Below are 130,640 nucleotides of genomic sequence, written 5' to 3'. Positions count from 1 at the left end.
TTTTGTAATTCGCCCGATTATATCTTATTGGTTGAAAAATGAACTAACTATTTGGGAAATGCAAATTCAAAAGTCTAATATTGAATGTGTTAGTCCAAATTTAAATGCATTAACTTTAATAAAACTATTTTGTGACAATAAAATAAATTTGGCAATGTTATATTTAAAACAGTTAAATTAATTATCACAGTTGTGTAAATCAACTCTAAATAGTCAGATAATGACCTACATAGAAACCATCGTCGTAGTGCAATATGATGCTTTGAGTTACAGAGTACGCCATCTCGAAACATTTCCTTCTCTCTCTAACAACAAGATACATTAACATTTCGCAAACTTTGAAGACAATCCATATTCATTGCACACAAACTTCGCAATATTCGCAAAGACACGACGTCGTAGGATTAAATAGGTAACTAGTTGGTAATTAAAATATAAGCAGACGTGAAATGGCTAAGTGGGAATTAATTGTTCACTTCCTGCAAGTATTGAAATATGAACCATTCCGGATAAATCATTCTTTTTGATCAAATATCGACAAAATGAATGCGCTATTGTAATGGGCAGATTATCGTAAATAATACGAGTTCAAACGTGAAATTTGGTGTCGTTACGAAGTTTGCTGCAACGTTTTGAATCATGGCTTTCAATTTTGTCGAGTAATTAGACCAGGCACCCTTTTAGCGTGCTTTTAACTCTCGGATTTAACGAAGGATACCTGTGCTTGTTAAAACCAACCTTCAGAAATGAAGGAATAAAAAGAAGGTTGGTGAAAAAATCGTTTATATTTATTATGGTTAAATATAATAAAAATAAAAATATATAAATAAAAATTATATGGTTATAATGCAATGAAATTTTGTATTGATAATAATGTTCAAAAACATTTTTAGATAAAACTTTGTTTCATAAACTTTTCTATCTGGGCCGTCGAAGTTGTATTTTAAAAACCCATTTACGTTATAATTTTATCTCAGACCGTGGGTTAAAGTATAAAATGATAAGGGCACTCGCATTAAATTTGTTATGTACCGTAATGTTTTATTGGATATTTTTTAGTTGAAAAGAATAAAAAAATCCAAGCTTATCATAAGACCACCCTCAAATCCGTTTTTTACGCACCAATAAACAAAATACTTTTCTACTACATTACCTGTAAATATCATGTCATATATTTTTAATATCACATCTCAAAAAATGACAAATACTTTTCAACGTTTTTCGCTTCACATTTTATTCATGAAAATATCCAATGAAAATTTAATTACATTATTGTTCTTTTAATCTTTTTGATTGTCGGGCTACACCAGTTATTTCAAAAATTTTCCACGGGTAATAATGCCGAAAATGTTTCATTACATTTTAGAATTGAGAAAAAAATTGCAGTATATAGGTATTAAACCGCGGGTTCGAAAATTGAAACCAAATCCACAAATGTTATGTGACAACATTCAGTAGGTAATTATAACAAGGTTTTTATTTATATATAGGAATATTTATACAGATATTTATACCGCTAAAATTTCGTTTCGAATTATTTAATGCTAGTTTATAAATATTTATTGCTATTTTAATTGCAATTTTTTAGGGTGCAATAATATAACTAAGATTTAATAAATTTCTTTTTCATTTAATTTTACTATCCAACAGCAAATCCAAATTTCTGTGATCCACACTTCATTTATTCGGGATTTTTGCTTTGTGCACATTTATGGCTCATCGAGCAAGATTTCCAGATTTTGGATATTCATCGTTATTTCGTTGGAATTCAAGCTTAGTTTCGACGTCGCTGTGCGATTTACGGTTACGACATTTCCTGCACGGTTTTCCCGTCATTTTCCTTAACGGAAATACCGTTGTTGGTAATTTACTTTTATCTTTATTAAGTTGTGTCACACCTTATTTTCAATTAGAACTGTTATTTTCTTTTATTTACATTCTTTCGAAAAATCTATGTTGTTGTTATGGTTAAATAAAAACTAAGAAAATTGAATTTTCACCGTCCTTGCTCTTCTAAATCGTTTTGAAGAATCAATGGTTTTCGAATCGGATGTCAAAGGCAAAAAAATTAAGTCACCTAGCGAAAGACCCTATTGTCAGCATATTAAATCGATTCACAATCAAGATATTAATCTGATTAAGGTATCTGGTTTCGAGCAATTCCATCAAGTATATTGTACAATAAAGGACTTTTTAGTACGATTTCGCATTAGCATCAACGAAACGAAAGGATTTCGCCAAAATTAATTCATTATTCACAACTATATTGTTATATTGACACGAAAAGCAGACGAACCTAAGCCTTCCACATCAAAAGGGTATCTTTCGCAATTTTTGAATCTGCGTAGCGAAAAGTTGAGTCTAGTGATGACTCGGTCGAAGATCCATATAACACTCCAAATCATGAAAAACGTTCCTCATCTAGTTCAGAAAACAACAATCCTTCTTCTTCAAAAAGAAAATGCCAAATCAGGGCCAAATTTATAACACGTTAAAATGCAAGTAGGTACCTGACAGAAAAATGAAGGAGCTATTGGCGTGCAAAACGAAATGTATATCATTGAAAGATAGACGAGATACACTACATTCAACGAATATTGGATATTGGAGTCATATGCCAAAAGATCATGGGACCCTGATGGTTTTTTCAGTTGCAAGGGAGAAGCCTTGGTCCGTCACCCATGTAAGTATTCTTCTCGTGGTTCTGTTTATCCTTATTTGTGCTTTTGCACCATTCTGCACACGAATAACTGCCACAAAATCGTTCGCCTTGTCCATTACAAACAGTCTTTTCAAAAATTTCAGAGGTTTAGACCGAGGACATATCCCTGTGCCATTCGCTTGGTATTTAGACCTTCAATTGTGACGTAAATCAGGTAGTCCGGGGTATGTAAGTCATTGTTCAGACAATAATAAGTCAGCAAAGGTGCTTAATTTTGAAAACACGGGTTACCTAATAAATTTACTGCTGGTGATGATGATCTTCCTGCATTTTTTGCAGTTCCGCTTCATTTAATAATTAACCTATCCTTAAGCACTTGCTCGTTTCCTAAACTTTGGAAGCGCTCACGCATTGTTCTTGTATTCAAGCATGGCGAACGTACCAACATTACTGATTATCGACCAATATCGTTATTGTTCAATTTCGCTAAGGTATTTGAACAGATTATTTACAATATGATTTATCCACAGGTTCAGTCATTTGTTGTGTCACCATATCAGAATGGGTTTATCAAGCGTCGTTCGACCATTACCAACCTCGCGGTGGTTACTGAGGTAATTTGTGAATCTTTGGATAGGGGCGGTCAGGTAGATGTGGTATACACTGATTTTTCTAAAGCATTCGACATGATTCATCATGACGTCCTCTTGTATAAACTTAGTGCTTTTGGCTTATCTCCTAAGTTTATGAAACTATTTGCCTCTTACCTATCGGGTCGTATAAATTATGTGTACTACAACGGTTATGCGTCTATGGAGTTTACGGCTAGGTCTGGTGTTCCTCAGGGCTCAAATCTAGGCCCCCTACTATTTGTTATCTTCTTGAATGACCTTCTAGACAAATTTTCATCAAGCGTACTAGCTTATGCGGATGATCTGAAACTATTCCGACCTATTTTTACGCGCCGTGATGTTGTCAGTCTTCAGTCGGATTTGGACGTCTTGGTGGAATGGTGTAACCGTTATCAGCTAAAGATTAATGCCAATAAGTGCGGTGCGGTTAGTTTTACACGCAAGCTGTCTCCTCTTCCATCTTCTTATTATATAGAAGGTGTTCTTCTTGAGAAACTATCTACAATCAAGGATCTGGGAGTAACTTTTGACCGCAAATTGTCTTTTGTACCTTACATCGACTCTGTAATTTGGTCGCCACATTATGTGTGTCATAGACTTATATTGGAGAGAATTCAGAGGAGATTTCTCAAATATTTGTCTCTACGCCTGGACGGATCATACCCGGATCGTGGAATGGATTACGCATCCCTGCTGCGGCGTCACAATTTTTCTGCACTAGACGTAAGAAGAGATGACCAGTGCATCAAGTTTTTGCAGAAGTTAGTGCAAGGTGAATTGGATTGTGGTTGGTTGTTGTCGCGGATCATTTTCGCGGTGCCTACGCGTGCAACACGTAGTACAAATCAGTTTTATTTGAGGAATTGCAGATCCAATGTTTTAGCCAACTCCCCGGTGCAGAGGATGTGTAAACTAACTAACAATCAATAACAGTGTAAGAGTGTTTATGTGAATTATATTTGTTTTATGGCATGTGTTATTTCTTATTTTCTTTTTCTTGTAATATTGTCCTGTAATTGATCTTTGTTGGGCAATAAAGTGAATTATTATTATTATTATTAAAACACACTGATTGTTGATTTACCGTACGGGAATCTGCATTATTTATCCAATAACCCGCCCGCAATTATAATGTCGCTTATCCTATACCACAGAAGCTTCTCGAAGAGGTTTTCTGCTATGTCTAGTAAGCGTAGGGATCAAAATGATATAGCGCTTAATGTTTCGCCTTTCTTTTTAGGTACAAGGTCTTCCCTCCGACAATTGTCGTATATATGTTCAGTAAGAGTTTTTTTCGCACTACTACGTCCACCATGAGGGCCTCTACCGGAATGTCACCCAGACTAGGTGCTTTTCTGCTATTCATAACTTTCATTGCGGATATCAGCTCATCTTCTGTGAATGGGGGAATACCATCTTTTATAGATGACAGATTTAAGCAATTTCTTGGTAAGTTTAAGTTCTTCCTCTTCACGAACTGTACCCTCTGAATTTCTCCGCCTAACCATGGTAAGAGTTCCTCTTTTTTATAGGTATATTTCTGATTTATTGGGTTGAAGTGTTCTATTCCTAGGCAGTGAAGAATTTCATGCTTTTTAATAAGGCACATAGTGGTCTTCACTACTTCTTCAGCCGGAATAGTTATGCTCCTCGCCATGTCACAGTCCGAAAGAGTTTTGTATCGTTCTACTGCAATGCTGTTCTCTTCGTTCTTGGAACCACAGTTCTGCCAAAGTATTCTTCCCAAAATCCTCCTCTGCCATCCGAAGCAAAAGTTACTTTAGGGATTTTTTCCCCATATCCCCCGGAATGTTAGGGTGTGAACGGTGTTAATTACTACAACTCCAGCCCTGGATGCCAGTTCCAGGATGCGGATGTTGTTTTGCGAATACTTTGAGCTCTTCTATCCGGCCCATTATATCTCATTTAATTGTGGTCATAATTGTTGTGTGGCCATCCGACCTTGATTCTACCTTTACACATTCACCCACATTGAGAATTCCTTCTGCAGCAACTTATTTGCATGTCCGCGTTCAATGTAACTACTTCAACACTAAAGTATAAATTCATCGGGTGGAGAAAGGTTTGACGATTTTATTGAAAGGGATGTTGCAGAACTAGTAGCTGATAAAGAAGCGTGACCTCCAACCAGTCATGATGTATCTTTTTGAATTAAAACGATTTACTAGGAAGTTCTGTTATGTCACAGATATATTCGTTTCGCTTCAGAGTCAAATCACATATGACGTACAAAGATAATGATTTAGTGATTTAGATTTGTTCAGAAAACTTCCACAAACATAATCAACTAGGTAGGACAAAAAGAATTCAAGACAGAATTCACCTTTAATCCATTCTCTCATAAACATGATTTGAAATTGTGCATTACTATATAAGTGAACATATAGTTACATCATTAATTAAAATTAATTAATCAATTTATAACCATTAATATTAAAAAATAATTAGTAGTTATTGTATGAAAATATCAATGAAAAATTTTGATTGAACTAAGACCACCATTGTACGCATTTGACCTTCTCCAATTACTGTGCTTTTTCGACTTTTACATTAAAATTCTTGGAAGTTCCTTTTAAAAGGAACTGAACTACAGAAGAATTTCTTACCATTTTCTGGAGCGTAATTAGCAGATGGAACTTTAAGAGATGAAAGTCCTTTTGATGTTATTATATTATAACCTTTTATTATTACTATAAAGACACACACATCATGATTTTATAAATATCTCGTTCAAAAACAATTCAACACAAAGAATGTAATTAGAACCTCGAAGGAAATTCTCTCCGAAAATTCCATAAACTTTTTTAAACATTAAAAAGGTTGATTCACGAAAACATCTCCCCCATTTCTTTATTATTTAGCATCCTATTAAACGCGTGCCGAGAAAGCGCGTATTTAAACAGAGTAAGATATTTATTACGCTTTAACGGAATTAAGTAAATGAAAGTCTTCGTTATCCGAGGGTATGATTACTAAATTAAATATTTACGGAAACCCTCGAATCGTTGCCGAATTACCGGCTATAGATACGAAAATTACTTTTAATCCTATCGCATAAAGAACCCTATTTGCCAGACACGAGGAGTTTTTTTCAAGTTTCATTTCGCGCTAAATCTCGCCGTGCTCATAGAGATACAGTTTTGTTCTCGTTGATGAATCTTTTCCCGTCGAAACGACGAAAAGCGGATTAAAATCCGGTGTGATTAATTTTGCCCGAATCGAAAACGATTTTAGAAAAGTAATAATTAATGCTGGAGTATCACTATTACAGTAATTAAAAAAATTGAGGTATTAGAGAATTACGTAAATTGGTGAAAATTTATTCTCTTGTCGGAAAGGATATGTTCACCCTTCCTTTGGTAGTTCAGGAAAACATTGTTACCTCTCCCTTTTCACCGAATGATTTATGCTTTGATCCTGTCTTCTCCCCATATGTTGAGACATCCTACGCATCCTTTTTAGATTCACCCCTGTAGCAATCGAATCGTAATTTTCTTAAATCTTAAAGAAAATGTGAAGAACAAAGACACTGTCTCGTTATGTTCAAATAATATGTATTAGTTAACATTTTCTTATTTTAGCAGAAATCGCATATCTAAGTATATCATCATATTATAAAAGGAACTAAAAATATTGTGTGAAAATCCAACTACTAAAGTCGGTGGTAGCGGAAACGAAACCCGGGGATTTTAGAAACGTTATTTATAGGTTCATATATCACTTATCCGAGTTAGACATGTACAGTTACCAACAATATAAATACATTGTAAAGTAGTTACCATAAATTGTTCTGGGCCCATGTTGAACGTTGTTTTAATTTTAACGAACGATTCAACAAAGAAGAATGTCGAAAATCGAAAACAATTTTAAACTACATTTAACATATTGTTGGAAACAATAAAAAGTTAATAATTTATAGTGGTACGGTTTTTAAATCCATTCTATTAATGTTTCAAATCTCTATTATTTCCCATTATTTTCTAGCCAGAGGCAAATATTTAGGTTAACATCTAGGTTACTTATAAGTAGAACCTAGTTAAAAGTGGAAAAATAATGTTATAATTAAAACAATTTTTACCATTTTTCGAAGCAGGATTTTGATTGAACGAAATCTTTAAATCTAGCGAACGTTATGGAAATTGGATAGGTAACTCCTTTAAAAAATCGTCCCTGTTTAAAAATCGGATTGAAATATTAAAATTTACAAATAACACATCAAAATGATGAATAATTCAAACAAACTTTTTATTTTCATCGAGTGGTATCGATCTTTAAAGTGGAAGGATTTGCATTTTGAAATAGATAGCATCGTATTGTTGACTTAGAATACAGTTAAATGCTTTTACTGCTATTTTTAACTCACTGTTTTTTATGCTTTAAGAAATGAAATGATTCTTTGCGGAAAATTTTAATTTCAATTGCGATTAGAATGAATTTGAAATAACGACTTCCTTCCAATTGTAATTAAACACTTTGTTAAGCGAAAAATACTCAATTTACCGAAAGTAGCAATTGACTTGGTAAAATCTACAATAGGTGACATTGAAAGCGCTGTCGTTGAGAACCCAATTTCATGCATCGCGAATGGCAGCGATGATAATTTACAGTTTTATTTATTTAATGGAGACAAAAGCTTTCGCTTTAGAGTTCTTTGAAAGAAACCTTTAAACGAAATTACTTTTATATAAAAAAGTTTCAATAGTGTTTTGCAAGAAAATGCGAAATAAGATAGCAAAAATGATAATTGTTTACAATCAACATCGTTACAAGTTTGTTTTGTTTTAGTGTTTTATACATATTTTATAATCTATTTTGTTTCATTTCTATATTCGGAAATGTCTCATTGAATTTTAAACAAATAATGTATTACGTAACTTTAATTAATGAAGGTGATATTAAATCAAAAAATCCACCCATCTTTTTCTGCTGTAAATGGAGCGGTGGGGATAAATTGCAATTTCTTGACAAAATAAATATCGTGAGTCTGTTGTTGTAATGGCTATGGAGGAAATTGGATGAAGAGAGAGGCAGAAAAGATGAGGATGTTGCAGAATAGTTTAAATTGCTGAAGAACGAGGATACATAGATCTTAACTGGATACTCAAGTACTATTGAAGATCAGTGATGAAAAAATTATTAATAAGCAAGATTTGTGCAAGACGATGAAAGCTCTTCTTGTTACCACGAAAAAGAGTCTGGCTAAGGATAAAAGAGGAAAAATCCTCAATTAGAACTACTCTGGAGTTAGCAGAATGTAATTGGACGAAAAGATATCTGGGAAAAGAAAATAAAGGCAAATATGATAATAGATCAGAAAAGGAAGCATCCTTTACGACCGTTTTGGGGGTGGTTAAAGGAGCGGAGAAGGAGGATTACGGTGCGCGTTGATAAACGTGGAACTATGTAAATATTGTGATGCCAATCTAGCTTAAAAGAGTAGCTGAGCTAACAGGGATTCCAGAGAATCTCATTGCATAAAATTTTGTCGGTACAGAGATGTGAGGACTCATAACTGTACAAAGTTTTCAAAACTTTTTAATCAGACACAGTGAGCGAGTGTTGCAAACAGAGGAGCAACAAATATAAGAACTGCCATGCAAAAGAAAGGCTTTGGGTTTACATTAACTACAAGGCACGACGGAAGGATCACTGTCGCAAGTTATGGGACAAGTAATGAACAGAAAAGCAGCTATCAAAAGAACTGGTGCAGAGAAGCATCAACTATGGAAGATTTGTAAAATGTATTGAGTTAAATTTTGCTTAATTCGTGAAGGGGAAGGGCCCCATGGTGGTTGTTATGAATATAGATAAAGAAAGTGGTTTGCCTGCTTCTCGTATAGGAGCCATATATTAGAAATGACGGAAAAGAATGATGTGTTTGTAGAAAATGAAAGAGTGTGATAGTCTAATCGGTGGAAGTTGATCTGAAAACTCGTGGTGCAAGGGGTTGGATATAATTGTGAACGAGATGAGGAAGTGTAAGGCGAATGGATGGCATGTGCTTTGCTTGTATTCAGATCCCAAATTGTGTATTCAGATCTCCATTAACTCACTACACCCTCTCAGCATGTGTTCCAGCGTCTCCCAATCCTTTCATTGCCACAGCAGAATCTGGCCACCAATCTCTTTCTTTCATCATCCCCTCCATCAACAAATACTTTGGCAGTTCGTGTGTCACTATCTCCCAATACCTTTCATTATATCTCCCTTCTCGTATCTGTGACCGTTTTTCCTGCCTCTGTATGTCCCTGTCCCTATCTCTCAGTTCTCTCCACATTTCACCTCATTCCGCTCTTCTGTTTTCGATCCCAGTTAGTGAATATCCCACTCTCCAATAATATTCTTCCCTGTCTCTTTGCCCATAGATCAGCCTCCTCTTCTTAATTTCCCTCCAGCACTCTCACAGGATCCTGCAATGCGGTCTTGCTTCTATCATTTCCTCATATTTCACTGCTCTTCTCTCAGCCTCCACCCTTACAGCATCCACCTTAACCTCCTCCCTCACTATATACCCTGGAATCTCCCTTGCCAACCTTTGCACCCATTTCCAATACCGTGTTTGTATATCCTCCAGCAATCCTTTTCTCTCCATCCCCATTCTTCTGCGCCGTACATCATTGTGCTCCTTACCTAGCCAACAAAGATAACCTTCCTTTTTCCCACGCCCCTCCCAAAAGTTCTTTTCCCCCATTCCCAAACCTGTCCCATCATCCTGTTCGCTCTTTTTGCCATCGCCCTTAGGTGCGCTCTGACCTTATTACTTTCCGCGAACCCATATCCCAGGTACGTGTACTCTTGCTATATCTCTCTTCCATGCCACCTTCATTCCTCTTTCTTTCTTCTCCCCCCTTTGCAAAACTTCATTATCTTTGTCTTCTCGACATCATCTCCTTCATCTCCACCGCCTCTCTAGTCACGACATACAAACGGTCGTATCTTTCATTTTTTATTATGTTTTGGCGAATTTTAAAGGTATAGCCGTTCCCCTTCCTGTACTTGACTTGCGTTTCATTAACAACAAATCTGCAGGTGAAAAGCTGACTACCTGCCCAGTACAAGTGTTTAACCTTTTTAATTTGGGACTTGCAGCAGTTTCGCACAATGTTGGTACCTCATTTGTTAATTTATTGTCGGAATTCAATCCTTTTGCTACTTATTCTACACTTGAACGTCGTCTGCACCAACAAATGATTTGAGCCAGCCTTGCGCCCGTCTGTCTATAAGAACGTGATGATTTGATTAACTGTACTGCCATCGGGCGAGATCTTCCGTTCTGTATTTATGTATCTGTGTAAGAATTTTGTGGAACTTACGATCATATTTTTACAGTTTGCAAAGTTTCTCTCTCTATCATTATCAACGATTTTATCGTCAGCCTTATTTGGAAATTTTACATTATTATCATTCATTCAGTAACAAGGTCTCTATAGAAAATTTGTTACAAATTTTAAAGTTGACGGTATCTCTATTATCATTATTAACACATCGAAATGGATTTCAATATCCAAATTGAGATAGAATTGTTCCAAGAGTGGACAATGTGGTATCAATTAGAACTCATCACACCACCATGACGTGTTAGATATTGTTAATAGAAGTATAAATCGGGATTGTTGTTAATAACAAATATCGTTTTATAATTTTATTTGGCAGCTATTCGCTTCCTTTTCCGAGTAATTTTTTAAACTTAAAAGTTTTGGTTTAAAGAACTATTATTACAGTTCACATACATATATTAAGTTACCTTTAAAGGTATTGGAATTCTTGTGCTTGTATATTCCACCTACTGTTCCATCGGTTTAAGATAAAAACTTTTCTTTTGAACTCACCTTACGTCTCCCAATTCCTAAAACGATTTTTAGAAGTTCTGCTCTTAAACTTCGTTGACTTTCCTGTACTTTACTCGAGGGATTTACGGATTTTTACCTATGAATCAATAGTTTGACGAAAGTTTCATCACCACTTAACGTGATTTTTCAACGTTTACCATTAAAATAAATCCAGTTTTATTTTAATTTTAATACTCTGATTTCTAAAATGAATTAATTATGGTTCAATTGTGTCTTATTACATTAATCTTTATAAGTACACAAAAGTAGCTATTTGATAAATTTGCGTTATGACACATGGGTGGTGATGTGAAGTGGAAACCTTCGTGTATAAATTGTCACCCGTGAACCCCTGCAACGGGCATTACAGAAAGTGAGAAAAAAGAACGTTACTTGGAAAATATTTGTCGCTCCACCGTCACTGGCAAACAAAAGCTGATTCAACCTCGAAAAAAAGCATAAAAAAGCAGTAAAAAAATAGCTGCCACGCCATGCAAAGAGAAGGTACTTTTTATCCAGAATCTCAGACTAATTAAACTCTATAAAAGCCACTCTATTTGATGTTTGCATACTTATTATAATCTCAACTTCACAATTTAAATTATTTAACTTCTGGAGGTATGTTAAAAATAAAACTTTTTTGTTCTTATTTGCTAAATAAAAATATAACACACGATGTATTCATTAAACGAAACGTTGGAAACAGAAAGGGAAGTTCAACTTGATAAATGTAAACATGTCTTCAATGTTTACCTTTTTCAGAAAGTTTCCGAGAGACCGTTCAAGTGTGATTGCTGAAACTCTCGGTCGACCGCGATTAAACTTTATGCCACCTTTGTAATTTCGTAAATAGAACCGCCACCCTCGTTTTCTGTATTATTGATGAGAACTGTTTTTCCAAGTTCATTTTAAAAACACCGCCAACATTACCATCATTAATAACAATTTAATTTCAATCACAATAAGTGTCATATCTATCTTAACCCGCTTGACATTGTTACACGAAGATTTTAATTTAATTTTACCGTTGAAGGCATCATAGACTGGAAATAGAGTACATTACACGAACCGGTTAGTTCAAGTTTTGCTTTGATCTCAACATCGTAATTATACGCCTCTTTTCAGAGGATGCATCAAGGCATTTTAAGTGTTTTGTAACTGTTATAAATGCATACTTTAACATTTAATTTATGTGTCAGTTGATGTTTAATAAGGGAATATGAGAGGGGCGATAAAAAAATTTTGAATGCAATCAGAACGGGGTTAAGTTAGATTACCAACTTGATGTGCGAGTATAAACGTGTTAGATACACTTTATACCGACATAACCAAATTGAAATTGAGCACGTTTTACTCTGTACATCCACCTTTGATCACAAATTAATTTGTCTTTACTCGTGTTCTCGTTCGTAGGACCGTTGAGTCTTGAATGGATCTTGATTATATTTCCTACAATATTAACTTCAATAATTTAATCTGTTCGAGTGAATTTGATTTGCCTTCTTCGTTTCTAGCCATTGATTTCAATTATTAATTATGTTCGCTTTTAACAAACGGATACAAAATCATAATTTGCACAAAAAATTGTAATCTGAAATGAATTAGTGCTTATTATAATAGGTGATAAAGGTTAATTAAAGTTTTCTTACCACATTTAAAATCCTCTTTAATTCAAACAATTTGTTATTATGATATTACGATGTTATTCTATGCTATCTTACAACCTTTATAATTACATTTGTAATTATGAACTAAACTTACCGTGAAGTCGAGATAAATAGTTCACCCGAAATAAGCAAATGGCTTCGGTTGTAATAACTAAACTTTAGAACAATATATATTAGGGTAATATACAAAACTTTGTAGTAATATCTCACAATAATTATAGTCCCACAAAATAATTCTACCCCACATAGAATACTTTGATGTTTCAAGTATTGCTACACTTCGCGAAAGGTTATGAAGACAGCAAAAATGTGAATAAAATCGTGTAATTAAAGAAAGTTTCTGAAGCGTATTGAAAAACGTAAAAGCGTCTTTAGAATTACTCCTGAACTACAAATTGTTGATTGCGAATGCTTCAAATTCTTGCCAAAATTTTGTATCGTTCCACTTATCACACTTTCTTACAAGGGAAGTGTCACAACTGTGTCTCACCGATTTCGATGCAATTTGGTACAGTCATAGAATGGGCCAAAATAAGGTTCGTACATTTTTTTATACGTGCGGTAAAAGCCCCTGGGGCGAGTTATAGGGGTTGAAAGTTTGGAGAAAAAGTACGTTTTCACTTATATTTTAAAAATGAAAAGTGCTATCAAAATTTGGTAAATTGTAACTGATATTCATTTTAAAAGAGCTTTCTTTTGATGTATCACACATATACCAGAGGGTTAAGAAGGGCGAACTACCCCTATTTTTTTGGAATTATTTAAAAACCACCCTATCGATTTTGGCGGCATTAAGTATACTTCCAGCACGTTCAAAAATATTAGTTAAGGGTTTTTTCCCATTCGCTCTAGATCATCCCCAGCGAAGTTACGGGGGTTAACATGTAACCACTTTTCGTAAGAATGATGTGATAAAATTGTCAGGTATTTTGAAAATACTTTAACAAAACCGTAAATTAGTCGCACAATAAAATGTTTAATGTAAAATAAGGCATAATACACCATTTAGGGGTGGTTGGGGTTAACCACCCCCTTAAAAATTAATTCTATCCCGGGCATTACTTGTTGATTACGGCGAAATTTGGTACTGTGTTTGTTTTATATTTGAAGTAAAAATTTTTGAAAATGGTTATAAGGGTTACAAATTAGGGGTAGTTTTTTGTTTATACCTCGAAGATGAAAACTGCCATCGTAACTGTGGTATTGTTTTTTAAAAATCTATCTATCGATGTTCCACGAGGTAAACTACCCTCATTTTCTTTAAATAATAAATATAAAACTACTAGATAAATAAGATATTTTATTTATTTATGAGTTAAAAAGCAACTGACAAAAAAAAATAGTTCAATATACCAAAGAAGTTTATTCTACATTACTAATTGACGTTTTTTATGTTCAATGTTAAATTTATTCTTTCATTAATTTAACACTTTTTTCCTATCTTCTATAAAATTCCTTTATTAATAAAGGAAAATTAATGAAAGAATAAATAGAAATTCTCTATCACATCATTAACATTGTTAAGTTTATTTTTATTCTACATAATGTTGCCAAAAATACACCTACCAAAAAAATTTTGGCACAATATTTGTTTTTTTAGTGCCGCTTGCTAAAGGTCATTTCTCAAAATAGTTTTTTCTAGTATAAAAGAACGTGTGCCCAGTGGGTAGATTTTAGTTTCAGAGCAACTGACAGAAGCAATGGTTACAATAAACCCAATAAACGTTTTAAATTTGCTAATGACAGTTTTTACTGTTATGAATATTCCCCAGACTCCTGTAAATGAAGCAGAAGTTAGTTTAAAAGAAAATATACAGCGTATTTTAATGGAAAGTATGGAAGACTACAATATGCAAATTGAAGACGAAACTGTATTAATTTTCGATTCATCCAATGGCATCAATGACGGTCAGCAAATTATTGAAGACCAGGATACAACTGACAGGTTTGTAGAAGATACTGATGCTCATTGTCCATTGAAGGATGACATCGACTACGAGTACAAATTAGAGGCGGTAAATTACTGGACAAGTGGGAAGAAAGGTTATTTGAAACTAGAAACCGTAAAAAACAAATACCGAAAAGTAACGTCAAAGACCCAATTGCACAGATGGTCTAAATATATTGAAGAAAGAGGGACATACAAAGAAAAATTAGCAGAAATTACCGAATTTGTAATTAATCAAGCGAGAGCCGCCGTAGATAATAAATTGCCACTACATGATATTGATATACGCAGATGGGCTATACAAGCTAGAAATGAAAAGAATTTATCTCCTCAACTGTTCAAAGCATCTCATAGCTGGGTGCAACGTTTTAAGAAAGCAAATCGGTTAGTAAGCCGAAAAATAACAAAATTTCTATCCCAAAAACAAATTGGAAATGTTGATCGAGTAAAAACTTTAGCAAAAGATTTCGTTAAAGAGGCAAAGCTACAAATCCAAATATATGGACCTGAAAACACCTACAATTCGGATCAGAGCGGTTTTAACTTGGAATTCCATTCGGGAAGAACATTAAGCGATTTAGGAGTTAAAACCGTAGAAAGTGTGGTCCAGTCGGTGTCATCTACAACGCACAGTTACACAATTCAACCCGTAATATCTGCTGATGGGAAACTTCTTTCTCCACTTTTTATTGTTTTAAAAGAACCCTCTGGCAGCTTTGGACCGAGGGTAGCAAATACAATGTTTAAAGCAGACAATATATACGTTTTGGCATCAAAATCTGGAAAGTTAACTTCAGAACACATGAAAAATTGGCTCCAAAATGTATATTTTCCAAATACTGGTTCTAAATCATTATTATTATTAGATTCTTGGAGTGGCCATTGTCCTGAAGTTATTAGTGAAATAACTCCATCAGGTACTAATTTTAAACATTTATCTATACCTGCAGGGACAACAGGTCAAATACAGCCCCTAGATGTATTTGGTTTCAGAATATGGAAAAATTTTATTAGAAGATTCTCTGATCAGATTATTCTTTACCAGTATGATGTCAATTTACATCAGAGGGATAACATATTAAAATTGCAATCGTTGACGCATAACCAGTTGGCTTCCCCTCGGTTTATAAATGTTTTTAAATACGCATGGTTTGCAAGTGGCTATATAGAGGAGAGACCAGACCATTTTGAAAATCCCGTGGAAGTTTGCTTTTCGAGTGAGAAGCCAACGTGTGATATCTGTGGGGATATAGCGGTCATAACATGTGCATGGTGTAAAAAATCCTTATGTTTAAAACATTTTTTCCACGACTTTCATTTTTGCCAACACTACGTAGAATAAAAATAAATTTAATATTGAAAATTAATATAATACATAAAAAACGTCAATTAGTAATGTAGAATAAACTTCTTTGGTATATTGAACTATTTTTTTTGTCAGTTGCTTTTTAACTCATAAATAAATAAAATATCTTATTTATCTAGTAGTTTTATATTTATTATTTAAAGAAAATGAGGGTAGTTTACCTCGTGGAACATCGATAGATAGATTTTTAAAAAACAATACCACAGTTACGATGGCAGTTTTCATCTTCGAGGTATAAACAAAAAACTACCCCTAATTTGTAACCCTTATAACCATTTTCAAAAATTTTTACTTCAAATATAAAACAAACACAGTACCAAATTTCGCCGTAATCGACAAATAACGCCCGGGATAGAATTAATTTTTAAGGGGGTGGATAACCCCAACAACCCCTATATGGTGTATTATGCCTTATTTTACACTAAACATTTTATTGTGCGACTAATTTACGGTTTTGTTTAAAGTATTTTCAAAATACCTGACAATTTTATCACATCATTCTTACGAAAAGTGCTTACATGTTAACCCCCGTAACTTCGCTGGGGTTGATCTAGGGCGAATGGGAAAAAACCCTTAACTAATATTTTTGAACGCACTAGAAGTATACTTAATGCCGCCAAAATCGATAGGGTGGTTTTTAAATAATTCCAAAAAAATAGGGGTAGTTCGCCCTTTTTAACCCTCTGCTATATGTGTGACACATCAAAAGAAAGCTCTTTTAAAATGAATATCAGTTACAATTTACCAAATTTTGATAGCACTTTTCGTTTTCAAAATATAAGTGAAAACGTACTTTTTCTCCAAACTTTCAACCCCTATAACTCGCCCCAGGGGCTTTTACCGCACGTATAAAAAAATGTGCGAACCTTATTTTGGCCCATTCTATGACTGTACCAAATTGCATCGAAATCGGTGAGACACAGTTGTGACACTTCCCTTGTTAGAAAGATTAAATTAAAAGAGAAGTTTAGAAGACATATTGTGTTGTATAGTTGTGAGTAATGAAAAACTAATTGATCTAAAATACATCTATCGCTGCATAGATCAACTTTATAACATAATATTAGATCTGAACAACTCAATGACTTATTAATCATTCATAAAAATAGGAAATATTAGATTTCGGTACGGCCACGATTAAATAGAGAAGGGCAAGGCTGAGATTGAGTTGAGGAATTGATTACAAGGAAGGTAGATTGAATTAGCTTAAGATTTGGATTAAGATTTTGAATGTTGGGGGAAAGAGGCGAGAGGAGTATACATTGTGTGACGGTGATTCAAAACACCGGAACAGCTATCATTAATTCAACAGTTTTTACATCAACTTAGTAACTGTAACAAGTTCTGACATAGTATTACAGTTGAACAGTGGTTAAACTGTACAAGAAATCAGATTTGCGAAATATTAAGGTTATGAGGGAATGAGTTAGGTTGGGTTTAGATTTTCTATTCAAAAATTGAAATAATTAATTAATACTTAATAGACCTGAATCTTTTACATCCTTTTCAACAACTCGTGTCGTGTTACCGCACCGAAGAAAATAAATGTACCAAAAATGCGTACTGAAAATGGAGAAAATGTACTGAATTCTGAGAGAAAATATTGGAGACCTTTTTTTACGTAAGTACAATTGTACCGAATAAGAATTTTGTACTGAATTGCTACTTTCAGGTACTTTATCCCTGCGATCGTACTGAATTCAGTACAATTGTACCGAAACGGCAACACTGCTGCAATTAAATAAATTGACAGGAATTAAACTTGACATAACAAGCAGACAATCTGCAAATCATGGAGAACAGCTATTGAAATTAAATGAAAATCAGCAAGGAGAATTAGACTAGGATGAACCATTTTAAGAAGCAGAAACAACTAGTCCAACATCGCTTAATGTAATGTATGATAAGATAGAATAAATAAATGTGATTCCGAAAATGAATCACATTGAAACAGCAAAGAAAGCTACAATTAAGCTAACATACCTTTGAAAATACATAATCTGCTTCATATTCAAATTTGCAAAATTATAGTTGACGAGAAGTGGTCGAGAAAGTGATGGAAGATAATTCGCGTGGATCCTGTTGTGTCTGGTTCTAGAAAAAATAAATCCTGCAAATAAAGACGTCGAAAATCGAAGAGAATTAATCAGTTGCTTACAGAGGTTGTGTGGTTTTCAACTTCTCAGATTTGTAATGGTTAATAATATAACCCAATACTGTTCAATCCCCAAAATAGCATTGGTCTGAATTTATCGAATCTGTTCTTTCGGAGTAGTTTTTAGATTTTCACCAATATTTTTGGCATTGAAATTGTCTAAAACCCTATAGTTATGGATTGAAAGAGTCATAGATAGTCATTGATGTTAGGGTAACATTGATAACCACTTTATCTCATTAGCAATAAAGATTGAGGGCCAAATTCATAAACGTCACTAAAGTGACACTCACCCTAAACTCACACTAAGTTGAGGTTAGGCACTAATTTTGGTATTCAAGAACAGTTAGGGACTAATTAGTGACTAACTTTTTTCTAACTATAGGTTAAAGATTTAGAGAAAAGTGAGTAAAATTTGAGTGCGCAATCGCGAGCACTAATCTAACCCTAACTGTCATTTTGCTGTTGTCTTAATTCGTTTTTTATAGATTTGCTATCATAAATTCCGAAGAAAGCAGTTGTGATTACTCGCGTTTATTAGATTATCATTGTTAGTTGTGTTGTTTTTATAAATTTGATTGTTAGTTATTAGTTACGATTATTATAGTTTTGATTATTACTTATTCTTTCGTTATAAATTCATTCTTTACATCTATCAAAATGGATAATAGAATAGAATTATTATTAGTAAAATTTATTGAACACGCTGAAGATGTTTTTTGCCATGATCGTGCACCAAGGTAAGTAAATAACATAATTTATATACACATAAATAGCTAATACACATCATAAATTCGTTATTAGAATAATTTTAAGAGATGTCGGAAATCCTTTGGAGTCCTACCGCCAAAAAGAGTTGATACAACGTTTTCGGTTTGGTCGTGACATAATCCAAAATATATTATTACCATTGGTTTACCCAAGAGACGTTGCTACAACAAATCGTGGCTTGCCAATTCCACCCATCATAAAACTTTGTACCGCTCTTCGGTTTTATGCAAGTGGAAGTTATCAGGTTATTATAAAAGACATCTTTTATAATTATAGTATAAAGGTAGAGGACAAGTTTAGCATATTATTACATCTTGTACTTACAGAGGATATGTGGGGATTTAGCGCACATCAGCCAGACATCCACTTGCCGAATAATAAATGAGGTGTTGGAATTACTGGCAAGAAATATTGGAAAATATGTGAATTTTCCAAGCAGTGAAGCCGAAAAAACCAACCTACGACGAAAATTTTTCGAAATTGGAGGTTTTCCTGGAGTTGTAGGGTGTGTTGACGGGACTCACATAGAAATTAAAAGTCCGGGAGGTGCCAATGCCGAAATATTTAGAAACAGGAAGGGATTTATGTCCTTAAATGTTCAGGTCGTGGCTGGACCAACTTTGAAAATCTTTGATATTGTTATAAGATGGCCTGGGTCTGCACACGATAGCAGGATATTTAATAGCAGCGCTGTGGCTATGAAATTTGAATCGAAGCTATTAACTGGAATATTGTTGGGCGACAGTGCCTACCAGCAAAATTAATTTTTATATTCTCCCATTTTAAATCCACAGACACCACCTGAACAACGATATAATATAGCACATGTTCGTACCAGAAACGTTGTAGAAAGAACGTTTGGCGTTTGGAAAGGACGGTTTCGGTGCCTAACTGGAGCCTTACAATGTAACATAAAAAATGTAACAAGGATTATTGCTGCTACAGCAGTGTTGCATAATATTGCGCAGGATATTGGGGAAGAAATCCCCAATAATAATGAAATTAATAAATAATAATGAATAATAAATGTAGAACGTATTGTGCCAGTTCTTCCTGCCGTGGATCGTTGAAGAGGGAATATAATAAGGAAGGCTTTCATACAAAGACATTTCATGTAATAATTTTTAGTTTGTGTACCTTTGTACCTTTCATAATATATTAATTTTGATTACATTTCCTTGACTTTCTAAATATATTTTTTTAAAGTCTCTAATTATTAAAGATGTTCTATACTATTATCGTTTCCATGTATTGTATTAGAAATAATAATGTAGAGGTAATGCAAAGATAAGTTTATTTAATTAAATTTATTACTTATTAATTTCTTTTTTTAATAATTCAATTTCTAATTTTAATTTCTCCTTATTTATCTCATGCAATTCTGCTGCCTGCTGTCTTCTTTCTTCTATTTCTTTCATTTGTGCCTTATGCAATTCGTTGTCATTAATTCTTTGTTGCCTTAATCTCTTCAACCTCATCTCGGCCTCCTCTTCTAAGGCGCTGGCAACCTTCCCTCGACTGCTCCGGACCCTCGGGATTACTGATATGCGGTGGTGCACTGTCGGAGTATCTTTGAGAAATAAATTCAATATAAAGGTTAAAATAATTACTTTTAAAAGCAAGCACTTGCTGGGTTCAGGGCTAGAGCGTGCTCGACGACAACTGGTTGGAGTACATTATTTCTATCTAAATTATACTCCGTACTACCACCAGCTGTACAAGTTTCACTATCAATAGCTTCCGACAGTTCAATATCAACAGCATTTAAGACAGCGTCAACCGCATCATCATCTGGGATTGGAACGAATAATCCACCTCCTGTAGCCTTCTTGCCTTCTTTTCAGCGGCTAATTCTTTCTTCCTTCTAGCTTTGATGTTTTCCCAACATTTTCTAAGTTGCTCCAATGTACGCTGTCATTCAAAAGAGACACACGTTAAGAAATAAATTAAAATTAGTAGAAAAATTTAACTTACAAAGGTTGTTTCAGCCATAGAATTATATTCTTCGGTAAGATTTTCCCAGGATTTTTTCTTTTTTGAAGTCGATACGCAATCTGACTTTTTGCATTCAATATCATTATATTTACCCACCAAATCTAACAAAATTCTTTTTTCGTCCGCGCTCATAAAGGTTCGTTTTGGTTCCATAACGTCAACAAAACGTCATCGATTGTTATGAAACTTATGACGTTTTCCCTAATTGCACACTAACGTTAGTGACTCTTTATGAATACCAAACTTTAGGGAGAGTGACACTTAAATTCCACTAACCCTAAAGTTAGTAATATTTTAGGTTAGTGTTAGTTTAGGTTAAGTGTCACTTTTGGTGACGTTTATGAATTTGGCCCTGAATCTAAACCTCAATTAAGTATATCTAAAATACTACTGATGCGATACCCTAACCAGTTGAATTAGAGTCACAGCCGATGATAAATTTACAGTTACCTCCCCCGGTATCAGTAACAAGTCTTACAACTCCCTGTGAGGAAGATTGATGCCATCGTAACCATTTTATTTTTACAATTAATGATATAGCGTAACCAGGTAACTATACAACTAGTTATTGTACAACTGTTAGGTTATCCTTCTTTATGCTCTATGCTGAAGCAAGAACTGGACACGTATTTCTTTATCATAGATTTTATTAATGCGTCGAAGTTTCAGCCCTAATATGATACCGGTTGCATTAAACTACTTTTAGTACATCATCACATCCAGATACATCAGAGGTGTTGCTGCTTTTGAGAGGTTATGCCAAAAACCATCTAACACCACTAAGATTGGTCGAGATCCCTTGCTTCTAAGCGTCGTCTATTACCTATTTTGAGTTGTTAAGTGATATTAACAAGATTTTATCTTTATTACGTTTAAGCCACTCCGAATCCTACACTCCTATTCCAAAGACAAAGAGTCGCAATGTAGAGTTTTTCTCTCTTTATAATGGAAGAGACACCAGTTGGCAACTATAAGTGCATATTCTGGGGCTGTACAAAAGGAATTATTCACGTTTAGAATTAAATTTGAATTGGGAAGATAGGAAGATCAATTTTCAACCCATACTTATTGTCACACCTTCTAAAAGACGAATTTGTGATACGTTTGCCTTCAGCCACAAGCGGTCATTGTTTGCAAAGTGCAATATCAACTTTGCAAATATCGTTATCTGGGATGGATTTTTTAAAAAGCTTTCATCGCTTCGTATTTGAGCTGCATTTACGATCTTACTGAAATGCCCCAGCTGGAATCTTTTGGGAATTGAGGTTAACGTACAACTGCTAACAAAGAATTACAATAAACGGATTTATTAATTTATCGAATTTTCTTTTATTTATTCTCTAATTTGTTATATGAATAAAGAGAAATTGTTTTTTTTGTCCTTCACCAACCATTTTAAAGTTTTTTAATACTTTTCGTACTTTAAAAACTTTACCATCCAGAACTAATTACTTTTAAACCAGTTGTAAATACCTTCAAAAAGTAAAATCCAATTTAGAACTTCTTTAAACTTTAACCAACAATAGTACAACACCACTCTAAGTTACACCCTAAAATTTCTGTTTAACAGATATTGTTCAAGGGTTGACCTTTTCGATAGCTCGTTGGTTTCGTATAAAAAGAAATCGGTTTTGTATTGTTTTTATTGAATTTTTTATTCTGCTGTTTTTCTTGCATTGAATTTGTCGCCCATATTTCTTTATAATTTATAAATGTTATATTTTTGGATACTTTCATTGGGTTCTACTTAATATATTCTGTAGATTCCGCATATTTCAAAATTAATAAAATAAATAAACCGAGAACTGAAAAATATTCGTTTCGTACAAGTTAGATTACGAGAGTATTAAGAATTATTAATGGATTGTTACTTAGTAGTTAACAGCAATGAATCATATATGTCTCAAACACCGAGTTGCATATGATATACGAGTTTAGACACACCTCATCATTAATATTCTAGTAAATATTTGTGGGAAAATTTTCCACGTTAATGACTCTCGAACGTTGTTACTAATCCGCAGAAAATGGAGAAATCCAAGAAAATAAAATAGTTTCCCGAAACTTCAACAGGTAATTATCTTTTTATTTGAATCGAGTTAAACAACAGGTAATTGAGTTAGTTGCTTAGTTAAAAGTACGTAGTTACTTCAAGAAATATTTGTTTTAAAATTAATCTGATAAAGTAAGATTCTCCGAGAAACTAATTTCAACATCATTTATTCAAGCCCTAACACGTTATTAATCCTAAGTTAAAATAGATTTTAGAGAGAAATAGCTGTTATAATCGATTTTACATTTGCCACAAACCTAAGATAATGGATATGATTTTCAAATTCAAAATTAAAATATTACGTAATTCTTGTTTTCGTTGAAAGAAATATTAATTCATTTTTAATTAATGGCGATTTTTAATTCACTAAAAAACTGGTCAACAAAATAATTTTAATATTAAATTTATACTCAAATGCTGCTGAGTATAAATATCGCTTCAGATTTTATTTCAAGAATACACAACACCAAATCATGACCGTCATTTTCAATTTTTTAGTGTTCGTAACGTTTTTTATTAGTGTAAAAACGGAATATGCCATTAATTGTGTGGATCCTTCCCCAACTCCATTTTCTATAGAAGGCGAACAAGAAGTAATCAGCTAAATGGTGTGTTATTATTTTGTCAAAATTGGTTATAATTTTAGTTTGTTGCCGCTGAAAATTATTATTTGTACGCTTCAAATATCGAATGTAATAATTGTTGCGTAAAACGTTCTTTTCATCAAATTACACCAGATAGTCTTGAAATTACAGAGTCAGCTAGAAAAGGAGAGTATGTGATTAAGATTAAGCGGTTAATTTGATGCAAAATCTTATAAATTTGTATTTTAGGGAAAAATACGCAAAAACTTTTAAGTACATCGTTCGAAATTATAATAACAGTGCAATTTATATTCCAGAACATAGTTTGTATTCATTTCATGACTTAAATATTAATTTAATTTACTATTTATTTGCAGAAGAGAAAACCATAATAATAGTTGACTCTGATTCGAAAAGTTATGCAGTGTTATACAACGTTGAGAATAGTTTGTATTGAAAAATAAGTTAATTAATTTGTATAAATTTATCTTTTTCTCTAGATATATTGGAGGTATATACAAGAGTTATAAATCCGAAACCGTTTGATTTAAATAGTTTAGAAGGTGTTAAGAAATGTAATTTGAAGTTGTACAAGTCTAATCCAACAGAAAATTGCCAACCAATATAAATTATCAAGATTTTTATACGGTAATATTTTTGTGCAAAAGGTTTTTATTAAAAAATATAATTAATGTGTAATATTTTATTTTATCCTCATTCTTAAAATCTTACATCGAAAATTTATTTGAATAAAAAATTTCGACTGTAAGAGACAAATATATCAAATTAAAAATCATCGCTAGGTAAAAATCACGTTGGTATGTCTTCGGCAATAATCGAACATGGCACGGAAGCCAAACATTTCTTGATAACAAACGTGTACTGGTGGTAAGATTATTGCCAATAACATGCAATAACAGTTCTGGCTATTGCCATAGCAGGGTGCGGTAAAACTCCGTCCCTAATTTGAAGGTTGAATAAAAAGCAGATGGTACAAATTAACGAAACTGTATTAACACGAATGGAATCTACAGAATGAGAAGTTACGTTATTATGTTTTACAAGTTTCTTTTTTGAACAGTATATCGCTCAAGTGTTTTCCTTCGTTATCAATGCATTGCTGAATGCGAGTTCGGAAGTTACCGTTATTGGAGTGCACAAAACCATCGGGAACTCCATGAAAAGTGTGGTGAGTGATTAACAGTATCGGGATCCTCGGCCCGATAACTCCGATCGATACATTCAAATGCTTCAAACTTTTATGGCACCACGATTCCAAGGGATACAGATTCAACAGGATGTGTGGCTTTAGCAGGACTGGGCCACTGCTCACACAACCAGGAGATCTTTTCAAGAACTGAGGCAGCTGTTCCTAGAACGCTTGATGTCTTTACGCGGAGACATCCACTGGCCAGTACGATCTCCAGACCTTACTCCCTGTGATTTTTTTGTATAGGGGTTTCTTAAGGCTGAAGTTTACAAATATCGTCCGAGGACTCTGCCAGCCCTACGACAAACGATTCAAGAAGAGATTGCTCGTATTCCTCAAGAAATGTTGATTAGAGTAATGGTGAACTTTCGAACTCGCATCCGGCAATGCATTGATAACGAAGGAAAACACTTGAGCGATATACTGTTCAAAAAAAGAAACTTGTAAAACATAATAACGTAACTTCCCATTCTGCAGATTCCATTGATGTTAATACAGTTTCGTTAATTTGTACCATCTGTTTTTTATTCAACTTTCAAATTAGGGAGGGAGTTTTGTACGATTTCGAGGTGGATTATGGATGAGTGCAGAGTAAAAATACCAAATGCTCACGTAAAGACCATTGCGAGAGTTACTCGAGTTGTAAGAACATTCATCAAACTTAGGATGAAAACTTATTGAAGGTTACTTGAATATAAAATAATGTACATCTCGTCATAAAATAACAGAGCTGACACTAATTCTTAAATCATGGTCGTGAATACTGAATAAATTAAAACCGTTATTTGAAGATGGGAAATTGTTAAGGATACTGAAAAGGTTATGATTCCCAAGCAGACAGGAAGGAGACTTGGGATTACTACAGAGTTTTATGATTTTAATCGTTTCTTTTATAAAAATGAAATTACGTCTTTGAACAGAACGCTCAGAGAATCACATAGTCGTCCAGAATTACCAAAATTATCTGATTCATTATAAAGTGATGAATAAAATTAATTTCAAGTAAGCCACTAATTCTTTATTATCACTATTTTATTGTTTACTATGAGTTTAATGTCGATATCACTTCTATCGATAAAGTTATGTTATAATGTGTGTTTTATATAGATATACAAAGAGAAATTGTAGAAGCATCCTAACCAAACATGATGATGTAATGGTTTGGAGATGATTGTCAATGTGAAGGGCGGACAATTTACTATTTTGATGAGATATGGCTTAATGAAGCTCATACAAAAGAGAGAACTTGAGTAGATTAATCATTTCCGACCAGGAGGCAAGCATTAATCGAAAGTTGAATTACAGGAGTTATCAAAAACCAAATAAAATGTCTTTAAGCTTAAAGTGATATGGTATATTGCATATCAGTGGAATCAACAAAGATGTTACCCGATGAATATTTAGTTTGGAATTTTGGAACTGCTCATGCTACGTTCTATATCAGGCATACAAAAAACATAGAATTGTGGTATACAGTGTGTTAATTAATTATCGTACCCGACGTCATCATTACAAGTATGCAACCAATATCACAGTATTGGTATCGCAATACGCAAATCGAATATTGTATAGTTCGTTTTTTTTTCTATAATACTTGTCAATGTAAATTTTTTAGGGTTTCTGTTGGTATTATCTAGGACCCTTATAAAATTTATGTTGTTTTCTTGATTTTTAGTAACATTTTCAGTAACTAAATAGTTGAGGTTAAAATACTAATAAATTTTAAGATTAATACGATTTTAACGAAGTACATATTTATTGTAAAAACGTGCTACAAAGTAATTAAATAGAACAAAACACCTTTTTTCTTCAAACGTCATTAAATGACAACTTTGTTGTCGTGTTTACTCGCGGTAGAAGTAAGTCATTGTTGCATAACGACGGTTGCTAAGATCAACATAGCAAAAAAGTACTTCAGCGTTATGGCGCTAAAGTAAATTTCACTTTAGCGCCATAACGTTGAAGAACATTTCACTTTAGCGCCGTATTATTTGCAACGTTTGAAGAAAAAATACTATGTTTTATTCGGAAGAGAAGCAGATTCGTTTGTGGCTGGTCCGTCATTGCCGGACTCACTTCGTTCGTCCGGAAAACTGTCGGACACGCCACAATTTTAACGGCTCATCTGTCATTAGCGACTCACTGCGTTCGTCGCTAAGCGACAGACCACGCCATAAAAAGCACTGCTTCTCTTCCATATAAAACAATATACTATTCTAGGTAAATAAATGGCAAATAAACACCCCACAACATTTCTTATGCACCTTTTCTTTTTGAATAACGAAAACTCAAACCAGACTCAAACGTCAGTGTCACATATCTATTTCAAAATATGATAAAACAAAACTCCCTGTTAATTTTGCCAACTTTACAACGATTTCACAGGTATTATAGAAAAAAATGATCTATAATACCAATGCTGTGATATTGGTTGCATACTTGCAATGATGACGTCGGGTACGATAATTAATTAATACAGTGTACATTAGACAGGATCATTGCAAAAAGATCATAATAACTTTTAAAATAATTTATTATTAGCTATTCATCAACAATCACAAACACTCCAGATAAAACTCTTATTTTTCCTCGTTACTCATTTAAATTACCGCCTACATCTTTATTTTATTATAACAAAACGTAACGCTAGTTGCTTATAATTTAACGTTGGCGACTACGTCCTTCTTATTGTCAGAGACTGACCGCTTAAACTAAAATTTATCCACGCTCAATAATAGCATCATCGTTTAAAGATTACATTTTAAAGTTATTTACGCATATTTAATCGTTTCCTTTTTCTTTGCCTTTTCCAAAAATCCATCTAAAAAAGAAATAAACCAAAAACATTCTTTGTTTTTTTTAATTCTTTTAATAGTTTTACTTTGTTTCTTACATTCTTAAATTTTACGATGACAAAAAAGACCAATCCTCGTTTCAGGTGATATGGTTCAGGTCTCTAAGATTGTCCGCTAACTACACAGCGCAATCTTCGAACTATAAGTTCTAAATTTATTTTTATTAGCTCTAGTGCCTACGATTATAAGCGTTATCAACTGTTTAATTCTTCACTTTTTTAATTCAAATTAATATTATTTTTTAATGAATTTCTTTTTTTTTGTTACAGTTTAAATTTTTTGAAGACTTCAATCACAGAGTTCTGCTACAAACTACTTTGGTTAATTTTCTTCTTTTTTACATGAATCGATCTCGATTTTTTTTTAATCTTTGTGGTGTAATTATTTAATACACCGCCGTTTACAATTAATTTCCTTTTCATTATTTTTTAAATAATTGTTTTTAACGCACTGTTCCGGTGAAGGCAGTGTTGCAAATTTCCTTTTTTTATTGCGGTTAATCGGCCGACGAGGTTGATATGCGTTTATTGAGATGCCCTAAAATAGACGACAAAGCACGTTGAACACGAAAGATCAAATTTTTACGATCGATCTAAATTTGTATTTACAAAAGGTTTAATTAATTTTGTTCACAGAACTGTTTTTATTTCGCATACGTCATTGTCGGTTATTCATTCAAACATTTTTTTATTAAAGAGTTATTTTTTAGTCTTATACACACAATTTATATCTCACCATTTAAATTACTAATATAGTAATAACGTTTTTTGGTAATTCGTAAATTATTTTTTATTATAAAAAAATCATTTTGATTTCTAATTTCTTCTATTTCTTTAGTTACTTTTTTATTTCAATTTTCTTTTTTAATTAATTAATTTAACTATGTACATATTTATAGTGTTATCGCGAATATATTTTATAAGATTCGTATCAAACGTAGGAGCGACCATTTCGTAAAGCACTGATCCATGGGATGGGGATCTCTTTGATTTCTTTCCAGCGTCCAAAACAGGTACCTATCACGATCACAATTTCTAGTGTTACGCAAAATTCTTTAAATTGGTCCTAAGTGTACGGTCGTTTTTTACTTTTTCTTAACGGTTCCTTCCGAGCCCGTAAATATCATATTTATAGCGAAAAACGAATAGCTTAGGTAACTGTTAACAATTATTGTCGCGCCTTATAATTAATAATCAATAATTATAATCAAACAGAGCAAATTGCCACTTAGCAATCGATAAAGAGAGCCGGTTAGAACACGTTTTGATTTCTTCTTTCACCCTAACTTTTTTTAATCTCTCCTTTTATGATTGTTCCCTATCTTGATTTATATTCTTTTTGTTTTTTAGTTGGCAGTTTCTGGTAGATTATTTATTTTTCGGTTCGATGGCGTTTTTAGTTTTATTTTAAATTTTTTAGTGGCAGTAATGTTTTTTTTGCAACAATTATACAGGTAGGACGGTAACAAATTACGAAGAATATTTTCTTTTTCGATTTAGACACAATTTCATAATCAAACCTAAAACACTTAAACGTATCATGATTCCCTTTTAAAAAGCAACCCTATTTTATATAATTAAAAAAAAACCTTCATTCACATCATTTCTTGTACAAATACATTATACTTGACGCTCTTTCAAAAACAACCACCAGGAAAGTCGACGTCTGGAACCCCATAATCGTAATGATTATTATATCCACCTCCAACTATTTCCACCAGAGAGGTAAATTGTCGGAATATTTTCAATTCTGCACGTTCTATTGAAACGCGACCCGGACGAAGATGTCGTCGAAACGACTTCGTCGTCACACCGTCGTAACGCGGTCGACTTCAACATAACGTACAGAATTGTCGCTGTGTCAGCAAATCACCCCCTTCTCGTCAACGATGGCGGTATCCGAAGAGAGGCTTTTCAAACGTGTTTGTAGAATAGAACGGGGTCTTCGACGACACTTTCGGTACGCAACGTAACAAGATGAAAAACACGTCGCCAAAATGCAAACGACAAGTAGAAAGAGGTATAACGGCGGTAATTGGAGGATTACGGAACAATGCGTTAAAGATTCGTCGACTCCTGAGGGACAATCTTCGCGACCATCGCACCAAACCGTTGTATTTATACAAGCGTCGAGTTCTGGACATCGATGTTCGCAATCGTCGTGCATCATTATTATTAATCCCATTCCGTTTGGTGGTATTTCTTTACGCCTGCAAAAAATTAAAAGAAAACAGTTTTAATAAATTAATTAATCATTAAATTTTACATAACATTTCAGTATAATTTTCTGAACCGTAATATAAGTTTAAAGTATAACAATTAAGACGGGAAGAACTAGATATGCATGATGTTATTAGATTCCTAAGACGAGCATACTGGAGGGACCGTATCGAAAAAATGGAACGACGATCAATGTTAGGATGCACATTTAAGTTTATTGCAGAAGATTATTTACTGGAAAAAAGTTAGTAAAGACTAAATACAGCTTGCAGAACACTGGAAGCAGCTGGTGAAGGTCTAGATGTCACTAAAAGAAGATTAGATTCTTACAGAAGACTGCTTACTGAAGACTTACAGTAGAAAAGTATTGCTGACAGAAGTCTAGATACTTGCTGAAAACTGCTTACTACGTGCAGAATATTATACACTTCTGGTAAAAGTTTAAGTACTCCTGTCAGAAGATTAGATACTGGTAATTGACCACTAGATCTGTTTGTAAGAAGACTAAATACTGCTGGCGGAGCACTAGTTGCTACAGCAAGATAATAAATATTTACTGAGGACTGCTTACTGTTTACAGAAAATTAGATTCTACTAGCAGGAAGTGCTGCTGGCAGAAATCTAGATGCTGGTAACGGAAAATTATATATACTTCGTGAAGACTGCGTACTACTTGCAGAAAATTAGATACTACTGGAAGAAGTTTAAGTACTGTTGACAGAAAATTTGATACTGCCGATGAAAGAACAGATGATTCTAGAGAAGTAACAGCGAGTAAAAGGATAACCTTGCAAAAAACTAAAAACTGCTTGAATAAGACAAGGTGCTGCTAATGAAAGAGTGCAGTAAACTACTTACTGGTTGCAGAAGACTATATACTCCTTTCAAAACACTATTACTGGCCGAAAACCGGATATCAATAAGGCTGACAGTAGATCATATTCTTCTGATAGAAGACTAAATACTAGTGATGGAACGGATAGTGATTTTGCGAAAAGCCGCATACCGGATATTCGGCATCCTCTTCGGCTATAGATACAAAATGAACTTTTTTGATGCTGATTTAACTCACAAAGCAACTTTAAAAAGAGGATACTTTAATTAATAATTAGTGATATTTCCACAAGGATCCTTCAAGAAATGAATATTATAACGAATTTTGAAAGTTATGAAAATTGCAACATCGAAAATTTTATCAAAACTTCAAATATTGTTTTCTCAAAAACTAACAGTTATTTTTCAAAACGGGTTAGTTCATTGGAAAGAGGACACTCTTATTAACACTTTGGGAAATTTTCATACTCATATTCCAAGAAATTGATTTTATACGAATTTTTAAAACTTAATTGGCGAAAGTTGCGAAATTCGAAAAAATTGTCGATCATTTCAAAAATTTATTTCTCAAAAACTAAAAGCGATTTTTCAAAACGGCTTATTGTATTAAAAAGAGGATACTTTAATTAATAATTGGTGATATTTCCACAAGGATCCTTCAAGAAATTAATTTTATAGCGAATTTTGAAATTATCGATGAAAATTGTAACATCGAAAATTTTATCGAAACATCAAATATTGTTGTCTCAAAAACTAAAAGTTATTTTTCAAAACGGGTTGGTCCATTGGAAAGAGGACACTCTTATTAACACTTTGGAAAATTTTCATATTCATATTTCAAGAAATTGATTTTATACGAATTTATAAAACTTAATCGGCGAAAATTGCGAAATTCGAAAAATTGTCGATCATTTCAAAAATTTATTTCTCAAAAACGAAAAACGATTTTTCAAAACGGCTTGTTGCATTAAAAAGAGGATAATTTAATTAATAATTGGTGATATTTCTACAAGGATCCTTCAAGAAATGAATTTTATAGCGAATTTTGGAAGTAATAGATGAAAATTGCAACATCGAAAATTTTATCAAAACTTCAAATATTGTTTTCTCAAAAACTAAAAGTTATTTTTCAAAACGTATTGGTTCATTGGAAAGAGGACACTCTTATTAACACTTTGGGAAATTTTCATATTCATATTCCAAGAAATTGATTTTATACGAATTTATAAAATGTAATCGACGAAAATTGCAAAATTCGAAAAAATTGTCCATTATTTCAAAAACTTATTTCTCAAGAACTAAAAGTGATTTTTCAAAACGGCTTTTTGCATTAAAAAGAGGATACTTTAACTAATAATTGGTGATATTTCCACAAGAATCCTGCAAGAAATTAATTTTATAGCGAATTTTGAAAGTTATCGATGAAAATTGCAACATCGAAAATTTTATCAAAACTTTAAATATTGTTGTCTCAAAAACTAAAACTTATTTTTCAAAACTGGTTGGTTCATTGGAAAGAGGACACTCTTATTAACACTTTGGAAAATTTTCATATTCATATTTCAAGAAATTGATTTTATACGAATTTATAAAACTTAATCGGCGAAAATTGCGAAATTCGAAAAATTGTCGATCATTTCAAAAATTTATTTCACAAAAACGAAAAACGATTATTCAAAACGGCTTGTTGCATTAAAAAGAGGATAATTTAATTAATAATTGGTGATATTTCTACAAGGATCCTTCAAGAAATGAATTTTATAGCGAATTTTGGAAGTAATAGATGAAAATTGCAACATCGAAAATTTTATCAAAACTTCAAATATTGTTTTCTCAAAAACTAAAAGTTATTTATCAAAACGTATTGGTTCATTGGAAAGAGGACACTCTTATTAACACTATGGGAAATTTTCACACTCATATTCCAAGAAATTGATTTTATACGAATTTTTAAAACTTTATCGGCGAAAATTGCAAAATTCTAAAAAATTGTCGATTAATTCAAAAATTTATTTCTCAAAAACTAAAAGTGATTTTTCAAAACGGCTTGTTGCATTAAAAAGAGGATATTTTAATTAATAATTGGTGATATTTCCATAAGGATCCTCCAAGAAATTAATTTTATAGCGAATTTTGAAAATTATCGATAAAAATTGTAACATCGAAAATTTTATCGAAACTTCAAATATTGTTGTCTCAAAAACTAAAAGTTATTTTTCAAAACAGGTTGGTTTATTGGAAAGAGGACACTCTTATTAACACTTTGGGAAATTTTCATATTCATATTCCAAGAAATTGATTTTATACGAATTTATAAAACTTAATCGGCGAAAATTGTAAAATTCGCAAAAATTGTCGATTATTTCAAAAATTTATTTCTTAAGAACTGAAAGTGATTTTTTAAAACAGCTTGTTGCATTAAGAAGAGGTAGAAGAAGATAATACTTTAATTAATAATCGATAATGATAACAGCGACAGTTCTGTTAGTAATGAATGTGATGATGAATTACAAATTACAAGCGAAGAGAAGGAAACAAGAGATTTTATATATCGTATTGGGATTGTTACAATGAGGTTGCTAAAGACAAACCTGATATAAATAAAGTTGTATTCAATGAAAAAAGTCCTATTGGTGTTGAACTTGATTATTATCTGCAGTGTCCAACACCTAAAAGAGATATTAATTCCTGTGAATGGTGGAGTACTAAGTAATAGGATTTTAATATCCGGCCAAAGCCGGATATTTGGTAACTATCCGGTATCCGGCCGGATAGTTACCGGATATCTGTTCCACCACTACTAAATACTATAATACTATAATCGTACGACATCTGAATACTGCTTTTAAAAGTATTATAGAAGCTTTCTTCGCTGATTTTAATTATTACGAAATGCCTCAAAAAATATTGGCGTCATTACACGGATTCGCATTATATTTTAAGACAAGAAAGAATCCAGAGCGTTAAGCTAATGTTGAAAGGTTCCATTCGACTTTATTGGAGTATTTGATACGTCTTGAAGATGATATATTTTATTTAATTTGTTAAATCGGTCTTCTAGTTTATGGTTGAAAAAAGATTACATTGGACTAAGCATTTTAATTTATATAATAAAATTGAATTTTGCAAGGACTTGGGTTGACTCCAATTCTTAGACTTGGATAAAGTAGACATTCATATATTTCAGAATCTTATTGTTACATCGTTCGTTTCCAAAATGTTTGTAACCAGCTAAATTACAACCATAAATTATTGTTTATGATGAAACTCTTATACAACTAAAAATACTTCAATTACCATAGAAATCAGTTAAAAACTATTAATTACCCAAACAAGTACTGTTTGTTTATAACTCGAGGTATGCTACAAATTATAAATGTGCATCCGCACATAACAGTAAACTTTTGTTAACTACACTGTTAGTGACAAGTTTTCAGTTCTATTTCATGTGATGGACATTTCCGAGTTTATAGTTTCAGTCTAATTGTAAAAATGTGTTTCCCATAATTTAATGTTATAAAATTTTATTTCGAACAAAGTTTGAAGTTTTAAAACAGCCGTATTTTTAACGTTTCATAAAAAGTACGTTTTTAATGAAAGTAAAAAATGAAAATTATCAACATTAAAAATACGTTTGGATCGAAAATCTTTTCTCTTTTTTTGGAAAGGACTACAATTTGTACAAAGTTCTTTTTTCGTTCTTCAAAAACTCATTCCAATAGTACTTTTCTCATTTGCGGTCGCAGAACAAAGCTCTAATAACCCCGAGGCACGGCGCCAATAAAGCCTCGCTAAGTTAAATTGCCGGCAATATTTCGCCCCCGCGTTTACGAGAAGTCATAAAACTCCGAAGTTTGCGTAGCCTGGATATTGGAGGTTCGTGGGAACCGGACAACGCCGTTCAAAACGGAAATCGAAAAATATATTTACTTATAAGGAAACTAGTCGTCCGGTTCGAGCATGTTTCCATTTAAATGCAAATCAAGAGATTCCCTTTCGATCTCCGTCTTTCTTCAATTCGGAATAACCGTAAAACTTTTTTGAGTTATCCGAAAAATTAAAATAATATCGTTCGAGGACTTACCGTCTACTCAATTCCAACCACGTAACTGAATAAGTAGCATCTTCTTTCCCGAGAAATTCTATCATAATACTTCTGGAAAGCTCTTTTCCCAAATGGTCAATTGAAATCTTATCAACAGATAGTGGTCGATCTTTATTAGCCATCCATCCTTCGGAGAATACCTCGACTAGATTACGTCTTGAAGATGACTCGTACGGGCATATTATAGCCGAATAAATTGGGGTGTGAACCGTTATCCGATTCGGAGTCTCACATTTCATTTGAGATACAGTTGTCTCATTACCTTGTCTATTTAGTTGTTTTAGGATAATCCCATTGATTTTCACGTAGAGGTATTTGTGAGGTGATGGAATAATAGCATTCGGGAAGCTTTCGCAGTTAATCTAAAATTATCAATATATTAATAAATTAATTTAAAACCATTACCTTGCACTAATTATCACGTACTAATTTATACAGTTGTAACTTTCAATTAAAGACATGTTACGAGATAATTTACGACGATTAAATTACACTATGAATAGATTTGTAATTCAAATTTGAAATTTAGAATCAAAAAACAAGAATGAATGATGTGATATCAAAAGGGTAATAAATCGCTTCATTGATTCATGGTTCTTTTCCATTGAAAGAGCCCGATGGCAAGAAATATATGGATTGCTATTTCTGGACCGATGTAATGAGGTAACTTATTGAATAAAATCGCATCAGCTCAAGGATTTTATCCACATGAATTTATGAATAAAATATAACGAAATATTCATTAATTTTCTACTACTAAACATTTATGTTTTATTCTTACCTCATCGGCGTTCTCGGTTGGATGTTTAAGTAATATTTCCCCGCTCGGGCCATTCTTTTTCATATTAAGCGTACATTCTGGTGTTCTAATAAATTTCCATGATCCTTCAAAGAATAATGTAGTGTAATCATCCGATGCGTTCATATTAATCACATTAAAACGTAATTCGACGATATTTGACGTGGAAACGTAGGTGTAAGGTTGGTCTGATTGGTCGTCGGAGCAAAGACAATCTCGAGGTACTCCTGGAACGTCAGACCAAGGAATGTCGAAGAATCTTATAGTGGCAGTGGTGTTTCCGTAACATTGGAAGCGATCTGTGTCTTGAGAAAAACGCGTTTTGCACGATCGATTTTTTATAACCAATTGAGATAATGTAATTTTTACTTTTTCCCCTCTGTGCGCTTCAAAACGATATACGCAGCTAAAATTGAAAAAAAATTTATAAAGGGAAAAATACATACCCTCATCCCGAATATAAAAATAAAATTAGGGGGAATCCTCTTACCTAATATTTTTTGCGCCGCCCCGTCCATAAAGAAAAATGTCTTTCGGCGCTTGAAATTTTTTCTGGGCATCCTGAAGGTTCGTAAACCTGCGATTGCAAGGCCCCTCGCCGAATGGCTCTCCGTCCAAGTGAAGGTCGACGAATTCGTATAGGGCACGAAACTTTACTGGCCTGGAAGTCAAGGGGAATGTGAAAGAGGTTAAAAGAGGGTGAATTTGTAGGGAGATTTTTCCGGGTCAGTAAATAAGATTAAATTTTTGGAGCTTCTATGAATATTTTTTGCTTTGCATACATAGCACATGTGTAAAATGAAATTTATTTTTATTATAGTAATAAAAACTCGATAAATGCAACATTTGTAAATGCAATATTTAGTTTCCATATTTACAAAAGTTAATAAATTTAAGGTTATTAAGCAGATTATCGTTTGTCGATAAAAATCTTCTTCATTTCAAAGATATATGCCAATCCATCAAATGTTAGCATACGCATGATTCTTTCAATATGAAAAGCATGATAGAGGTATATTATCAAATCGAGGCTTCAATCACCTTACGCAACAAAGAGTTGAAGACTGCTTGCTACTTACAGAAGATTAAATACTGCTAATATAATACAAAATCTGCCGGTAAAAGACCAAAATACTGCTTGCAAAATAGTATATACTCCTTGCTGTAGATTAGATGCTATTGCGAGAAGTTTAAATACTGCTGATAGAAGATTACATATTGCTAATACAAGACCAGATCCATCTAGAGCAGTTATAGTAAATAACAGACCATATACTGCTGGCAAACGACTAGATATTGCAAATGGATATTTGCATTTAAATGGATATAATAAGGGATTTATTAAAATACACGATGAACATGGAATCCATTATATGTAAACTTGCAAATGGAATACCAAATCTGCTTGCATACCAAATTACTTGAAGTAATCTATTTGCTTTTTGCAAAAAACTAATTAGTCCCTGCAAGAGACTATACACTGCTTGCAGTATATAAATCTGAATAAATCCAGTCTTATTCATACATCTTTAAAAATAATCCTTCTCATTTTTCACTTATTTTCGTGGTACACTATACGTATAATAAAATTCAACTCTATAATTTAGGTTGCTACCAACGCTATTACCTAATAACATATTTCCGTACTATTATTGGTTGTGAACTATGGGTTTTTCTTTTTGCCAACCTATCCGCATGCTTGTTGCGCAACAAGACGGTGTTAGAACAACGCTAATACATAGCTGTATTCATCTATTGTACATGAAACTTATTGTATATGGACGGAAGGCTAAATATTGCTAATGTCAAAATAAATACTTCTAACAGAATACTAGATATTTATCAGAATATTGTTTACTGCTTGCAAAATATTAGATACTTCTGGTAAAAAGAACAGAATACAGCATACAGCTGGCAGAAAATTAGATATTAAATAAAGACGAGCTACAAAGAGAAAACTAGATACTTGCAAAAGATGCTAATGGAATACAGGTCCTTTTACAGAATTCACAGCGACTACAAGAGTATATACTGCTGACTGCAGACTAGATACTGTAAATAGAATATTACATCTGTAGATACACTGCTGAAAGAAGATCATATCCTTCCGAAAATAGATTAAAAACTGCATACAGCATAATAAAAGTTACAGAAACAAAGTCACTACTAATAATAATTCTGTCAGTTGAAGACAGAGTGCTCCTTATACGAGACTAAATATTGCTTTCAGAAGACTAACTACTGCTATTAGAATAAAAAGTAAGAATCGAACAGATATTGTGGCAGCTTTCCTCGTTTATCTTAAATATTGCAGATTTCCTCTAGAAATTCGCTTGCTCAATAGTATTGAAGTATTTGAATTGTCTTGAATTGCGTATAATAATATAATCAATCAGGAGAAAATGACATGTTAAGAAGATTAAGCATCAACAATGCTTAAGCTTATATTGGTGTAAATATTCTATCACTTGTGTAATTGAGGGAAAGCTGCAATTTCTCAAAAAGTCGTAATCCAGTTGTTCTAATTGAAGAAGTTAGGACTGCTGACTTATGTAGGTTATTTGTCAAAAATAAAAAGGGTTCACGTCAATCCCTGATATTCCTTAGGCTATTATAGAACACATCACGTCAGTTCTTATATTTCACAACGATTTTCAGTTAATATAATTCTTCCGTAATATATTGCATTACTTTGTTCGTTGGATAATACCATATTGTAATAAAATATTTACAATAATTCAATCTAATTTCAACTTTCTAAGACTGCAGACTGTTTGGGTGAATACTGTCGCTTTAACACATTTTACCTGGCTATGACAAATGTCAAAAAAATACATTAACTTGGAAACGTTACCTTCTCAACATTCGTTGCAACTCTGGATTGATATCAAATTCATCGTGAATTTATGGCCAAGAAGTTGTTACAGATCTACGGATTGTGGTCAGAATTATTAGGAACTACACTAACTTAAAAAAGTATGTAACTCCATGTATGCTGTTTATTGTGATCACATTGAAACAATTCAACATGGCTTTGTACATTACTTGGAATGTATATTTTAGCTTACTGCGAAAGTGATGGACATTAGATTATGGTCTTTAGCTTGTTGTCTCTGCATTAGTATCGGATTGTTTCTGATTTGCTCTTACTTCTTAAACTTACTAATGGTATTCTGGACACCACTACGATCTTCAATGTATCACAACCGTTTGTATGCCCAACCCACCTAATCTTTTTTAATATCACAATTCTTTCATATTCATGAATCCCATAATCAGGGATTCAATCATCGCTGTTGCTTTGAAACCGTGATATGCTTATTTAGGAGATGTAATCTTAGTAATGTATATCTGATGACAACGCAACCCAACTTTACCTTTATTTTGATACTTTTTGGTTTCAATTCTATGTTACACTTTTCAGTAGTACTTTCCAGATAATAAAGTAGACCAAATATCGTAAATATCGATATTGAGAATGTTGAGAAAATCTATTAAATTTCAAAACAATCTGCAAAGATACATAGACCAGTTTTGTTTTGTAAAATAAATTTTCCCAATACGGATGCGTTGATGAATCATATCCTTTTATCATATGAAGATTCTGTATTCTTCTCAGAAAACTTTAAACTCATATTTAACTTTATAATATAAAGGAAAATGATGAAAATTAAACAATATCAGAATTGTTGTGATTATCGAATTTTTATTCTACAAACTATTGAAAATTTGGAAACTATTTCATTCTATTCTTGTAAAAATGTATTCGTTGTGACCATAAAAACTACGTTTTCTGAATCGTAATCGACCGTCAAATAAATATCGATTTATAGGCACCACGATTGCAGTCGTTTATCACACTTTTGCGCAGTCCCTTACGGACCGATATATTCCAAGAGGCCCGAAGAGGCCTTCTCGGTAGTCTCCTACACCCGACCGTCTATAAATTTCAATTGAAATGCACGGGTAGGAGTGAAATATTGCGCCGTTTCACCAATGGCGGTCAATTTACGGAAATAAACCACAATTACTGAACGTCCCGGTTAATTAAATGAACGTACCTAAGAGCCGTAGCGTCAGCCATCCGAAGTTCTAACGTGATGCTATCCCCCGCCGAAAGAAAGCTTTCCGATAACGTGCACGGTCTTGGAAATCTCGTTTCGTTTGCCAACATGGAATGGTCGCACGTTCTGGGCATGTGTTCTTTACAGTAACGGGCCAACAAGGTCACGTTCTTGTTCCCGGTGGATGACTGGGATGACTTTTGGATATTCTTCGACTTATCTTTTCCAGTGTTGCTGAAACAAGCCTGGCGTATAAATGGAAACAGTTAAAACAACTCCCAAAAGGTATTTCTTCTAGATACGATGGAATATTTACCAGGATAAACCGTTACAATTCGTCGGAGTCCAAAGTTGCCCATCCCATACATTTAAATAACTACGACATATCTCCTGATCGGGTTTTTGAACATTCGTTGGTGCGCTAACGTGAAATTTCACAACGGATAACCAGACACGATAACGCGGAGGTGGAAAAACGATTGCAGATTCTCGCCAATATCCGTCTGGATATCGAGGTTGCAACGTTCGGAATGGAATGGGCGATGGAGATGCCGCCGTATCGATACCTTGCAAGTGATAGAGGCACGTGGTGTTTGCCGGAACGGAATGTAGAGGCGTCTCTAAGACTCCTCGAGTTGTTCCGCGTATCCAAAATTCGCAATTTCGCTTTGTTTTTGCAAAAACCGGCGCTTGCACATCAACAAACTTTACCTATGTAATAACAAAAACTTGTTACAGTAAACAAAAATAGACTTGCAGAAAATACTGACCTCAACTTCGAGTTGAAAACCATGTAAACTTTGTAACGGAGTCGGGTGAAGGAACGTTCCATAAGGGGATGTTGAAAATTCGACGAGAAGTTCGTGCCCACTAGAAACAGCTTCTGGAACGGCTTCCCCGCTACCGCAAAACTTCAAAATAACAGGATCCCGTGTTGTATATCCATCGTAAACGGTCACATAATCCTGGACGTCATCGCAAGCGTTCCATACTTTTAACTCTCGGGTACTAGCTGTTCCATATAAAGCCGATTGGCTCCGGATGGAAATAAGTTGTCCCTTGGGTTGTTTTACCGTTATTAAAGCGTGTTTTCCCGGCAAAATTTCATGCTGACGAATAGCGTAGTAACACGTCAAGTTACGGGGATAAACCCCAGGAAAATTTGGCGATTGAAGTCGACAACGTTTCTTGTCGCAGTCGCTGAAAATCCGAGAGCAGTATGTCCCAGTTATGAGATCTCCCAAATAGTATTCGTCGTCCTCTTCGCTTTCTGAAGTAGGGGACGTCGTGTTGACGTAAGGATTTCCTTAAAAAGAAAATAAAATGAAATTCCATTTCCAGACAATTTCGAGCATATAAGAAAATTGATTAATATTATAATGACTCTGCATAATTAATATAAAACGAAACATATTTTATGGGTAAAACAAATATTAAGCTGATTTAACATCCCTTTTCAGTCGAGTTCGTTCCTTTGAAACGTTCTCTCTGTTCACTGCGTCTCGAATTTACCGGAAAATTGGAAGCCACGAAACTCAGAAGGGTTTTTTACCACAGCGGTTAAATGTAAACACAGTCTCTTGTAAACACAGGTACTCCCTACCTCCACAAAGGGCTTACCTAATGGGGTGCGGTATAAGTACTTTTGTAAGACAGACAATATCTTTCTCTTTGTTGTAGTACTGGAATTGTAATAATAAGTTTACTAGTCTTGCAGGGTCTTAATAGAAATTAATAAAAATATGCTAATATTAACTTACCCGTTCCATATCTAACCATAGCAGTGTTCTTCTTAAGAAATTTATACTCCATCCGAAAATCGAAATTGTAACCATTCTGATCTTTAGATAATCGAAATAAGCTGACGTAGATGGACACACTATTCGTCTCGCTATAATATATGGAGGGCCCCCAAGAAGTTCCGCACCAAGAGCCCCCGACTTGGGGCCGGTTAGACTCTGAGATTTGTAAGGCACCATCAGGACAACCGTCTGATGTAAAAGAGACAAAGCGACCGAGGGTAAAGCTGTCGAACGTCAACTGAAACGGAAAGAAAAACAGATTGAAGCTAATCCGTGCATTTAATTGGAATTCCTTCCGCATTATAAAGCCTCTCGTCTCGTATCATTCGAAGGGACGATTTCCACTCAAAATTGAATATGCACGGTGATGGCACTTTGATGGTACTCGGTTTGAATCCGCTGCAGGTAATAGACGAGTACATCCTCAAGCAATTAGCTTGGGGATTGTTACGGCACAATGGAATTTGAATGAGGAAGATTTTAACGTAAAAAAGAAAATAAGTTGCGAAATAGTAGCGTTTGGTGAAATCCTTAAAAATATAGACCTCTCAGCTGGAGTTAATAGTGTACATTGTAGGTGATCTAGGGGAAGCGCTGACATCCCAGGGGATAACAAATTGTGCGCGGTTAGAAAATTGGCACGGCTTCGTAGGTATTGTCTGCATTTCCCATTGTTTGAACAGTTTATCGCAGCCGTCCCGCCTAAACATCTCTGCGTTTCCATCAAGTTTCACCAACCGACCCAGTTTTAAGCGGTTTAAGTACGAATCAATTATCCTCTCGTAGACGTTTAGAATTTATATACTCGATTCGCACGGTTCAATTTTATTTTCTATTCGAGGACGGTTATCGAGGATCACAATCGTCAACGTGAGAGCTCATTCTGCGGCGTGCATTCCAACATTCCGACTCGTTTAGTATGGATTGCACGTGAAAATTGATTTTATGAGCATCGCTGCAGTGGCGTGTGTACTAGCGTAAAACTGAAAACAATTTTTATCTGGAATATTTGTTGTTATGTTTCAACTCAGCTTTCTCTCGTTTATATATCAATCATGTTTTAAAGTTTTAAAACTTTCCAATTTATAAAGTAATTTTTGAACATATGTTATGTTTTTCAGGATTTCCAGGACATCTATTCCTGAACAATTATTTGAACGACGTAGGGAATTGAAACAATTTGCGAAACTGCAAGAAAAACTACTATACTCATTATATCCTCAATTTTCTTTAAGTTTTTGTTGGTAAAGTTACAAAAATTTTCTGCCACTACTTTTTGACTACAAAAAGCTAATCCGTGACTCGCAAATGTTGCATCGCAGTCGCCACATAACGCAAGGAAAATCACGGTTTGCGGTAAAGGATTAACTCGACTGTCCAATCGTGAAATTCAAGACGTTCTGGAATGTCTTGACCTCCACTGCTGCTAAGAATGTTACAACCATCGTACAGATGTCTCCTGTAGACAAGGATGTTCTCTATCGCGTTCAAAGTCGGAATCTCTATCTCTATTGTTCTCGTATTATTATTGCGTGGTTTTCATCGTGGCAAATTCGTAATGAATTTATGATAGGGAACTACGTAGGATTTTTATAAAATATTCATTTTTGACGAAATGATGGCGATTTTACAAGAAATGTCATATTTATTGATAAAAATGATTGTAAAACAGACAATTTTAGATACACCTAAAAACGACTGCGTACTTTCCTGGAATAAGATGTTACAAACTTAAGAAAATAATTTTTGAAAATTTGTTGAAAAATGTGGGAGTCACCATGCGTACACGTTGGACAATGTAGTTTTCACAGAAAGACGTTTAACGTTAACCAATACGAAAAATTATATATTTTCTTTCGAAACCTCTAATCAGCGAATCCTGCCCCACACATCTCTTCTTCCTGAAGATTATTTTCTGTCTAACAATAAGCTTCTACAAGCTTCTTTAACCTCATCGATCATCAAAACTCTCTTCCAATTGGTAACTTTAGTACTTACATTATTTGCATAATGCTTGTAAGACCATGATTAAAATTGTAAATAGCAATATCGGACGCAATGCCAACCACTTTCTTGCTACTATGAACCGTTTTTGATACCGTAGACCAGTGTTCTTCAATCTTGGTCATTGCACAGAACCCTTTTTGGAGATAATTTTTTTATGGAAGCCTTCGTACAGTAACACGCCCAGATTTGATGTTACGGATTGATCTGTCGTATTATAATTACGTATTACATGTTGTGAACAAGATGCGTCTCTTCTTTCGTTGTAAAAACTCTATGCAAGAGTAACTAACTTGTGTTTTTTCAAACAAAAAGATAAATATTCCTTATAAAATATAAATATGTCATAAGCATAGTAAAGTGCTTGTTTATTACTGCACAATTTATCAATATCTAGATGAATCGATGTTAAATGGATACGCATATCATTTTCAGCATCAAGTCAATTTCTGTACTTCGTTTTTGTAGCGACGTATGTGGAAAAGGATTTCTCACAAAGCTTCTTTTACGGCACGTTTGGAAATTTCCGGATATTCATCCAATAATTTTATCCAAAATGGACCAATGCCATCATGTCCAAATGTAGATTTTAATGTGGTGTCGGTACGTATATCTATAAGTTGTTCTCTTTCCTTAATTGGGAATTAGGAATCATTAATTGGGAATCCACAACACTGCACTCATTAAAATTATTTTCAATCCAACTTAAATTATTCCAAGTAGGGGGAAAATATTCTGGTCGAATACGATAATATTGGTTGCTAAGAAATCGTTTAAATTAGCAAAAAATTCTGTACTATTTTTGGTGATGCATTCCTCCCAAAACGTAAGTTTAAATTTTATCGATTTTACTTTGCTATCGACCTTAAAAGTTATAGTATTTGGTCCTCGAAGTGAAAGATTAACGTCGTTCAAGTACTAAAATATGTCTGCAAGGTTGGCTAAATTTTGAAACCAACTAGTATCATTAAGTTTTCTAGCAAAATCACACTTAAAAAGATACGAATTTCATCAAGCTATTATTAATGGGTTAGAACCATTCCCTTCGATAATCATCTTACATCAGTATGAAGAAGGATACTGTGGGGTCAATATCAAGGATACCCTGATATTTAGGGGTCTGGATTTGATGAAATTAACCAATTTAACGACGTCATTAACAACTTCTTGGCTCCAACCATACCTTTGGCTTCATCACTACATATATGATGGCATAAATTCCAAGAAATTGAATATTTTTCAAAGTTTAAGTAAATTAAATATTTCTTCGCATGTTGTTTGAGCTGTCAAAGCTTTACATAAAAGCATATCTTCCTTAAAAGAGGATTCGTATTTGTATCTAACGAAAATTAGCAAAATTGCTAATCCAGCAACATCTGCAGATTCATCCATTTGAAAAGTAAAGCCATCCTTAGCGTGTTTCAAACCATTCACTAGTTCCGCTGCGCAGAAATCTGACATGTCTTTAATTCGTCGTGAAATCGTCGTATCTGATAATGGGACAAGGTTTTTCTTGCAAATTTTTCACCTATCATGAATATGATTAAATCCATTTTTCTGCTATCATGTAAGCTTCGCCTTGTTTAGCTACGCGCCAATTAATTAAATATGATGCTTTTAGTACATTTTTTATTATCATCACGAACATACCTTTGAAAAGTATTCCTTTTCTGATTTAGTTCAATACATTTTCTTTTAAAATATTCGCTTTTACCTTTCAAAGTCGGATGTTTAGTTTCCAAATGATACTTAAATTTTGCAGGATTTAAACTGCTGTTGTTCACTAGTTGTTCATATATTACACATAACACATTTGGCTCATTTTTATCGCCTATCCAAGTAAATCCAATATTCATATAGTCTTCATCACACTTTCGTTTTTTTCGGCTTGTTAATCCCGATTTATTTTCTTCTCCACTGTTATCCGTTGGGTTTAATGTTGGCGAAAAACTGGTCGAACAAGAACCTTCATCAAGAACTCTAGCATTAACTCGTAAAACCCCTAAACCGTTTGAGTGGAACCCTAGGATTTCGTGGAACACAGGTTGAAGAACACTGCCATAGACTAATATATAGCAACATAACACAGCGATGTAACTTTTCTTACTATTATTATACAACTTTTTACAACACATCCAATAGCTGAGGATTACATGTTGACTCACGCTTTGTATATCACAGTATTCGCAACACTACTTGAATTAACCTTCGTGGTATGAGAACTACGTTTAGAAGAGAAATTTTATGAGAACCCATTCTACCACGTTTAGATATACTACTACTAGTACTACTGCCTTGTCAACAATAGTATGTGGCGATTCTGATGAATCATAGGTTGTTCTAGAAATCTCGCCATCAGCCATGGTCCTTCGGTATACTTCTCATTTGTGGAATTGACATTTTGTTGGTATCTTTTTCAATTGTTCACTTCCATGTCATTTTGGGTCTTCCATGTGTCCTGACTTATTTATGTCCCTCCTCAACGAGTGTCCAATCCATCCATACTTTTTTCGTTTACACTAGATTGCTCAGTTACTTCCCATAACTCATCATTTGAAATAATTCGTCAATCTATTCAGAATCACCCTATTCAAAATCTTATGTTTAGATCTAAGACAACATTAATTTACTCAGATATATTTCTAGCAATAAGCATAGTATTTTCATCTCGTAGTTCAGATATAATATAAAACACCAGTTAACCTCGACTTCGCGTGAGTGTTTATAAAATGACGATTCTCAAACTTCCACACATGCATCATGATAATTGTTTTTAAACAATCAGTACAGAATCGAAAAGAAGAATTCACAAGTATATAGTCTACTAGCACTTCTTTGTCGTTCATATTTGGTACATGATAGTGTGAGCGATTACTCGGAGTATCATGGACGAAACACGTTTCAGTTTTGAACGAAATGAAAACAAAAGACAGATTGATGAAGCTGATTAATACTTACTACATCATACCTTAGTTGCTTTGGGCACCTAACAAGGCAAATCGTAGAGATGGAAAACCTTATTGTAGAGGGAAAATGGAGGGCAATAGACAGGAAACTGATGGGGTCTCGGTGCACCAGACCATACAGATGGCGCAGGATCAGGAGGAATGGAGAAGAGCACTAAACACTTAATATCACCAAAACACTCTCAAGGGTAGAAATACTGAGGAAAAGGAGTGGGCAGAAACTTTGCAGTTTTGAAAGTTTTGTAGTTTTTCGACCCAAGTGGTTTCTAGGCATCATTCCTCTTCCTTTCTAAATTACGAACTAATTTCAATTTGCATACTTTGCCATTTTCTGCGGACTCCCATTTACCATATTTCTTTTATGTCTATGGACAAACTCCAAATTCCACACCAACATTCCAAGAATTGCACAAAGAATTGCTCGGTGAGCTTTCTTCTGCTCGTTTCTCTAAGAAATAATGGAGATTACATCATGTTTTATTCCGTATATTACAAAGCGTAAAATGTTATTTTAAATCAAAAAATTTAAAATGGCTTTCTCATCATTCATTCTCATTTGAAACTACCATTACATAAAAAAACTCAACAATTCGTAATTTATCCCATTTCATTTATTGCCGTGTATCAAAAACGGAATAATTCATTGCAAGCCCGGCACTATTTGCGTTTTGACGTGTTCATTTTTACAAAATTCCAAGTTTTACAATGGAATATGCAACGAGCGTGCCCATTTTACCATTTTGTGCGTATTATGATCGATGCAAAAAGTATGGAAATAACGGGAATATAATCGTGAAACGTGCATCGTTTACGGTCTGATAAACTGGTCGCAAACTGTAAAAGATCGAAAAGTAAACAAAAAAAAAAAAAGGAGTGTCCCATTAAATAACGTCCTGCAAAATACGGGATAATCTATCGGGGAGAAACGCTGCTGTGCTTTTAAAAAACAAATCCCGTAAATCGGGGGGAGGGCGCTAGATATCCGACGGCGCCGAATTTACAGCCGGCGCTTTTGGCTCGCGTTTAATTACAAAATTTCGCAACGAAGCTTTGTAAAACCGGCGCCAAGTTAAGTGCTGGAGAGATTACGAGTGCTGCGCACTGAAATTATGTAACTCACCTGCACTAAGTCTCCAAAATCCCCGCCACCTGCGTTGAACGTAAGGTGACAGATAAAGGGTATTTTATCTTCTTTTGGACGGTGTAATTCTAAGTCGTACGTCTTACCCACTTCACCATAGTACGTCCTGTTGCAGCCTGTAGAACAAAAACGTTACATAGATACTTTTTTAATCTATTCTTTTTCCAACATTTTGTTTTGTTAAAATCAAAGGACATGTTATTTCAATTTCTATTAAAAGCTTTCAATAAACTCCTATCTCCATATAATATTCCATTGTATTCAAAACAAAACCCGGGAGCTTACGAATAATTAATAAACATCCTCGCTTTTCAATTTAGAATGTTTTAATACTGTATTTTAAAGTTTTCACGTACTTCTCACATATTACATATAATTGTAATGCAATATTATTATTTATAATTTTAAAGTTTTATTACCAACAAATAACACGCCGTGTTTTGTAATTTATGAAAGTATTCAAGGGAAATTTTCATTACCTTTGTACAAATAAATTGCACAAAAGTATAACAGCAAAAGTTATAAATGATTCAAGTCCTCATCTAACGGCGTTCATTCACGACGGGATACCGTAAACCCTTGTGATCCTATAGACTGTGATCGTAAAAGCCTCGAATGGCCGAGCAGAGAGCAGGAGTTTCGCAATTTGCGTCAAAAATGCACGACAACCGGTCCCCAAACCCCATCACGGTGCTTTATCTCAGATAAATTAGGTCACGAGATTTTAACATCAAACCTCTGTTTCACCCGGGGTATTTATTTTACATAATTCATGACACACGATGTCAACGGTTGCATTCGATTAACATGTGGAACCAGGGTTTGTTTTATTATTTAGGTCGGTCTGAGTGCTGACGTGGGTTAGTTTCGAATTGATTTACGATGCGAGCAGGACCTGGCGCGGACGTCAAGGACGATTTTCCTTGGGAAACCATTGGAGAATTAGGCGACTAATTGACCTCTGCCAGCACCTGACGTCTCGATAAGAAACGAGAGAAAATAGATGCTCTAGATCGGAGCCACTAGAAAATTTATAAGGACGTCATCATGTTCAGATAATTGGAAACGATAACTTTATTAGAAGATGTCACGTCTATAAGAACAAAATCAACAGCTTTCATATGATACATACATGATTTTAAATAAAAATTATGCTGTATAGTTTCAACATTATTTTTTTGATTTTTTTCCTATCAAGAAACTTACGATGAGTTATTACCTCATATTTATTGATATAAGAGCTGCTCTATGAAGCATACTTCTTTCGTGATATTGATTGTTACCCATTTAATACAGTTACTCCATGTTATGTCACTCTTTAAATTGAAGACTATATTACAAAAATTTTTAGTAATTCAAAAAATACCAAATTAGGATGTATTCAAATCGATAATTCAGAATTGTTAATTTATTCCACTACAAAGCATATGGATGTAAGCTTTGTCTTGTATTATAATTAGATTTTTTAAGTAAATACCCATGTCCTGCTACAATTAAAGCGATGCTCACATCCAGCGATTATTGATTAATTGAAACACAATGGAATGGCCCTTTTACAGCATGAAGCTTATTCGTATCGAGCATTGCAAACGCCGACGACGAACGCCATATATCTAATTCAACAGTTTATTATCAAATTAAGCATGATAATGAAGTGATGATAAGAGGAGTACAGTTTTGCACATTCTGTCCTAACTATTCTCTTAATGATGGAATATCACAAATAAGATGGCATGTGGAGAAGTGTTCACAAAAGAATGACGTTTCCAGAAAAAGAGAACGATCTTAACATACTACAAAATTTTTTTTTGATTTTTGCCATACCTCTTCAGTCAGAATTAAGAAATTTTATTGGTAGAAACTACAAGGGATCACATTCTTCCCTAATGACTTCTTTAAGAATGGATATCACAAATGGGAAAACAAAGAAAAAAGCATTGGTCCCAGAACAATGGTTATGGCTATAAAATCTTTACCAATGTTAAAAAAAACTCTGGAAGTTGTAGGAAATCTTCTGACGGAACAGACAGTATTAACAGAAAGATGTAGGTTAAGATATTAGGGAGGATACAAAATCTTCACAGAAAAAAAAGAATTAATATCACAGAAATGGACAACAGAAAAATATTGACCCAAAGTAAATATTAGCTTACTTGTATAATGCTCCTTATATATGTTTCAGACACTGTTGTTCTATGGTTTTACAGCAATACCTTTCTTTCTAAAATGTAAAGTTTATCCTTTGATCTCTCTGATTCTGGTTATAATCACTATGCAAACTGTTTCTAACTTCTGAATATTGATATTAATCGTCATGGATTATGCACCAAACAACTGAATACGGGAATTGACCACCGGATACTGGAATCAAGTAGATCTTGGTTCTAATAACTATCTTCTGGAATCTAGAACGAATCACTATAGACATTGCACCCTGCAGCTTGATTCAGGAGTCAACCTCTAGATACTGAATGCAAATTAGTGGTGGAACGGATCTTGACTTTGGCCGGATATTAAAAACCTATTACTTAGTACTCCACCATTCACAGGAATTAGTATCTCTTTTATGTGTTGGACACTGCAGATAATAATCAAGTTCAAACCCAATAGGAGTTTTTTCGTTGAATACAACTTAGCCACTAGATACTGGAATCGCCTACTAGATTCTGATTCTAATCAGCAAGGAAACTGTAGATAACTCTCGATAGTGAATACTATGGATACTGATCTCAACAACTGTATACTGGAATTGTTACTGTGTCTAATCAGTTACTGGAAACCTATAAAATTTCACCCTTCAATGATACAATGTGGTCTTGATAAGAAATCGATTTCTAGATAACAGTTCAACAACTTAATTTAGCTGTTTTGGCATGTAATTTGATTATTACGGAATAATATACAGAGTGTTAATTAATTAGCATACCCGACGTCATCATTGCAAGTATGCAACCAACTGTATTGGTATTATAATACGCTATTTGCGTATGATGCATATTACACTGTGATATTGGTTGCATACTTGCAATGATGACGTTGGGTACGATAATTAATTAACACGATGTACATATTCGAACGCAAAAATCATATTATGAACGATTTAACATAGTATGATATAATATTTTGTCACTGTCAAATTATAATGATCATGGGTATATGATGTGGGTGTATACACTCAATTAAATAATTACGTTGAGGAGCACCACATAATCAAACTGGATTTCATCAGGAATAGAGTACTACAATTGCACTGCTAAAAGCATACGCATGTAGTGGTTAAAACAAAAGAAAACAGAACAAGTTTTCAACATTAAGAAACAAATTTAAGCAGCTTTTACACACGTTTTTTCTATGGTCACTACAAACAGGTTGATAACACTTGGCACAAAATGTTTTGGTTTTTGACTTTTTTTTTTGGGTTTGCTAATATTTCGTTTTAGACTGTGAACATTTTTTTTAAAACCTGGCCATCATGTATGGTAGGTAACTGTAAATTAATTCATCTAGAAACAATTGTTTATTGATCTTTTCTAAGTTTTTTAAGCACTTGTAGAGTATCGCTAGAGTTACCGCTCCCATCGCTTATTATTATATGTACTGAATCATACTTTTCTACCATTATAAAATTCTTGGCGTGTTATCCCCAAAACAAAGTCTATCTGATGAGTGCCTGCATCAGAGTATTGACTGGTGATACACATTTAAAGCCACATGTGTCTTGAACGGCCTTCTTTAGTTAGTCCAAGACTGACTAGAGCGAGGAGAAAGTTCGAAAACCTCATCCTTAAAATATCTCTACATAAACAAATCAAAAGAACTTAAAGTAGGCGAACGTGGTGGGTACACATCTTTTGCAAACATTTCACCTGGACAAGGTACTGTATGCATCGAAGCTTTATTTTGTTGGAAGAAAAAGAAGTTTCCCGGTGTTAAAGAGCTTTAGATTGAAAAAATTCTCCAGTACTTTGCATATTTCTATGATCACTTGTTCAATGGCGAAGTTATGTAATGTCATTTAGACATTAATTAATGTATCATAACTATATGCATAAGAAGAAAGTTGAATGTAGACCACTGCAATTAGTTCTTTTATTATCTACATAATCATTAAATCATTAACAATATATTTTGTTTACTATTGGTTTAATCTCCATAAGATATCAATTTAGAGGGTAATTCGATCCATTTATCAACTTACATTAATAATGTATAACATTTCCCCATTTCTTACCCTATATAACAATAAATGAATTTTTGATTTGAATTTATAGAAAATTGTTTTTATGCGTTTTCGATTACGAAATTTCATCACGTATAGCCTTTATTTCGTCGACTAAAAGGGAGGTGAACTTCAGAGTTATGGACAGATCGATGGTGACCTATATAAAAGTAAACCGCGATCCAGAAAGTATTACGGTAATATTTCCCGTAGAGGCTTTGATAAAGCCCGTACACGTCGTTCTGCTGCTTGCACTACGTCTATAATATACTGTGCAGCAGATTTATAAGATCACAACACTTCTCCAACTGACAATGTATCAAAGCTTCATCATTTGTTATTTCGACAGGATTTAACAAATAGCCATTTCATCTTCTTTTTTGATGCGAAACAATTTTTTAGCTTCAACAAAATAGTTTTCGGCCAAAGAAGCGATAGATAAATTTAATGCATAGAAAAGGCGTTAGTCTATCAATGTTTTTTTTTAGTTCTTCTTCGAAGGTTAGATTTACAGCACACTTGTGACCCGGAGATTGATTGTTTTTTATTAGATCGTAACAGTGTGATAAATCCTTGTAACCGTAGAATAACGTTCTGTTTGTTTAAGGCTGTATTTCTTCTATTCCGGAGGTGGTTTTTCTTAGGCGATCGTAAATTTCCTATTCACGGAATTCCTCTAAAAGCGCGCCTTTTCTAGCAAAGCTTTCCTGCTTTTATCCCCCAGGAATACGACCGCCGGCTATTCTGATGCGCCTTTTTTCCTACGTTTTATTTCGTCGCCGTGGTCTCGGTTTAATCTTGAACCGAGAAAAGTTTGAGTTCGCAGGAACGTCAACAAACGATTGTGGAAAAGACGGTTTCTTTGGACCAATAAAGTTTTCGTAGCTAATCGCGAGTTAAAACCAACCGAAGCTTTAAGGAACCTCTTTCAAAAACATCAACATCATGGAAAATTCGCTCGGTTTAGTTCCTTTTAGATTCTCCGGGGAAAACTAAATCCAAAACTGAATTATAACAGCATTTATCGTACTCGCAATGACCCAAACATTACGTTTGACAGCACGATTTATGATGGGTTAAATTAAACGACCTCCGAGCGTTATACCGCAACAATGATATTACATAACTCACGGGTTTTGTAATCCTCGGGATCGAGTTCAACATTTATAAAATATATTTGTCGTAATTATAATTAATTGATGATTATATTTAGTTTACTTACGTGTACAATATCTTGGTTCATCGGTTGAGTCACCACAGTCGTTGACGTTATTACAAAAGCGATTCAGTGGTATGCAGCGTCCGTTGTCACAGTGAAACTGTGTTAGTTTACAGGGAGAAGACGAAGTGGCAGACTTTGTCGTAGCCACTGAACTTGTCCAAAGCACGATGATAACGACCACCATCCGCCATGTCACTTCTGAAAAGGATAACAAGAACCTTCCATTAGTTGGCTTTCCGCAAAAAGCACATAGACACATTGTGGACAAGTACTTAATCAAGCTGAGATATTTAATAACTAAAGTGTTACGGGCTGCGACGTTATAACGCGAAGAAACAACCCTTAATAACTCATAGATAATGCTCAACCGGGCGTAATACTCGGGTAAAGTTGACTGTGTAAACACCCAAATTCTCACACCGTCACGAAATGTCAATTGTTTGCTCTGAGTTTCAGGTACCACAGCAATTAGGACTAGTAATATTTGACGAAGGGTTAATTTTAACACCGAGGAAAACGTTTTGCTGAAACCCAGGATTGTCTGGAATACCGAGAAAAGCAAATCGAGAAATATCGCACCTATTTGTTCCTTTTTAAATTTAAATAAAGTTCACATTATTAACCCAGTTTTAGTTACATTCATTCAAACTTTGATAGTAACGGAAAATGTCTATCCGGGTGTTAACAATACGGGACAAACTGTTAAGTGCATTGAGTGCTTCCCTCCTCAAAGTTCCATTTCAACCACTAACTTAGAAATCCTCCCCGAACTCCGACGTTCTATAACATCACAAAAAGAAAGAAGTTATTGTCACTAGTTGTTCTCATTTTAAAATAGTTAGATATGATTAAATTTAAAAAGGTTCTTTATTGGATTTGCAAATTAATGGGATTTACGCGTCAATTGAGCTTGTATGTAAAGTTATTAAGGGTTGAAGAAACGAAGCCTGTATAATAAGTACTGTAATAAACGAATAAATTAATCCTATTATATGGTTTTATGACCTGAAAATTAATTTCGAAATAATTTTACGGTATATTATAATTAGTTGTTTACATAATTGATGGTGCGGTGGTGTGAGCTTCACAAAATCGATGCAATGCCAAATATAATTCATATAAACGTCTCTTCGCATTCAATATGGATATTTACAACGCAATTTGCCGCACATTATTTAATACAAAGAGAGGAAGAGCACGCGCGACTGAAGTCTATTTTCGCCGTTGAATATGGTTTCAATTTGTCCGCATACAACTCGAGGATCAGTCTCTAGCAGGATCGTACCTTCCGCATCCCATTTAATTATTTAATCATGCCGCAGTGTATTTGCATAATGATCAATTTGGTTTCGACCGCGACCGACAATGCAATTTTACTCACTCGGATGCAACAAATTATTCACATCTAAATCGATTGTCTCGCTAACGACTGTAATTTACATTATTTTAACTTTTTTATGTATTGTGTCGTTGGTGATTAAATTTTAAATTTTTAATACGTTTCTATAGAACAGAAATTCTCAACTGCACTAGTAACTGCACTAATTCTCAATTACTACACTAAAATATAAAACGTAACAAAAATCATAGAAGAAAACTTAAAATTAAGTTAAAAGCAAGAATGTTATTGTAAATGATGCAAAATGAGACAGAAAGCCAAAATACTACTGAAAAAGGAGTCGAAACTTCGGCCATTACCCAGCGGGTAATATAACAAAAATCAAACAACATCACAATTAGGACGGCTTCAACAATTACATTAAGTTCATACAGCTATTTATGATAGTAAACACATGTTTGGATATAAGCTGCGACCAACACATACATGGAAGCAACATACGAAGGTTTGTACCCCATTGCACGAGACAACCAAAAGATTATCGTGGATAAGAAACCTACGAAGACCATTGTTTCAATTAAGCGCCCGTATCTGAGTACATAATACCAACCCCTAAAACCTCAGCAATGATTGAAGAATACGTAAGAGAACTCTAACCATTCACATCACGTGCTAGAAGTTGCGTAATAGGCCCCATACACCTGCAAACAAATTGCGCAAACTAACGTTGCACAACAGGTTATTGTGCAAACAAGGTTACCCATGTACACAATTTTATACAAACTTCAGTTGCTTGTGTTTTGTATATCGCATATCAAAGAACTTAAGTAAAAATGTAAAAATTATTCACGAATGGATCCGACTACTTTTGGTGAATTACTGGTCATGGTAACACTACTTATACAAAGCAATATCACCTTCTACTAACACACGTGAAAAGAAACTGTCGTTACTGCACAATGTGTCGTACAAACCCCATACACAATACAATTGGTTGATAACTAATTTCAAACAATTTTAAAATTCTACAACCAGTTGCGCAATACACAATTTTCGCAAAACAGCGATGATGCGCAATTTCTTTGCAGGTGTATGGGGCCTATAAGGTTCATCCTGTATATACATATATCATTTCTAATTACAACATATCTTTTGACACATTTAAAACTATCCACTGCTTGTTTGACTGAATTTTAGAAGTAGATGATTTCCGATTTGGTTATAAAGATGTTGATGGGACAGTATCGTCATTCATTAGCTCGTACTTGGGTACATGGGTTGGGTAATTAGGCTATAGTTTCGCGAAAAATCGCGATTTAGTAGGATACGGTTATATCGAAAACGGCTGGGTGGATTTTAAATCGGTTTTAACCAAAATATGTCAAATAATTGCATTTGTTGAATTCTGTTATCTGTTTATCTAATTATTTTGAAGCGACATAAGCCAAGTATACATGAAAAGGAACAGAAATAAGTCATGCGGGGAGGGTTCTGTCGAATCCGGCTGGTGTGTTCCAGACTACATGTCGGACCTTTATTGTAACTATATGAAGAAATAAAGGCGCGACGTCCAGTCTGGAACTCACTAGCCGGATTCGACAGAATCCTCCTCTTCTGTCGAATCCGGCTGGCATGTTCCATACAGGACATCGGTCCTTTATTTTACTTAAATAAGAAAATAAAGGCCAGTCTAGAACACACACCAGTCCAAGTGGACGAGACCCCCCTCTCCCCGCATGACTTACTTCTGTTTCTGTTTAATTTTAAATTCATTTAAATCGCAAATACATGATATTTTAAGATATCGTATAGAAATAATGTGGTTTCATATAAAAGACTCACAAAAAAATCAGAAAATGTGAAAAACTTAAAAAATCGTTCTAAGTTTAGTGCGAGGAGTTAAGATACGATTTATATCTTAAATTAAAGTTAACAGATGATACTTTAAAATATCATAAAGAGGTAATATGGTTTCATATAAAAAAAATCCAAAAAAATTGATACAATATTGCAAAGATAAGTACGTATAAATGAAAAAAAAAAATAAGTTCAGTTAAGTTCAACAAACCATTTCTAGGGTATTTTTGGGAGTCAAGCAACGGTTCATATCTCCAATTGAACCTAACAGATGATATTTTGAGTCAATATAAATAAATAACACTGTTTCATATAAAGTAACTCCAAAAACAATTATGCAAATTTTGCCAACCCAACACCTGAAATTCCACTTACAATCTACTGTCTTGTCAATCTACAACTATTTTGTACTCATTTCCATGAGGTGATACTTTTTATTTTTTATTCAATTAAACGCTAAGTAAGTTGTACTTCAATTCTATTAAACTAAGAATTGTAACCATATAATCTTTTCCAGAATTTTAATTTGTTTCTTTGTCTAATATCAAGCCTTTTGATTTTTACCGTATCATATTGTATTGTCAAATATTTCAACCTGACGCTTTGTTTCTTCAATCGACAATCTTGACGGTAAATTTATTTTTACTTTTTAATTTATTTTTCTAACTAATTGATGTCTTAACAAAAACATATTTTAATCTATCTCTAGTCATGCCAGATGAAGATCGCATAGTTCGATCGAAACATATGTAGCACCGAATATAAAAATAAATACTTTTTCATCGTCTTTATTTTGTTATTTTTTATTCAAATATTGTTTTCTCAAAAACTAAAAGTTATTTTTCAAAACGGGTTGGTTCTTTGGAAAGAAGATACTTTTATTAACATTTTGGGAAATTTTCATACTCATATTCCAAGAAATGAATTTTATACGAATTTTTAAAACTTAATCGGCGAAAATTGCAAAATTCGAAAAAATTATCGATTATTTCAAAAATTTATTTCTAAAAAACTGAAAGTGATTTTTCAAAACGGCTTTTTGCAATAAAGAGAGGATACTTTAATTAATAATTGGTGATATTTCGAGAAGGATCCTTCAAGAAATTAATTTTATAACGAATTTTGAAAATTATCCATGAAAATTGCAACATCGAAAATTTTATCAAAACTTCAAATATTGTTTTCTCAAAAACTAAAAGTTATTTTTTAAAACTGGTTGGTTCATTGGAAAGAAGACACTTTTATTAACACTTTGGGAAATTTTCATACTCATATTCCAAGAACTGGATTTTATACGAGTTTTTAAAACTTAATCGACGAAAATTGCAATATTCGAAAAAATTGCCAATTACTTCAAAAATTTATTTCTTAAGAACTAAAAGTGATTTTTCAAAACGGCTTGTTGCTTTAAAAAGAGGATACAATTGCAACATCGAAAATTTTATCTAAACTTCAAATATTGTTTTGTCAAAAACTAAAAGCTATGTTACAAAACGGGTTGGTTCATTGGAAAGAAGACACTTTTATTAACACTTTGGGAAATTTTCATACTCATATTCCAAGAAATGGATTTTATACGAATTTTTAAAACTTAATTGGCGAAAATTGCAAAATTCGAAAGAATTGTCTATCATTTCAAAAATTTATTTCCCAAGAACTGAAAGTGATTTTTCAAAACGGCTTTTTGCATTAAAAGAGGATACTTTAATTAATAATTGGTGATATTTCCACAAGGATCCTTCCAGAAATTAATTTTATAGCGAATTTTGAATATTGCAACATCGAAAATTTTATCAAAACTTCAAATATTGTTTTCTCAAAAACTAAAAGTTATTTTTCAAAACGGGTTGGTTCATTGGAAAGAGGATAGTTTTATTAACATTTTGGGAAATTTTCATACTCATATTCCAAGAACTAGATTTTATACGAATTTTTAAAACTTATTCGGCGAAAATTGCAATATTCGAACAAATTGTCGATCACTTCAAAAATTTATTTCTCAAAAACTGAAAGTGATTTTTCAAAACGGCTTTTTGCAATAAAGAGAGGATACCTTAATTAATAATTGGTGATATTTCGAGAATGATCCTTCAAGAAATTAATTTTATAACGAATTTTGAAAATTATCGATGAAAATTGCAACATCGAAAATTTTATCAAAACTTCAAATACTGTTTTCTCAAAAACTAAAAGTTATTTTTTTAAACGGGTTGGTTCATTGGAAAGAAGACACTTTTATTAACACTTTGAACGGCTTTTTGCATTAAAAAGAGGATACTTTAATTAATAATCGAAGGTGATAACAGCGACAGTTCTGTTATTAATGAATGATGAATTACAAGCGAAGAGAAGAAAACTAGACGAAACTGCAACAAGAGATTTTATACATATAAAAATAAATAAAGCTAATGATAAATAAAGTTGTATTCAATGAAAAAAGTCCTATTGGGGTTGAACTTGATTATTATCTGCAGTGTCTAACACCTAAAAGAGAAACTAATTCCTATGAATGGTGGAGTACTAAGTAATAAGTTTTTAAAATCCGGTCAAAGCCGGATATTAGGTAACTATCCGGTATCCGGCCGGTTTTAAAAAATGGCCGGATAGGCCGGATATTGGATATCCGTTCCACCACTACTTTAAAGACAGTTGGATCCGGAGTCGGTATTGGCATTAGTGGACCAATTATAAATTAAATATCTATTGGCAACATTTCATTTGAACTTAAAGTGCTATTTATTATTCCATTATTCGTTGCTTTTTCCAATGAAAACGTGAATCATCAGAATGAATTTGAAACTACCATGTATACTGTGGTTCATGCAATATCACCGTGTCAATTTACAACATTGCAAGGATCATCATTAATTCCACGTTCGCATCCGCCCTTCCACATCGATGTTAGGTCCGTCAACGTTATTTCCCAACATAAGCGTCCATTTTCGAAAGCGCCTGTTAAAAACGAGATTTGATGCGACCTGGAAAAACAATTGTTGAATGAAAGAACGCTTTAAAACGGAAGGTTGTTAAGGAGACTAAAAAATTAAAGGTTAAAACGAAATGTCTTATAAAAAGTTATAATAGAAATTCTTTATGTGTATATTGTTTATGTTTCATATTTAAATATTTTTCATGTTACCGATAAACCAACAAAAAATTTCTTTCCGGAGACATTACAGATTACCTTTTGCGGCAGGAAGCAACAACTCGTAAAGTATCCGGTTGGTTATGCCTCGGCTTCCCCTTACTCAGGGATACACTTACTTTTAGATCGATATAGCTCCCCAGATTCCTTAAAGTTTAGTTTCGTACGTCAGTACTATAGGTAAAAAAAGTTGCGAGTAGGGTTTGAATCCACATCAATGTGATATATGATTTTGTGTTTTTCATTTTCTTCTTTTACTAAACAAAAAAAAGAAGTTTTTAACTGTAATGTAACAACAAAAATTTGCAATGTGTAAACCCTGATGGAATATGATTTTCGAATCCACTTCAATGTTCATATGAGCACTTCACGTTCAACGAAGCATCATTTCAAGCAAGCCGCAACGGCTATTGCGGCCGTTCGGCTAAGCGAAAACTTCAAAAGCGTCACCGTAAAATTACATTAACCCGTATTCAGCTTTTGCCCTAACCGCCGCCGTACCCAGTTTCGCTTTAATTATAATATGAGCAATTATGATTCAGCGATTAAATCTATACGCGCTCTGATGTTGACCCGATATCAAATCGTTTACACATTATGAATAATTTATAGTGTTATAGCTAATACACTGTTTAATATGAAATCATATAAAATAGATACATAGATATATTAAAATTTTTATTCTACTAGCCTAAAATCGGTATCTTTTTTCTTCTTTTGAAACCGAACGCAAAGATATAATCCAAGTGCAAAACACACTGCGCATACAATCCCGTATGTGAATTTGCTACGCTTTAATTTTGCCAAAAGAGAAGAAACTTCCATAAAAGTTAAAAAGTATGGAGCTCCGTTCGATGGTGGGGTAACAAAAACTTGTTTTCTATCCGGAGATAAGCTTAGCTCCCCGATCGCTGTAAGTATAGTTCCGCTTTTTAGCATCTTTTCGGTTGTTTGGATTCCGGTTTGTTTAACTCCAAGTATATGCGACCACGCGTGGCTGATTACTTCTTGCGCATTTCCGCTATAAGTATCGCTGATTATATCCATATCGAGCATTGCAGCAGAAAGCGGTGCCAAAATTTTTACACTTTGTTCGCTATTTGAAATCGTAAACGGGACAACGTTTCGGATTTTTCGTATTATTCTTTGCCGGTCGGACCAGTGACCTTCTGTTAACTGGGCTATATGCTCTCTTAAGATGATGTATTGTACGACGCCGTTAACTTTCGGGTTGGAATTGCTTATAATAGGTACTCCGATGGGTTTAACGACTCCTTGGATGCAAGCGTAGGGTATTCGGTACCCCGGATAGTCCATTACGACATTCTTCAAATCGTTTGTTATTCCAAGCTGCGGAGCGTTTTCAATTTGATTGATGATGGTTTTTTTCTTGTAATACGCCAAAAAACAAGCCGCGAACACCATCGCGTCTACGGCTAAGATTATCGTTTCAAGTGGAAAATCCATTGCGGATATTCCCCTAAATTAATAACGTTAATTAAAAAAAATATTAGTTATTAAAGACGAGTTTTACGACATTATTATCATTTTGACAACTTCCAAAATTTATAAAAAAATGAAAAGTCACACGAATTTGTGAATTAAAAAAAATTTAGTTTTAAAGAGATGTCGTGCGCGTAATAATAACGGATTTAACTTTCTAAGAATGTAAAGAAGTTACTGTTTTATAAGTTTTCAACTTCAAGGGTCGCTTGTGGATCAGATTTCGTACAAGTTTAATGGGGCAAAAATTGTTTCCTTACGAAGTCATTTCCAGGAAACTTTGTAGCTGAAACAATGTCACCAATCGGTTTCTTATCTACTTGGGAAATATTATTCTCTTTTGCTCGCCTTTACACACAAACAAATACATAAATCAATAAAACTACACTCCTCTCTACCTTATCTTTCTACAATAAAATTTTCTTTTATATTTTATTTGTTACAAACTTTAAAAACAACTTGTTTACTACTAACTTTGTAAAAATATCGTTTATGAAACATTATTTATTTAAAAATTTGTATCAAAAGAATTGTATAAAGTTTTTTTTTTATTTTTTGGTTACGATGTGTCATGATAATATTTCCACATGAATGGGTTTCGTAAACTAACTATGCGGACGCTAGTGCTTGAATGGCTTATCTAAGCGTTTATGTTTGGTGTACCATGCTAATTTACCCGATGTATATATCCTGAACGTTACGATAACACCGGGTTAATCCGAGTAGATAGCGGCTACCGCGAAGCTTTTCGGAAACCTACCTTTTAATCTTGTTATATCTCCACGCGCGTCCGATGCTGAAAGCAATATAAATGACTGCTTTGACTGCCAATTTATTTTAGCTGAAAAGTTTCAAAAGCACCTGCGTTCCCCGTAACACCCACTGCGTTCAAATTTACGATCACATTTTTACTCTGTAACGGAGGATATTAAGAAAGTTAAATTAATAAATAAATTAAAAATATATAACGTTTCTTAACTCGAATAATCCAAAAAAAAATATGTTATTAGGTTAAAATTAGATTAACTTTGGTAAACAAGCTGTGAGCTTTTACAATATTTTACAATAAACCCTTCAGGCCTTTATAACATAATTATAACTCATAAACTTTTAACATAATTCCCCAACTAATTTTTGATTTCAACTCGTACGTTTATTTCAAAATTATGACATAAATTAGGATTACTGGTAATTATGTTTACTCACTTTAAGTTTGTAAAGTTATAACGAATTTAATGATATTACATGTAGATATTAACCTTTATGTCATATTATTATACCGCTCCGTTGGCTGAAATATTATTATTATTATTGCTGCCGGGCTGAGAGGTGCGGCTTCTCTCGTCACTGCGACCTATAAAATCTATTGTAACTTCAGTCCAAAAATTTAAGGCAAATGTAGGTCCTTGATCCTTGATGAACCTTAGTATTGCTCCAATGTCTTATTCCTTTATGCCGGTAGGAGCTTCTGGCGACACATTCACGCTGTATATGTTCAGCAGTCTCTGACTCATTGCAAAGTCAACAAGTTTGATCCTCAGCTTGTCCAATGTGGAAGAGATGGTATTTTAGGAGTGCAGGCCGCTCAGGACCTGAGATCCCTTTTACTGAGGCATAAAACCTCTGTGATTTTATTTTGCGCCGGAGTTATTATACTATCCGCTAGTCTGTGATCTGGAAGTTCTTTCCAGCGTGAGGTTACCTTTGAGGCCTCCCAACTAGCGATGGGCCAACTCGGATTTTCGCCAAACCGAGTTTAAAATTTGCGTAAATCGAATTCAAACCGAGTTAGTAGCAAAAATCTAAAATCTGTAAATCCGTAAACCGCGCACTGGTTTGAATTGATAAAAGTAAGTCAATAAAAAATACCCGCTTTAGAAAACAGTCTTTCGGATGGTATCGAAGTCGCTGGTATGCAGAGGTTTATGCGATATTTTAACATTTTTTTTACTCCAGAATTGGAGGGGATCTTGTTTTCTGTCTATGTATGGTAATTCAATATATAGTTTTATCATCGTGGCTGTTGAACAAGTTGTAATGGAGTTGGACTTCTCGACGGTTTGTGATATTTTTCGATCTATAACACCCCAAATATCATCTTCAATAGTAAAAGTAGAAGCAGCGCCAAAAATAGTAGATGTAGAAGTTTGGTCGGTTAAGTTCAAGGTTTTCGTTGATAAGTAGTCGTTTAGTTCATTTATTATTCACATTTACGCATTGTTAGCGTTGCTTTCTGAACTAAATGCTGATTTTTGATATCGTGGATCAAGAAGTCTTTATTATAACAGCAAGAGTTCTTTGTAAGTGCTTGCCTGATGGATACTTTTCCCCGGATAAAATTGCAGTTACCTTTTGAAACGGATGTAAAAACGCCACTACGTCTTTAGCAAATAACCACTCTTCAGAATCCAGCTTCGGTGGAAGTGATACCAGTGTCGGTAAAGTAGCAGAAACCGGAACCTTGACAATCAATAGGCGTTCGAGCATACGAGAAGTAGGTAGTGTTCCAGCGAGTGCGAACATCTTGGTTTAATTTGATTACATCCAAGTTCATTTGCTTCTGAATGAGGACCAAAGCATATGAAGACTCCATATCTCACATTCCATATTTTTCTATACCATCTTTCACGGCAAGATTAAGAGTGTGGACCACATAGAAATTGTTTTGCTTATTTAAAATTTCGCTAACTGCTTTTTTCATTGAAGCTGCATTGTTTATAACTATAGTCACTATTTTAGAACTTATCTGCCACTCGTCCAATATTTGTTGAATAACATTAGAAATAGCTATTGATTGCAATTTTGTTTCTTCTATAAAATGGGCGGTCACAGTAATGCAACTTTTATTACCGTCTGACGTCCAAATATCTGATATCAAAGCAATATGTTCAACGTCCTGCAATTTTTCCTTACGAGTTGTAGACTCAATGTTATACTTTTCTTCCAACATCTGAGTCAATTTTTTCCTCGAAGGCAGTTCATAATCGGTATTTAATATTTTGGTGTATTTGCGCAAATCTTTATTTTGGAACAATCCTGAACTATCATTTGAATCAACGCATCATGTCCAGATTTCTGCAATTTTTTTTTGCAGAAAATGGTACGGTTAAGCGAGATTGCTTGAATCGTTTTATTGGAGGTTCAACATCAAGAGGTGAAGAAGAAGCCGGTGGTAGCGACAAAGGCGGTTGGATTAAAATGTTAAGCCTTTCTCGAGTTAGTAACAGTCTAACTCGAATTGACTTAAAATAACCTCAACTTGAATTAACCCGGTTTGATAAATCGAGTTGACCCATCTCTACTTCCAACTATTAATTAGCTGTTGTAAGTGGATTTTTTTGTAGTCCACAACTCGGTTGGAGTCCAATAAAGGTCTCTTTGGCCAGCTTGTCCACCTTTTCATTGTCTTCAATGTCTCTGTGACTTGGAACCCACCATAGAGTAACATCTGGTGCACTCTCTGATCAGTGCGGAGTCACATGTGTAGTGCTGAATTGCCATTAGGGCGGCCCGACTGCCATTTATGTGTACTAGGACATGAATAGCTTTTACATTCTTTTAAGTAAAGTTTATGTATATCGATTTATTTCTATTTAATTTTATTAGCCATTGTTTGGTCCAGTTTTCGATTGAATTTAACGCCAATTGCAACTTATTTGCTGTAACTTCTATACTTTTTGCAACAGCCAAGATCGCTGTGTCATCTGCGAATGTAGCTGTTAAAATTCATGTAGTGGTGAATGTGCGTTTTCACATTTTACTCTAAAATATTTTTAACATTTATACCTTTGTCGAAAGCTTGTGCAATATTCGAAGATACAGCAGAGCAGACTTTATTTTATTCCATTGCTATTTCAATAGTATTTGTCATTCTATGCATTTGGTCTATTGTTGCTTTTTCTTCCATGACAACTTTTACTTTTTTTCCATGTTACCCCGGGGCTACATGGACACAACGCATACGTGTTCAGTCCTGTATCACGAAAGCGAGGTTCGGTTATGTTTTTGTTTCTGGTGTTTTTTTTTCTTGTTATCAAAGGAGGTCACTGATTAAAAATGGTGCACACGTATCAAAAAACTCCAGGGTTAAAACCCTACATGAATTACAAAGTGAAAGACTTGGAAAAGGCTATGGATGCAGTTCGAAAGGGGAAAAAGGCCGCAGAAACGTGCAAAGTGCCTCGGACAACATTAGATCAGAAGATGCTTGGAAGGAATTCTTTTTAAGCTCTTCGTTTTAAGCAAGTCTGAGGAGCTGTTGATTTTTGAAACTTTGGCTGTTGTTGCGAATTGGAGATTCCTCTTGTCAAAGGCCGACATTCGAGATGTGGTGAAAAAATACCTAGATAAACAAGGGAAGCAGGTCAAGGTCTTCAAGAACAACAGTCCAGGTCCAGGTTTCATCGGTTCTTATCGCTAGAAACAACCTGTCCATCAGAATCTTTTATATAAAAATACATTCCTTAATGCTTCACTTACTTTTCCAGGGAAACTTGATCATCTAACATGCAAAATAAGAGATTGTCCCTAAATCCAAGTTTAGTGTCCAAGAAGTCCCACTGTTTGTATAAGGTATTTTCAATGTTTTATGATAGCTATATAATCCTGAAGGTTAGATTGGTATAATGAACAAGTTTCTGTTGCCCTAACTTTATTTCTTCACTTTTAATCTTGAAAAATGTGCAAAAAACGTGTCCAAGTAACCCTGTGGCACACCGTATTTAATATTACCGAGGTCAGAAAATTGTGAATTAAATTTGACATACTGTTTACGGTTGGACAAATAGGACGATATTAAGCTGCAAGCGATATTATGTTGTACATGTATACTTTCCTTAAATGAGTGATGTGAGAAACACAATCAAAAGCCTTTGTTAAGTCAACAAAAGAGACTGCAAAATTCTGATCTCGAAACAGTCCACAATATTATCAAACACAGTGGTTTAGTAGCGTAGTTAGCGGAGTAATTAGCAAATTGCGCACATGTTTAATCATTGCGACATTCAGACCAAAATAATTATAGGATTTGCTATTTTTTATCTTATCGATCACATCTCTCACCTCAACCTCGGAAAAGACGCTGAACGGGTAGTATCCTGTGACGCGGGGTGGTTATCGCGGGTCAATGTTAGTTTGTATTGAACTAGACAAGATAGCTGGAATTTCCAGAAAGTAATTATTAAATTGGTTAGCAGTTGTTACTCGAGGTGACGTGTTTTCTATGCTTCAGATTCACGCTGCTCTAGATAGCAGACTGTGAATTTTTGTGATTTTCGACATAACGATCGTGAGCTGCCCTCTTTCCATCGATTAGAGCTTGTCTATATTTTTTGTGGTAATCGTCTCTTAATACTTTCATATGGGGATTCACATTGGCCAGATAAGCTTCATTAATGAGTTGCAAATTTGCACGCATAATGTGAAGGTTCTGAGTAAACCAGGAAATGTTTCTGCTTTTATTATTAGATTTAATTTTTATATCGGGAAAAGTATAGTACGGCCTATAACTTTGGGGCTGTGCTAGTAAAAGTAATATTCAAATCATTCAACGACTACAAAACAAAGCACGAAGAGACATGGTCGATCCACTCCCGCAACTGTGATCTTAGCACAAGGACCTTAAAATAGAGACAGTTAATCAAATAATTCCCAAATTCGTAGGACGTTATGAACAATGATTTCTCCAACACGTGAATGCTGAGGCACTCCAGCTCCTCGACAACGCCAATTTGACAAGGAGATTGAAGAGGACTAAACCGTTTGAGCTAGTGTAGTGAAGTGGGTGAAATGCAGAGTACTTTTGCGGTGGTTACATGATAAAATTAGTGTAATTCAGCATAGAATCAAATTGTTCATTGAACAATTATGATCAGAATGTTTATAAATAAAAAAACCCATTTTGGTAAATGATTCAAAGTTTCTCCATTAATTAAGTCATAACTGATTTCTTTATATCTAGTTTTTGTATTTCATAATAAAGTTCTTTCATGCTTACAGATAAGAACAATATTTAACATAGTTGTTGGACTGCTTAAAAAGTTTCTTTAAGATGTTCAGCAAACATATTAGCGTTTTCTTGATTGCTCTTATCCCAATTTTTGTTACTATATCAAATTGTAGATGTATGTGTTTTTTGGAACTTTAATGACTTTTTCCAGATTATTGTATCATGAACTTAATTAATACAACTCATAATATAAGCAAATTTGTTTTTATTTTATTTTTTATTAAAAAAAATATGTACATAAAATCAACAAGCATTATTTAAAAATGCTAAGAAATATAAGCAGCCGATTTCTTATCAATTTTAGACCGACATACAGGGCAATAGTCTTGAATGTCAATTGAACAATCTTCGCATAAACACACATGTCCACATGGTAATAAAATAATTTCTCTAGGATTCACTTTGCACACAACACAAATTTGATTTTCAGGTAAATCTTCATCTCTTACTCTCTTTCTTCTTTCTTTTCTACTTCTTTGAAGTTCTTCTCTTCGTCTCATTTCTTCTAATTTTACTCTTCGTTTTTTCATAAATCCTTTTGCAATTATCCCACCGACAAATACGCCTACCATAGCACATAATACACAGATAATTTTATAAGTTTTTTTACTACTTTCTAATTTTCTTAATAATGAAGAAACTTGCATTGTCGTTAAGAAGTATGGCGAACCATTAGTCGGTGGTTGTAATTTAACTCTTTTACCATCACTTGAGGTTACTAATTCTCCTATTCCAGTTATAATTGCATTAGTTCTTAACATTTTTTCTGTTGTTTGTACCCCTTTTTGTTTTATACCAACAAAAAAAGCCCACACATGATCCATTACCTTTGGTTGATTTGGATTAAATTGATTGCTAATAACGTCCATATCCAATATTTCAGCGGCCAAAGGGTCCAATATTTCCACATTACTTCCACTTGTTTGTAGAACAAATGGAGTAACATTATGACTTTCGTTAATAATTCTTTCTTGATCAGACCAAAATCCAGCACTACTTCTTTGTACTACATGTTCGCGAATACTTAAAGATTGCACCACACCAGTTATTTGAGGATTATTTGCACTAATCACCGGATTACCAAGCGGTTTTACAGTTCCTCGTATAATAACGTACGGTATTTTTTGGTTTGGATGACTCTGGACGATATCTTTCAGATCCCTGTGAATTTCCAGATAAGGGGCAGACTTTATTTTTCCAATTGCACCCCTATTTTTGACGTACTCGGTGAAACAGACCCCAAATATTATTGCGTCCACCCCCAGGATGATCGCCTCTCCCAAAAATTCCATTTTAAATTGATTTCTTTGACGTCATGAGTGCAAACGGTGCGTATTTTTGTTGTTAAATTAATATTTAATAAACGCTCGATTGTTAAATTGATTGCATCATTGTGAAATGTCACATGCCGACGTTATATTTTTGACAGAACTGAGGTTATTTTCATTCGCGTGAATTTAGAAGCGGAACGTTAGGTAACTACTTTATCGATTTTGTGTAAGAGAAGTTGCAAAGCGCATGACTAAAGCTGTTTGAATTTAATTTATTTTGCAAAATTATAATTTTTAGTACTAAAATGCAGTCTTACTAAATCTATTTTACTTTATTAGTATTACATTTTCATGATTACATTAATAAATTTGAATAGAATAATGAATAAAAAATTAATAAATTGCTATAAATACTCTTTAAAAACTTCTTGAATATTTTCTGGCATGATATAATATAATCATATTATATCATATAATCTGAAGAACCTTTTAAAATCACTCAACTGTTCATTTTCTTTGAATACCTAATAATAAATGAGCTTTGTGTTATCGTCCAATAGTCTAGACATGGTTTGAATTCACATTCTCTTTAATTAAAATATGATAAATGTTGATGGATTTATAATTATAATATAACAATTATTGTCATTGCATTGAACAGGTAATATTGTGTTGTATGAAATGAGTTAGCATTTCTGAACCTCTATGTGTAATTAATTAAATAAAGTGGTATGCAAAATAATTATCATGATTGCAATATATTGCACATCATTTGTAATATGGCAATCGCGTATGCTTCTAATAGAAGTTATAATTAATTGAAAAATTTCTCTTCACCTTTTTTGAAAAATATCGTTTGCAGATAATGTAAAAGTCTAGGTCTACTGAAGACAACTGAACCACTTTTTCGATGGTCTTTGCCTGTCATTATCTTTTTTAAACTTGATTTCAGTTTGGTGATATAAGTCGAGTGTAACAGGTGATGTCAAAATTCTGCTTTTCTCTCTCATTTCGATTTTGGATCTTGTGTACTGTAGTGGATCGATAAATAAAAAAACTGAGTCATATCTCACTGTCATATCTTTTATCCGCTCAAATTTGAAGCAACTAAGTAACTAAATTATCTAGTTATCTTTAAAAAATCGCCAAAAACACAATTTTCGAGATATCTTGATGAAATATTCAGAATTTATAAAGCAAAGTATGTACTATTTAATAAACAAAACCGTTCTTGAAAATATTCATTCGATAATGAGATAATGACTTTTTAAGCCAACTCGAATTTTTATGATTGTATGAAGACAACAATTTTCTTAAATTATGTATAAAGTCATTAAAAATCGAATTTGTTAGATATTTCAATGAAACATACATAATTTATAGAGCAAAGTATGTACTTTTAAATAAACAAAACCGTACTTAAAAATATTCATTCGATAATGAGATATTAATTTTTAAGTGTACCCGAATTTTTACGATTTTATGAAGACCACAAATTTCTACAATCATTTTTAAAAAATCGTCAACAAATCGAATTTGTAAGATATTTTGATTAAACATGCACAATTTATAGAGCAAAGTATGTACTTTTTAATAAACAAAACCGTTCTTGAAAATATTCATTCGATAATGAGATAATGACTCTTTAAATCAACTCGAATTTTTATGATTGTATGAAGACAACAATTTTCTTAAATTTTTTAAAAAGTCATTAAAAATCGAATTTCTAAGATATTTCAATGAAACATACATAATTTATAGAGCAAAGTATGTACTTTTCAATAAATAAATCCGTACTTGAAAATCTCTATGCGGTAATGAGATATTAATTTTTAAGTGTACCCAAATTTTTACAATCATTTTTAAAAAATCGTCAACAAATCGAATTTGTAAGATATTGTGATGAAACATACACAATTTATAGAGCAAAGTTGTACTTTTCAATAAGGTACACTGGGGCAAGTGTGAATTAGTGGCAAGGGTGACCCACATATATTAAAGTAATTGTTCCAATATATATGGGTCACCCTTGCCCCTAATTCACACTTGCCCCAGTGTACTTAACGAAACCGTACATAAAAATCTCTATTTGTTAATGAGATAATCACTTTTTAAGTCAACTGGAATTTTTATGATTGCATAAAGACATCAATTATCCATCATTTAAAAAAAATCGAATTTGTAAGATATTTTGATGAAACATACACAATTTATAGAGCAAAGAATGTACTTTTCAATAAACAAAACTGTACTTGAAAATCTTTAGTCGTTAACGAGATATTAATGTTTAAGTCTACCCAAATTTTTATGATTGAATGAAAACAACAATTTTCTATAATCGTCTTTAAAAAATCGCTAAAAATACAATTCTTAAGATATCTTGATGAAATAGCAAATCACAATTCATAGAGCAAGGTATGTACTTGTTAATAAAAAAAACCGTATATAAACATCTCTATTCGTTAATAAGCTAAAGACTTTTTAAGTCAACTCGAATTTTTATGATTGCATAAAGACAACAATTATCTATCATTTTTAAAAAATCGCCAAAAAATCGAATTTGTAAGATTTTTTGATGAACCATACACTATTTATAGAGCAAAGTATGTACTTTTCAATAAACAAAACCGTACTTGAACATCTTTAGTCGTTAACGAGATATTAATGTTTAAGTCTACCCAAATACTTATGATTTTATGAAGACAACAAATTTCTACAATCATTTTTAAAAAATCGATTTTGTAAGATATTTTGATGAAACATACACAATTTTTAGAGCAAAGTATATACTTTTCAATAAACGAAACCGTACTTGAAAATCCCTATTCGTTAACGAGATAATAATTTTTTAAGTCAACCTGAATTTTTATGATTTAATGAAAACAACAATTTTCTCTAATCGTTTTTAAAAAATCGCCAAAAATACAATTCTTAAGATATCTTGATGAAATAGCAAATCACAATTCATAGAGTAAGGTATGTACTTGTCAATAAACAAAACCGTACTTGAAAATATTCATTCGTTAATGAGATAATGATTTTTTAAGTGAACTCGAATTTTTATGATTGCATAAAGACAACAATTATCTATCATTTTTAAAAAATCGCAAAAAATCGAATTTGTAAGATGTTATGATGAAACATACACAAGTTATAGAGCAAAGTATGTACTTTTCAATAAACAAAACCGTACTTGAAAATTTCTATTCGTAAATGAGATAATAGTTTTTTAAATCAACCCGAATTTTTATGATTTTATGATAAAAACCGATTTCTACAATCATTTTTTAAAAATCGTCAAAAAAACGAATTTGTACGATATTTTGATGAAACACACACAATTTATTGAGAAAAGTATGTACTTATCAATAAATTAAACCGTATTTGAAAATCTAAGATAATGACTTTTTAAGTCATCTCGAATTTTTATAATTTTATGAAGACAACAGATTTCTATAATCATTTTTAAAAAATCGAATTCTTAATATATCTTTATGAAATATTCACAATTTATGGAGCAAGGTATATACTTTTTAATAAACAAAACCGTATTTCAAAATCTTTATTCGATTTCTGTCCATAAATAAAAATGTGGGTTCTTGGTGTACATATCAGTTACATAGAAGGCATATGATCCTTGAATAGGCGCCTTCAGGAGAGGTTGAATTTGTTGCATGTCAAAGCAAAGAGTATTAAGCATTAAGGGATTGCATTTATGGGCGCAAGGAAAGTTTTAGCTCTAGCTTTATCAGCGTGGTATCTAGCTTTAAGTGCAGCACCATCAACTGATTGTTTTTGTCTTGAAACAGTTCGCAGATACTGCAGATAACAGAGGAGGGCGACGAAAATCGTGTGTTAACCAGCGAGATTGTCCATTATTCACAATTTTTTATGTTATATTCATATCAGCCGGCAAATTGTTAAATACTATATTTATTATTGGGTTTATTATTATAAACTGTTAATGTTATTATAAGAATGTTAATTTGAATAAGTCGAAAAAAATACAAATCATTTTGAATTAAAAACGAACCCATTAATATGAATTAAATTAATATTGATTTAAACATCTACTAATATTCGTCAAAGTAATAAAATGAGACTACTACATATAAATAAAAATCCTATTACTTGAAAAGTATTTTTACAAAAAAGCAGAACAATTTCCTCTTCTTGTAGTTTCAAAGGTTAAATTTGTTGACTCGACTTCTAACCCGAGTTCAGAGACACTACTCTACTCTCCTATGGAGTAAATTCACCCAGACAGAAAAGTTCTTTGAAACTCTGAGGCCAATATGTACTTGGCGAAGGTGAGTAGTCCAACATCGGGTTGAAATCGGGTAGTTCATAGCGCCCCCATGCGGGGGTGCATCAGTAGCACAAGTTAAATTGTGTTTGCTCCGTCTGAAATCTGTAAAACTGTGTAACAAGACTTGTTAACAATTTTCTAGCAGCCGCGAAGGGGGCGCCAACTTCTTTAATGACCTCGAAGTTGAAAGGGTTCGCTTTGAGTCCATTTCCGTGAGGGAGACTGAGCAGTTTTAATTCAATTTATTGGGACGGGAATCGAGCCACTTAGAATTCGACGATAACCATTGGAAGTCTCTTGAGAGATAACTCCCAACGTAATCGAGTCGTTGGCATTCTTGCGAAGTATAATTTTAAGTCATAACTTTCGAATTTCTTATTCGAAAAGTTTGTTATGGAATGTTAACGTTAGGATGAACCGGAACGCAGTTAAGTTGGTTAATATCGGGAGTAATTCCGCGACGGTTTTATTGAATATCGATCGATATAAAATGAAAAACGTATATACGCAATACGAATGTGGTAGTCCTCGTTTATTGAAACTGGGCATATATCAAATGAGCATTAAGAGGATTTTGGAATTTGGCATCGTTCCAGATGAAGCCGCTTTCGAGCGAAGTGGTCTGGCATTAAATTGTATATCATTAACGTTACCGTTCTGCATATTTCGTGTCCGAATGCAATAACTCTGCTACGTGTTTTATCTTCGCGATGCAAATTAGTTCTTTTTGCCGCCGAACAATTGCGCGCCGACAAATGAGCTTTATGCAGATTTCCATCCGAATAACAACCGAATGACAAAACGGTTTTATGAGACAGTAATTTTTCTAAAAAGAATTCTTTAAGATACCAAAATCCGTTTTTTATTTCCCTACGGATTAGTTTTTTAGAGAGGATTTTTTTTGTCAGGGTCGACGTCTCATTTTAATTTCTCCGACTCTGAAATTCAACGAGAAGAAATAAAATCCCTCAAAGCGGGTTTGACCCGAGACAGTGGTAAAGTGGAATAATATTTCTGGCTGGATTTCTACCTCGAAACACGAGACGGTGAAGTTGGTTGGTGGTATTGTCTTTTTCGGGATAATTTACCGTGGTAAACTTCAATTACGATTTATTTCTTCGCTTAATGCAGAGAAAACGGTGTAAAAACAAAAGGTAGCTAAATTAAATAGAGTTTCTTTTCTTTGTTTCGGTCGAAGCACAAGAAAATAAATCGAGTAAATTCACTTTGCTTAATTAAATCAACAACAACAATGTAATTTATTTACGATTTTTAATGTATACAAAGGAATTTATAAAATGAAATAGATTAACATTGATGAATACATACAGGGTGTTATGATAATTTTTGTTGATGTATGCTTATTAGGCGAACATCCCCAAGTTACTTTCAAACTTTACCAAGAGTTGAATATTTTTCGTAGAATCCCCCTTCTATTCAAATCATACGGGATCGTCGTTTCGCTGATGTAACCCTATCCAAAAGGATCCACCTACTTGGCTCAGTGCCCAAGGATACTTTTTAGGATTTCGCACGGCATCGATCGCCTCCCAATGTTTACACACGCCCAGACTCGTAAAAGAGTACTAGGGGATTTAAATTTTTCGTCTAGTCCACCCCCATGTTTTCTTTCTTGCTCCTAATTTTTACAAATTACATTTAAATTTCAATGGTGTCGTTTTACTTAACATGTTATCAGGATGGGTTTTTACACAAACAGATATTGCTACTTGATATTATGGAATTATGTACCAATTACTTCACCGTTGAGTTATTTCTGAATGGATTCATTCTTGGAACTTGAAGCATTTTTTTATCTCTCCATAAATTAGAAAGTGGCAACCTCAGCTACCTAAACAAAACTCTGCTTGTGTGTTATATTTTACAAGTTTGTTAGATAGCATGTAGATTCTTCCCTAAACCCGATCGATTTGTCAACTTGTTTTTTGTCTTGTTTTGTGTAACATCAAAAATGTGTTTTATATTTTTCTTTCAGGAAAATTTACATTTATGCCTTGCCATCTCTTTAACAATTTTTAGTTATTGGCACTTTTTAGTAGATTGGGCTTGTGTCTGATCCAGCGTTGCCAACCGTACCAATTTATCGGTAGATTTACCGATATAGAAGATAGTCTACCGATATACGACTTTGCTTTCAAAACAATTGAAGTATTTATCCAACTGAAGTAAGGTTGTAAGTTTTTTTGTAATATACTCCGAATCCCCAGTGTTGCCATTAACAACTTGTAAAACTACGAATTCATCAAATTTTCTCATTTCCGTATTTTTCTCGATATTTCCGCATCTGAGAGCAAAATTGAAAGAGATCAATATTGTTAAGAATAAAACTTGCTACAACTTTTGTTTTAAAAGTTTTTTTGTAATATGCTCCGAATCCGAAGAGTTACCATCAACAGCTTGTAAAAGTACGAATTCATCAAATTTTCTCATTTTCGTATTTTTCTCGATATTTCCGCATCTGAGAGCAAAATTAAAAGAGATCAATATTGTTAAGAATAAAATTTGCTACAACTTTTGTTTTAAAAGTTTTTTTGTAATATGCTCCGAATCCGGAGAGTTACCATCAACAACTTGTAAAACTACGAATTCATCAAATTTTCCCATTTTCGTATTTTTCTCGATATTTCCGCATCTGAGAGCAAAATTGAAAGAGATCAATATTGTTAAGAATAAAATTTGCTACAACTTTTGTTTTAAAAGTTTTTTGGTAATATGCTCCGAATCCGCAGAGTTACCATCAACAGCTTGTAAAACTACGAATTCATCAAATTTTCCCATTTTCGTATTTTTCTCGATATTTCCGCATCTGAGAGCAAAATTGAAAGAGAGCAATATTATTAAGAATAAAATTTGCTACAACTTTTGTTATAAAAGTCTTTTTTGTAATACGCTCAAATTCCCCAGTGTCACCAGCAACTACGTGCAAAAAAAAAAGAATTCATCATTTTAATATTTTCGTATTTTTCTCGATATTTAAGCATCTAAGAACAAATTAGAAACAGAACAATATTGTTAAGAATAAAATTTGCTACAACTTTTGTTTTAAAAGTTTTTTGGTAATATGCTCCGAATCCGCAGAGTTACCATCAACAGCTTGTAAAACTACGAATTCATCAAATTTTTCCATTTTCGTATTTTTCTCGATATTTACGTATCTGAGAGCAAAAGTGCAACAGAGCAATATTGTTAAGAATAAAACTTGCTACAACTTTTGTTTTAAAAGTTTTTTTGTAATATGCTCCGAATCCCGAGAGTTACCATCAAGAACTTGTAAAACTACGAATTCATCAAATTTTCTCATTTTCGTGTTTTTCTCGATATTTTCGCATCTGAGAGCAAAAGTAAAAGAGAGCAATATTATTAAGAATAAAATTTGCTACAACTTTTGTTGTAAAAGTTTTTTTTGTAATACGCTCAAATTCCCCAGTGTCACCAGCAACTACGTGCAAAAAAAAAAGAATTCATCATTTTAATATTTTCGTATTTTTCTCGATATTTAAGCATCTAAGAACAAATTAGAAACAGAACAATGTTGTTAAGAATAAAATTTGCTACAACTTTTGTTCTAAAAATTTGTTTGTAATATGCTCCAAATCCCTAGTGTTACCATCAACAATTTGCAAAAAACAAAGAATTCATCAAATATTCACATTTTCGTATTTTTCTCGATATTTAAGCATCTAAGAACAAATTAGAAAGAGAGCAATATTGTTAAGAATGAAATTTTCTACAACTTTTGTTCTAAAATTCGTTTTCTAATATGCTCCGAATCCCCAGTGTTACCATTATCAACTTGTAAAACTATGAATTCATCAAATTTCCATATTTTTGTGTTTTTCTCAATATTTAAGCATCTAAAAACAAATTAGACACAGAGCGATATTGTTAAGAATAAAATTTTCTACAACTTATGTCCTTCATCTAATTTCCACATTTTCGTACTTTTCTCGATATTTCCGCATCTGAGAGCAAAAGTAAAAGAGAGCAATATTGTTATACAGGGTGTATCTGAATGACGTTCCCAAACTTCAGGACTCTTTAGATTCTTTCGTTTCGATTCAGGATTCTTTAGCAAACTTTAAGGGTACTTTCTTATATGAACTATGAACGATTTCGACTCCCCTGGGGAGCTCCAAAATTGACAGAAAATTTTGGTTTAATTTTTTTTCCTAGAAAACCATAAAGACCAGGAAAATGAAATTTGGGAAATAAGTTTAGCTCATAATAGGACACGTATCAAGCCTATTAAGAATCGCCCCTTGAAGTTTCATTAAGAACGTCATTCAGATACACCCGTATAATATTTTTTAATATTGATTCTACCGACAATTGGCCGGCATAGGTTGGCAACGCTGGTCTGACCACAATAATTGAAAAATAGATTGGTGCTGTGAGTGTTCATTTATTTAATGGTTATAGACCAAAGCAATAGATATTCGCTTATTATTATTATTATCTTAGACATCGATCTTGAGCTTATCCTGAATCGGTATTGCAACATAAGATAGAGTATAAATTGAATAGCTGATTGAAAGAAAGATAGCATTCCAACAAACTTTGAACTGTTAAATATGAATAAATGTGTGTCACGGCAAAAAGATATGTCTAATTTAAACCCCATGTATTAAACGATTATATACAACTCAATGAAAGTTTCCAAAATTTGAAATTGATACCTGAATCAGATTAAGTCAGTCATGAGTTCTTGAAGGTCTTGGAATGTGATCGTTTTTCATACCAATCCTGACAAAGTTAACAAATTAATGACATAAATTTTTTGAAAAACTTTATATTAACACTTTTGAAGTGATTCTACAACATAATATTTCACCGTTACCACTTCTGATGGTTTGTAGCAATTTTATCTTCGTAGACTTACTTTAGAGACAGAGCAATATTATCTTCCTTGCTCAATTGGAAGATACCAAACATTAATTTATCTTTGAATCCTCTTGCTCGTACTCACATCCTTTAAGTTTAGTTCTGAAAAATGACAGCTTTTCTTTTCACTGTTCTTGCAGGTTTTTTTTAAATACTGATGCAGTCTGTATAAAATAATATAATGGAAATAATGTATGATTTTCATTTTGTTCAAAAGCAAGCATCACTGAAGACAAGGGGAGTGATAACTTGTGGAGGGATCATGGTCTCAATAAAGTCGGCTATAGCAGCATATAATAATGCATGTATGCTTCATAGGGCAAATATTTCTGACTACAGCACAAGTTAAGATATAGACTTTGACATGAAGTGTATATGTATTTTGTACGTTGAGTTTTTGCGGTACATTATTCATTTCATCAGCACTATCTTATGTAATGAATGCATAATAAATTGAATTAAAGTGAAAAATAGAACCGTTTTTTTCCGGAATTGTAACTGTTTTTTGACACAAATATATGGGGGCGTAGCTCAGATGGTAGAGCGCTCGCTTAGCATGCGAGAGGTACCGGGATCGATGCCCGGCGCCTCCAACTTTTTACCTTCTATCTATTACTTACTCATAAACAAAACACAATATTTTGCAGCTCCCCCCAGAACGAAGTCATAGTGTGATTCCAATAAGTGATTCCAAAATTTTGTGGACACAGAGTTATCACAACATATAAGACCAAAATAATTCATTTGATCTATGAGTGTGTACTGGAATGACTGAGTGTCATTATTGTTCAGTAAATGTAATCTCAAATCGTACATAATGATTCGAATCGTTACTTATACAGCTTTTGACTTGACCACGCTCCAATTACACACAGGAGCGATACGTAACACCACAAAGTAAGCATTTGCATTTCAGCACAATGTCGGCACCAAACCGCGGTAATACGACGGCAATAATTCAATTGTCCAATTTGGGACCACGTCGGCCGGTTCTAATTAAGCAATTACAGGTTGATGAGCTGTCACGGAATATTTGAATAATTAATTGGGAGTGCATCGAAATGAGTGCCAATCATAAATTTTGTATCCGATCCGTAATTTAATGGCAATAAATTAAATGTATTATTATTATCGAATTTAAAACGTATCTACAGCGAAAATCATTAACGGAAGAGCAAATTGCAATCCGATGAACAAACCAATTGCCTTGAAATTGTTTACTAAGCGAAGAGAATCCCGGTCTTATATGTATACATTTCTCATTCGAATAAGACGATTGCCAAATCAAATATCTACCTCAACCCCTTGTTCTCTATGCAGTAAATACCCCATCTTTGATGGAGAATGTCCAATATGTATGGTGAAAAATTTGATATTGATTTATTTCAAGATTAGATATGATAATTTAATGTAATAGATGATACATGTAATAATGTTGTTTTCCGCAATGACCTTAATATATGTGTCATATATATGTATAATCTGATTTTCTGAATGTAAAGTGATGCAGAATGGATTTGGCATTTGACAAAAATTCCATGGTCATTACGCAGGGTATGCTAACAAAGAATACATTGATATGATAAAAGTTTTATGCACTTGCACAATTTTCGAATTGCCATCATCCATATCTCATAACAATTGAAAATATAAATAAAAATACAAACCGTACTTTGTGCATTGGCCGATCTCGAGAATTTACATACATGGCACAACGAAGAACAATTATTGAAGGATGTTGAGAATAATCCTACTGGGATTATAGTTATGTGAGGAATTAAGAAATGAAATTTATTCCTGTTATAAAAGAATGTTTGAGGTTAGATTATACCAAACTACAAGTTTCCAGGGTGACCACATTAGTTTATATAAAATTTGAGAAATTGCTGAGTTAATTTGTCGTTTATTAAAAATGGTATTAAAGATTGACTTTGAAGTGTACGGCAACAGAAAGAATAATTATTGGATGTAGTTACTCCAGATTATTGTAAAAAAAACTGTGTCGCACCCAATTCTATGTTTTTCGAGACACAACTCGTATCTATACCACCTAGAGCCTTCTTCCTTCTTCGTTCAAGTTCTTCCTCCCAGAGATAATGAGTCCTGATTGAATTGAGCAGAATCCGAACAACTTTGAGAATCCTCATATTGTACGTTGTCAGAATCGGTAAAGATTTTGCTGATAAAAAATAAATTATTCTGTAAACGTAAATGTAATTCATCATCATATTTGCTACCAAAAATACTGAATGGAAACAGCAACTTTTTACCATGTCTATGGTCTTGAATTTTTTCATACTCATTATCAGCTTTTTTAATGCCGTTTGGTACTAAAACAATTAAAATTAAAAATGAATGAATGAAAATGAGTATAAAACATTTCTAATCGGCTTGGAAGTCTGTCGCAGTGAACAGACAAAACTTGAAAGAGCTTGCTTCAAAGAGAATTAGTTCAGAGAATTCGTTAGAAGAAGAAAGAACAACGTTTTTTGTTAATAATAATTGAGCTCTAAAAGTAACATTGGGTTTGTCAAAATAAAAAGGAGATCTCAATTAATTTTAAGCCTTTCTTTAAACGCTTGGATGATTTGAAAATGTTTGAGCTCCGCACTATACATATATATTCTAAAGTACAGGAGGCTGTAAGTAGCTCTAAATCTATAACAATAGGCCTAACACAATTGTTATGGCTTAAACCTACATCTCACAGGTTTGGAATTCCAAAAAATCAAACAACCTAAACACTCAAACATATATAGAAATATTGAATAGGATGTGTTGTTTGTAGATTAAATTGTTGTACAAACAAAATCTCTTTTAGTTGTTTTTTAAATCTAAAATCATGAATGTTTAAAAAGAAAACAAGGTCTTCCTGAAGACTTAGCACATTTTGACATTATCAGCATGCATTTGCGCAGAGCGTTATCAAGTCATCTACAAAAATGGTAAACAGCAGAGAACTCAGCATAGATCCTTACAGAACCCTGCGAATGGGGTGTTCCTCCATTTACAATATTTACAATACCCCGTTTATGTGTAGAAAGATCCTACTACTTTTTGGAGGCAGAAAGTGTTGAGCAGCTTCACGAACTGTTTCGCTTCTTGTTCAGCTGTTTCTTTCATATTTTCTTTTAGTAAACTAGAAAAACACATTCATCGACTTTTATTCAATTCGCAATCAGTAAAAGCTATGCAAAGACCACCGCTGGGTGTTTTTGTCCATGTTATAGAAAGTTACCATCTTTGGCAACATTACAAATACTCACCATTTCTGGTTTTGCCTTCTCCCCAGTGGTTTGTTTAATAGCTCATATGCTTTGACTCTGTGAAAATGTGTTCTTTATTCTTGAGGCCTTCTCCACACGGAACTGCTCGTCATAGACGAGTTTTAGACGCGATTGTAAGAATACATACGAAAGTGTAAGAAAACTTGTACATGGCGACGAAATGTCGCGGTTTCGTCTAAACATGCAAGCATGTCGTCAGTGTCGCTTGCTTGGCGTAGAGGGGACGCCTTATAAATAATAATAACACTAAAAATTGATGATAAAAGTGATCAACTGTTGCAATTCGTTCAATTAATTGAAAATTACCAATGTTTATACAATCATACTTTACCAGAACAGTCTAGAAAAGATCTAACCAAAAAAGCTTGGTCTACAAAAGGCCAAAAAATGAAATCGTTTGGATATCTGTTGAAGATAACGAAGTTGTTGGTTAGAAAGCAATATTATTGTTTTCCAACCAACGACCAAATGTAGAAACCCAAAAGATACCTCCATTACTATTTCGTCCAGCATATCCGTACTTTATTGTTGAGAAACAAGTTCGAAATGATTTATTTCTGAAGAAGGTTGCGACATGGCATCCGAAACGTCAAACACTTTTTCAAAAGACGCACGGCTTAACTCGAAAGTTTCTAATTCTAGGTGTAGTGTTAGTTCTAGTAATGTACTATTAGTTCTAGTTTCAGTTTAATGTAATTATTGAATTGTCGATTTTAAATGGACCTTCCTTCTTCTCCTAACACACCTGGAAGATAAGTCACAATGTTTGTAACCTTGTTATTTGGTTTCAATTCTATCCCGTTTGCCCATAAAACTATTTAGACCTATTTTGTTGCAAAAGATGAGATTTGTCTTCTATATCTTGCATCTGTTCTCCCTTATTATGTTATAGTCTTCGCCGGCAAGAGAATGAGTTAACAGATAATCCAAAGAATTTAGAAACACTTAATAAGGTTTTAAAGAGAAAGAAGAAACTCATAAATTTTCTTAAAAAAAATTGCAGCAATTTTTTCTCTCTTGCTGGGAAATTAAAATAAATTTAAACACATTTTAAAACTAAAACCTACTTTTATTTTAGTTGGTTTCATTTCATTGTTATCATACCAAGTTACAACACCTGGTTACTTTCCAGAACTGACATTTCCGCAAAAAATGTTCCGGTTTTCTATGCTAGTGGTTAAGCTGGATTCCAAGTTTTGAGTTATTGAGGTCGCTATTGCGGCTTTTCCACAAAGTTCGATCGTAGGAGTTTTTTGTTCCAACCCCGGGCAGTTTTCTCTCTCTTTTTTCCCACAACGCGTGAGATGTTTACGTTGCAAAGTTTCTGGCATAATGGGAAATTGTCGCTATAAATAATACACAATCCAAAGTCGAGCTTTGGCTTATGAACGAGAAATTGAAGATGTAATTAATTAACGACTTTGTTATTATTTTACGGTTTATTTTCGTTATTTTTAGTTGGATAAGTTTTAGACGTCGTTTCGATTAATAAATTGAAAACGGGAACCACGTCCAAATACTCGGTGAGTTATGCACCATGTCGAAAAGTTTGATTCAATATTAGCGCGAAGTTTTTTCTCGAAAGCTGGCACAACTAATAGGAAAGTGGAAAGGAATGTAATAAATGGTACAGTGACAAAATTTACATTTGAAATTCAATTAAATAGTTTCCAAGCTCGTCCTGACTTCTAACTTTCTAAATCAAACGTTAAAAACATTTAAATCCAAGTCATTTTTGTAATTAAACAACCAGCTGAATTAATTGAAATTTAATTAACGAGTAATAACTTTAATTGGTTATATACATTAAGATATTTAAATCATTATCTAGATGTGGTTTTAAAATTAACTTTACTTGTTAAACGTTTACGACCCTTTAATCAATGTTCTCTTTTTTTAAACTACAAACTACAATCGCGATACTTAAAAGCTCGGAAAGTAATAACTTCTTGTCACGAGATTTGAAAAAGCTCACATTGTAATGAATTGGGTTACTAGTAAGTTTGAGGTCATTGGGTAAATGAATTTTTAATGTATGCTTATCGTGTACAGTAAATCGTATGAAAATTTTCTACAAGTATTTCTTTTATTTCTTTTTTATATTTTCATTTTATTGCAGAAAAAACATGTACACTTTTTGTATATAAATCGAAAAGAAAAGGTGTCAAGGGTTGAGTTTTAAATTGAAATTTATTCGGTCCCATTCACTGAAGCCGTGAATATCACTCAAAAAGCGGAGGCCCCCCAACGGCGAAAACGTCAATTTGTCCGGATCGTTAATATTCCGTTCGAAATGTGGCGGCGGCTTGTGAATCGAACGCATTTACCGCGTTCAGGGGGGCGGCTTTCTCCCCGTTTTTTCCATCTGCTTCATTCATATCTCTTTTTTTACTTTAACTGTTTACGTTCATTTTCCTTTGAATCTTATCCCCGTTAAGATCAAATTATGAATTGTGGCTTGGAAATGGTACGATAGAACCTTTACAAAGTCTACAACCGTCGTCTCGTTGATATGGTGGGAAAGGAGAGGGTGTGATCATTTCCGATACAGTGAACGAGAGGTTCATCCATCATTCTTTTTGGCGTTTATCATCCACCGCCGACAGTAATCCAAGCGACGAAAAGAGACTTTTCAAAAGTTCTAACGATTCGTCGACTGAAACAGAACACCAAAGAGAGATATGTGTCTTTTGAAATCGTACAATGTTGAGATTTGAGGTACTTATAATGAAAACCAGACACCGAACCTTTCATTCAATTCCCAGCGATTTTCTTTAGTATTATAATAGTTATTATAATACTAGAATGTGATTCAATTACTGTGGCATATGTGGCGTTTAGGGATATACGGGCAAGAGAGCCCTTAGCCAAGCTAAGTTGTTTGGAAATTAGCCCCAATGTAATCTTACGGAGGCGGCCACTAAAACTAAGCGAGGCAAAGTTAGGCTGAATATATAGAACAATATTTATCTTTGTTCGGTTTAGTTCCATTCTGAATCGAACGAGTTCGTCCTTAATATAGCATCGCATAATTATTAAAATTACTAGAATGCACTGTTAAAGTAACTACTAAGATGTTTAGAACTGTTTTTTTTGCCTTCAAACAATCTGCAGTTACAGAGTTACGTAAAGACTTTTCAAACCAACTTTGTGTTGTAATTTATGAATGTTAAGTAAGATGAACCACGTTGAGCTGTTTGTAAAAATTTAATTTCTTAAGAAATAAAAGACAATAACTTCTTTCTTGCTTTTTTTATATATTTCCTCGGTACCGGTTTCGACTAAACAGTCATCCTCAGCCGAATCTACATTTAGGTTAAAAATAATTACATATAAACTTAATTCTATAATTATTAAACTTACGGTCAATAAAATCTATTTATGAAAATTGAGCACATCATATTGAAATAAATCTTGCATAAAACATTTTGTAGTGAAAATACTGGAAGTCAAGTTCAAAGAAGAGGGATTCAAAATCCAAAATAGGGTTATGTTACGTTTTTGAGAGAAGTAAAACTAGAATAGAAAAAATAAATGTAAAACTTGACAAAACAGCAAGAAATGACCACTTACATGATAAAGTAAAAGGATGAAAACACTTTAATAAACGGATGTTAACAGATTAAAATGAAAAATTTAAAAAACACGGACACGACATGATATCAAAACGAAAAACGATGACGTATGGAGTTGGTGAAAAAATTACGGAACACGGAGGACGGAGTATGCGCGAAATACTAAAATTGACATGCAAATCATAAAGCGGGAATATATAAAAATGTGTGTATAGTTGAATGTATAAAAATGTAGAAAATCGAAATAAATTATGAATTTTGGAGAACGTTAAAAAGGGGTGTAAACTTTAAATCTAGTTGATCATTTAACAACGTATATTTATCATTTTTCGAAAATTTTGTTATTTCATATGCCTCCAAAAGGTCCATTTTGAAACCTTTATCAACCCTATGTAATAATTTAATATTTTTATAATCAATTTTATGCCCTGTACTGATTGAATGTTTATAAACATTGCATGTAGTTTTATATCCATGCTCACTTATTCTGTTACCCAACTTTCGTCCCGTTTGACCTATATATATAGCGTTACAATTAGAGCAACTGATCAAATAAATTCCACTCTCATTCTCAATGTTGTAATTATTAAAATGGTAATTAGATAATAATTTATTAATTGAACTATTATTGGAAAAAGAAAGGGCAATATTATAAGAAGCAAAGATTTTTTTAGCAGAAAAAGTTATAGGAGTGTAAGGTATGGATTTAAATATTTTGGAGTTGGGTGTTTTCGAATAAAGTGGATCTAATGTTATATTAATTTTTCTTATTAAATTTCTAATGATATGAATTGGGAATTTATTGTATTTAGCTAACTCAAAAATATGGTTAAATTCTTTTGTTCTGTTATAATCAGATAAAGGGTATTTAAAAGCTCTATTAACATAAAATCTAAAACTTGCCAATTTTTGTGATAGAGGATGATTGGAGTCAAACGGAATAATGGTATCAATAGAAGTTGTTTTTCTATAGATGTCAAATTCAAATTTATTATCTGAATTGTTAACTGTAAGGTCTAAGAAATTCAAAGATTTATCCTTTTCAATTTCTAGGGTAAATTTAAGATTTTTATGCAATTTATTAAGGTATTGATGAAATTTATTTAAATCCTCCATATCGCCCTCCCATATACAAAAAACATCGTCAACGTACCTGAGCCACTTAACGATATACTTATCAAAAGGATTAACCTCATTGACAATGTATTTAGTTTCAAAATGATTAAGAAAAATATCTGAGAGTACACCAGAAAGAGGCATTCCCATGGGAAGACCTTCTGTGATTTTGTAAGTATTGTAATTAAAATAATGTAATAATGTAATTATAAAAAAAAGCAAGAAAGAAGTTATTGTCTTTTATTTCTTAATTATATAAAAATCTTGCAACATGGATTCTATCACATTTAATTTCTTATCCACATTATTTAACAACAACGTTAGAAAGTGAAACAAAATCAATAAAACGATATCTAAAAGCTGCATTAACGTTGATGTTGTAGTCATTTTCGTTTATTTACAATTTCTTAGCTGCACTGGTCGTACTCTTTCCTTGATGTTTCAGAATATGACGACTGAAAGGTTTTCTGCCACGTACTGTACGTCTCACTGCACGGTATAAAGAACCTCGCTCATCTTTTTTTACCACCCATACTTGTAAATACAGTAGAGCGTTGATCCAGACGTCAAAAATCCGGTCTGTCGATAATCCGAATTCTGACGGAAAAAATCGAAAAAATGTCATCTCTTTTTCTGATTGTACATTCAAAAAACAAAGTACAGTGATTTCCCATATAACACGGTACTCTTATAACGTGTTTTCTTACTATGCAATTTCATGTCTCTGTATAACAAGTGTTCATAATCATAAGTTTTTGTCATACAGTAAACCCTCTATATAGCAAACACCGATGTAATGGAATTCTCGTTATTGCGAACCAAAATTGTGCCACAAATGCCTTCAACACATTTTATATGGCACTTTTTTCATTATAATGAACTACGAACAATTATTTCATCCGTAGAATATAATTTCAATGCAAACTATTATCATAATTGCGAACACGAAAATTTTCCTTGTCTACTCAGTCTAGACGATATTCCAGCTAGTTTTTAGTATTTAGCTTTGGAAATGGACGAGTTACGACATACTTCGCGAACGTTTCGGGTTGAAGCCAAGATGTATCAACATGTTTTTAATATTGATGAGACTGGTATTCTTTTTAATCTAATACCAAACCGTAATTTGGATTTTAAATTCAAAAAATGTTATGGGAGCACTAAAAGCAAAGAATCAATAACAGCAATTTAAAACTATGGATAGTAGGAAAATCAAAAAACCCAAGATGTTTAAATAAATTTGATCGTTCCCATTTCCCATGCCATTATACCGCTCAGAAAAATGCCTGGGTAACTTCTGCAGCATTTCGAGAATGGCTTCTTCGTTTTCAACGCAACATGGAAAAGTGTTGTTAACAATGGACGATTGTTCAGCACATAACGTTATGGGAATTGATTTGCGCAATGTTAAGGTCACTTTTTTTCCCGCTAACACAAGTGCACTGCAAGCTCTTGATCAATGCATAATTGCGGCTATGAAGAAACGATATCGCGCACGACTTGTTAGAGCAGCAATTTTGGCATTTTACAAGCGATAAGAGCGTTGTCACATTCGTGGTGTAGCTTTTTACTTATATACTTTACTTATTGATAGGCTGAATTTGCTGATGTAGAATGGGAAAATTATCAACAAATCTTGTCAGTTCAACTGATACAGGTTAGTTTTAATGATTACGTCAGCGTTGATGGAGCGATAACAACTACAGAAGCAGTAGACATAGATTTAGCAGTAGTAAATGTAGACCAAGAAACCGAAGAAAAAAAAGAAGGCGAAGAACACGATGAAGAAGAAGTTTATTCAAGAGCTGAAGTTTTAGCCGCTCTCTATACAATCCAAAGGTAACACAAATATTATTAGTTATCCAACTATGTAATTATTAACATCACAATTTCAAGATTTGCTGATTCAGAAGAGAATGTTTCTGAAAATTTCATGGATTCATGGATATGTTAACCTACCCATTATCATTCATTATAACGAATTAGTTCGTTATATCGAAAATACGAACACCTCATTATAACGAACGGTTTGCTTTCATCCCTGCGTGTTCGCTATATCGAGGGTTTACTGTATAAGTTTTTTATTTAAAATGTTTTTAGTTTAATTTTAATGAAACACACATATTTTATTCAAAACATAGTTTTCCTTAATATTCGTTTACCATTGGATCAGGGAGTGATCGAAAAAATGAAAAAAATCTACAGAAAGCAACTTCTGCTCGCTTTTATTAGATACCATTTACATGCTTGCAGATGCTTGGGATTCTCTTACCAAAAGTTGTTGGTAATGAAATTGCAAACGAAAAATGCAGTATAAACAAAGTGATAGAAATATGCAGCAAAATCCAAGGATTCGAACAATGCGATAGAAATGATGCCAATGAGTGGTTGGCTATTGATAACAACGATCCTGGGTATCAGATTTTGAGCGATCAAGAAATAGTTTCCATGGAGGAAAGTAAAGAAGAAATTGAGGAGGCAGGACCAACACATTCGGAAGCTTTTATTGCAGCAGAGACTCTGATGTCATGGCTTGAGAAACAGACGGAGAGTACACCAACCCAGCTCATTCTATTAAAACGAATCAAAGATTTTGCCGCAAAAAAGCGAACTACTACTGTAGTTCAAAAATCAATAACAGATTTTTTTAAGTGCACTAACAGTGTATAAACTGTACAGTATTCTATAAATACATATTGTACTTTACATATGCATGTATGTATATTCTTTTATTAAAATACATGATAAAATTAATATTAATTAATGGTTTTATTTATCTATTTATCAATTATTTAACCACAAAACTGGATTAATATTGGTTCTTTTCGAAAATTCGGACATTTTGATAATCCGGACAGGGTCCGGTCACAATTAATCCGATTATCGACGCTCTACTGTATATTCGTAAACACTACTCATTTTTAACTTTAGCCATTGAAATGTGCAGAAAGCAAACTGATACAGATAAGGAGATAGCCCGAATATTTATACTAAACATTTACACCACAAACAACCCCTTTTAGCATATTAGGTATTACCCCATTGTTCGGTAGAAGTAAGTAGAAATTTTCTGTAATAATCAATTTTTGTGATGTTCAAAGAAACAGAAATAAGCCATGCCGGGAGAGTGGGGTTTCGTCCAATCGAAAAAGATAGTGCATTCCAGACAGGATGTCGCGCCTTTATTTTACCTACATAAAGAAATAAATGCGCGCCGTCCTGTCTGGAACACAGCATAATCTTTTCCGATTGGATGGAACCCCCCTTTTCCCGCACATGTTATTACTGTTTCTTTTTAATTTATAATTCCCACAAATCACTCTAAAAAATTAGAGGGATATAGCTTTAAAAAACTGATAACGAAAGTCGACAAACGTAATTATTTGACATATTTTGGTTAAAACCAAATTGAAATCCATCCGTTTTTGACTTAATCGCATCCTACTAAACCGCGATTTTCCGCGAATCTATATGGAATATGGAAAAAATAAAATATGCCCCTCATTAAGAACAAATCAGGCTACCACCTGTTTAAATTTGAAAGCCGCGGAACCGAAAATTTTCAAATTCATATATGTTACGTAGAAATGTTCAGTGATTACAACAAACTTTACCGCAATATTACTGGTTGCGAAGATATAGATCTCAGAGTCCTATTCTCAGTCCTATTTCAATTATTTACGAAATTATAACACTTTAAAGCTTTCTGCACCGAATTTATTAATAGTCAGTAAAATCAAACATTCAACAAAAACAAAGTTGTCATGGTAATATGTCAGTTTGCTGTAAGGTTTAAGTATTACATACAAGAAGAAACTCAAAAAGAGAGTATGCTGATATAGTTTTCGTGTATGGTTTTTGCAATGGAAATGCTCGACAATCAGTACAAAAATATCAAGAAAGATTTCCACAGCGTCATTTGCCATATTATTTAGTTTTTAGCGATTTTTTCAGAAGACTTCGAGAAATAGGTAATAGCTTCTCCAGCAAAAGCTATTCGACCACATGTAGTTAATGTAGAGGACGAAGACGCTGTAATTAATGCTGTAATTGATAATCCTCACTCAATCAGCACTCGAAGAATAGTACACAACATACATGTATGTCAAAATTTTGCATGGCGCGTATTGTTCCGCGAAGTCCTTCATCCGTATCGTAAACAGAATGTTCAAGCTCTACAGCCAGGAGATAATCAGCAACAGTTAGTATTTTGTGAATGGTTATTGCAGCAACATGCCCAAAATAATGACTTCATTTCAAATGTTCTCTGGACAGATGAATCATGTTTTACACGAGATGGTGTAAATAATTACCATAATGAACATATCTGGGCATTACAAAATCCGCATGCGATTAAACTAAAGAAATTTCAACAACGTTTCAGCATCAACGTTTGGGGTGGAATATTTAACAACAATTTACTAGGTTTGATTGTACTTGATGGGCGTTTGAACGCTGTAAATTACAGATTTTTTTTTAAACAATACACTTTTTGATTTACTTGAAGATATACCTCTTAATGTAATTCAAAATATGTGGTACCAGCACGATGGTGCCCCACCTCATTGCGGAAGAGTGGTTAAACCAATATTTTCCAAACAAGTGGATTGGTACTAATGGTCCATTTGCTTGGCCACCTAGATCCCCCGAACATTTGTTTTGGTAATTGGATTAGCTATCATATGTAAAAGTTTGATGGTGAGCTAATAAATCACCCTGTACTTCATATCTTCTTTCGTCGTTGGAATATTAGCATACACTTGGGCTTTGACGTATCCTCAAAGGAAGAAGTCGCAGTTAATTAGATCAGGTGATCTTGCTGGCCGCGGTATTGGACCTCCACGACCAAACCAATGTCTACTATACCCAACGTTTTTAAATCTACATCTAGTACCTCTTCCTCTAAAAATGTTCTGTACATTTGATTGTTTCTGTAAATGCATTTCTTGTATCAAACGCATATATTTCATGGCCTACTAATAATAAAAATAAACAAAATCTGCCATTCTTTGCATGATTTTGATTAATTCCACAATATCTCAACAATTGCAACAGATAGGTATAGGGACATGTACTGAAGATTTTTAGAGAATTAAATTCTTCCATTTAAAATTTGCAACTTTTTTGCAATTGAATATGGAACAGCAATTTCAGTCTTCAACATCCTATATAAGATAGACCGATGTAGCCAACGGCTACATTAAGGGATATCCAAGCAGCAACTGTCACAAACATGGGATCTTGTATACTCCACTAAAAAGGAAACGTTACAAAAATGAAGTTTTCAGGCAGTAAAACGTTCCGTAAGTTTTTAAACTTTTTCTGTCAATTCTTCAGGTCTTTTTTTTTAAATTTCAAAGTTGGCACAACAAGAGCGTATTTCTATTTCTGTATTCTTTTATTTCGCTACAAACTATGTTTGCTTGCGTAACATTTTCGATTAACAAAGCATTCTTGAAACACCCAATACAATTTCTTTAAATTATTAAAACTCCCTCTCATCGTATTTTCATCGTATAAACACCCACAGTCTGAATTCATTTTAAGCGACCCGTTTTACAGCCCCTTTCAGTTTCGAAACGTGACGAAATACCCACCCTCTGTTCTTTTAATGCCTAAAATTGAGGGGAGATGGGAAAATGGAAAACCTTAATAATTTTAACAAAAAGGTATGCGTTCGTTTTATTACACCGTTTTGCCTTTTGAAATCGCAATAAAAAAAGGCACACAATAATCAAATTTTAAGTTAAAAATAAAACTTCGTTTCGTACCTTTTTTACTTTCCCTTTTTTGGTTAGCCCCATTGTATTCGCAAACAAACCAACATAAATTTAATTCCCAGCAAACAAGTCGCACCGAATTTGATTTGACAAACCCAATTAATCATGACGCAAATTTTTTTTTTGGTTGAAAAAGGTCCCGCTCGTCATCTCGCGGAAAACTTTTGATGTGCGAAACAATTTGGATGACAAACGATGGCGTCGCGACGCCCGCACAATACGAGATCGCATAAATAATAAACCGATATACGGTCGGTTCGGGACCCCATTTGTCAGCGTCCATTAGTGAAACGGTGGCGTCGCAACGTCTATAAATCTCTGGCTTTTTCGCGGAAGCTTTCGAACGGAATCGAACGTTTTTTGAGCTTTCGCCCGATTAAATCGCACCCCGGACTAAGCGTACTTATCCTCCGGGAAAACCGGAATTAAACTGGGAACTTGTTTTTACTTCACACACATATACACCTACTACAAGTTGTCGCCACCACAACCCGAGAAGATAATGGCCATGTTACAAATTTAATACATCTACCCCAGTTTGTGTGAAATTATTAATGTAGTTAAAGTGTTAAGTACACCCGGTGGGCCCACGACTTGTTTATTCACTCCCGAGGGATGCCGTAGTTTCTATTGCTAGAGGTTAAACGCATTTATTAACAACATAAAAGAAAATCTTTTTCCAAAAGATTTCTTACCCAACTTTAATAACCTCGTAATACACCTTAAAATATGTAACGACTTATTTTGGATTCAAACAAGCTTTCCCCCTTTAAGAAATTTCCCCAACAAGAATTAACAAACCCCCGGTAGCACATTCTGTAACTTAATTAAAATTTTCCAACAAGGCCCGTCCTTCGAAATGCCAAAGGAAATGACTTGGTTCGCCGAAGACGTGAATGAAAATATCCGTCTTTCGAATGAAGGTTATTTATATATTTTTAACAAAAGACCTCCGAGAGATGCACTTCATCTGACCGTCCGGCTGGAATAGACGAAACGTCTCGTAAAAGTTAATAAAACGTCGAATGCGAAAGGAAGAATCGACGACTTCGTGCGATTGTTACGAAAAAGCGTTACTCCAGCAGCAAAAATGCTGTGGTGCGCCAACGAATTCCCTCGAATGTCGTTCGGAAAAAGACAAAAAAGGCTTCGGGCTTTTTGGAGAACGTTCAATGTAATTGAATATTCTTGTAGGATTGATCACCAAACGAGATCTCTCTAACGTGACTTGATTCGTTTAAAGACGACCAGAATATTTTATTATTTAAAAGGTTCACTTATCGATTTTTATCTACACTAAAGTATTAAATTAAATATTATTAGAAAATTAAAAAGTTTTCTAATACTTAATATTGATTTGTTTTCAATGTCTACAGCTAAAACCATCGCGGGGTTTCTGATACTTTAGAAATAAAAAACATATCTGTGAAAAAAATTGTTTAGCTAAAAATTATGTATCTGGTAACTTTAAGGTTAAAATGGGCTAAAACCTATGATTAACTAAAATAAACCAAATGGGCCAACTATAGAAACACATACATTGTATGTGTTTCTGCCACATTGACAAAGTTATGATGAAAAAGTAAAATAAAGCAGCTTCAATTACTTGATTTCAAAATTATTCGATTAATATTTGTTTAATGATTAATGACTGACTACGCGGATCAGAACAGCTCAATCTAAAGAATGAGGGGAAGTTTTATGGAAAGTTTGGAGTAGAGTTGAGTGCTTTGTTATGTCTGCTTACCACTTCTGTTACTCAGGATAATTGATAAAACTGTTAGTAAATTTAAAGTTGAAAAGTAGACCAAATACCACGTAGAATGTTGTTGGACAAATTCGATATGGTTAATGGAAAGAGTGTGCTACTCCATTTTCCTAGCCAATGATATCTGCAACCATTTTCTATCATCCGATAGGTTTATTTTAAGTTATGGTCAATCTCCATAGCAAATTCGGTGCTGAAGTATAGTTTAATTTCATTTCTCGGTTGAGTTGTAAGATATCAATTGAAGGATTTCTTTAGGGTATGTCATTGCTTTCTAGATTTCGCCTCATTTCTGGTATGTTTTTCCAAGCTGAGTACTGGATATACGATCAGCTTCTAAACCTCAGAATCAGGTTGTGCTACAATCTTCAGTGGGACTGCAATTCAGCAGTAATTTTTTCTTCTAACATTACTTTGAAGTTTTCCTATGTAAATTTATATGAAATACGCTTGTATGTGTAAAATTGTTTTTATCTATGTTTTTGTACCATCGGTTTGGAATTTATTGTTTTTAGATAAACTGTATGTAAATAATTAATTAGTATAATATCTAAATTAAAGTAAACAATAATACCAATTACCATCAACAAGGATATTACACAGAATGTAGAATGCTAAACAGCAAGCATGTTAAAATATAGAGTTCTAAAATGCGAAACACATTTCAATAAAAACAATAACAAAATTCACCGTGTTGGAGTTATTATAGACTTCTTTAGAGATAAAACTGATTTTGGAGGAGCGACAATATGTGTTTATATCAACATCGTTTTTATATCTCAAAAACTAGCTGAGATATCATCATGAAATAAAATGTAATTCAAAGCAAATTTAATGATTATTTAACGTAGTGAAAACCATTTTTTCAAATTTTCAAATTTCGAAGTTATGATTTTTTGAGTGCAACTCTGCATACTACAACCATATGTATTAAGATAAAAGTAATTATTTTAAAAGAACCATATCCCAAACACTAATTGAGATATCATCATGAAATAAAAAGCAATTCAAAGCAAATTTAATGAATATTTAACGTATTGAAAATAATTTTTTTTAAATCTTCAAATGTAGGAGTTATGATTTTTTGAGTGCAACTCATACAAAGATAAAAGTAGTTATTTAAAAAAAATCATATCTCAAAAACGAATTGAGATATCATCATGAAATAAAATACAATTTAAAACAAATTTAATGTTTATTTAGTGTATTAAAAATCAGTTTTTCAAATCTTTAAATTTCGGAGTTATGATTTTTTGAGTGCAACTCATACAAAGATAAAAGTAGTTATTTTAAAAAAATCATATCTCAAAAACGAATTGAGATATCATCATGGAATAAAATGCAATTTAAAACAAATTTAATGTTTATTTAGTATATTGAAAACCAGTTTTTCAAATCTTCAAATTTCGGAGTTATGATTTATTGAGTGCAACTCTACATACTACAATCATATCTATTAAGATAAAAGTAAATATTTAAAAGAATCATATCTCAAAAACTAAATGAGATATCATCATAAAATGAAAAGAAATTCAAAGCAAATTTAATGAATATTTATCGTATTGAAAATCATTTTTTTTTAAATCTTCAAATTTAGGAGCTATGATTTTTTTGAGTGCAACTTAAATTAAGATAAAAGTAGTTATTTAAAAAAACACATATCTAAAAAGCTAATTGAGATATCATCATGAAATAAAAAGCAATTTAAAGCAAATTTTATGATTATTTAGTGTATTGAAATTCATCTTTTCAAATCTTCAAATTTCGGAGTTATGATTTTTTGAGTGCAACTTTGCATAATTATAATCATGAATGTTACGATTAAAGTAATTATTTAAAAAAATCATATCTCAAAAACTAAATGAGATATCATCATGAAATAAAATGCAATTTAAAGCGAATTTAATGTTTATTTAGTGTATTGAAAATCAGTTTTTAAAATCTTCAAATTTCGGAGTTATGATTTATTGAGTGTAACTTAAATTAAGATAAAAGTAGTTATTTAAAAAAACATATATCTAAAAAGCTAATTGAGATATCATCATGAAATAAAAAGCAATTTAAAGTAAATTTTATGATTATTTAGTGTATTGAAATTCATCTTTTCAAATCTTCAAATTTCGGAGTTATGATTTTTTGAGTATAACTTTGCATAATTATAATCATGAATGTTACGATTAAAGTAATTATTTAAAAAAATCATATCTCAAAAACTAAATGAGATATCATCATGAAATAAAATGCAATTTAAAGCGAATTTAATGTTTATTTAGTGTATTGAAAATCAGTTTTTCAAATCTTCAAATTTCGGAGTTATGATTTATTGAGTGCAACTCTGCATACTACAATCATATGTATTAAGATAAAAGTAAATATTTAAAAGAATCATATCTCAAAAACTAAATGAGATATCATCATAAAATGAAAAGCAATTCCAAGGAAATTTAAAGAATATTTGACGTATTGAAAATCATTTTCTTAAATCGTCAAATTTAGAAATTATGATTTTTTGAGTGCAACTAAAATTAAAATAAAAGTAGTTATTTTAAAAAAATCATATCTCAAAAATGAATTGAGATATCATCATGAAATAAAATGCAATTTAAAGGGAATTTAATGTTTATTTAGTGTATTGAAAATCAGTTTTTCAAATCTTCAAATTTCTGAGTTATGTTTTTTTGAGTGCAACTCTGCATACTACAATCATATGTATTAAGATAAAAGCATTTAAAAGAACCGTATCTCAAAAACTAATTGAGATATCATCATGAAATAAAAAGCAATTCAAAGGAAATTTAATGAATATTTAACGCATTGAAAATCATTTTCTTAAATCTTCAAATTTAAAAATTATGATTTTTTGAGTGCAACTGAAATTAAAATAAAAGTAGTTATTTTAAAAAAATCATATCTCAAAAACAAATTGAGATATCATCATGAAATAAAATGCAATTTAAAGCAAATTTAATGTTTATTTAGTGTATTGAAAATCAGTTTTTCAAATATTCAAATTTCGGAGTTATGATTTTTTGAGTGCAACTCTGCATACTACAATCATATGTATTAAGATAAAAGTATTTAAAAGAACCGTATCTCAAAAACTAATTGAGATATCATCATGAAATAAAAAGCAATTCAAAGGAAATTTAATGAATATTTAACGCATTGAAAATCATTTTCTTAAATCTTCAAATTTAGAAATTATGATTTTTTGAGTGCAACTGAAATTAAAATAAAAGTAGTTATTTTAAAAAAATCATATTTCAAAAACAAATTGAGATATCATCATGAAATAAAATGCAATTTAAAGCAAATTTAATGTTTATTTAGTGTATTAAAAATCAGTTTTTCAAATCTTCAAATTTCGGAGTTATGATTTTTTGTTTAACCATATGTATTAAGATAAAAGTAGTTATTTTAAAAGAACCATATCTCAAAAACTAATTGAGATATCAACATGAAATAAAAAGCAACTCAAAACAAATTTAATGAATATTTAACGCATTGAATCATTTTTTTAAATCTTCAAATTTAGAAATGATGATTTGTTGAGTGCAACTTAAATTAAGATAAAAGTAGTTATTTAGAAAAAAACATATCTAAAAAACTAATTGAGATATCATCATGAAATAAAATGCAATTTAAAGCAATCTTAATAATTATTTAATGTGTTGAAAATTATTTTTTCTAATCTTAAAATTTCGGAGTTATGATTTTTTGAGAGCAACTCTGCATAATTAAAATCATAGATGTTATGATAAAAGTAATTACTTAAAGAAATTATATCTCAAAAACTAATTAACATATCATCATGAAATAAAATGTAATTCAAAGCAAATTTAATGATTATTTAACGTAGTGAAAACCAATTTTTCAAATCTTAAAATTTAGGAATTATGATTTTTTGAGTGCAACTCAAATTAAGATAAAAGTAGTTATTTTAAAAGAATCATATCTCAAAAACTAATTGAGATATCATCATGAAATAAAATGCAAATCAAAGCAAATTTAATGATTATTTAATGTATTGTGAATCATTTTTTCTAATCTTCAAATTTCGGAGTTATAATGTTTTGAGTGCAACTCTGTATAATTATAAATTATAACCATAGATGTTATGATAAAAGTAATTATTTAAAAGATCATATCACAAAAACTAATTGAGGTATTATCATGAAATAAAATGCAATTTAAAGCAAATGTAATTAATATTTAATGTTTTAAAAATCATTTCCTCAAAACTTCAAATTTCGGAGTTATCATTTTTTGAATGCAACTCTTTATAAATCCTAGGAATTTTTGTATTTCTAGATATTATCGCATCATATTTTTTAAATACACTTTTTTAAGATGATTACACCACAGAATAAACTTAATTTCAATAAGTGACTAATAAATTACAATTTTATTTGTAAGTATATTTTTTTAATTAATTTTCTGTCGATAAGCAGTGTACTTTATGCAAAGTTTCTTAGTATATCAATGCCCAGTAAAAAAACGAAAAAGTTGGGGTGTATAAACCACTCCAGTTAATTATTTAAATCCTTTCCATTCAGATTAAATCCTTGTTCGCAATCAGGAAAAGAGAAGTATCATATTCAACGTTTATAAAAAAGGTTTTTGAAATGTGAAGTAGAAACAACGTTATCAACCGTTACAGTACTCATTCCACGACTTGCAGCAGAGCGTTAAGTACATCAACTCACCCATTTGCTGCAACATGAGTAGACGTAAAATAAATAAAGTCCGCTTAGAAATTCCGGTAAAACATCAAGATTTTCATTAAAACAATTTTTGTTTTTTATCTTTGACTTAGATTCAAAAAAGAAGCAGAAAAGTTCGCTTAGAAATAAACTATATTACTCTATATCTTACTCCGAATAAAAGAAACGATTATTCTTTTCTCCTATTGAAAGAAAAATAATTTTTTCGCTTGAACTCCCAAAAGCAATCTTCAACTAAAACGATATCAACTCTCTCACGTACATTTGCCATCTAAAAATAAACTACCTATATCAGATTTCAGTTCCATTACACAGTTTCCTTTCCTCCCCCATTCTCTTGATAATATTTAATCCCTAACGAATCCAATCGATTTTAATTCCTAATTGCGAAAAAAGAAACAACCCTAAAACGTACTAAGTGTGTACGAATTTTAAAACCCAACTCACGTAATTTTCTCCACCACCTTACTTCTTTCTTTTTATACCTTCTAATCAAGATTACCGGAACGGCTATCGTGATACTGAAACGGTCCAGAGTCTTTTGGCTTAACGCGATAAGAACTCGAAATGGGTTTACGCTACGCGTATAATGTCTCGGGTACGCCCAAGAAATTGCATTTTTCTCGTGGAAGGAAAAGAAGCTGTAAATATCGACACTTGTAAATCGAGCAGACCAGTAATGGCCGCTGCACGGACGTTTTATAGTCGAGATAAAAGTTTATCTACGCCGTCAGGTTGAATGCCACAGACGATGGTTGGATCGTAAAAAAAGTAATGAATCCCTTTGGAAAATCGAAACGTAATCATAAAACATTCAAAATTTTAATTGATACAATATGATGTTAATGTTAAAATGTTCTTTGATAGTTTTTTTTTTGATTTTGATTACTTACCTATCATTGTTCTCCTTGTACAGTTAACACGTACCATTCATCCGTTCTGCAGCAGGGACAGAAAGAGGGGGTTGAATTGAAAAGGGTCCTCAAACGTTCATCTCGTCTTTTTTGAGCACTTCGCCACCGTCGCAACACTGCATTTTTAATCAAACCGGTATTCGGAGGGAAACTTTAAACACTTCCGCATCACCGGAGCGTCATTCGAAAAGTTTCCTTTCGCGTTCTTTCGTCCGTGAGTTTGATCTCTTTTAAGCAAAGTCAATCAGTTATTTTAATATTATTCTTATAATAATTTTATGTACATGTGTAAATGCTTTAAGATATTTCTATTATATTCTATCAATATAATGGTGTTTTTTCTGTTTACTTCTTCTGCTACTGGTGTTTATTTCTTATTAATTTTTATAATTTAGAACAATTATTATATACATATTATTATTAATATTAAGAATTTTTTATGTTAGACATAATATTTACGTGTCATCGAAGGGTAAAGTTTAAGGTATAGGGGTTGACACGAAAAACGAGTGACACACGAAGAGGCAGTGGTGCCGAACACAATCGGGGGTTGGCTCTGGAGACGTGCCGGGGGGCCGCGCGACTCTCGACTGCGGGCTTAGGTCACATCGGGCACCAGGAGGTAGCGGTACCGCAGGCGGGGGTGTGCAAATCGATAGGACCAACTGCGCAGGACCTTTTCCCTTCCACAAGGACCTCGCGAGGTTCCATGCATCACTGCGGGACCGTGGCAGGAACTGTGGTTCCGATCGCGCCTCGTCGACTTCTTTTCAACCAACCACCTTCGTAAACTCAAATCAATGTCAAATCAAAAAAAGAAATGAATAGAAACAATTTTTCAAAAGAATTTTATAAAAATTGTCATGTTATTAACAAACATGTTAAACACTGTTTTTGTGTATATTTAGAAGGGGTGAACTCGATAAATGCGTGTAAATGGAATGGATATGTGGCACGCAAACAAAAACCTTGGAATAATAAACATTGTTTCAGGTCAAAATTGATTCGAAATTATTTTTCATCCTCTTGTCATAGCTGAATCAATCTAATTTCCGTTGTTAACAAATCCTTTACAATTAAACACAGTTTAACAGGACGCTTAGGCCGGTTGCGTTTTCGGAGAGGATTGACGTGACCCAAAACGCGGACGCCATTACGAGAGGGGGCTCATTATATACCCCGCACAATAAGTAATTACACTTTAACCCAATTACCTCGTCAAACTTGATGCGACGAGCTTAATTTAATAGACCATCGGCGTATACATACATAAATATTCATCGGTGTTCAATGTTGCCACAGACCGCTTCGTCCTTTGCTTCCCTTTCTCTACATCCAAATTCAATTAAATACTGTACGTATATAATATTCAGTTCGATTTCAACTCATTTTGGTTAGATATTGTTTAAGTTTATTGAGAATATTTTGCATAAATTTCTGTGATACTTAAAACGTTAAGGAAATTGACGAGTTTCGGGTTTTCCTTGTGGTTGGGTCGACTTCAAAGTGAGAACATTGAGTGAAAATGGAGAAGAAAGGAATTTTAGACATCTAGGAGATCCTGGTAAAAAGAGATATTTTAGAAAGCATCTGTCAAAAAGCATTCTGCAAAATCAAAGCGATTTTGAATATAATTTTGATTCTGGCTTTAAGAATTGCATTTTATGATTTAGTTATTCACAACTCTGCAAATAAAATGAAGCAAAAATTATTGGATCGGGATGTACAGTATTTGAAAAGGTCATAACAAGGGCTATGATTCAAATTGTGTGTTAGCTGGTCGTATCGCAAATATTTAATCACCCTTCAAAAAAAAAAAAACAGCTTCCCAAAATGCATACTTTTATCATACTCAATTGATGTTGGTTTCAGTGGCAATAAACTTTTTTGTTCTCTCATCGATTTGTGTAAAGGCTTTCATATCCCAAATAAAAATTGCTGTAAATTATTCGAAGATAAAGTTTTTAACAAAATCGTCTACATGATTTGCGTAATCGTTTCAGAGAATGAATCGTGATCTAAACGGAAATTTGCATCACTTTTGGGTATTCTCTTAATCAGAAAATACTCATATAAAATGATGTAATCGTAAAATCAAAATGTGTAAGTTTTTTGCAAAAAAATAAGGTAGTAAGAAAGAACATTGTGAGAATTAAGAGAATGAATTACGTACATTCACGATGTTAGTGGAAAATCACATGTAAAGAAATATGACGAAGAAAGAACGGTTCAAAGAGGAAATGATAGCGTAGATCCACAAAGTAAAATGTATTGACTGCTGCAATAACGAAGTGATGCTAAAATAATCTACTTCTTTCTGGAAGAAATGAAAAAAGCTGTATGGACAACGTTCTATGTTTATTTAGCAGAAGGTGCATCTTCCTAGTATAAATATCAGAAACGTGCAGTTGAGAAAAAATAAGAACCCATCGACTTTTATTATCGGATTATAGTCTTTTGCAAACATGTTTGGCATGAAACACTCAAAATAACAATCACCATAGGCTACCATGCACTCTCAAGGAAGATCATTTAGGCCTAAAAGTTATGGGCACCAAAATAGACGGAGAAGCCAGAAACATTATAACTTTTTCTCTTCTTCTTCTTCCACCTCTTAATTTCCCTTATTTTATCCGATTATTTCTGTAGCTCATCTTTTGCAGGATCTCTCCGGTGGTTTTTACCATACGACTTCCTTACTTTAGCGATCTTTACTAATTTGTTCTCAACCGTCCTATCGGAATGTGCGTTCTATTCACGTCGTCGTTGTTGCTCCCACTTCTTATATCTCGAATCTTTACCACATTTCATCATTCCTTATTCTGCTGTGAAGCGTGTCCATTATCAACCTTAGCGTTCTGGATCTCAGTCTGCTCAGTCTTGCTTCATCTTGCTTACGTCTGCCCTTGTTTCAGCCCCGTATGTCATGATAAGACGTACTGCTATTTTGCGTATTTTACTTTTAGTGGTTATGGTTTTGTTTTTCCGTATTACGTTCGTAAGATTTTTTGCTCGTCCTTCTTTTTCTGATATCAGTTGAAGGATTTCTTTAGGGTAGTTATTACTTTTTACATTTCTCCTCTTTTCTGGTATATTTTGCCAAGCTGAGTACTGGATTTCCGATCAATTTCTAAACCTCAGAATATAATTGTACTTCGATTGAAGAAAGAATTGCTCTTGCACTAAAGCAAGATTCTTTCTTCAAACATTACTTTGAAGTTTTCTTATGTAAATTTGTATATAATACGCTTGTATGTGTAAAATTGTTTTTGTACCATCGGCATCGGTTTGGAATTTATTGTTTTTAGATAAACTATATGTAAATAATTAATTAGTATAATATGTAAATTAAAGTAAACAATAATACCAATTACCATCAACAAGGATGTTACACATATTTCTATTGTTAGAGATAGTTAAATAATATGACTTGTTCTATAGTCTGGTCATTTACTGCGACCTTACAACATTTGGTGTCTTTGTCAATCGTCATCGATTTTGTTTCTAGTATTGAGATTTCCATATTATATTAGTTAGCCGTTTGGCAGAATTTGTGAAACAGGATGTCAAACTAAATTTCCTGTGTTAGTTCATCAGCCAATTTAATCTTGGTATACTGAAAAGATTGCAAATTGTATTTTTCTGAATTTAATTCTTTTGTTCGTAGTTCGTTTGTAATGTGATGCGGAATTTCCCCAGCATCATTTTGTTAATAACAATGTTCTGCCATCGAATATTTGCGATTTGTGAATTTGTTCGTTGCTTATTAGGTAATAGTGGTTCCTTGGCTCCAAACATTTAACAACATCTCTCTACTTTAATTTGTCCAGTAGATATACGCTAGGAATCATCAATTGCAATGACAAGATTCCTTGGCTTTGGTTTTTTTTTCTGTTAGAGGTTTTGATTTACAGTTTCAAAACATCTTCATCGTCTTGATGCAGATTTTTTCTGACATAGTAGCAAGATAAACTTCAATAGTTACCTTAGTTATAGTTCTTGTAACTTTCAAGACATCACAAACTTTCTCAGCCACAGCATTGCTGTTGTTTATAAAATGGCATATCATAAATTAACCTAAGATGTCCAAAACCAACATTAATATCAAAAAATATACACTGAACATCATTAAATACAGTTTGTAATGAATCACAATTGTTTGTAGGAGCATTTTCTTCATATGTAAGAACATATGATTATCTCTTAAGCCTGAAAATGGGAATGGGTGTAGGAGCGCCATAGAAGTGGAAAACTTGGCATAGAAGGAATTACCTGAAAATATACAGGAAGGCTTGAATGAAAAGCAAGAATGAAACGCATTAGATGAAAAAGTATCAAAACAGTTGGTAGACGAAATGATAAATCGGTTGTTAGAAGTTTTAGGTACCAAAGGCGATAGTACAAGTTATTAAAAGATCAATATATAGTTATAAATCTTCCATATGCGAACTTTTTTGAGTACATTTTTGCACCATGGCTTAAACATGACTCCAGAAAAGAAAGTCAAGGTTTGATAAGTTCGATGATCTAGCAGCTCAACGAACTGGTCAACCACGTGTACTCCGCCGTTACTCAAATGTTCGATTTGCCCCATCGTGTTGATACCACGATCTGTACAATTTGCATCTTGGAAAGCCAACGGGGTGATATGTAAACGACACCAACTGTCGTTCTCTGAAAAAGATCGATGGGTTAGCTAAAAAATCAAAACTATACTAATGAAAATATAAGTGCAGACGAAAAGCAAAATTCTGCAAATGTCGCTAAAGCATCGAGACATCGATGGTGTCCTGAATGGCTGTTTTGTAGCTCAGCTATGGTTTCGAGGTTATTTGCATAAACTTTGTCTGTAACATTGTCCCATAAAAACGAATCACACTGTCGTTATCTCAAATCCAGAAACGCTCTTCAAAGTACTCTTCTAAGACTAAACTCTATTGGTCTGATTACGGTTGTGAACACGGACCACAACCCCGTGTTGCATAAACCGCAACAGTCTAAAATTTTCAGTCTGAAAATCCTCATTTCTGAAGTTTGATTAGTTTGAATTGTACAAAGAAAATGTTTCTGGTCTTGAACAATAATTTATTGCAAATGATCATAAAACTCAACCGATCAATATCCTTAAGATTATTAAACATAGCTCCTATTTTGTCGATATTTACACATTCGCTCGACAACCAACATTGCAAACACTACAGTACTTGTTGTTAACATCCATGACGTATTACCAATTTTACAAGTTTGTTACTAAGCATAATGACGTGATTCTGAATGAATATTTTAAAACGAATTAACATATTCTTGAAAAAGGAAAAAAATTAAACTTTTTCTGTCTTCGGCATCCCCTTCGGCCTGATATCCGGTTATCCGGCATATCTAACCGGCCATTATGGTTATAATTTCTGGTGCATTTCTGAAGTGATACCCTATATTGTCACATTATTGCGATATTTGAATAAAAATGAAATTAATAGGAAAGCTGATAAGATATGTCAACTTATTTGGATCCAAGATACAAATCGAAAATTTTATCAAAATTTATTCAAATATTGTTTTTTCAAAAACTAAAAGTTATTTTTAAAATGGGTTGGTTCATTGGAAAGAATACACTTTTATTAACACTCTGGGAAATTTTCAAATTCATATTCCAAGAAATGGATTTTATACGAATTTTTAAAACTTAATCAGCGAAAATTACAAAATTCGAAAAGATTGTGGATCATTTCAAAAATTTATTTCTCAAAAACTAAAGGCGATTTTTCAAAACGGCTTGTTGCATTAAAAAGAGGATACTTTAATTAAAAATTGGTAATATTTCCACAAGGATCCTTCAAGAAATGAATTTTATAGCGAATTTTGAATATTATAGATGAAAATTGCAACATCGAAAATTTTATCAAAACTTCAAATATCGTTTTTTCAAAAACTAAAAGTTATTTTTCGCAATGGGTTGGTTCATTGGAAAGAAGACACTTTTATTAACACTTTGGGAAATTTTCATACTCATATTCCAAGAACTTAATTTTATACGAATTTTTAAAACTTAATCGGCGAAAATTGCAAAATTCGAAAAAATTATCAATCACTTCAAAAATTTATTTCTCAAGCACTGAAAGTGATTTTTCAAAACGGCTTTTTGCATTCAAAAGAGGATACTTTAATTAATAATCGAAAGGATAACAGCGACAGTTCTGTCAGTAATGAATGTGATGATGAATTACAAGCGAAGAGAAGAAAACTAGACGAAACTGCAACAAGAGATTTTATATATCGTATTGAGATTGTTACAATGAGGTTGCTAATGATAAATAAAGTTGTATTCAACGAAAAAAGTCCTATTGGGGTTTACTTGATTATTATCTGCAGTGTCCAACACCTAAAAGAGATACTAATTCCTGTAAATGGTGGAGTACTAAGTAATAGGTTTTTAATATCTGGCCAAAGCCGGATATTTGGTAACTATCCGGTATCCGGCCGGATTTTAAAAAATTTCCGGATAGACCGGATGCCGGATAGTTGCCGGATATCCGTTCCACCACTAGTCAAGATCAATTAGATACTAAAAGCAAATTCGTCGCGATTTGTCACGAAATTGGTTAATTTTTTCAAGTAAGAACAAAATTTTGATAACCTGCAAAAGAAGTTTAGGATTTTTGCGTTGCCAACTGCGATATTAAAGCAGCGATTGCATCACTTTTAATTGCTTATGTATTATTGAATTTGTTTAACGAACCAATTCTCTGCGACGAACTACACCATGATGTTCCCAATGTAATTAAATTCCATCTGAATGATCGTAATCATTACTTAGATCTTTATATCTTGAAATTTTGAGGAAACATAATCAGTTGTTTCAATGTCTAAAATTAACAATTAATGATTTTTATTACGTTAGTTTAGATTCATAGCAAATAAATAATGAAAACGAGAAAAAAGGAAATTTGGTAGTGCAGAAATTTCAGCTAAATCGAAGACATGCAACAGCTAGCTTGAATAATAATAATCGTAATCAGGATTATAGTTCAAAATCCTTTCTTTAATAAAGCATATATAAGGTTTTTACATATTTTAGATTTAAATCAACAATAATGAGAAACAACATCGTCATATTTTATGTAAAACGTGAAAATATTAAATTTTTTTATTAATAATGAATATTATATTAAAAATTCATTAACATTATAAATCATAAAATATAGATTAAAATATTTTCTAATGGTAAAGTTTGAATGTGTCTCTGTACTTACGGGTTTGACCTACTTTAAAACCGTCAAACTTTGCCAATGCACAAGCTCAATGTATTGTAGTCAACAACACAGACTCGCACAGCTTTTCATTGTCCCTCGAGGTGATACTCAATCTAATGAATCTTATATTACCTTATACAACACATATTATACTAGGAGTATTACCTTATATAAGTATTACGGTTCTCTTTGAATCTATAATTATATGAAGCCACATTAAACTTAATTAACCGTTAAAATTAATTTTAATCAACCCCACAAATACATATTCATTAAAGACTGATGATGAATTACCTCGCTTTGCGACATCTGTTCCAGTTCAAATATCGGCTATTAATTACCGTTTATCGTTATAAATGTTATGTTATAGTTTGGTAATAGCGGGTTCGTGTAGTTATCGTGTTAAAGATCGGCCATTAAATTGTTCATTAGTTTTTAATCAATAACTTGATAACGTGTTGACCGCATTTGTAGAATCCATTTCGAAATGCTTTAATAAAACAAAATTTAACTTAGTTAAAGGGCTGAGTAAATGTTAAAAAATTCAAAACAAAAGTGATAATAATGAATATTCAAATGAAAACACCGTCGTTGAAAAAAAGCTTTTATAAAACTTTAATAGCCCGGTTGAAAGTTTTTAGAAAAGTTGCGGTGAGACTTTTTAATTTATATATGGGGAGCGTTAAGATTTTCGTCGAAAAGTTTCCAGCTTCCCTTAATCCCGAGTTACGTTTAAACCTGAAATATCGATAATTAACGGCTCAAGTTTCTGATTAATTGATTTCATTACGGTATTGATCCAATTTAGCAATTTGTAGATATTGTAATACATCCTTCATCGATTACTTAACTGTATGTAAAGTTGCATAAGCTAGGGATAAAAATTATTATTCAATGAAGAATCGCCATCTTTATGTTCCATCTATCGGGAAAATAACTAAGTTTGTTTTGGAGGGAATTCAGGTGGAGAGGTTTTATTCTGTTCATGAAAAGTGTGATATTTAATACGATTTTGAGCTTTCAAAGTTAATATATAACTTAATAATATAAAGGTAAGTATTAATATAAATATTAATTTTATTTAGATGTATATTTTTTATGGAAAAAATAGGTTATGTTAAAATTATATACTTACAGTAAAACCTTGATATAACGGACATCGTTAGAACGAACATCGGATATAACGAACAAAGTCTTTTTAAGTCTGTTGATAATGCGTAGTGTTGCACGGATGGAGAAGTCTGTGTTTTTAATTCATTCTTCCTGTTGGTCAACCCTGGAAAGGAGCAGACATTTCGCCAAAATCTTACCTGGCTTCTTCAGTGCGTTGTCGTAGTCTCCTGTCGGCAGACTGGATATATATATATATCTGATACCAAGTGAGATCTTGGCGAAACATCTGCCCCTTTCCAAAGGGAACCAACAGGAAGAATGGATAAAATCTCGGAACGACCATAACGACACATACTTCTCCATCTGTGAAGCACTACGTATTACCATATATGTAAAGTTTAAATATAAATGTTAGCACTCATAAATAAAATCCAACTAGGGTTATTCCTCAAGTTGCTGTGTTCCATGTTCATAGATAAATACGATGTATTAAGGACGGTACTGTTATTCAGCGCTAGATTGTTGTATGTATATGTTACAGTTAAAGCATTCGTTCCGTGAATGTACACATTGTCTAGTCAATGCATACATTAACTAATTTATCTAATTATTGTGTATATAAAATACGAAATGTAAACTTTTACTAGTTGATGTATACAATTACTAATGACGCCCAATTAAAGCCTAAAGTACGTTTACTAGTAAATTACATAACGAAACCCAACCCAACCCAAAAAATGGTTACTACTATACTTACTTACTACTTACATCACATGCAATCCCTTCCATTAAAAAAATTACACCGTAAATTTTCTTTGTTATAACTTTTACTAACATCTGTCAGCAAATGCATACACTGCCTAGTTTACACATTCACTAATAAATCTATACACTCTATGACTGATAAATACTTTCACTAAAACGTTACGTTAATGTATACATTGACTGGCTAATGTGTACATTAACTGAAATACACGCTTTACCTGTGACATATACATATTTTCACCGTACAACATCATTAAAACTATTGAAAATATTTACTTGGATAGCAAGAGTCAAGCAAAAATAAATGGCGAACTAACTGAACAGATACTTGTAAATAAGGGCATCCGACAAGGAGACTTGCTGAGCTCGCTTCTGTTTAATATCGTAATGGATGAAATTATAAAACAAGTGCGCAAACTACAAGGATTCAAGATGGGAAATAAGGTGGTTAACATCCTGTGTTACGCAGACGATGCGGTGCTGGTCGCGGAAAACGAGGATGATCTCCAGAGGTTATTGTTCCAGTTTAATAAAACAGTTTAACATGACTATATCATCGGCAAAAACAAAGTGCATGACTACCTCCAAGACACCGATCAGATGCAAGCTGGTGCTCGGTGATAAAATCATACACTAAGAAATGAAATTCAAATATTTGGGCTTATTTGAGGATATTGAGACCGAAGTAAGGAATCAAGCGGTAAGGACAGCGGCGTACCTAAATGATACAATATGGCGAAATAAACATATTAGAACTAAAGCCAAAGCCCGGATATACAAGACGGCAATTAGACCTATATTAACATATGCAGCAGAGACTCGATCAGAAACATCCATAACAAAAAGAATGCTAGAAACTACAGAAATGAAAATAGGGCGTAAATAGTTGAGAAAACATTGATGGACAGAGAAAGAAGCGAGAACATCGGACAGATTTGCAGGATAGATAACATCAATGATGAAAGAAGAAATGGAATGAACACATCGACCGAATGTCAGAAGAACGAATTGTGAAAATAAAAAACGGTAAAGAAAAACAGATAGTTACGCCTAAATATGGAAGGAAGAAGAAGATACATATTTTTATTGAACAAAAACCATAACTAACACTAGACCTAGAACTAGAAAGTTTCGGGAATACGAACTAATGTTTCTAGTTCTAGGTCTAGTGTTAATTCTAGTTTTAGATGTTATCCAAACTAGATTGTCATATATTTTTATTGAATTAATAGTAGAACTAACACTAGATCTAGAATTAAAAACCTTCGGGTTTAGCCGCCCTAAGAGACGCACGGCTAAAGCCGAATGTTTCTAGGTCTAGTGTTAGTTCTAGTTTTAATTGTTATTCAGCGCTGACATCACAAACGGGCCTTCGAGTTGTGCACCTGTTCCTGGGATGTAACAATCCTCTTAGATTTTACCACTTAGATTAATTTGTGTGTATTAAAATTATTCATATAACGAAGTTAGCTATAACAGAAATTCCCTTCCTCGTATTAATCCGTTATATCGAGATTTTGCAGTATTAATTTAATCACTAACTACTTTATTAAGTAGAAATCTTGGTACCTCTATAATTAAACTTCTAAGAAACAATATAGGATGCATCTCATCTCGTCTCGGTTTTGTCTTGAAGCGTCTGCTACAATCAATCTTCTTGTTTGCTGCAGAGCGTGCCCCGTGTACATCGCGTACACGTTGTCTCTGAATTCCTCATTTCCTCATTCTCATTCCAGATATAAATCAAGGGGAAAATGGTGGAGGAACTCGTCAGACGGTACCCGGGGCGAAACTCGCAGATCTATGTCCTTCTCAACGTATACAAGGAGCCGCCGTTTCCCGACACAGTGTTCGTCTACGGTGTTTCAGGCGTAGGCAAATCGTCAATTTTATCCGCCACTTTAGATGTTTGTGGTATTCGGCCGGTTCTCGTCAACCTAATCGAATGTTACTCGTCGAAAATCCTCTTTGAGTCCATACTAAATCAACTTTGGTCCCGTAGGATCGACGACGCTGGCGTCTCGAAGCCGTTTGCCAGATGCGATAACATGATGGACTTCGTCTCGTCGTTGCGTAAAATTGATGATGCGGTCGACTTGAAGAGGTGCCCGATCATCTTGGATAAAGCCGAGGAGCTGAGAAATATGGATCTTAATTTGTTGCCGAGTTTCCTTAGGTTGCGCGAATTGTGTCGAGTTGATGTTTGTGTTATTTTAGTATCTCAATTACCGTTTCAAAAATTTTACACGAGAACTAATTTAGTTGAACCGATTAAAATAAATTTTCCTCAATATCACAAAGAAGAATTATGTGAGATACTCAATTTAGAATATTACAATCTTAAAAAGAATGAATTAGATATTAATGTTTATAAAAATTTTATAAATGTGTTAATCTCAACTTTTTATCGAGCTTGTAGAGATGTAGTTGAATTAAAATCGATGGCAAAAATAGATTTCCCAGTTTATTGTAAACCGATTTTAGACGGATCTATTATGGCGTCTGATTCGATGAGTTTATGGAAAAATATTGCGCCAACTTTAAAAAAATCTTTAGAAAATTTATACGTAAAAATATCGAGAAAAAATGTAAGTTTAGTTGAAATTGAAAACTTATCCGCGGGGAATTTAACGCAGACCTTAGAGTTGCCATTCTACGCGAAGTTTCTCTTAATTGCGGCGTATTTAGCTAGCTACAACCCAGCGAAAGATGACAAACGGCTGTTTATGAAGTATCACGGAAAGAAAAGGAAAACAATGACGGACGTTAAGGCGAAGAGCAAAGTTTCAGAACAGCTGAGCACACAGCTCGGCCCGAAACCCTTCAGCTTCGATAGATTAATTGCTATTTTCTACGCCATTCTAGAGAACAAAGTGAATTTCAACAACAATCTCCTGGTGCAGGTTTCAACGTTAGTCGAATTGCAACTTTTAACCTCCACCTCTGATACTTGCAACTTAGACGGGCAAAAATATAAATGCGCGGTGGGTTTAGATTTTATACAAAGTGTTTCTAAAATGGTTGGATTTAATATAAGGAAATATCTCACTGATTTCAGTTATATGTAACAATTTAATTTTTCAATAAAAATTCTTTTTCAACACAAAAGTGAATATGTCGTTGTTTATTGCAATATTGTTCAAATGCCATCATTTCTCGGTTAATCGAACTGGGCGTTCTAACGAAAAAAAAGTAACATTTTCCCGGTTCAATTGCGTGTAATTCAATAAAATATTGCAACTCCGATAAAGGGATATCGGCGGATTTTCCCCCCTAAAACCCGTCGTTATTGTGGGGAGGCGTAAAATTTATCCTTTTTACAATATCGGCGGCGCCGCCCCGTTTGAAAGGCACATTCGTGCCATATAAACGGCAGTAAACCGATATCGGGGTGTTAATTGAGTCGGGCTTTTACGATACTCTAAACCGAATAAATTTCCACAGGTACAAAATTATCTACTAACTTCATTTACACGATTCGGTTAGTTTTAATGCTTTTGTAAAACAATATGTTTAGTAACTACTAAATAAACCTGTTGGGAACTATTTAACACAATCAATTTAAAGTTTTTAAATGTATTTATAACTTTATTAACAACATTTTTGGTTACAAAAGTTTCTTTTCTACGATTGATGCTAAAATCTTAGTTTAGTACTATACTATTAATAATAAAATAAATTTATCAAGTCTTGTATAACTAAAACCTATGCAGTTACACCACTATTATTAATAATATACACAATTTAAAAAAAATATTAAAGATGGCGAAATACTTAAGGTGATGACTTCCTTTTATCTAATGATTATCTATAGTTTACTAATTACTCACTTAGCTAATTTATATTATCAGGAACTTTGCATATTTACGTTGGCCTAATTTTGTTCAAACAATTTTAGTGTAATTGCGAAATCTCTACTGAGAGGATTAAAAAACACTTTAAAACTTAAAGGTGAGTTGGGTATAAAAAAAGTTTTCTTGTCGGTATATTTTTGCTTAACAATGTTAGTAAGTTCCATCGACGGAAGTGCAGCTAGTAGTAACGCCAGATGGTAAGGCAGTCGTTTAGTCCCGGCTAAACTGCGACGCTCGCGTGAGTCGTTTTGCGGTAACGCGGATTTAATTACCAACTTGTAAGGCAACACTTAGGGAGGATGTCCGGGCCGTGACCGAGTTGATAATCCGGTTGCCTTATTGCCGAACATGCGCCTTCTCTAACGAACAACCGTTTGGTGAGGAGGAACCAGACTTAGGTTACCCAAAATTTAATCATACACGAATTTACCTTAATTATTCCTTAAATTCGATTTAAATATAATAAAAGTACAATAAAATCTCGATATAACGATTATTCTTCAAACTGTTCAAGGTTTTTATAGATAATATCGGAGTATTTCCAGCGATTCCCAACAAGGGGTGCCTGGACCCCTAAGGTTCCACTGCCACAATACTGGGGGTCCACGGCGCATTTGTGAAAAATAATGTAGGCAAATAAATTACAAAAAAGTAAACATTTAAACTACAACATACGAAGTTAACTAATTGCATACGTAGATGATATTAAAGATTAACATTACTCTCAGAAGAAATATGTAACGTTTTCTAGAACAATTTTGGTACGAAGGTTAGTAATATTACTCATTTGGGGGATTTTTTAAGTTTCCTATTTTGTTTTCTTCTATCTACTTCTTCTTTTAAATCTATAAGTGTTCGTGTTCTTAGTGAAGGTTCGCAAAAATCCTTTAAAGAAGAAATTAAGTAACCAAACTCAATATTAACATTTTTTCAAGCAATATTACTTTTTTATTATACAGGGTAATGAAACAACAGATAACGTTATTCAAATTCCATGTAGAAAAATCAGTTTTAACTCGAAATGAAAGAATACGTTTTTTTAGATCCAGTTTTGTTTGTAACTTCCTGTCGAGAAGAAGGTTCGTCAATACAGCGCAGAATATTTATCCTATTATTTTCTGTCCTCAGAATCTGGCAAAACACGACTGCAGTGTGTTATTTGCAGCCAGGTTGTAGCAAATGGTTCTATGAAACCAGCTAAGTTAAGACACCAGTTTGAAACAAAGGACCCAGAGTTTCAGCAAAAAAACAAAGATTTTGGTGTCTGCAATAATTGGCGATAAAGCTGCCAAAGAAAATATACAAATTCCATTGTCAAACAATACAGTGCAAAGAAGAATTCAAAGTATGGCAGAAAACATAAAAGATCAATTAATACAAAGAGTTCGTGTATCACTTTGGTTCGCACTGGGTCGACTTTGAGAATTACATAAAGAAGGCAATGTATTCTTAATGAAAGAACAACGTTACCAATCCCATCGCTCTGATAAATTATCCCCAGAAAATTTAAATAATTCTACATTTCTTATCAAACTGGCGTACTTATCCGACATCTTTACTCATCTCAATGATTTGAATGTAATATTACAAGGTGAAAATGTAAATTGTTTCCAGGTAGAAGACAAAATTGAAGCAACTATTTTGAAACTGGAATTATGGGAGAATCGACTCAAAAGCGGAAATGTGGAATCATTTCAAAACTTGTCGACATTTTTAAACACGTCTGAAGATACACTTCCAAATGAGGAAGCACAACTAATCATATGTCATTTGGCAAATCGGCATATATTAAGATTAGCTGTCCCTCTTAAAAATCGATGAATTTTTTTTTAATCGGTAGGAAATGACTCAAAAGATGTGTTAATGATAAGAAAAAAGTGCGGAAAAGTGTAGTACTTACCGAAAAATCACTTTAAAGTTGCGATTTGACGTTTCTTTTTGGAAGTTAAAAGCAATGTTAAAATTGCATTTTCGTATTAAATTCTAACCTGAAATTGTTTAATTTATACCCACGCACAAAATAAAAAGTTATTTTCACTAAACTTGTTGAGATTACAACATATTTTCGGATGAAAACCTTGTTTCTTAGGCTATCGATGCAGAACGACAATTAAATGGCGTTAGATAGAATTGTTTCTACCAAATGTGTATTAATAGACTTTGTGTTAATGGATTGTGTATCAATTGATCTGTCAAATGACTGAAGCTCTTTGCAATCTTTATGTTGTAAATATAAATGATAAATAAGTATAGTAGCTTATTTAATAGTAGTTTAGTTAAATTAAAATAGTTATTAAAAAAGACATGGTTACAAAATAAAAATAAATAGCCCGTGTGACGATAGCAACAAACTGTGTATTTAACCAAATGACAATTACAACTGACAACACAAGCAATGTTAACCATGTATTTTCTCGTATTAAATCCTAACCTCAAATTGTTTAATTTATACCCACGCACTAAATAAAAAGTTATTTTCACTAAACTTGTTGAGGTTACAACATAATTATTCATAATGACACCTATGTGAAGTTAGTCACCAATTAAACAGAATTTTACATGTATAGTATTTTAATTATAACATGAGAACCAGTGAACCGATTTCGATAAACAATGTCTCATTCGAAAGCTTAATCCTTGGCCAATACGAAAGTGGAAATGCCCGATTGACGATGTGACGATAGCAACGATAGCAACAAACCTTCCAACAACAAATTTTTATCCGCAATTTCCTATCTATTTTATTAGCTGATAGCTTTCTTATTATTAGATATAGCAGAACACTAAATGCACCATATGAAAGCTTGATTCTTTCTTTATGAAATCGTCGGTCCTCGTTTGCCGATATGTTAATATTAAAATCAACAAAAGATGAAGAACACCACTCTGTACGTAAAATAGCTTAATATTACCAAACTTCAAGCCCTTGTGCAATTGTTATCAAACCGAATTTTAAAAAACTGTGTTCACAATCAGAAAGAACGCTCCTTCAAATATCTTAATCTGGGTTTTTGTTGGTCAATATCAATTAGCATCATGGTTAAATCACCTTTAATATACATCTCTATATACAGAAACTATAGAAGTATATCATGAAGTTATAGACTTACACAAGGACGTTTTTGATCAAAAAATTACCAAATTCACACGTTTTAGCTACTTTTAAACATTGTTGGGATCAATAACTTTCTTATATCACCAGGAAAAAACTCTATAACCAAGCAGCGATAGCCGCGTGTTATACACCATTAGACAGACCAGAAAATTGTAGATAAGATAGATCTATACTTCTATAGTTTTCCCCCTATCAAATAAAAAAGTTGTTTAAAGGAATAGTAATTAAGCGTTTTTGCGTGTAGGGATGTATATTAAAGGCGATTTAAGCATGACGCCGATAGACATTTACCAACGAAAACCCGGGTTAAGATAGTTTAAAGAGCGCTCTTTCCGAGTGTGATAACAGTTTTTTAAAATTCGGTTTGATAACAATTGCACAAAGGCTTGAAGTTTGGTAATTTTAAACTATTTAATCTAAGTACAGAGTCACCGCTTTGTAGTTTAAGTACAGATTGATCCTAGTATTAACTATCGACAGACAAAGACCGGTTTTAGATAGAGAAAGAATCTCTAATTATTATCTCGAATTATCTCTAATAATAAGAAAGATATCAGCTAAGAAAGTAGATAAAAAATTACGGATACAAGTTTGTTGCTATCGGACAAATGTGGAGGAGGCTGAAAACTAGAATTCGTAAACATAAAACTAAAGAAAATTCGAAACGATACAACCTTACAGCACCTTTCATCTTTTTTGTTTCCGTGTGGAAACGTGCCCATTACACACCCACAAGTACCCATCAATTGCATTTCTACCTTAATCTTTTGAATTTCTCCAAAATAAGGTTTATTATTCTTCTCTTTCAGATTTGACCATAGGATTTGACGAATATTTCACCCTACGTTATGACCTTTTGATGTTAAAACTTTGTAACTACTAATGCCCGACTCGAAAACTCTCGCGGGGTCATTTCAATGGTTGTACGCAATATAATTAGTAAATTTTGAAATCGGGCATTTCCACCTTCGCATTCATTGCAGATCATACTTTCGACCGAGATTTTGATGACTAAAATTGGTCAATTAGCTACGGAGATAATTGATGTGTTTAATTAATTCGTTTGTTGTGTTTTAATCAAAATCCTTAAATATTTCGAATCGGGCATTTCGACAACAGCATTCAGCCAGACACAAACATTCGATTGAGATATAAAACATTAAAATCCGTCAAACTGTTCTCTAATTATAGTCGATTTAGTTTAAATTAATTTTTTAGCACGAGCTTTCACACGTGCATAAACAACGAGCCGAAGACGGTGTCATTCCGAGGGCTGTATAAACTTAGCGGGAGAGAATTGAAATCAAGCATTTTGTGATTTCGATAGAAGACACTATGACGAATCGAGTGACGTATAGATTTTGATCATCGGGTACATCGTTTACGAGTTATCACCACTTAAAGAAGGTCAATTTTGTGTTATTCTCGTGTATCTTCGCATTATTTTGACGTTTTAGCGAAATTCGAAAGAGTTTTCAAATCGGGTATTTCCACTTTCGTATTGGCCAAGGATTAAGCTTTCATATGAGACATTGTTTATCGAAATCGGTTCACTGGTTCTCATGTCATAATCAAAATACTATACATGTAAAATGCTATTTCATTGGGGGCTAACTTCACATAGGTGTCATTATGAATAATTATGTTGTAATCTCAACAAGTTTAGTGAAAATAACTTTTTATTTTGTGCGTGGGTATAAATTAAACAATTTGATTTTAGGATTTAATACGAAAATACATGGTTAACATTGCTTGTGTTGTCAGTTGTAATTGTCATTTGGTTAAATGCACAGTTTGTTGCCATCGTCACACGGGTTATTTTTTTATTATTATTTTGTAACCATGTACACGTCTTGTTAAATATTAATTTTTAATTAATTAACTATTTTAACTTAAGTAAGGTACTATTAAATAAGCTATTATACTTATTTATCATTTATATTTACAATATAAAGATATTTCAGTCGTTTGACATATCAACTGATACACAATCTATTAACATAAAGTCTATTAACACACATTTGGTAGAAACAATTCTATCTAACGACAGGTAATTGTCGTTATGCATTGATAGCCTAAGAAATAAGGTTTTCATCCGTAAATATGTTGTAATCTCAACAAGTTTAGTGAAAATAACTTTTTATTTTGTGCGTGGGTATAAATTAAACAATTTCAGGTTAGGATTTAATACGAAAATGCAATTTTAACATTGCTTTGAACTTCCAAAAAGAAACGTCAAATCGCAACTTTAAAGTGATTTTTCGGTAAGTACTACACTTTTCCGCACTTTTTTTTTATCATTAACACATCTTTTGAGTCATTTCCTACCGATTAAAAAAAAAATCATCGATTTTTAAGAGGGACAGGTATTCTTTAATTATTCCGGTTTTTCCTGATCTTTTTTATACCTAGATCAAAAGTGATCCACCTGTGGTCTGACATTGAAACCAAGTCAGAGACTTTCCAGTTGTGGACTTCATGTGAAATACTCATCGAGGCCAAGATGATATTAATCACTGATTGACCTCTGGCAGTAACAAAGGTTGGCTCTGAGCCCCGATTAAGTAAATCAAGATTGCTGCTGAAAATTAAGTCTAAAAGTGACTTACCCCTGCTGTTGTCCTCGGCACAACCCCAGCATACGGAATGCGCATTGGAATCACAGCCTATGACGAGATTCCAGTTACCTGATCTAGCGTCCTCTTCCAGACTCACCAACTCTTCAGAAGGGGCCTGGCCGTCGAACGGAAGATAAACTGAAGCCAACGTGATATCCACATCGCTACGATTGACGGTACAACGAATTCTAACAGTCGTTATGTCCCCTCGTTCGTGTTTTAATCGTTATTCAGCGTTATCTGGCTACCAACCTCTTCTCCTCCTCACCCTCCTCCGTCATCAGGTACTTTGATAGCCCTTATCGCCGTCCTTTTCTCTTGCATTCCCACATCCCTGTCCCTGTTCTCCAGTTGTTTCCACATCTCAATCCTCTCTTTTCTTTTCCTATTCACTTCTTCCATTGAATACCTCACCCTTCTATAATATTCGTCCCTTTCTCGCTGCCCATAACGTGCATACTTGCCTCAATCTGTCTGTAGCACTCCCCCAAGATTTTACAATGCCCTCTACCTTGCACCCTCTCCTCAAAAGCACCGTCACCTTATCTACCTTCATTTCTTCCCTGAGTATATATCCTGGAGTTTCCCTAGCCAACCCCAACACTGATCTCCAGTACTTGGTCTGCCCATCCTCTAAGAGCCCTTGCTCCTTCCATCTCGATATCTCCACCCCATACATTATTATGCTTTTTATCAAGTTCTCAAACATTAATGTCTTTTTTCCCACATCCTTCCCAAAAATCCTCTCACCCCATCTCCAAACCTGTCCCATAACCTTATTCGCTTTCGCAGAGGAGCATCCTTCCGGCTAAAATACTTTTTCTAAGACCGCATCATTGCGCTCATCTCACCCACCTCCCTCGCGATCACTACTAGGTCGTCGGCATAGGCCATCTGTCCCCCAGCCAATCTGTCTGCAGTGTACAGGGTGGTTCAAATTCGATGTCCGAATAGGCTATTTCGAAAACTATAAGAGTTAGAAAAAAAGTCGCTTACATGTCTCGATCTCTTTTTTTAAATAAATTACAATGTCGAAAACCTGAAAGCGTTATCTTCTTTTGTTTTTCCCCTAGAAGCCAAAAGTGAAAATATCGTAAAACCAGCAAGTGCAATTATTTTCGTTATTATTATAGGTGGAGTATTATAACTAAGACATTATATGGACACTTTTTTACAGAGAATTTGATAACGTAGTCAAAAAAAATGTATCCGATTTTAGATTTTGTAATATTATGACAATTTTCGTTTTTTTTAATGGAAACAACCACTAATTATTCGCTTACTAAATTCGCTATTCTTTCTGATTTCAACAATATAGGGTTCGACAGGTCAATTTCTTATTATTTTAGAATAAAGCTAAAAATAAAATAAAATTTCTAAACGCCACCGAAATCTAGTGTCGTCGAAGAAATAAAATTTACAGTTTCCTGTAAAGTACGGGACGGCAAGTAAAATCTAAAAAGTTAACAATTAAATAACAAGATAACTTCTGGTATTTAAAAACAAATAATTATGTTTATTACGAAAATATTTAATGGATTGGATTGGGAAAATATGTTTTTTTAATTTTTAGTTAGTACCGTAAATTACAGGAAACTGTAAATTTAATTCCTTCGACGACACTAAAAAAAAAGTTTATTTTTATCTTTATTCTAAAACAATAAGAAATAGACCTGTCAAACCCTATATTTTTGTTATCAGAAAAACATAGCGAATTTAATAAGCGAATATAATCAGTGGTTGTTCCATTTAAAAAAAGCGAAAATTGTCATAATATCTCAAAATCTAAAACCAAAAAAATTTTCTGTAAAAAAAGTATCCATATAATATGTTAGTTATAATACTCCACCTATAATAATAACCAAGATAATTAACGATAATAATTAACCAATTAATTGCATTTGCTGGTTTTACGATATTTTCAATTTTGGCCTCTAGTGGAAAAACAGAAGACGATAGCGCTTTGAGGTTTTCGACATTGGAATTTAAAAAAAAAAAGAGATCCAGACATGTAAGCTATTTATTTTTTCTCTTATAGTTTCCGAGATAGCCTATTCGGACATCGAATTTGAACCAGCCTGTACAAAGCAAAGAGATTTTCTGTATCGTTCTTTGCATGTCTTTTGACATACGATAAGTCTTTTTGACGGATCATGTATAAATAGTGATGATTTCAGTTGTTGACCTCCATACTTTAATTTATCTCTAGTGTTTTTTTTTCTCTCCTGCACTTTTTCTGGTGGTACCTCTATTCGTCTATTTGTACTTGAACGTCCTTTAATAATGTTCTTAGTATTTTTTCTTAAAGCTCTCCTTAAGGATCCCCTCTGTTATTAATAATAACTTATTATATTTATTACTTGGTTATTCTACTCTAGGATAAATTATAAAGTCAACAAAAATATAAATAATAGATTATACAAATGACATCCCAACCTTTAAGAAATCAATTATTAAGCTTTAATATCTCTTCGAAACCGTTTACATGAACATAGTAAGTACTAAATTCTATGATGTAAAATTTTATTTTCTAAAATAATAACTGACAACTTGACTTTAACAGAATATAACAAAATTACCAACCTCTTTACAACTTACGTTCATAAAAGTTATTGTGTATTCTTGTAAAGGTTAAAGAATGTGACCGTACATACTAAATCCAGTAAGTGTATAACGTACGATGTAAAAGTAAGCACGTGCTATAAATTTAAGTAAAAACTTTTATTTTCCTTGAAATTCATAAATCCTCGAGAACAATTGGATACGCGTACTGCGCCTTATCCCGACACCTTGTTCCCGTAAGGTTGGTCATAAATCCGACGGCGTCGCGTTATATTTCACTATTTTATTTCAATAACGTTGCGAATATTCGCAATTTCGTCTTCGCTCGTCGACAACGTCCCGAGAATTCGTTTGTTGTGTATTATTACATTGTAAACGTCTCGCGCCTTTCGAACGTTGAAATTGAATGTAGTACGTCCGATGGGTGGATAGGTTTTTACTGAACCACAAACCATTTCGGTCGAAATAATTCGCCCCTGCGGGCGATAGACGTTTCGAATTTAATAAGGAGACTTTCCCGTCCTCTCTTTTTCCCCGTTCCATTTTATCCGATAGGGGATAGGCAATAACGTTTGGCGACGGTCCCGTTTTTCGACGTCTGCGGAAAATTTAATAACTCCTCCTTCTTATATGTTGGGCAAATCTGTTATAGGAAATGGAAATGTACCAAATCTTAATCCAACTATAATAAGCACAATGAATAATCCATCTCCGAGTAGAACTTGGGTACTAATAGAATATCGACTCAATCGGTATCCCTCACTGAAGCGTTAATTAAGGCCGTCCGTACGTGTTGGGTCCACGTAAATCGAACACCTGTGAGCACACAAAGGTGACCAACAATCCTGCCATCCGTAATTGCGATAGTCGGGAGTCTAGTTCGGTCCAATTTCGTTGCCATACGGTAATCGATTAAACCCGAATATATTCGTTGGCGGTGGACTGACTAGTGCAATATCATCCCCATTTGAGCGAAGTTGGGCAAATGTTTGTAGTTTGCCTTCCTCCGACGGGAACGTTATCGGCCTTTGGACGAACGCAAGTGGGTCCCAATTGTGGTAATCCACCCCGCTAGGGACCTAAGCCTATAGAGGCTTCTGTGACGAACTTTGATACTGTTTTGCTAACTATGGTAATACGAATATGGGCGCGAGCTTAACGCGAAATAATACTGAATTGTTCGCGGTCGGGACAATAAATCGCGACTCAAACCGGATATGTCACCGTTATTGGCTTTTCCATAAACCCCAGGATGAAAAACAAAATAAAATAGCAAACAGAATGCATCGCTACCGTGTAACTGATTGTCGTAAATTATACTGTTTTTCGAATCGTGATTGAGTAGACTCTTTACGTGCTTACGAGAGCCACTCATATATAGTAATATTTTATGGAATGCAATTAAAAGCTACGTTAAAAAAGACTAATTGATTTTATAAACGACACTTGGAGAGTAGTTAGCGGATAAAGTAGATCTCACTAACTCCTTAATTGAAAAATTCTGTAACGACGCCCAGAGGACGTATATTAATGAATCCACGGGAAACGGCTCTACCCGAACACCCTGTGGAGTAATCGATACCGCTTAAAGTTTTAGTGTCTACCGCGAATTGGATAGTTTTAATGATAATCCCCCTCTGGGTTGTGAAGGTGGATTCCATCAAGTTATGCTCTCTCCCTAACTCACACAAAGAACAGATCTTAATCTTTGCAGATTAAGCGCACTGTGAGAAATGAAAAGAAAAGAAATTACACTAAAACTTCGATATAATGGATTAACATCTTAACAGCGTCTGAAGACGCACGGCTAAACTCAAAACTTTCTAGTTCTAGGTCTAGTGTAAAAATATTACATTTTAACGCTGAATAAAACAAAAACTAATAGTAGCATTAGAACTAACACAAGACCTCATTCGGGTTTAGCCGTCTTGAGAGACGTGCGACTAAATCCGAATGTATCTAGTTCTAGGTCTAGACAATGTTAGTTCTAGTGACAGTGGTAGGTAGGGCTAGTTAGCATAAGATTTCACTATGTTGCATATTTTTATTGAACTCAAACTACTCTTCCTTATGATTTCATCAAATCTTTTCTTTCGAATAATGAGTCTATCATTCCTATTGTTATTATATCATGTGGTTTATCATCACACTATTGTCAAATTTGACAATATTTTAGAATCAAGATTGGTTCTTCATTTGTGTCATCCATGACAGTATTCAGACAAAAATAAAAGAAAGAAAAATGATGAAGAAGTTATTGAGAGATAGGATAGGGGAAGTGTTCGAAGAGGGTTGATGGGCATATGAAAAGCAGTTTAGCTTTGAGGTTGGAAAGAACATAGTCTTGTGTTAGTTCTAGTGATAGTGTTAGTGTAAAACTAGAACTAACATTAGACCGAGAACTAAAAACATTTGGATTTAGCCGCACGTCTCTCAAGACGGCTAAACCCGAATGATTCTAGTTCCAGATGTTGTATTAGTTCTGTTAGATTACATACATTTAATAACATACGCCATCTAGTAAGTTGTTTAGTTTCGATTATGATTTAGGAGTGATCAAGTAGTTAATATTAAATGTAGTTATTAATAACGTCACGTTTAAAAGCGATCACATATTATTTTTCACATGGTAGCAGAACGTTAATTAAAAGAACAAAACGTGGTAAAAGTGATAAAACTGGTGGTTGCTGAGAAGAATAGCAAAAGAATTTGAATTGGAATCTACATACAAGAAAGGTTATAAAAATGACGGATGTAACGATACCGGTCTTCGATGGAGAACATTACGGAAGCTGAAAAAATAAAATAATCATGTATTTGAAAATGAAAAAATGTAACGAAGCTGTTTCAAGAGTAAAACAGAGTTCCGATGGAGATGATTAGGATGAAAAAAATTTAAAAGCATTTAAAAGAATCTGTGAGCAAAATAGAAGCTGCATATCTTAAGAATAGATCATTAACAAATACTGTAGAAAAGAAAAATGCCTTACGAAATAATGTTTGGAAGAAAACCTACTATTAAATATTTAAGTCTATATGGAAGTAGAATTTTTGTTCGAAGACCAGAACAGTTAAGAAGGTCTAAATGGGATAAAAGGGCTGATTTGGGAATTTTACTGGGTTATACTGAAGTTGGGTATAAACTTTTAGTAAATAACAGAATCATTGTAGCTATACATGTTGATGTTGTGGAGGAGAATGTTGAATGCATAGGTTTAGATACAAACAGAACTGACAATGAAATTGAATCTGATTCTTCTAGTAATGAAATTGAAACTGATTCTGAAATATAAGATGAGAGTACAGAAATTAAATTAGAAAATAAAACAATAAAAGAAAAACAAACACCTCAAGAATTGAGAAGATCGAAGAGAGAAAAGAAAATGCCAGCAAGATATTATGATAGTTACGTTTATTGTAACGTTTGCAATGTAGAAAATCCAAATAACTTTGAGGAGGCGTTAAACAGTAAACAGGCAGAACAGTAGAAAACCATGGAAATTGGTCAAAAAACCAGAGAATAAAAAAAGTGTAGATGTTAAATGGGTCTTTACAAAGAAGGCAAATAATATAGTATATAAAGCCAGATTGGTTGTGAAAGGCTTTCAACAATCAAAAATTGTAGATGACATTTATTCGCCTGTAGCTGGAATTCAAACCTTAAAAATATTATCATATTGCTGCCAGGAAAAACTGATTACAGAACAAATGGATGTAGAAACTTGAAAGTAAGAAATTCTTGAATAGTAAGATTCTTTCAGAAATCTATGTAAACCAAGCGAGAGGATTTGAGGATGGGACTGACAGAGTGTGTAAACTAGAAAAAGCATTATACAGTTTGAGAGAAAGTCCTCGTGCGTGGTATAATTGTTTCGATGAATTTTTATGTGATGAAATTTATAAGGAGTAAATGTGACTATTGTTTATATAACAAAAGAGATGAAGATGATATGATTTACTTAGTAGTATAAGATTTATTGTTAGTATTTCAAGTTGTATTTATTTTATAGTATTTTATAAATGTAAGGAGGCGTGTTAGATTACATACATTTAATAACATACGCCATCTAGTAAGTTGTTTAGTTTCGATTATGATTTAGGAGTGATCAAGTAGTTAATATTAAATGTAGTTATTAGTTACATGGTTACGAAAAGATACTGTTTTTGTATTTAATAAAAAATAACGACACGTTTAAAAGCGATCACGTATTATTTTTCACAAGTTCTAGTGATAGTGCTAGTGTAAAACTAGAAGTAAACCTAGACCTAGAGTGTGTAGTGTTAGTTCTAGTTTTACACTAGCTCTATCACTAGAACTAACACTAGACCTAGAGCTAGAAAGTATCGGGTTTAGCCGTCTTGAGAGACGTGCGGCTAAATCCGAATGTATCTAGTTCTACATCTAGGTTAGTTCTAGTGACAGCTGCAGGTACAGTTGTAGCACTAGTTAGCATTAGATATTACTATGTTGCATATTTTTATTGAACTAAAAGTAGAACTAACACTTGACCGAGAACTAGAATCATTCAGGTTTAGCCGTCTTGAGAGACGTGAGGCTACATCCGAATGTTTCTAGTTCTCGGTCTAGTGTTAGTTCTAGTTTTACACTATCACTAGAACTAACACAAGACCATGTTCTTTCCAACCTCAAAGCCAAACTGCTTCTCACTTGCTCATCACCGCTCTTCGAACACTTTCTCTATCCTACCTCCCAATAACTTCTTCAACATTTTTCTTTGTTTCATTTTTGTCTGAATACTGTCATGGATGACGCAAATAAAAAACAAATCTTGATTCTAAAATATTATCAAATTTGAAAAATAAAGTGTGATGATAAACCACATGATATAATAACACTAGGAAAGATAGACTCATTATTCACTCAAAAGAAAAGTTTGATGAAATCTTCCATATGATTTAAGAAAATTAACACAAATAAAGCAGGTCTTAAAGCAGATTATAAGGACATTTAAAAGCAATAAAAACGAATTAATCAAAAGCCATAAATCAGCACGTAATTTATTAGCAAAATTTGGGGTCGGGCATTTCAACCTCTGCATTCACCGAGAATCAAGCTGTCGATTGAGATTAAGATTAATTATTAGTGATTAAATTATGTCATGTGTTTCGTGCTTGAACCGATTTGCTGTAACATTATTTCCATTTTATAACTTTATAGTTTAATAAATTTCCACTTCTTTTTACTCTTTTTTATCCTTTTTTTCCTTTTACCTTTATATAAACTATTTTTGAGAGTAATGTAACGTTACAAAAATAAGAAAAGGATAAAAAAGTTCGTTATAAAGTCAGGTATAGTTCATAGTTCGTTGAGCAATAAGTTCAAATAGAACACAACGCGTATCTATTTAGAGCATGGTAGAGGAGAGCGTCATCGATCGGGGCGACTCCTACGTTCTAATAACATAATTTTGACACCAACGGCCGTCGTCATTTTGATTTACGACCTAGTGAGGATTTATTGGATGTTAAAGGGCACTGTTTAGTGGTCCAATCGCGCCATTATCCCCACATCTGTTTATGTGGTCGTTCCTACTTTGCAATGACACCAGAAACAAATAACCCAATTCTAACGCTGCAGTGAAAACCAGTAGAATAATAGAGTAATAAATAATTAGTAGTGAATAGCTACTAATTTGGAAAACGACCCCGACGTGATTAGTTCGGGGTAGTGACCTTCCATAAATATGGCGCCCGGGGATTACACCCTTAATAGCTTTATGTGTTTGCGGGTTGCGTCCTCAAAGTCTAATTACTGCACGTAAGGTTTCCTTAACTCCAGTCTTATCCCTCCAACGATATATATTCTCCGTTCGTGTTAATAAACGTCTTCCGGGGATTCCGAAAACGACTCGCTTTCGTTGTTTCGGAATCGTTTTACTATTTCCTGTCGGATAAAAGTATCCCGAAACTTATTGCTTAAAATATTTTTCTAAGTGAATTGGAATTTATTAATCGAGTTAAAACCGTCTTATTTATTTACAGAGTAAAGAGGAAAATTAACTTTATGAACGCAATCTGAGCCGAGTACACCGAGAACCCCTAAACCAGTTAGAGGCGTTAGTACTGGGAAGTCCTCCATATCCGTTTTATGTAAATTACACAGTCAGAGGTAGGATAGGGGAAATGTTTGAAGAGAGGTGATGGGCAAATAAGAAGCAGTTTGGCTTTGAGGTTGGAAAGAACATGGTCTGGTGTTAGTTCTAGTGATAGTGCTAGTGTAAAACTAGAACTAACACTAGACCAAGAACTAGAAACATTCGGATTTAGCCGCACCTCTTTCAAGACGGCTAAACCCGAATGTTTCTAGTTCTAGGTCTAGTGTTAGTTCTAGTTTTAGTTCAATAAAAATATGCAATGTAGTGATATTTTATGCTAACTAGTGCCACCTACAACTGTCACTAGAACTAACATTAGACCTAGAACTAGATTCATTCGGATTTAGCCGCACGTCTCTCAAGACGGCTAAACCCGAATGATTCTAGTTCTAGCTCTTGTGTTAGTTCTAGTGATAGTGCTAGTGTAAAACTAGAGCTAACACTAGACCTAGTACTAGAGAGTCGGGTTTGGCCGTGCGTCTGAAGTCCTCAAATTCTAATTACTGCACGTGAGGTTTCCTTAACTCTAGTCTTATCCCTCCAACGATATATGTATATTCCCCGTTCGTGTTAATAAACGTCTTCCGGGGATTCCGAAAACGAGTAACTTACAACTTGTTGTAGAACAACATTTATTGTATATTTGTATAAAGTCGAGTTACAAAATATAATAAAAGTACTTAAGATAATTTAGGAACTTTAAAAATTGCCCTTTTAGATATTTGTGATGGCTTATTAATTTTCTTTTTAATGTCTTCATAATAATACCAAATGGAATCTGATTTTAGAGGCCACTTCCAATTTCCACCAGACTTCTCCATTGCCGAAACTAAAGCCGTATTATTTGCAACTTCTTTTACTTGACCTGGATACAGTTGATTTTCATACATAACTAGTACATAGTCACCCTCATTAACTTCATCTTTCTGCACATTTGTGTTAAGTGTTTGAATGGGTTCCATATCTGCATCAGATTCTTCGTTTAGATGAGGTGAATAGGGGTTTTGATCACATTCTGCATAAGAAACATTTCCTGTACTTTCATCATCAGTATCTGATTCGTCATTAGTTCTCATAACTCTTCGAGGAGAATTAGCTTGCTTATATATCTGCCCTGATGAAGTTGATGGTTGCTCCAAGTCCACTGGTGTGTCATTATTATTTTGCGGATTGATATCGGTGGCTGTGATACTCTTTAAATCAGGTTTTCAATAAAGCTGTCACTAAGTAATGCTTTTACTACAGGTAAGGCCTCAATACTATACATGGGCAGTCTTTGTAACACTTCGTGCCGACTTACAGGAGCAATACCGCATTTACGAAAGCCAGCCTTAAGGTTTTTAGCAGAATTTTCTTTTAAAACCTCTAACAGTTTTTTTAAAAGTCCCGGAAATTCGTCTTTAGGCATACACCGACTATTCTGAATCTTTTCTTTCCATTCATCCAAAACCTTTAGCCATGCAATCTTTACAAGTCTGAAGAATGCTACATCTAAAGGTTGCAAAAGGTGAGTAGCATTGGGGTGCAAGGCAATGAAGGTAACATCATTTTCATGGCAAAGATCAATGACTAATATTTATATGCGAACTTAAGTTGTCGCCGAAAAGAATTTTTTTACCTGGTTGTTTTTTTAAAATAGGCAACATTAGACTCATAAACCAGTCTTCAAAACATGGAAAATCAAACCACCTTGATTTGGTGCGGTTGTAGCGAGTTTTCTTTGGGCCATTTTCGGTCCAACTTTCCCACATCTTTTCAGTCTTATAAACAACATAAACAGGTGACAATTCACCACCTGCACTTCCGCACATCATTATGGACGTATTCGACTTGGAAGGATTCTTTATGTTTTTGGGGTATCTACTGGACATGTCTCATCGTAATTCCAGATGTTCGATGCAGGAACTCCTTCAATTTCTTTTTCTAAGTGATCAAAGAACTCATTTACCACATCCTCATTAACAGAAACTCGACTGTGACTAATATTTCTGGCAGCACGATTAGAAATTTCTTGTTCGTGCCTTTTTACAAAAGAATTTGCCCATTTAGTACCGGGCAAATTATTTTTAAATTTCGCGACTGTCCTGCCTTGTTTTTCTAAAAAATGTTTAACAATGAATCGCAATTCTCGGTTATTTACAGGAAACCCATAACTGGATACAGTGAGGACATCTATCCTCAACTCTTTTTAGTAGCTTTGTTCTTTAATTTACTACTAAGTACGTTTCGGTGAATGCCATATTTTTTAGCTGCCCCACGAACAGAAATACGTTTTGCCCTAATTTCATTTAAAATTCGTGCCAATGGTAATGCCTAGTTCCTAGTTCTCTAATATATTGACGCGGCATTCTAAAATTAAGACGAAAAAAAAACAGTTTATCTCGAATCTACTAACTCTGGACTTCAAAATGTGGGGCGAGAATGAGCCACTCGATGGCACATTTTTACCTTACATATTGGTACTATTCCCTACAATTGTTTATAACCAATATAAACAAAATAAGCAGCAAATTATCATAAGGTCATATTCAAGCTAAATAAATAGATAATCGAAATTATCTACCTGATTGACATTCAAGTGTGCACAATAGTGCCACAAAATGTCCGAAGTAACATTACTTTCGTAGTAAATGCCAATACATCTGAAAATATCATGTCCGAGGTGCCAAATTCAAAGATATGTAAAAAAACCGTGTGGCACATTGTCACCACAGGAGGCACAATTTCACCCCATTTTACGGTACTTCATGTTCATCAAATGGCATAAAAGCATTATCTGCACTCTAGAGTTTACATTATTTTGATAAAATATGGGTAATTCATGATCAGTCTGAATATAAAGTGAAGAATCACCGTGAACAAAATAATTATTTAAATCGTTTGAAAGAAAAATGATAGGTACTTTGATTATACATAATATGGATTGAGCTAACTGAATATATCTACTAACAAAAATGTGGCTCAAGGTGAATAGACGCAGATGGAAAGCGATAATGTGAAAGTGTAACAAAGATAGACATAAAACGGTACTAAACAGACGGGCGCATGCGCATAAAGATGTCAAACCTCTTCCATTTGACGTTTATCGTTTTGTTGTGTCACAGCCAGTCACACCGTTATGTTTAAAAATGTATTGTTTCGTGTGCAAAGTTCGCGATAATACAGTTTCACATCACCTGTAAGTATTATAAATATTACTTCAAATTGATAGTTTTTTATCTTATAAATTAACGCACGCCCATTATATGTCAGTACGCTTCTATGTCTATCTCGGTTCGATCACCTTGCGCAAGCTATCTCTCTCGTTGGCTCAATCCATATTATATATAATCAAAGGATAGGTACTATCATTTGATAAGTTTAATCTTTCTTCAGCGAGCTTTTGGATCTTTACTACGTAAATCAATTAAACAAATTTTGCACTTAAAGGTGAAATGTGTTTATTATCACTCTACCGGTTTCGCTCCTTTCGGAGCATCTTCAGGAGTTCGTCAATTTTTTGAACAACTAAACATGTATGTGATACTTTATTGAATTAATTCACTATTAAAATGTTAATCTCTAAACATGTGCTATCATATACATCACTTTTTATTATATTTTAGGCTATGTTGAAACTGTCAAATTTTTACTACGTAAGGCGTAATCATAATTATACCTTCTTTTCAGCCCGAACCGTTGATGTTACCAGATTGCGATGCAACTTGTATGAAACCCAGTCTTGAGTTAGCTTAGACTTTTTAAATTTTTTAATCGCATCATCTCGAATAGACATTAGTTTAGCATTATCTATTGGAATCGTTTTACTATTTCCAGTCGGATAAAAGTATCCCGAAACTTATTGCATAAAATATTTTTCTAAGTGAATTGGAATTTATTAATCGAGTTAAAACCGTCTTATTTATTTACAGAGTAAAGAGGAAAATTAACTTTATGAACGCAATCTGAGCCGAGTACACCGAGAACCCCTAAACCAGTTAGAGGCGTTAGTACAGGGAAGTCCTCCCTGTCCGTTTTATGTACGGTACACGTAAAATTACACCGTCAGAGGTTTTATTTAATTAAATTCGCTTCATCTGACCCAACTAACCACCTGTTTCGTACAGTGCCCCCCCATATTTAGAAAAATCCTTCTCTCGCTTTAACCGACCCGGTTTATAGGTGGCTACAGAACGAAAACGTGCGCACGCTGTTGAGGTTAACGCGAAAATTACCGTATGTTAAGGATAATGGCGTTTTGCAACGTTGAGTTTTATTTATTACGTTAAGCGAAACGGTCTAAAAATAACCTAACGTACGTTGAAGCTTCAAGAAATACCACACGACCAAAACCGATCGAGAATCTCACAGGAAATCTGTAAAATTTGCAACGACTTTAGCGCTTTTCCGTTTATAGTAACCCCAGGACATCTACGTACCAGGACGTTCGATCCAATCGCGATTAATTAACCCTCTAACTATCTATTTGTTGCAATAAAGCTGTATTTGAGACGTAAGTATTGACTCGCGCAGTTAAAAGCCTCCGGTAATGAAGCTCGACGGGAATAAACTCTTAATATCAACAAAAAAAAGAAAAATTCGCCTTAGTTACGAGATCTGGTTCGTAACAAAGCGAATTCTATTCTTT

At 33.4% G+C, this 130,640-nt stretch overlaps 4 protein-coding genes, 2 long non-coding RNA genes and 1 other non-coding gene across 9 annotated transcripts; 4 read left to right on the top strand and 3 right to left on the bottom strand.

The window, feature by feature from the left end:
* Positions 1–18,541: 18,541 nt before the first annotated feature.
* Positions 18,542–20,224, top strand: LOC111421136 (uncharacterized). 2 transcript variants are annotated; one of them, XR_011642331.1, is made up of 3 exons: positions 18,542–19,020; positions 19,085–19,295; positions 19,378–20,224. It is a non-coding gene; the product is annotated as an uncharacterized lncRNA (long non-coding RNA). The 2 variants fall into 2 exon arrangements; XR_011642330.1 differs by having other exon boundaries at positions 18,542–19,295.
* A 3,714-nt stretch (positions 20,225–23,938) lies between these two features.
* On the top strand, positions 23,939–24,331 carry LOC139432632 (uncharacterized). The gene is made up of 3 exons (XR_011642372.1): positions 23,939–24,006; positions 24,061–24,129; positions 24,184–24,331. It is a non-coding gene; the product is annotated as an uncharacterized lncRNA (long non-coding RNA).
* Positions 24,332–26,621: 2,290 nt separating this feature from the next.
* On the bottom strand, positions 26,622–99,302 carry LOC111421087 (uncharacterized). Of its 2 annotated transcripts, XR_011642329.1 has the most exons (12): positions 98,600–99,302; positions 53,124–53,321; positions 47,662–47,798; positions 41,530–41,809; positions 40,540–41,075; positions 40,086–40,480; positions 39,767–40,003; positions 36,196–36,366; positions 35,688–36,111; positions 34,886–35,268; positions 27,787–29,957; positions 26,622–27,714 (listed from the first exon to the last, which is right to left on the bottom strand). XR_011642329.1 is itself a non-coding variant. In XM_023054220.2 (11 exons), the coding sequence occupies exons 1-11, from the start codon at positions 98,634–98,636 to the stop codon at positions 29,609–29,611; spliced, it is 3,147 nt and encodes a 1,048-aa protein (XP_022909988.1). In that variant the 5' UTR covers positions 98,637–99,302; the 3' UTR covers positions 26,622–29,608. The 2 variants fall into 2 exon arrangements, 1 of the variants encoding a protein (XP_022909988.1); XM_023054220.2 differs by having other exon boundaries at positions 26,622–29,957.
* LOC111421089 (mitochondrial E3 ubiquitin protein ligase 1-like) lies at positions 60,079–61,179 on the bottom strand. The gene has a single exon (XM_023054222.2). It carries the CDS (start codon positions 60,929–60,931, stop codon positions 60,143–60,145), a length of 789 nt encoding a protein of 262 aa, XP_022909990.1. The 5' UTR covers positions 60,932–61,179; the 3' UTR covers positions 60,079–60,142.
* Positions 67,163–68,418, bottom strand: LOC111421088 (mitochondrial E3 ubiquitin protein ligase 1-like). Its single transcript, XM_023054221.2, has one exon. The coding sequence runs from the start codon at positions 68,264–68,266 to the stop codon at positions 67,241–67,243; it is 1,026 nt and encodes a 341-aa protein (XP_022909989.1). The 5' UTR covers positions 68,267–68,418; the 3' UTR covers positions 67,163–67,240.
* TRNAA-AGC (transfer RNA alanine (anticodon AGC)) lies at positions 77,977–78,049 on the top strand. Its single transcript has one exon. It is a non-coding gene; the product is annotated as a tRNA-Ala (tRNA).
* A 7,516-nt stretch (positions 99,303–106,818) lies between the features above and the next one.
* On the top strand, positions 106,819–110,861 carry LOC111421126 (origin recognition complex subunit 5). The gene is made up of 2 exons (XM_023054266.2): positions 106,819–106,922; positions 109,485–110,861. The coding sequence occupies exon 2, from the start codon at positions 109,503–109,505 to the stop codon at positions 110,814–110,816; it is 1,314 nt and encodes a 437-aa protein (XP_022910034.2). The 5' UTR covers positions 106,819–106,922; positions 109,485–109,502; the 3' UTR covers positions 110,817–110,861.
* The last annotated feature ends 19,779 nt before the right edge of the window (positions 110,862–130,640 follow it).

The sequence above is a fragment of the Onthophagus taurus genome, chromosome 1, assembly GCF_036711975.1.
Source record: "Onthophagus taurus isolate NC chromosome 1, IU_Otau_3.0, whole genome shotgun sequence".
Classification (NCBI taxonomy): Eukaryota; Metazoa; Arthropoda; class Insecta; order Coleoptera; family Scarabaeidae; genus Onthophagus; species Onthophagus taurus.
The sequence above is the reverse complement of the archived record's forward strand: the minus strand, read 5'-3'. Positions and strand labels throughout refer to the sequence as shown.

Excerpts from the sequence above, each read along its gene's own strand:
- LOC111421087 (XM_023054220.2), bottom strand. The coding sequence starts at position 98,636 with ATGGTACGTGTTAACTGTACAAGGAGAACAATGATAG. Across the intron at positions 41,810-47,661 it reads ATTTTGGAGACTTAGTGCAG|TTGACGTTCGACAGCTTTAC; the intron begins GTGAGTTACATA and ends TTTCCGTTTCAG. Across the intron at positions 35,269-35,687 it reads CAACCGAGAACGCCGATGAG|ATTAACTGCGAAAGCTTCCC; the intron begins GTAAGAATAAAA and ends TGATAATTTTAG.
- LOC111421089 (XM_023054222.2), bottom strand. The coding sequence starts at position 60,931 with ATGGATTTTCCACTTGAAACGATAATCTTAGCCGTAGACGCGATGGTG.
- LOC111421088 (XM_023054221.2), bottom strand. The coding sequence starts at position 68,266 with ATGGAATTTTTGGGAGAGGCGATCATCCTGGGGGTGGACGCAATAATA.
- LOC111421126 (XM_023054266.2), top strand. The coding sequence starts at position 109,503 with ATGGTGGAGGAACTCGTCAGACGGTACCCGGGGCGAAACTCGCAGATC.